The sequence below is a fragment of the Megascapheus bottae genome, chromosome 21, assembly GCF_031878675.1.
Source record: "Megascapheus bottae isolate mThoBot1 chromosome 21, mThoBot2.hap1, whole genome shotgun sequence".
In the NCBI taxonomy this organism is placed as follows: domain Eukaryota; kingdom Metazoa; phylum Chordata; class Mammalia; order Rodentia; family Geomyidae; genus Megascapheus; species Megascapheus bottae.
Window position 1 is genome coordinate 3254246 of NC_143529.1, and position 121896 is coordinate 3376141.

The 121896-nt window shown below is 36.1% G+C and overlaps 1 protein-coding gene across 4 annotated transcripts; it reads left to right on the forward strand.

Annotated features, from left to right (window-relative positions):
- The first annotated feature begins 48042 nt into the window (after positions 1 to 48042).
- On the forward strand, positions 48043 to 121111 carry Gls (glutaminase). 4 transcript variants are annotated; one of them, XM_090354494.1, is made up of 18 exons: positions 48043 to 48647; positions 59683 to 59779; positions 60129 to 60250; positions 65561 to 65690; positions 69433 to 69512; positions 72919 to 73082; positions 75867 to 75925; positions 83652 to 83684; positions 83769 to 83827; positions 84901 to 84967; positions 85806 to 85856; positions 86885 to 87061; positions 88452 to 88583; positions 91968 to 92060; positions 116670 to 116731; positions 117784 to 117860; positions 117994 to 118057; positions 120755 to 121111. In XM_090354494.1, the coding sequence occupies exons 1-18, from the start codon at positions 48262 to 48264 to the stop codon at positions 120909 to 120911; spliced, it is 2010 nt and encodes a 669-aa protein (XP_090210620.1). In that variant the 5' UTR covers positions 48043 to 48261; the 3' UTR covers positions 120912 to 121111. The 4 variants fall into 4 exon arrangements, with proteins under 4 accessions (XP_090210620.1, XP_090210623.1, XP_090210621.1 ...); XM_090354497.1 differs by lacking the exon at positions 117994 to 118057; XM_090354495.1 differs by lacking the exons at positions 116670 to 116731; positions 117784 to 117860; positions 117994 to 118057; positions 120755 to 121111 and adding an exon at positions 93055 to 93417.
- Positions 121112 to 121896: the final 785 nt, after the last annotated feature.

The window sequence follows — 121896 nt, forward strand, 5'->3', positions numbered from 1 at the left end:
ACTTTTTTTTTTTTTTTGCTGTTTAATAAACTCCTTCAAAACTTTGTGATCTAAAACAAACTGTAGTGCAGCAATTTAGACTGGGCTTGTCTTAGTGCTTCTGGCTTTCACTGGGCTCCACAGATGTTTTGATTGAGCTTGCTCATGCATCTCTAGTCAGTTGGCAGGTCAGCTGAGCCCGGTGGAGTAAGATGACTCAGAATAGCTTTCTGGTCCACAAAGATTCTCATAATGCTCAGGTTATCTTGTGTAGGGGTCTCTAGAGCAGCAGCAGAAGCTTCAAAGACTTTAGAAATATGTGTTCAAAACTCAAAATGTCACTTCCCTCAAATTCTTGGCCAGGTCAAGTTACAAGAACAGTCCACTATTGGGGTATTGAAAGACTCTGCTTCTTGATGGCAGTGCTACCATTTTATTTAATCAACCACAGAAAAGGAAAGATAACGATTATTGCTTCTCTTTTTCTTTTTCAAATTTTGGTTGAATTTCACAATGCATTATAATGGTTCTTACATTGCTCACTTGACCTCCTTCAATTTTGAAATTAAATATAAACTTTATGAAAGACTGACATCCAAAACCAGAGGCTGAAATCATAGTAAGAGCAACAAAACTAGCACCAGTGGCTCAAGCTTCTAATCATAGCTACTCAAAAGGCTGCAATATGAGGATTAAGGTTCAAAACCAACACAGACAGAAAAATACCAAGACTCTGCTGGAAGTGGAGGTGCAGCTCAAGTAGTAAAGCACTGGTCTTGAGTGAATAAAGTTAAGCAAGAAACCTTAAATTCAAGCCCTAGTACCAGTGTACATACACATACATGCGTATGCATGCATGGGGGGGTGCATATGCATGCATGCATGCACACGCACACACACACACACACACACACACACAGAGAAAGAAAGATAGGAAGAAAGAAGAAAGAAGGGAGGGAAGAAGGAAGGAAGGAATACAAGGAAGAAGGAAGGAAGAAAGAAAGGAAGGAAGGAAGTGAGGAAGGGAGGGAGGGAGAGAGGGAGGAGAGAAGAGGAGGGAAAGAGAGGAATAAAGGGAAAAATGAATGGAGGGAGGGAGGGAGAGAGGGAGAAAAGCAACTGAAACAGCTGCTGAAGTCAGGAAGTGCAGCACCCACTGCTATAGAATATAATCTTTATACCATATGGGATTACAACATGCAAATTTCATGCTAAACATTTGTATTGCTGGAACCCTGTTAAAAGTATGAATGTATTATTATCAAAAATGAGTTTATTTACCCATATAGCCTCCTATATAGTTCTTGCACATGAAATAAACAGATTCTAAAACCATCAATGATTTTAAATAATAAATATGTGAGTCCGTGTTGATCTGTGTGCTTCTGTCTCCTGTCACTTGGATGATACACTTTGCTTAGGGTATACTGCTTTATACGTTTGTTGTATTTGGTCTAGGATATGTGTCTGTGAGTGCGTCAATGTTCTCACAAATCTTTGGATGGGAGGAAAGAACAAATGGAGGTTGAGAAGTGTACAACTTACTTTATCATACTTAGACATTTATCCTTAAGGTCAGTATACTTCCTTAGGGAATGGATTCTACTCCCCTTGCACTTTTTTTTTTCCAGTCCTGTGGCTTGATCTCAGGGCCTGAGCGTTGTCCTTGGGCTTTCTCAAAGCTAGCACTCTACCACTTGAGCCACAGCACCACTTCTGGCTTTTTCTATGTATGTGTAGTGCTGAGGAATCGAACCCTGGTCTTCATGCATGCTAGACAAGCACTCTTACCACTAGGCCAAACTCCCAGCTCCTCCCCTTGCACTCTTAACGTGGTTTGGCGCTTTTACCATTAAGTTTTAGAAGAAAGACAATTAATGGAGAGTCTAGGGAATGCATATCAGTTATTAACAAGACTGTGTATACAGGCAGTTAGGCACAGACTTCTGGGCTGTAATTGACTTTTACCATGTGTCTCTTGAAAACCTTGTGTCATTCTTACTGTATGAGTCAGACTTTGTTATTCCTTAAGAGTTTATATACAAATGTCATCTGTACTGCTCCACCTTTCAAAGTTGCTTGCTATTCCTGTTCCTGACCTCTAGTTGTGAATGCTCAGTCAGATTGACACAAAGAACAGCTTTCAGACACCCTGAAACCTATGCAGTGTACATATTTGAAATTGAACCCAGGCAAATTGAGGGGATGAGTAGAGTTGAGAGAGATAGGGGAAATGATGAAAGAGGAGACAGTGTTCTCACAAGCTCACATGTTGAGCTGAAGCCCTTTTGTACAACTACAAATAGTAAATATACAATTAAAAATAAAGACAGTAGCTAAAAAGAAACACTTTCCTAAAAGATATGATTTGAAGTAATGCATTTCTGTCCTCCAAGTTTTCATCCCAGATCGAACTTTGATTAAAATTCCAAAAAATGTCTAATATAGCAATTACGTCGCAAAGTCAGTAGTGGCTTTTCTCCAAAATAAAACCACAAACTCCATGTTTTTTAGACACAGAAATACTCTTTCACTTAATATTGGCAGTTTTCCTTCATCACAGACATCACATTGTCCACAAAAATACCTTGGGGTCCAATTTCTACAGAGCACATACTGGCGAATTCACTGTCTAGACTATAAAACATAAACAGAACCTTGGTTGGAGTACAAACTGCCCTATGAACTGAAGCAGCAGAGATTCTTTCTCTCCCCTGGTCACTGCGTGACTTTTCACTCATCTATATTTACTGCTTCTAGCTGTGGTGGAATCTTGTTTCACCAGCTTTCAACCCATAGCTTCATGTTAATGAACCTCCAACACATCAGAGACAGAGTGTGTCCCACATGAAAGATCATTGTCTTTTTTTCCATATCCATTATCTTTTTCCTGTACAGAGAATTCTTACTCTTATTATCCTCCAACTGTTCTGCTCTGTGAGGCTATGAAAATGTGCCTTTCAGTGGGAAAAAGTGAGAAGAGGTGACATTATTCAAAAAGCAATGAACTCATGAACTGGCTTACGTCATGGTAACCCCTCTGTCCATCACTTTTATAATAACAAAAAATAAAGACAGTTTAAAGAAAAGAAAATGTGCCTTTCAGATCTCTGACTGTGAAATCCACATTGCCTTTGAGCCTAAAGGCATAATTCCTTTGGGCCGCGTCTAACCAGCAGCTGAGCAGGCATATTAATTATGCACCTGAGCAGCACAAAAATCATCTGACAGGCAACCTGACTCCACAAATTCACTGTGACCTGCCAGACTGTCTTATAAGTAACCCAAGTCTAAGAAAACTTCTCCAACTTTCCTTCTTTTCCTCCTATTCACCAAAGAATCAAACCTTGAGTTACAGTTTCATGGTTTTCCTGGCTTTCATTCCTATTTCCCCCACATCTGATTTTGTCATCTTTGTGTTTTGACACCTAATAAGCCTCTTGTTCCTTCCTCCTATTTTGGATCCTAACTCTTTTCAGACACAAATGAACACAAGTGGTACTAAGAATAGAATGAAAAAAGAAGGGGCTGGGAGTTTGGCCTAGTGGTAGAGTGCATGCCTAGCATGCATGAAGACCTGAGTTTGATTACTCGGTACAGCACACATAGAAAAAGGCCAGAAATGGTGCTGTAGCTCAAGTGATAGAGCTCTAGCCTTAAGAAAACCCAAGGTCAGTGATCAGGCCCTAAGCTCAAGCCCCGGAATGGAGAGGGGGCGGGAGGAGAGAGAGAGATATTTAAATGAGAGTTTGGGATTGACTCAGGGAAAGATTCATCCAAGTTGGCAGGTGGGATATGAATTACCAGTACTTGGCACAAGGTGATAGAGATTCAGTTGCTAGACTTCACTTTTGGAGACCTGGGGAAAACACAAATGCAAGATTTATAAGGTATGGAGGTCATAATGGCTGATGCCTAAATATAACCAAACTTTTGGTTATATTTTTATCAGGGGGGTTGTTCCCCCTTCCCCCGTCCCTGGTCTGTTGTTAGGCTTGATCTCGGTGCACTGAACAAGCACTAACATGTGGGATGTAACTAGAAAAACAACTTTGACTTTTCTCTTTCTTGCTAACTAAAATGCATCCAGTGTATCTTGCTAACTAAAATGTATATGCCTTTGCTTTTTCATAGAAACTTTTCTTTCTATCCCTACATAGAAATAATTCACTTCAGAGATCACTTTAAGATTCTTTCTTATTGAGATAAAAGGAAAGGTTATTCCATGATTTTCTCTTGTTCAAAAACAAAAACAAATCATTTTTATACATACCTAGTAAAACCTCTTTTATTTATTTATTTTTTTATTGTAGCGTATAGAGGAGTCACAGTTACATTCACCAGACAGAGGGTACATCACTTGTCACACATAGACACCCCCTCTCATGTTTTTGTCTGCATTTTCCTCCCCCACCCTCCAATCATCTTATTTCCCCCCTTCACTTTCCTATTTCAAATAAACATATATACAATATGTCAGGTAACAAAGTCAGATACTGTAACAATATGAGATTAACCAAAGGGCAACAAAAGACAACAGAAATAACATAGTACATTAAGAACAACAATCACATAATATAAAGCTCTTGTTTCCACATCCTGGAGGTCCTTTCATTTAGCCTCATCCTATATGGCCTTATGTATCTAGGTTTTGAGCTATTGTAGTCCTCTGCTAGGAGGGTCCTAGGTTTGTACTAATTATGACAAATGAGGGAAACCATTGAGCCTATATGTTTCTTTGTGTCTGGCTTACTTTACTTAACATGATTTTTTTTCTAAGTCTTTCCCATTTCCTTACAAACGGAATGGTGTCATTCTTTTTGACAGAAGCATAGAATTCCATTTTGTATAAATAATACATCTTCATGATCCAATCATCTACTGAGGGGCATCTGGGTTGGTTCCATATCTTTGCTATGGTAAATAGTGCTTCAGTGAACATCGTTGTGCTAGTGGATTTAGTATGCCCTTATTTCTGGATGAGTGGGTAAATGCCAAGTAGTGGAATTGCTGCATCATAGGGGAGCTCTATGTTGGTCTTTTAAGGAACCGCCATACTGCTTTCCATAGTCATGGAATGAGTTTACACTCCTACCAGCAGTGTAATAGTGATCCCTCCTGGCCACATCCCCTCCAGCATCTGTTGTTATTAGATTTCTTGATCCTGGCCATTCTAACTGGAGCGAGGTAGAATCTCAGAGTTGTTTTGATTTGCATTTCTTTTATGACCAGAGATGTCGAACATTTCTTCATGTGTCTATAGGCTATTTTTATTTCTTCTTCAGAGAAGACTCTCTTGAAGTCTTTGGCCCCTCTTTTAATGGGATGGTTGTTTCTTTGAAGATTTGTTTTGGAGAGATTCAATTGGTTAGCTGTAGATATATTTTACATTTGAGGCCTTTGATGTATGGTTAGTGAAGATCTCCTCCCACTCTGTGGGTTTTCTATTTAACTTGCTAGCTATGTCCATTGCCATACAGAAACTCTGCAGTTTAATGCAGTCCCATTTGTCTAAACTTTCTCCAGTTTGCTGTGTTTCTGGGTCTTTAATTTAAAAAGTTTCGACCTGTGCCAAGAAGACTAGTGTACTCCTATTCCTCCTTGTAAAGGTAAAACTTCTTTTATGCCTTTGCTATCAACAAGGTATTCAATGTATTATAATTTTCATTTATATCAGCCTTAAACTTCATCAGATTGATAACTCATTTAGATAGCTAATACCATTCACTTTGGTATCTTGGCCAAAACTTTAACATTCCACCACGCTTGAGTGAAGAGGCACACCAGGGATTGGCTCTTGGAATTCTTATGAAACACTTTGATAAATAAATGATTCATGGTGAGCATATGTGTGAAATCTCCAAAGTGGCATATGACATGAAACTTGTGAGTTAGTAAAATGTCAAGTCAATAGGATAAACTGCCAGAGTAGTGTGGGTGAGTGGGCAGAGAAGTAGCAGATGGATGTTCAAGGACAGGATAGCAGATGCTTTCAGGACAACTAATCCAAATACAAGTTTCAAGGAAATAATCTCCCTAGCATCAGCCATAATCCTACAGAAATTAAATGATAAAAAAAGTACAAACTTGCACCAAAAGAAGGTCCTACATTCATTTCTAAACTACTGGAGTCTTTTGCATGCTTGAGTTAAGGTTCTCTATTTATTGGAGTTACTCTTCCTTTCAACAACAGGGTGTTTAGATTTTTACCAAGTTCTAGGACTACATTTTTATAATGGGGATTTGCTTTCAGTCAATCTGTCCATGTATATTTGTAACTGAAGTAAAGTTCTTTAGCCTATGTTTATTATTTTTTATGCAGAACTACTTACAAAGTAGTACTCACAAATGTGGTATTTTCCTTTCCATTCCTATAAAGATATGTGTGTGTGTGATATAGAGATATTTCTCTCAACTAGGTATGTGTATCTATAATTGATAACACAAATATGTAATTACTTGGAGTGTAATTAAAAATCTGCAGTAGGCTACCTCAAGAAAATTTTTTTCCTATTGAGAAGGGGAGATAGCTGTTTTGGATAGCTGGTACAATTTCTACCAATAAAAATAAATGCCCTTCAGACAGGAATTAGATAAGCTGCCTGTTTCTGCAAAAGTTGAATGGCAGCCAGGCTTGTACAAACTCATTTTATAAATATTTCTCTCTTCAAAAAAAACAGGTTGAGAAGATGGATGGATTCAAAATTTTCCAGGAAGACACTGAGAATTATCTCAGGAGGGAAGCCTCCATATGTTCTCTTTAATAATCTTCTCTTTAACTGTTTTTACTTGGTTCCATATTTCTCAATCAGGAATCTGGAGTTTCTGCATAAGATCAGTTATTTTTCTCCATTTCTTGTTTTATTAAAATTCCACATTTTTTAAGGATAAGTGCCTTGCTGTATTGCATAAAATACGATTTTAGGGCAGAGAAACTATTTTAGCACAAAGACTTCATGACATTCCTATGGCTACATAAATATTTATATATCTTTTTAACTGTCATGATTGATTAATTTTGTTATCTCAAGCTCATCTACTTTCTCTGCTTCCTAGGAAAAATATTATTTAATGTCTATATTTCTTCCTGTTTAAATACTACTTCACTTATGAAAGTCACCTTTATGTAATGATCAAATGCACATCTTCAACCAGTATGAGTGATTTTCAAAGTGAATAGATCTAAAAGAAAAAAATTTATAAACTTTGAACAATAGTGGTACCTCAGAATAGCCAAATAATGTTTGCTGTAGAATCGAAAATATAATATTTGTCTAAAACTTATTGTACTGCTTATCTCAGGTTTTTTTCTTGGTATTAATATTAATATTAATCATTTGTGTTATGCAGTATCTTCTATTTTACATAAATGACTTCTTCCCTTTAATTTTTACTCAAGAGCATTCACAACAAAAATGGGTACATTTTAATTTTAGCAAAAGTCCATTTTTCTCTAGTACATTCTCATACCTAAATATGGAACACATAAAAGAGAATGTTTATATGTTTTTTTAGCTTGTATTATATTCTTATTGTATTTCTATCTTTTATTTGTTTGGAACTTTAGACACTTTGTTTCTGCTTCAGTGTCCCAGTGGGGAGAAAAATTCTAAGTTTACATGAAGTTATTCTCAACTCCTGTGTGAAAGATGACTCTTCGTAACATTTCTTTCCTGATAGTCTCCTGTAATTTTCCACCACAGACCAGCATTCAAGCTCCTTTCAAGTAAACACATCTTTCAGATGCTGTAAATACAGAGCTGACCTTGGGTGGAAAGGAGCCTAACACTGTACTCTCACATTTTTCATTCTCACATGGGAACATCACAAGAAAAGAAATCAACCTTGAAAGAGAATGAGGAAGTCCTCAAAGAACCACACCCCATCTGGGCTAAGGGTGTTGATAAAAGCCAGCCAGTCCTACCTGCCTGTCTTGGTGACCAAGGATACAGTAGTAGATTAGACTTCCCCATATAATTCTTCCCTACAGAGAGATACAAACCCCCTCCATGTCAAGGGCAGTGAGTCCTTGCAGCCCCACAATCCAGGTAGTATTATTAACCCATATTTTACAGATGAGAAAATTGCATTTCAGGTCTTTTTTTGTACCAGTTGGGGAATTGGATGACTGCCTGTGTGAGTCATAGTCCAGATGCTCAATCCTTCGGTCTCAAGGGCCCAAGACAATTATTCAATATTTTTGGCACTTTGCTCTAACTACAGTCAACACATACCCTGAATATCTGATTATATATGCTGGAAAATAACTCCTTGTGATTATGATATAAACATAGGTTACTACTTCTTTTGAGTGTTTGAAACATCAGCTTTCATTTCAGTGTTGATTTTCACTTTGAGTCTTCTATGCCAAACTGAGGAAACATTGGCAAGGATATTGGAAGTGGGCAATTCTCCCACTCAGCATGACAGAGTTCCCAACAGAAAATATCCAGCTCAGGAATGTGTTGTCACCTCTTCTCTGAAAATTCAAGCCAGAACTGAGGAAATCACCACAACAGGGTAACATATATAGCTTATCACATGATCAGAACCCCAAAATAACAAACATGCATCTAGAAGTCATATTTTATTTGACTAATGGTTTGTTGGCTGGTTCATTTTAAAATTTAAGCCAAGATTTCATAATCAGAAAATTTCTACATAAAAATATGGACTTTTAAGAATCAGAAGATCCAGCAATTCTAGCTTTAAACTTCCTTTAAGTAATGATTGGCTGTAGCTAAATCCAGTTGCTTCTTGAGTTTGGACAGCCTGGTACATTTCAGAACTCCATCAATTAGCTGTAATGATATATGTACATGTGCTTACACAGCCTGCGTTAGGTGATTTCCCTGGTCTCTGTAGCATTTGAGTCTGTGACCTCTTCATTCCAACAAACTATAACCTGAAATACAGCAATAAGAAAGATTACATGCATGGATTACATACAGTTTTAAGCAAAACAAATAAAAAGCTAACTTTATTTAAAACATGAGACCATGGGTTGGAAGCGTGGTTCAGTTGATAGTGAACTAGCCAGTAAGCAAAAGCACCCCCCCCCCACCAAAAAAAAATGGTATCACATGCTCAGGGAATACAATAATTAAACATTAATTTCAAAGTCAAAGTATTTAAATAATTTGATACATTGCTCACTAATACTTAAGACCCTTAACTTAACTTATTCTAATTTTGTCATTATCTTCCAACTTGAAAAGAGATCTGTATATTCATCTTGACTCAGTCTTGCAGGAGTCCAGCCCTTCTACCCTTCCCTGTTTTACACTTTTGTTACCTCTACAATTTGGAATCTGGTTATTGTTGCTGATAAGAGCAGGAATTTTACAGCTACCATCAGGACCTTGATTAGACAATGTTTCTCCCCTTCTTGTTTCCTTACCTTCTTAGTAGGTGAAAGAAACTGGAGAGGGTTTTTTGTTTTTGTTTTTGTTTTTTGTCGGTCATGGGCCTGGGCACTGTCCCTGAGCTCTTCAGCTCACAGCTCAAGGCTACCACCCTATCCCTTGAGCCACAGCACCACTTCCGGTTTTCTAATGGTTAATTGGAGATAAGAATCTCACAGTCTTTAGTGCCCAAGCTGGCTTTGAACCGTGATCCTAAGTCCTCAGCCTCACAAGTAGCTAGGATTACAGGCGTGAGTCACTGGATTTTTTTTTTTTTTTAGAAAAGAGCATATTCTTATCTTCTCCTGTTCTTCTATGAATTTTATTCAAAATCAGGAATAAACAGAAAGCACCAGCGATGATTTCCAAAGCCTTGGCAGTAAGTATATTTCCCCGAGTGACATCATTATTGAGATTAAAACAAAGAGAAGTTACTACAGGACTATATAGAGACAATTTGGAATATAAGACAGCCTACCTTTGGGTCAGGACTCTTCATGGAGTATCCAAGGATAAATGCCTACTAACACTTGCATGCTGATGTTCACATTTTTTATTCTAAACTGGAAAAAATATTTTGCTCTTATACACAGCCTTGCAAATAAAAGCATTAGTATAAAATAATCCATAGGAAAAATGCATAATATACAACAATTTGGAAATACATTGAAAGAAAACTGATCTGAGATAGCCTTTTCTCTTCCTCTCAGAATTCAGTAATTAGAAGGCCTTAGTAAAACAGTCTTAGCAAGAGTTTGTGAGTTTTTAAAAGTCTACCAAGAGGGAAAGGTTAATAATGTTAGACAAAAATTGTACTCCTGACCTTACTTATGTAACTGTAATACCTCTACCAATTAACTGGTTTTAAGGATTCCAAAGTACATCAGATAGCAAGATCTTATTGTTATATGAAATCTTCCTTTGATCAGATGTTAAATAGGCAAACCAGGGCTTGGAGATCTTTTTTTTTTTTTTTTTGCCAGTCCTGGGCTTGAGCTCAGGGCCTGAGCACTGTCCCTGGATTTTCTCAAGGCTAGGGCTCTATCACTTGAGCCACAGCATCACTTCTGGCTTTTTGCTGTCTACGTACCAAGGAATCGAACCCAGGTCGTCATGCATGCTAGGCAAGCACTCTACCACTAGGCCAAACTCCCAGCCTCGCTTGGAGATCTTTTTAAGCACAATTTATAACAGCCCAACCAGCCATAACCAGTCTTAAAGCTCAGGTATTACAAAATGAGAAAAAATTATCTGTAACCTCTCTGTATATCACCTTTATAATAACAATAAAAAGTGCATGACGGGCCGGGAGTTTGGCCTAGTGATAGAGTGCTTGCCTAGCATGCATGAAGACCCTGGTTAGACTCCTCGGTACCACATACATAGAAAAAAGCCAGAAGTGGTGCTGAGGCTCAAGTGGTAGAGCTCTAGCCTTGAGAAAGCCCAAGGACAGTGCTCAGGCCCTGAGTTCAAGGCCCAGGACTGGTAAAAAAAAAAGGGGGGGGCATGAGAGGAAAAAGAGTAAAATAAGAGAAAATAGTAGGAGATTCTAAAAAAAAATCAAGATAATATGTCTTCACATTTATTATCAGAATGCTATTTGGTTAAAACTTAGACCAAGGCCAGACATAATTGTTCACGCTTATAATGGCAACTGCTCAGGAGACAAGATTGAGAAGAAAGTGCAGCCTAGAAAAAAGTTAATGAGACCCCTATCTCAACTGATAAGCTGGATGGACAGCGTGGCATAATACCATCCCAGCTATAGAGAAGGCCTACGTAGGAATCTAGTCCAAGCTGGCTCCAAACAAAGAAAAAGAAACAAACCAATAAAGTGAGAATCTATCTGAAATCTATCTGAACTAAAAAACAATCAGAGGTAGAACAAATGAGTCTGCCTAGTGAGCACGAGACTGAATTTTCTTTAAAAAGTACCATCAAATAGGGGCCGGGGAATTTGGCCTAGTGGTGGAGTGCTTGCCTAGCATACACAAAGACCTGGGTTCAATTCCTTGGTACCAAATACATAAAAAAAAGCCGGAAGTGGTGCTGTGGCTCAAGTGGTAGAGCTCTAACCTTGAGAAAGTCCAAGGATGGTGCTCAGGCCCTGAGCTCAAGCCCAGAACTGGCAAAAAGAAAAAAGTACCATCAAATAATTAGAGTAAAAATACAGTTTTTATTACATTGTGTTGAGTTTATAATCATAAATTCAGGGTTTCCAAGCTGTTGGGTGGGGGGGATGTAGCAAGAAAGATAAATGAAGAGACAGGAAATTCTATTATTTATAGTAAATATAAAGAGTTCATTCCTCTGTACCTCTTTCTATCTGTGAATGCAATGATAATAATCAATATAACTATGTGAAAGTGGAACGAGGTAGACTGAGGAGCTGGGTGGAGATGGGAGTAATTGGGGAGAATGATGAAAGAGGTGGCAAGGTGGCATTCATCAAGATGCATTGAATTCACACACTGACAGATTGAATTAAAACTTTGTAAAAATATTGGTAAAAAATTAAAAAACAAAAATCTAGCAGAAATATTTGCTGGAAAATATGTTAACAATATTATACACAAAACAAAAATAAAAATGAACTAGGTCCAGACTCAGAGCTGAAACCTAGGAACAGCAAAATAGCATTCTATTTAAATGCTAACTTATAAGGTGTGGGATAAGAGCATAAAAAAAGGGCATACAAAACTGCCCTCTCCCTTGAAATGGTTAAAAAAAAAATGTGTGGACAAGTAGAGATTGAAACTTCAGAAAAGGAAGCTGTAAAGCTTGCCTATAGTCCCTACATTTTAGATTGGCATTACTTAGAATACTAAGTAACACCCATATGGGCTACATAGGATTGGGGGTTACTAGATCTCTCTCTCTCTCTCATGCGTTTGCTAACCTCTCTCTCTCTCTCTCTCTCTCTCTCTCTCTCTCTCTCTCTCTCTCTCTCTTTTTCTCTCTCTCTCTCTCCCTCTTCTCTCTCTCTCTTCTCTCTCTCACTCATTCTGTAACTTGGCTTTTGAGCCAGTTCCTTAGAGCCCCCTCATTTCCCTTAACTGTGTATGTTCTCTTCTTGCATGGCCATTGTATATATTACATACTACACCACACACACACACACACACACACACACACACACACACACACACACACACACACACACACACGGGTTTCAGAATTAAGCCATAACAAAACACTTTTTGTTCCATTGCTGGGAAGTATTCACTATCCTCCTGCCTTCAACCCATTCTAAGCACATAAGGAGGCTGAAACATGCCATCTCACAATGGGGTAAAATATGTCATAAACAAATCCTGCTAGCAGAAACTTAGACATAGAAGTTATTTCTAAGATATTTAATCTTCCTTTTTCAGAATCCAGGAAATCGGCCAACTTCTAGGAATATGAATTCATTTAATTGGAGAAAAATCCCATTCTATCTGGAATCCAAATATTTGGAAAATTCAAAGTACAAACATAAAATCTTTCATGTGAGTGAGGTATTAAAATGAGGTTCCAGGTGTGATGGGGTGTAATCCCAGCTACTCAGGAGCCTCAGCCATAAGAAACGAGTTCTAGGATAGTCTGAGCTGCATAATGAGACTAATTTAAAAAACAGACAAAAGGAGCACAGCAAAGTTACTTTGGAAGAGGACTTGACTTGTCTCCCTCTGTCCTCCGTCTCTCCTCTTGGTACCACCAAGGACTGGGCAAAGAAGAAACCTGCTTCACTTACACCTAGGCTGCTTTGTAAGATCTAGTGTAATTCTGCCTTGCCTAGAATTGCCTTCCAAGAACAGTGATAAAGGTAAAAATAAAATATCAGCAGTTCATATCTGATTCATTTTTATTCTGGTAGAACTGAAATTGCTGCTGAGCCTTTGGTTGATTGAATCTTAAAAATGCTTTGCTTTTCCATTTATACGATTTATGTAAGGTCTAACCTTGCCCTACCCCCGACTGTCCCTTATGTCTCTGAGTCTTTCTGACTCACACTTTCAGAAATATCCAAATTTATTCACCTTTCTTTTCTACCACTGCCTTTTTAGCCCAATCCAACCCAATATCTCTTACTTAGGACTTTAGGAATGATTTCTAAATGCTTCCTTTTTTTTTTTTTTTGCCATTCTCAACCATTATTCTCCCATCCCCTGGTTAAAAAAAAAATCTTCCAGGCCAGAAGTTTGACCTAGAGGTAGAGTGCTTGCCTAGGCCTAGCATGCACGAAGGCCCGGGTTCGTTTCCTCAGTATCACATACATAGAAAAAAGCCAGAAGTGGTGCTGAGGCTCAAGTGGTAGAGCTCTAGCCTTGAGAAAGTCCAAGGACAGTGCTCAGGCCCTGAGCTCAAGCCCAGGACTGGCTTCCAGAAGAGTTGGGTGCTGGTAGCTCACAACTGTAATCATAGCTATTGAAGAGGCTGAGATTTGAGGATTGTGGATCAAAGCCAGCCCAGGAAGGAAAATTTCTGAGACTCTGAATTCCAGGTAGGCACGAAAATGCCAGAAGTGGAGGCATGGCTCAAAAGATACAGTGCTAGTCTCAAACAGAAAAGCTCAGGGACAATACCTAGGCCTTGAGTTAAAGCACCAAGACTGGAACAAATAAAAGAAAATTAACAATCCTCCAGGGGCTTCTCATTCACAACTACTTACTAGGGCTTTTCTCTCTTGCTTGCTTACTCAGCTCTAACTATGCTTGCTTGCTTTGCGCGCTCTCTCTCTCTCTCTTCTCTCTCTCTCTCTCTCTCTCTCTCTCTCTCTCTCTCTCTCTCTCTCTCTCTCTCTCTCTCTCTCTCTCTCCCTCTCCCTCTCTCTTTTTCTTTCTTTCTTTGCCAGTCCTGGGCTTGAGATCAGGGCCTTAGCACTGTCCTTGGGTTTTTCTCAAGTCTAGAGCTCTACCACTTGAGCCACAGTGCCACTTCCAGCTTTTTCTAGGTATGTGGTACCAAGGAATCAAACCTGGGTTTTTGTGTATGCTAGGCAAGCACTCTACCACTAGATCACACTACTTTTAACACTTACCTTATTTCTACTACTGAAAAACACCAGTTGTATATATCTTTCACTTTCCGTTCCCATTTCTTGATTACTTCTCATGTGTCATTCTAGGGTAACTTATTATATCTTGGCTCACTTATTATCCTTTGAGTCATTCTAGGCTCACTTATTGTATCTCCCAAGTAAAGGGTTCGCAGGCCAAAGTGATGCTCTCTTGTCTGTTTAGAGTTAACTATCACATGCTTCATCTTCTACATGGAACCACTTGGTTCATGTCTTTGTCTGCATGTTTGTCAATGTTCCTGGTTCCATAGGGTATGAGCTTTATGAGAGCAGGCTCTTCTTGTCTTTTTCACAGCTGTTTCTACAGCACATGCAACATGCTGGCACATAATAGAGATTAAAAAAATCATTAGCTGAGTGACTTAATTAAGATTAAATTTGATTCTGTTTCAAGATAACTGTCAGTTTTCCTAAAACTCAATGACTTGTTACTGACTTGTTACTGTAGGTTGGAGTATATATTTTATGTGTTAAACTCCATATTTTGACTCTACTTTCTATAGCCATGCTCTGTTGAAAATTTCAAATCCACCACCTCTCATATAACTTCTTTTCAAACTTATGAGTTAAAGAAAAACTACAGAGAACACTCTTCAACTAGACTTGACAATTATTAACATTTTGTACAGTTTTTGTCTTTTTTCCTTTTCTTCCCTGCCATTATTACAATGATGACTTTAAAATACTAAATTTCTAGGGCCAGGAGGAGTTTGGCCTTGTGCTTCCCTAGCATTCACAAAGACCCTGGTTCGATTCCTCAGTACCACATATACAGAAAAAGCCTGAAATGGTGCTGTGACTCAAGTGGTAGAGTTCTAGCCTTGACAAAGCCCAAGGACAATGCTCAGGCCTGGAGCTCAAGCCCTGGGATTGGTAAAAAAAATAATATATATATATATACACTAATATATATATACATATATATATATATACTAAATTTCTGTTACTACCATCTCATCCATGTATATTACCTAACAATTATTTCTTAATACTGGAGGCAGTTTGAACTAAAAATTAAGTAGATTCAACCAAATTCCTTTGGTAGCCTTGATGTACACCTGAATCCACCTCACTAGTACAATTACCAATAAGGCAAAGTATATGGGAATAAAAGCCTTAAATAATAGAGTTCACTACTGTAAGAAAAGTAACATTCTGAAATATCAATTTCCTCTTTTAGTACAGATGTGTCAGCTGACTATCACCTGTAATGCTAGCTATTTAAGAGGCTAATATCTGAGGATCGTGGTTTGAAGTCAGTCCAAAAAACCTGAAGTGAAGTTATGGCTCAAGAGGTAGAGCATCAGCTTTGAGTGAAAAATTTAAGGAATTGCCCACACCATGAGTTTAACTCCAGTATTAGCAAGAAGAAAGGAAAGAAAGAAAGAAAAAAGAGAGAAAGACACTGAAAAGGAGAAAAAGAAATATCCCTGTAACATTGTTATTAAGTGTCCCTATTTTTTGCTTTTATCACCACTCCATCTGATCCACAGACATGTATTTTATGTATTTATTTTTGCCAGTCCTGGGCTTGATCTCCAGGCCTGAGCACTGTCCTTGGGTTTTCTCCAAAGCTTGCGCTCTACCACTTGAGCCACAGCAACCACTTCTGGCTTTTCTATGTATGTGGTACTAAGGAATCAAATCTGGCTCTTCATGCATGCTAGGTAAGCACTCTACCACTAGGCCAAACTCCCTGCCCCCAAAATAGTATGTGCTCAGGGTTTTATTAGTGGATTTTCAACTAATCAAACGATATAAACCTGGACTGCTGAGATAATCAACTACAGCCTTAAAAATGTATTCATTTGCAAGTGACACTGTGGCTCAAGTGGTAAAGCACCAGCCTTGAGCTCAAGAGCTCAGGGACAGTGTCCAGGCCCAGAGTTCAAGCCCACAACTGAAAAAAAAAGTATTCATTTGTTTCTCTGACTTCAGTGACATTCCTCTCCATGCCAGCTAGTGACTAGAAGCTGAGGATAGAGTACAACATCACTGTTCCTACCATTAAGTGTCATAGTCTCTTCTGCTCTAAGTTTCTCCACAAGAAAGCTTGGGATGGAGGCAGTTTATAGAAAGTGATAAAATAATTTTTTAAGATGGGATCACAAAGAGTCCCAGCAAATATAAAGAAAATAGATGGACTTTGGAGGTGAGAACATCTCCGTGCTATCTAGAAATATTCATAGCACTACTTGATGAGCCAGAACTGCTGAAATCCAGACCTATTTTCTGTGTCAATCTTTATGACCTGGGAGGTTCAGAGGAAGCTTTATTTGTCCCTACAAACATGTATCTTTTAAAAGTTGCACTAATAGGGTCGTGAGTTTAGCTTAGTGGTATTGTGCTTGCTTAGCATACACGAAGACCCGGGTTTGATTCCTCGGTACCACATATGTAGAAAAAAGCCAGAAACGGTGGCTCAAGTGTTAGAGCTTTAGTCTTGCGAAAGACCAAGGACAGTGCCCAGGCCCTGAGTTCAAGGCCCAGGACTGGCAAAAAAATTGCACAAATGTATCTGTGACTAGCACAGGTTATATATCACTCTGGATCCAAAGATGTATTTTTAAACCAAACAAACAAACCAGTAGGAGTCTCATGGTTGAGGGCCTAATATTCTTTACTGATCAAATTTCTCATCTGGTCAGAATTCAAGAGGATAGTATCAAGAATTACAGGTGTATATTTTGTGTTTCTGAGTGGGAAGGCAAATGCAGAGGATAAAGGAGAGTAAATGTGATTAAAATACTTTGTGTGTATGAGCATGAAACTGAAAGAATGAAGCTTGTTGAAACTGGCTTAGGAAATAAAGATGGGTCATGAGGGAGTGTTACAGAGTAAGTGAGTCTGATCAAGGCATTTTGACATGCCAAAGCCAAGCCTCGTTGTACAACTAATTGATGCTAATTAAATGTGGGAAACGTAAGGTATAGCAATAACAAATATAACAATTTAACATGTAGTTTAAATTCCTCATCTACTTTAAGAGCCAACCTTTAAGCTGAGATATGTTAAATAAAACACTCATGATGTATTAACTTTAGTGTTATTTTTCAAACATCATCTTATTGTGACTTATATTAAATGAGAAAACCACCATGTTGCTGTACAACATGTCATATATTATTTAAATAATATTATGTTAATTTGCTTTGTTTCAAATCTTAAAATAAGAGAACATGTCTTAAACTTTTCAATTATAGTGCTGATGTGGAGTTTAAAGTCCACTTTGTTTCTATCCAGGTTCAATTTCCTCTGAATCACCTGGAAGCATTCCATTCCTCATACTAAAAGAAAGCAACTTGTGTGCTCATGTTCATAAAAACTGTACTGTGAACCTAAATGACAAAACAAACCATTGTGTGGGCACCTATTTTATTGAACCTAGAATCTGATAGTTTTCTGGAAAGCCAATCTAAGATGCAGTATTAGATTCCTTAACTGTCAAACTTATTCTGTGTTCATGGTAAAAAAAAAATTGTGAAATTCAGTAGATAGAAAAAGGTTCTTTTTCTACTTGTATGAGGGCAAGGTGTTTTTCTGTTCTTCTGTTTGTTTGGTACGGGGGTATGAACTCAAAGCCTTCAGCCTGCTTGGCAGGCTCTCTATCATTTGAACCCCATCTGCAGCCCTTTTGTACTTTAGTTATTTTTCAGTGTCTTCTGTTATGCTTAGGCCAGCCTGGAATATGATCCTCCTATTTATCCTTCCCAAAGAGCTGGGATGAAAGACACATCATCATGCCTAACTTTACTGGCTGAGATGGGGTCTTGTGAACTTTTTTGCATGAGCTTGCCTGGAACCAAGATCCCCCACTCCATCTCCTCCTTCCAGGTAGCTATGATTGCAGTTATGAGTCCCTGTGACCAGAAGGATTAAGTTATTTTCACACTGAAATTTCCCTTTTCAGAAAGCTGATAGTAGTGACAATATGGGTAAAATATGCCCAAATTATGCAGCTTCATTCTTCTGCTTTGATATTTGTTTTGCATTGATATCTGTTTTTGGCATCCATTTTTTCATTTTATATCATCTCATACAAACTTTTTTTTTGCTTGTAAAGTGCCACAGTAGAGCTCATTGGACATTGGTGAAAGTAAACTATAAAACCCACGGGTGGAGTGGGAGTAAGGGACTAGGAGAGAATGAGGGAACATAAGACACTGTGTAAAAGGAAATGTACACATTACCTGACGCAGGGAATAGTAATCCCTCTATACATCACCTCTATAATAACAATAAAGTAAATTAATTTTTTAAAAATAAAAAATATATGGGCAGGGAGTTTGGCCTCGTGGTAGAGTACTTACCTAGCATGCACGAAGACCAGGGTTCCATTCCTCAGCACCACATACATTGAAAAAAAAAAGCTGGAAGTGGTGCTGAGGCTCAAGGATAGAGCTCTAGCCTTGAGAAAAGTCCAAGGACAGTGCTTAGGCCCTGAGCTCAAGCCCCACAACTGGCAATAAATAAATAAATAAAAATAAAAAATAAAAAATACTACTTGTTTATATTTTCTTGGAAACCAGTTGTAAAAATGACAGCTAATCTAGGAAACTACCCCATTACTGTATTCTGGTTTTAAATCTTCAAAAAATACTATATTTTAATTATCCTTATAGAGGCAATATGATAATACATAGGAATTACTCTAACAGTGGGAGTTTCTACATGCCCTGGTGGTCTTTTGTTATCATTCGAGTATTAATATTTAAGGGGCTGAAAACATTGTCTCCTTTCCTAAAGGCTGAGAAGAGTCCAGGCTTCATAATGCCTGAAGTATCCAGTAGTTTGCTTGGCAAGAAACAACAAAGAAAAGTCGTTCTAGAAGCTGGGAGCTAGTGGCTCACACCTGTATTTCTAGACACTTAAGAGGCTGAGATCTGAGGCTCATGCTTTGAAGCCAAGCCCAGGCGGGAAAGGCTATGAGATTCTTCTTTATATGGTAGAACACAGTTTTGACCACTATCTTAGCAACAGCACGCAGAACAGAGTTGAAGATGTAGTAGCAGCACACCCCTTCTATCCCTCCGCCCCCCCAAAATAATAAAGGTCTGGCACATCTGTATAATCCTCTATTTCAAGTAGCCAACTGTAGTTTTCCCTACCTCCTGCTGAGGGAAGTATATTTCTCAAAAATGAGATGTGAATGAGTTTAGAGGTGAATAGTATTTTTTCCCATAACGTTATATTATACATGGAAAAAAAATTCACCACCTTCTGTCTCAATCCATTGAACTGCAAAAGCATCTTCTCTCCCTCACATTCACCTGCCCACCACTGTGACAATTAATGTCTTGCCTATACATTTCCAAATATGTGGAACACTTATGGTAAGAATTCTTGGCTAACTTCCCCCCCCCCCCGGCCCTCGCCCTTTTAGTCATAGGGATTAAACCCAAGGCCCTGCAAATACAAGGTAAGCACTATACCACCAAGCTATATATCTCCATCTCTAGCTAATCTTTTTTTTCCAGGCCTGGGGCTTGAACTCAGGGCCTGGGTGCTGTTCTTTGGCTTTCTCAAGGCTAGAGCTCTACCACTTGAACCACAGCACCACCTCTGGCTTTTTCTGTGTAAGTGGTACTGAGGAATCAAACCCAGCTTTGTGCATGCTAGGCAGGTACTCTACCACTAGGTCACACTCCAGGCCCCTGTAGGCAATCTTTTTTTTTTTACACCAGTTGGAACCTTCTCTATGGGAAGCACAGTGGGCCCATTGGAATCCCCTTCAAAGGAGTTGAGTAACCTTGGACCACCACTGACCACATCTCCTTTCACAAATAGATGGTATGTGTGGAGAAAGGCAGACATGAGCTCTCCTTCCCTGATAGCCTGCTCAAACCAATTCCAGCCCACCAGTTCACCAGGAATCAGAAATTCAAAGTTATAGCATGGGAAACTTGTTTGAAAAGAAAAAGTCATTTGTGGGAATGGCATCTTAATGACGACTAATTTGGCAGCTTGACATTGATCTTTCCAATATTGTGACAGCAGCTCTTAGAGAAACTATGTCTCTGAAGGATAGCATAACTTCAGGCTTCCATCTCATTGAATGTGGAGTCACAGTCTGTCAAAAGAATTTTTTCCTTCTTTTTTGGTGGTACTAAAACTTGTACTCAAGGCCTTTGTTCTTGCTAGATGTTCTAACACTGAACAATAAATATTTCTGGCCCAAAAGATCATTTTTGAAGAATCATACATTTTAAAAACTGCGATGTAAGGACTATGTTCATGTGCATTGTAAAACACTAAGATATTCATTTAAATTTTTCACCCTCATAAAAATTTTAGTGAGTCCTTTTGTATTAATCTTAGTGACTGTTCACAATCTTGGAAGTGAATGTTTTTAGGATATTACATAACAGTGTAATAGAATGCCTGGCTAGTTTATGAGGAGTAAATCAGTTTCAGTGGCCATAAACAGTTTCATTTGTGGAGTAAAGTCCTTTTGTTTTCTTTTAGATAAGATATATGTGTAACAGACATGTGAATTCCAACAGTGGTATTTTATTAAACAGTGCTCAAAGAATATGATTACCAAGAAAATTACAAAGAGAATAATTTTCCAAACAATTCATTTAAAAAGTAATCTGTGGAAGATTTGAGTAGATAGAAGATAGGGCCACGGATTTTGAGATAATCAAGATGTTTTTAATAATATTAATGATTTATCCACAAAGTGTAGCTTCAAAATAGCCTTCATTTTAGGTACTAAAAATTTGGTACATGGGGCCAGGAGTTTGGCCTAGTGGTAGAAGTGCTTGCCCAGCATGCATGAAGACACGAAGTCCAAGGATAGTGCTCAGGCCCTGAGTTCAAGCCCAGGACTGGCCAAAAAAAAAATTAGTATATGATGTTACTTTCCTGGTATGCTATAGGTGGTTAATTTTTACTTACATGGCTAAGAAAGGTAGTATTTCTTCTCTAAAGATCCATGAATTGACCAGTTGCCAATTTATAAAAGTAAAGTCCACTGTAAGTTTTCAGAAGACAGAGAATGTATAGATATCCCTAAATTCTGTGCCTAACATGTAAAAGGCCCTTGAGGGGTAAATAAAGTCCTCCACTCCTTTCTTCTGGTGCCACAACCATCCTCTTTAGTGATTTCTCCCTTCTGACTCACACTCAACAGAACAACTGATGACTAACTACAGCTGTCATCATCATACATTTACAGCATAGCAAGCACATGATGGCCACTATTTCATTTAATTATTACATCAGTGTCAGGGAAGATATATATATATATATATATTATTAAGATTTCAGATGAAGAAACTAAGTCTTACAGACAGTAGAAAATGTGTTCAAGTTAACAGGATCTCAAAATGCAAATCCAGGTGTATAAGACCTGAGACTATGTATTGAAAACCTATTCTGAGTAAGGCAACTGTGCTAAATAGTAGGGTGAGAGACTTCTAAAAAATAAACCTCTGCCCTCTGATGAGGTACCTGGCCAAGCGAAACAAGTCATTCCATTCACTTTTAAATGGACTATAATCCAAATACTAAAGCAGTAACAAACAGAACTCAAAGAAGAAAAAGCAGATACCTATTACCTATCAATATAGGAAAATGACAGGATTTATACGTTAGTCTCTCTGGATTCCAAGAGATAAAGAAGTTATACAAAACACTAAATCATACCAGCTTGGGGTTAAACAATCTCATTCTGTGTAGGTACCTTTGTGCAACACTGCACTACTCAAGACCATTTAGTTGTTTAGTTGGCTCCAATTGTATATATTCATATATCCATATGTAAACACATGTATATATAGACATATATACACACACATTTATATATGTATTCATTCGTTTGCATGGAGTACATGGGAGAACAAGATGGGTACCAGGAAATATCAGGTGGCAAAAGGCAAAAGGAACAGAGGAATGAGAGACAGATATCCAATCCAATCTCTGACAAAGGCCCCTGGGACTAACTAGTTAGCTCTAGCTAACCTAGAGCACCACTCCGAAAACAATTGATTTGATCTACCTTGTAATAAATATTTCATAAAAAGAAATTTATGTTAATTTTTACAAGTCTCAGGACATATTTCTAAATCTATATCTCCCTGTTTGAGTAGCTAAGTACTGCCTACCCCATTTATGAACAAGATATTTTTCTCATTTCATATGAAACATAGCATCAAAATAATCCACTCACTCTAGCCATCTGTCCATGTATGTCAAGGTGTAGGTACATTGCTTTAGGTAGATGAATGAGATCCTCTGGCCCTGAATAAGCACTAATGGCTTTTTTTTCTATGTATGTTGTACTGAGAAGTCGAACCCAGAGCTTTGTGTATGCTACTCAGGAGGCTAACATCTAAGAATCACAGTTCAAAGCCAGCCCACGCAGCAAAGTCCTTGAAACTTTTATCTCCAATTAGCCACCAGAAAACCTGAAGTGGCACTGTGGCTCAAAATGGTACTGCATTAGCCTTGAGCAAATGAGCTCAGAGACAGTGCCTTGGCCTCAAATCCATGCCCTACAATAGACCAAAATAATAAAAATTTAAGAAACTGTAATTTTCTGTGTGTTTCATTTCCTGTTAATATATATCCAGCAGTAAGAAAGATTTTAGATAATTTAAATATAAGTAAACACCTTATACTTGGTTTTACAAGTTTGAACACATTATTATTGAATATATTATTTTCTGCAGGCAAGAAATCCAGTGGTAGATTTGTTGGTCAAAAATCATACAGGTAGTAGAAAAGCCAGGGTTAAAATCTAGGCTTTTGTGCTCCCCACTCTGAAGCTCTTTCTTGGGAAATGAAGAAGGGGGTCAAAAGAGGTAGTTTCATATTTTCCCCTTGTAGAAGAAAGAAGAATGGATTTCTCTGTCCTGCTTCAGTTTGTGTTGGGTCATTTTCTAGGTATGTGTCATTTCTGGCTCTTGCATTTTTAGCACAGCCGACTTATGCACTGAGCTCAGTGTCTCTGTGGTTTTCTGAAACATTCACCATGGACCTCTTTCAAAGGGATTGCTGTTCAGCCTGCCTAAACATTGCACAACTCTCCTTATTCTGAAAATATACTGCTTTGGGTGAAATGGTTAATTTATCAAGGCTCGTTTGAATGGTGTCTGTATTCCTTTCACTTTTTCCTTCCTTCCAGATTCCTATCCTCTGGACCATCTTTCTACTTTCATGTCTCTGTATCTTTGAATCAACTACTCTATGCTATCCATGGCCTAGGATTGCCTATTTTTACTTCCTAATAAGTCCATTTCTTTCTATTTTTACTAACACTGAACTTTTTCTCTTAGTGTGGTTACCTAGTTATACTGCCAGAGGGGTTGAGACATAATTTATCTAATATCAAATGCGATACTAATATTCAGCTCGTTATTTCCTTCTCTGTTTCAAGGAGAGGCTCCTCTTCTTCATGTTCAAGAGGAAGCAGAAACCTATGCTTCTGCCAGCTTCTGTAATGCTTTTGGCTGCTTTAAGTCTAATGTGGGAAAAACGTCAGTCTTAGGTTTGCAACAGCTGTTTCACCACATTCGTGTAAAAATGCCTGCAAGTGAAGATTGCTCCTCTTAAGACAAAAGAAACTTGCACATGTTCTGGGAAATATAGGAAGGAATTCTGTTGTTCACTCCCCTGTCAGGTTGCTATTGGAATGCAGGGTCTCATCTTCTAAGCATAGGTTAAGGTTTGTTTCAGTTTTCAAATAATTAGTATCACCAATATCCCACATTGGTGGGATTCTGTATTTGTAGATTCAAACAACAAAATCTAAGGTGATTATGATGTGGGCTATCTGCAGAACATTTAAAAAAATACAGATTGAGATCTAAGCGAACTTTTATTGCCTTTTAAAAATATAAAGATGTCAAAAATGTGGTACATATAAATAATGTAGTTCTACATTGCTACCAAAGAAGAAAAATGGGGTTTGCTGGGACATGAATGGAAAAAAAGAACAAAAATAACATAGTACATTAAGAACAATAATCTCACAAGATAAAGCTCTTATTTCCATGTCCTGGAGTTCATTTCATTTATTCTCATCCTATCTGACCTTATGTACCTAGGTTTTGAGCTATTGTAATCCTCTGCTAAGAGAGTCCTAGATGTGTACTAATTATTACAAATGATTATTTGTAATAATTTGATCCTATGTTCCTTTGGGTCTGGCTTATTTCATTTTATATGATGTTTCCCCAGTCTTTCCATTTCCTTACAAATGGGGCAATGTCATTCTTTCTGATGGCAGCATGGAATTCCATTGTGTATAAGTACCGCATCTTCTTGATCCATTCATCTATTAAAGGACATCTGGGTTGGTTCCTCAGCTATGGTAAATAATTGTGCCAGTGATTTCATATTCAGATTTTTCTCTTGAATACTTGTTTATAGAACATGACATTTGAAATTTGATGTAAAAACTCAGTGTTAATAAAAAGTTTTAGTAAAAAAAAATATATATATAAGTACCTATATTTAAATATATCTATTTTAGCTGTGGCTAGATGTCATGGTTAAAGAATGTTACAGAGATTAGTACACAGATGAGAAAGACTCTGAAGCTCATTCCTTTCCATTTTCTGATTTGGTGATTCTGTAATTTTTTAGACTATATAGTATCTTTCCTTCCCCAATAAGAGTTCATATGATGGAGGACCATGCTAAATTTCAAAATTTAAGAATCTTTGAAAAATCCAAGAAACACTAAAAGTAACCAGGAAAATTCTAAAGAAACTCTCAATCTAAATAGTTCACAAGGCAGAGAACGCAGGAGGGACACAGAACAATTTTGGGCATGTAGTGACATTCCATAAACATTCAAGAAAGCAACGGGAAAGAACAGGGCTTCCCAGTAAAAGCTTCTTAAACTCTTGGGAGAGATTTCTACCAAGTGAAGACTGTGATGAATAATAGACAAATGAGAACAAGCCAAGACTCCAAACAGAGAAGGATAGTACTTCCTTTCTAGATACAAGAGCTGAGCACAACAGGGATTAGAAACTAGTCCACTGGAGATGCACATAAAGGCATATAAGGCAGCTAGGAAAAATGGCAGAAGGATATGCCTTGATGGAATATGATGTTGAGAAGGTAGAATGGAAGTCATCAGGCTGTGCCTGCCTGTGTTTTATCTCTCTTGTTCAGTAAGTTCTCCTGCTTTCTCATTTCCTTTCTCAAACCTCACATTCCACATAAAGTTTAATTCTGCTCCAGAGCCATCTGTGTATACTGAAATGCAATGGATGAGATGGAAGAAAGTAAGATATAGAAAAAATAGAAAAAGGCCAAGATACCAAGGCATAATATTTGATGGGGACAATTTCTCTTTTCTTCCTGGATATTGGCTTAAGCACACTCTCAAAATTAGTTAACAGATTGGCTAGTGTAATATCTCCATCTTTTTCATTGTTTTTGTTATATATGGTGTGTGTGCATGCCTGTGTGTATTTTGTTATATATGGGTGGATTTTATTGGTCAGTAGATCTTTGGCTACAGCAACAGACATTTTCTGCCCGCTTTCTCTATGCAAGATTGCAGCAAAGAGACATACAAGTCACTTATGGCCCAGTGGGAGAGAGAAAAAAAAAAGAACCCAAACTACCAGATTATTCATTTGCTTGAAAGGAAAGGACAGGATTCAATGAGAGGAAGTGACATTTATGCTGAGACCTGAAGAGTGATCAAGATTTTTGCCAGAAGCAAAGAAAAAAAGATAAGAGGGGCAGACAGGCTAAATGGCTTATCAGGAAGCAAGGACAGCTCCCAAAATGAAAATATAGGAGGGCCTTAAAGGCAGTAATTAGGCCAAATGGTAGGCTAGAGCTGTGTGTGCCTAGCATTTTATATAAGATTTATAAAATATTAATTCTTCATATCTAACACAGGATGGGCTTGATGCATATTATAAAAGATAAGCCCCTAAAAAAATCTCTTTTTTGCTGCTACAAGGTATCTCTGGAGTATTTAAATGTGTGAACAAAAACAATTGTAAGTAGCACACAGAATTTTGGTAGGAAAATGGCTGAAAATGTGGCTAAAATCTAGGTACTACCAGAAAGGCTTTGTAGGGAATTTTGCAATTAAAAAATGTATCCTAGGAATAAAGGGAAGCCATTAAGGGTTTTAAGCTGGAGAATATCATGATCCGATTTATGTTTAAGAAGGATCACCCTGGCTCCCGGGTGGAAACAGATTACTAGACACAGAACTAACATCTGTTGTTTTCAGTGCGTGCCTATTTTTAAACAATATTCTGTATAGACATTATTCATTTACTTCTAGCAATAGTTCTGGAAAATGTATACTAATAGCTTGACTTCAAAAGCAAGGGTACTTTATCCCTTAGGATTATATCCATTACCTAGAGTAACTCAAGAAGATGCAAGGAAATTAGTATAGTTCCTTCCATTATTTTGCGCTTAATGCATGGGATTATACTATAAGCCAATAAAATCTTAATGATCATTTGGTTTTACATTTTGTAGCTAGGTGATGGGCATAGCTAGCATGAATGATCAGAGAAGAGTTACCATATGTTATTGTAGTAAGAAAGTTCATGATCCTAGCTTCTCTTCTGAGAGAGATTAGGTATATTGAAATATGATTGAAGCTATTATGCGAGTTTGTTCTTAAACCTCTCTTATCATTGTTAAATGTGTAAAAGATCTATTTTCACTGTTTTGATGCTTTTGTCAGGTTGTTTTCTAGGAAATGGTTGCTAGGAGTGAAACAATTTTATTATTTACAGATAAGTACACCCTATATAGAATAGTTCCTTAAAAAGCACACATACACACGTGAAAATTGACTTGAAAACTATTTTTTTCACACTGTTGATACTTATCCACATGCTTTCTATTTATCTGAGGTTATCTCTTTTCTCAAATGACTCTGAAAGCACATACTATGGTTTATACCAAAACATTGTCCTGGAGACTGATAGAGGAGTCTGACTTCCCTGTAAATGGCTGTCTTTAATGACTAATTCGCATGTGTGCTTTCAATGAGTGCACTTCCCTGACATGAGCATGAGGGCCAAACAGCCACACAGGGCATGAATTGTTCTCAGATATAATTGCCTTTATATTCTGAGAACGTTTAGCATTGGGGATAACCCCAATGACATTAAAGTTTTATCAACTAGGATACAGAGATACAGTTCCATACTACGGGGCAAGTGCTCATAAGGGCCTTGAGGTTCTTAAGGATATCAAGTGGTTTGGTTATATAGCTCTTTTGTCTATTTTTATGCCAACTCTTAATATTATCTTTGATTATTAACCTAATAATTTATACCTTTTATGGCTCTTGTAAAACTGCCTATTGCTAAGCTGTTTATAGCTTTTGACTAGTCACTGAGTAGAAGACATTCTTTAACCTTATTTAGTACAACCAATGTGCCACCTGCCATTCCTGATTATCTGTTGGAAAAAAATAGACATCGAGATTTCATCAGTAAGTGTCTAATAGGCTCCAGATAAATGATAAAACTCCATGTAACCATAATTGGGACCCAGGTGGAATCTTTGAGGTAACCTGTGCCAACCCTTCACTTTATGGACACAGTAACATGCATTGACATGTCAAGGGATTTGCCCAGGTCCACTAATGAGGTAATGGACAGGCTGCAGCTAATATTTCAGTCTCCTGACTGCCACTTCAGAAAAAATTTAGAAAATTTACATATGCCATATTAATTTTCATAATTAAACTTTTATTGAATTGATTATGGTACTATGGATTGAACCCAGAACACTGAGCCTGCTAGACAAGCACTCTACCACTCTCCAGCCTTTCATTATTAAACTTCCAAATAAAGAAAAAAAATTATTTTTTGGAATTGGACTTAAAGTTTATGTACTAGTTTTCTCTCTGAAACAAAATCATCATTTTTCTCTTGACATCTGGACAGGTCCTAGCATGTACACTCAATTAAGGCACTTCCTATGGTCTACTTCACAAACTATTGAGGAAGATCTACATTAATCAAGGCTTTTCTAAAGAATCTCTGTTCTCCCATCCTTTCTTTCCGCTTGTTTTCAGTGTTTCTGCTATCTTAGGATGGACAATTGGCTTCCAGACCCCTGGCCTCACACCTTTCATGTCTAGACCTTTCCTCATTTCCTCCTCTGCCTACACAGACATACATTCCCTACATATCCTATCCATTTAACGAAGTTTAGATTTTTTTTTTTGCCAGTCCTGGGCTTGAGCTCAGGGCCTGAGCACTGTCCTTGGACTTTCTCAAGGCTAGAGCTCTACCACTTGAGCCTCAGCACCACTTCTGGCTTTTTTCTATATGTGGTACCGAGGAATTGAACCCGGGTCTTCATGCATGCTAGGCAAGCACTTTAACCACTAGGCCAAACTCCTGGCCCACGAAGTTAAATTTTTTTTCATATATTTTTTATTGTAATTAATAGAAGGGTTACATGATATTTGCCAGATAGAAGGTGCATTAATTCACATACATTGATACCCTTTCACATGTCTTGGACCCCATTTCCCTCCACCCCACCCCCCTCATATTGTTTTCCCCCCTTCCCTATCCAATTTCAAATAACCAAATACAAATATATCCGATATATCAGGTAACAAAGTGAGATACTGTAACAATATGAGATAACCAAGGGACAGCAAAAGAGATGAGAGATAATATAGTACCTTAAGAACAACAATCATTCATTATATGGCTTATGTTTCTCTATCCTAGAGATCCTTTCATTTAGCATCATACTATATGGCCTTGTGTATCAAGGTTTTGCTCTATTGCAAATCTCTGCTAGGAGAGCCCAAGGTTTCTACTGATTATGACAAATGAGGGAAACCATTGAGCCTGAGTTCCTTTGAGTCTGGCTTACTTCATTTAATATGATCTTTTCTAAGTCTTTCCATTTCCAGCAAATGGGGCAATATCATTCTTTCTGACAGCAGCATAGAATTCCATTGTGTACAAATACCACATCTTGTTGATCCATTCATCAACTGAGGGACATCTAGGTTGGTTCCATATCTTTGCTATGGTAAGTAGTGCTGCAATGAACATTGCTGTGCTAGTGGATTTAGTATGTCCTTGTTTCTGGATGATTGGATAAATGCCAAGTAGTGGAATTGCTGGGTCATAGGGGAGCTCTATGTTTAGTCTTTTGAGAAACTGCCATACTGCTTTCCATAGTGGTTGAACAAGTTTGCACTCCCACCAGCAGCGTAGTAGTGATCCCTCCTGGCCACATCCCCTCCAACATCTGTTGTTATTAGTTTTCTTGATCCTGGCCATTCTAACTGGAGTGAGGTGGAATCTTAGAGTTGTTTTGCCTACAGAGTGGGAGAAGATCTTCACCAACCATACAACAGACAAAGGCCTCATATCTAAAATATATCAACAGCTAAAAAAATTGAATCACTCCAAAACTAATCTCCAAAGTAACAACCACCCCATTAAAAGATGGGCCAAAGACTTAAAGAAAGTCTTTTCTGAAGAAGAAACAACAATGGCCTATAGACACATGAAGAAATGCTCGACATCTCTGGTCATAAAAGATATGCAAAACAAAGTTTAGATTTTAAATGATACAATTGTCTCCTATCTTTTGACTATCATTGGATGTGAAGTTCCCCCTATTTCAGCCCTTCCAGCGTTATTTCTGGAAATCCTTGCTAAAATATAATCATCGTTACCTAGGAGGTAAAATTCATGAAGCTAGTATTTTAGGAAGGTAGTACTGCTGGTTGGAATTCATGTCCAAGCTTGTCCCACTCCAAGTTACATGCAACTGTTTTCTTTTGTAGCACAGACCTTGCAGTGGAAACGTAATGGCATTCAATGCTCAATACCTAGTCTAGTAAGTATCTGGTAAGTAAAATGTTACTTTTTTTTCTCCGTCTAGGACACAGAGCTCAGTGACTTGGCCCACTGCAGATTACATAAAGGATGGATTGTGAGGACATTTTTCTTGACTCAGATTATGTTTGTCAACTTTGGAGTTACTTGTGGAAATAACAGCTGGTCAGAAGAGGCATTCATTAGAAAAAACATAAAATGTTCTTATTTAGATTCACTTATTCACATATTTGGGGCACATACTTTGGGGTAAGTGGCCATTTTATGGATGGACATTTTTATATGCTGCCAGGAAAACTGCCTTTGCTGTAACCCAAAGCTCTTCTTTCAATATTTTTTGTCATAAAAGACAGATCACGCAGAATAGAATAAATTTTGCTGTGGTAACCCTGAAATTACAGATGCTTAAAATGACAAAATACCTTTCTCTGCACCCAGGCATTCAAGCAGTTTTTGGCACTGACAGTTATACTGGCTAAAAGAAAGAAAAAGTAGAAATCTATGCAGTGGCTTTTAAAGCTTATGACATTTTCCTGGCCAATACAAGTGTCAGGTACATAGAACTTCAAGGAAGAAGAAATGTACAGTTTACATGGGAGCAGACTAGACCAGACTAGTAAATAATGTATCAGCACACTCATAATTCCCTGAATGTATTTATCTTCAATTTGTTCTTAAAAACCTCCCTTAATATCCTTATACACCTGGATTTGTACCTTAAAAATGTTATTCCCTTTCTAGAATATCCCTCAATTTCCTCACAGACTTTATTTTTATCACATATTATTAATCAAATGTACATATAAATGAAATCTTTATAACTTCTAGAATGCTGCCTTTTAATTAGAAGTGTGTATGTTATTAACCTCCTCAAACCTAAACATCATATGACTTACACACTATATTTTTTATTTAAAAAATATATTGATTATCTTTAGGTAGTTGTACAAAGGAATTGCCATTCACCAAAACAGTTTATGAATACAACACATCAACATGCTTACCTAACCCTCCCAATCTAACCCTTCCTTTATTTAATTTTAGTTTATGTGTTGAATTTTGGGCATTTAAACAAAGCATGTGTACAATTCATCTTGTTCTTTGTCCTTATTTGGACATCTTCACCCTTCTTTAATGCATCACTTTACATTTCTTAATTCTGTGATATATACAATGAATTCTTTTTTTTATTAAAGAATTTATTAACATTGATTTTTACATCATATTTCAAATGTCATGTTTAACAAATAAGTATTCAAGAAGGGAATCTCTATATACAATCACTGGCACTTAGATTTTACAAGATAATTAAACTTAAGCTGAGGATTTGTATGTCATAGGTACATATTAATCTATGTAATAAGATATTATGTCTATAAAGTCATAAATTATGTCTATGTATATGTGCTTATATTCCCAATATCATGACCATAGAATTCAGTACACAAATACTGAGTCCTTGCTTGTGTACTGTTTGGATCTAATAGCCACATATTAAAGGTACCATGTGCCTTTTGTTCCTTTGGTCTTGACTTCTTTCACTCAACATGATTCGCTCTGGATTCATCCACTTCCCTGCGAATGCCATAAATTTATCTTGTCTGTTGCTATGTAGAATTCCATTGTACATACATACCACATTTTTGTATCCATTCATCTTCAGTAGGGAATCTGGCTTGTTTCCATCACCTGGCTATTATGAATAGTGCAGAGATGAACATAGCTGAGCAGGTGTCCTAATCATATCTTGGGTTATGATGTTCAGGAGAGATGCCCAGGAGTGGTATGGCGGGATGGTAGGGAAGGTCTATTTTCAGTTCTTTAAGAAACCTCCATACTGCTTTCCAGAGTGGCTGGACTAGCTTACAATCCCACCAGCAGTGCAGTAGGGTTCCTTTTTCTCCACAACCCTGCCAGCATCTGTAATTGTCTGAGTTCAAAATCTTAGCCATTCTTGTTGGGGTAAGGTGGTATCTTAGGGTTGTTTTTATTTGTATTTCCTTTATGATCATGGATGATGAGCATTTTCTCATATGCTTTTCTGCCATTTTAACCTGTTCTTTTGATAAGTCTCTCTTTAGTTCCTTTGCCCATTTAGTGAATGGTTTGTTGGGGTTGAGGGGGATTAGTTTATTGAGTTCCCTGCAGATACTGGATATTAAGCATTTGTCTGATGTATTATTGGTAAATATCTTTTCCCAGTTGATTGGCTGTCATTCTACTTTAGTAGCTATGCTTTTATCTGGGCAGAAACTTTTATTTTTATGTAGTCCCATTTATCAAATCTCTCCCCAATCTGTTGTGACCCTGGGATTCTGTTCAGGAAGTTTTTGACTATGCCTATGAGTTCCAGTGTCTGTCCAACTCTATCATGTAGCAGTTTGAAGGTTTCCGGTCAGATAATGAGGTCTTTGATCCATTTTGAGTTAATGCTCATGTATGGCGAAAGGTTAGGGTCAATTTTTAGTTTTCTGCATGTGACTGCCCAGTTTTCTCAGCACCAGTAATGGAATAGACTGTGTTTGTTCCACTGCATATCTTTGGCTCCTTTGTCAAACATAAGTTGACTATAGGTATGTGGTTTTATTTCTGGATCTTCTATTCTGTTTCATTGATCTTCTGATCTACTTTTCTGCCAATACCATGTTGTTTTTGTTATTATGGCTCTATAGTAGAGTTTGAAATCTGGTATTGTAATACCACCTGCATTGTTCTTTTCACCTAGAACTGTTTTGGCTATTCTAGGTCTTTTCTTATTCCATATGAACCTTTGGATTATATCTTCTATTTCCGTAAAAAAACGTCTTTGGGATTTTGATGGGGATTGCATTGAATTTGTATATCAGTTTTGACAGTATAGCCATTCTCACTATGTTGGTTCTCCTAACATGGGATGTCTTTCCATTTCCTAGTGTCCTCTTTAATTTCTTTTGTTAGGCTTTTATAGTTTTATTTTTTTCATATATTTTTATTATAATTAATAGAAGAGTTACATTGTATTCACCAGATAGAAGGTGCATTACTTTACAAATATTGATACCCTTTCTTATGTTATGGTCCCCAATTCCCTCCTCCCCCCCACCGCTCATATTGTTTTCCCCCGTTACCTATCCAATTTCAAACAACCAAACAAGCATATATACAATATATCAGATAACAAGGTGAAATACTGTAACAATATGAGATAACCAAGGGACAGCAAAAGAAATGAGAGCTAACATAGTACATTAAGGACAACAATCACTCATTATGTGGCTTTTGTTTCTATATCATGGAAGTCCTTTCATTTATCCTCAAACTATCTGGCCTTATGTAGCTAGGTTTTGTTCTATTGTAAATCTCTGCTAGGAGAGCCCAAGGTTTCTACTGATTATGACAAATGAGAGAAACCATTGAGCCTATGTTCCTTTGAGTCTGGCTTAATTCACTTAATATGATTTTTCTAAGTCTTTTCATTTCCTTACCATTGGGGCAGCCATTCTTTTTGACAGCAGCATAGGATTACATTGTATATAAATACCACATCTTGTTGATCCACTCATCAACTGAGGGGCATCTGGGTTGGTTCCATATCTTTGCTATGGTAAATAGTGCTGCATTGAACATTGCTGTGCTAGTGACTTTAGTATGTCCTTGTTTCTAGACGATTGGGTAAATGCCAAGTAGTGGAATTGCTGGGTCATAGGGGAGCTCTAACTTTAGTCATTTGAGGAACTGCCATACCGCTTTCCATAGTGGTTGAACGAGTTTGCACTCCCACCAACAGTGTAGTAGTGATCCCTCCTGACCACATCCCCTCTAGCATCAGCTGTTCTTAATTTCTTGATCCTGGGCATTCTAACTGGAGTGAGGTGGAATCTTAGAGTTGTTTTGATTTGCATTTCTTTTATGGCCATAGATGTCGAGCATTTCTTCATGTGTCTCTAGGCCATTCTTATTTCTTCTACCCACACTGAACCAAGGAGACCTAATCCAAATAAACAGACCTATTTCAAGCACTGCAATAGAAATGGCAATAAGAGACCTTCCATCTAAGAAAAGCCCAGGACCAGATGGATTCACAGCTGAATTCTATAAGGTCTTCAAAGCAGAGCTCACACCAATATTCCTCAAGCTCTTCAATGAAACTGAAAACAAAGGATCTTTGCCAAACTCATTCTACGAAGCCAGTAAAACCCTCATCCCAAAACCAGAGATTCACTAAAGAAAGAGAACTATAGATCCGTTTCATTGATAAATATTAATGCAAAACTTCTCAACAAAATACTGGCCAACCATCTTCAGCAACTCATCAAAAAAAAAATTATACACTGTGATCAAACAGGATTCATCACAGGGATGCAAAGCTGGCTCAATATATGCAAATCAAGTAATATAATTCAACACATCAACAGGAGCAAGGACGAAAATCACATGCTTGTCTCAATAGACAGGAAAGGCATTTGACAAGATTCAACACCCCTTTATGCTAAAAGCTCTGGAGAAACTAGGAATCCATAGAACAATCCTCAGTATAATAAAGTCTGTGTATGACAAATCCACAGCTAGCATTATACTTAATGAAGAAAATCTAAAGCCATTGCCTCTAAAATTAGAAATGAAACAAGGATGCCCACTCTCTCCACTCCTCTTTAACATAGTATTAGAATTCCTAGCCAGAGCAATAAGGCAAGAAGAAAGCATAAAGGGGATCCAAATAGGGAAAGAGGAAGTGAAACTTTCCCTGATTCTGTATTTAAAGAACTCTGTAGACTCCACTCCCAAGCTGCTTGAGCTGTTTCAAAACTTTGGCAAGGTAGCAGGGTATAAAATGAACCCTGAAAAAATTAACTGCCTTCCTACACGCCAACAACGAGAGGAACGAGGCAACAATCAAGAAAGCAACTCCTTTTGCAATAGCCTCAAAGAAAATAAAGTACCTAGGAATTAACTAAGAATGTAAAGGACCTTTTTGATGAAAACTTTAAAACCCTGAAAAAAGAAATTAAAATAGAACTGAGGAGATGGAACCCCCCACCCCAATGCTCCTGGATTGGAAGAATTAACATCATGAAAATGGCAATCTTGCCAAGGGCTATCTACGAATTCAATGCAATACCCATCAATATCACAATGTCATTTTTTAAGGAAATAGAAGAGGCAATCCAAAATTTCATATGAAATGATAAAAGACCCCGTATAGCAAAAATAATTATTAGCAGAAAGAACAGCGAGGGAGAAATTTCAATACCAAACTTTAGACTCTATTACAGAGCTTGATACTGGCACAAGAACAGGCCTGAAGACCAATGGAATAGAACTGAGGACCCAGATATTAAACCACAGGCCTATGGCCACCTAATCTTTGACAAGGGAGCCAAAAAATAGAATGGAAGAAAGACAGCCTCTTCAACAAGTGGTGCTGGCACAACTGGTTAAGCACATGCAGAAAAGTAAATTTGAAACCTTCTTTGTCACCCTGCACTATGATTAACTCCAAATGGATCAAAGACCTGGAGGTAAAGCAGATACAGTGAAAACTTTACAAGAAGGCATAGGAGATACATCAGGTCTCCTTGGCACTGGTCAAAACTATCTTAATAATGACCGAGAAACACAACAAATCAGAGAAAGTCTGGATAAGTGGGAATGCATTAAACTGCAGAGCTTCTGTATGGCAAAGGACATAGCTAGTAAATTAACTAGAAAGCCTACAGAGTGGGAGAAGATCTTCACTAACCATACAACAAACAAAGGCCTCATATCTAAAATATATCAACAGCTCAAAAAATTGAATCATTCCAAAACTAATCTCCAAAGAAACAACCATCCCATTAAAAGATGGGCCAAAGACTTCAAGAGAGTCTTCTCTGAAGAAGAAATAAAAATGACCTATAGACACATGAAGAAATACTCGACATCTCTTGCCATAGAAGAAATGCAAATCAAAACAACTCTAAGATTCCACCTCACTCTAGTTAGAATGCCCAGGATCTAGAAATCTAATAACAACAGATGCTGGTGGGGATGTGGCCATGAGGGATCACTACTACACCGTTGGTGGGAGTGCAAACTCACACAACCACTATGGAAAGCAGTATGGCAGTTCCTCAAAAGACTAAACATGGAACTCCCCTATAGCCCAGCAATTCAACTACTTGGCATTTACCCAATCGTCTAGAAACAAGGACATACTAAATCCACTAGCACAGCAATGTTCATTGCAGCACTATTTACCATAGCAAAGATATGAAACCAACCCAGATGCCCCTCAGTTGATGAGTGGATCAACAAGATGTGGTATTTATACACAATGGAATCCTATTTTGCTGTCAGAAAGAACCACATCGCCCCATTTGTAAGGAAATATACAATGAATTCTTGCTTGCCTTCTTTCCTGCTGACCCCTTCCCTCTTTCATTTATCCACACCTCTCCTCCTCGCCTCACTCTCCCCTATTGCAAGTACCCATTTTGTGGTACTTGAGTTATTGGGTTTTGACTTATTCTTTCTAAAGAATTATACTAATTGAGCTCATGGAGCCTATTATACTGCAGTAAATTCGTTTGTAAATGCTTGCATATACCCAGTGTGTTTGTTTGTAGATGTATAGGCATATTCTAAGTACCACAAATAAAGGAAACCATGTAACCTTTGTTTCTTTGAGTATGGCTTACTTTACCCAATTTACTTTTTTCCATATCTTTCCATTTCCTTATGAACAGTACAATATATTCTTTCTAATGAATGAGTACAATTCCATGGTGTATGTATATATAATGTTTTCTTGAAATATGCCAGAAAGACAGTCTCTTCAACAAATATTGCTAGCAAAACTACATGCAGAAAATTGAAATTAGATCCTTGTATATTATATTACCTTGCATCAGGCTTAATTCAAAAGTGATCAAAGACCTCAATGTGAGTCCAGAAACCATTACGGTATTACAGGAAGTGGTAGGGGAAATGCTAGGGGACCAACACATAGGTGGAAATTTTCTAAATAAAGATCCAGAAATGCAACAAATCAAAGTAAGACTTGATAAATAGGATTGCATCAACTGAAAAATTTCTGTATGCCAAAGGACGTAGCTAACTAGCTAAAAAGAAAGCCCACAGAATATATTTTTATCAACTATACCTCAGACAAAGATCCAATTACCAAGAAAACTAACAATAACAGGTGCTGGTGGGGATATGGCTAAAGGGGACTACTAATACACTGTTGGTGGGAATGCAAACTTATTCAATTATTCTGGAAAGCAATATGGTGGTTCCTCATGAAACGGGTTAAAAATGAAAATTCATGGGAATTGTCAGCAGTTTCAAAGCCAATTTCCAAGACAACAGTTACAAAAAACTTACCAAACTTATCAGAGAATCCTCAAACAATAAATGTATCAGAAAACTCCCAAATAGGCAGTACTGGGAATGAAGGTCAGGCCAAGGTTATGTGATCAACTTGCAAAAAAAACAAACAAACAAGGTCTTAGATCCGCTTCCATGTCCTGCTTGCTTGCTTGTTTGCTTGTCTGCGTGTGCACACTAATTTTGACTTTTACAATGATAGGTTCATTTGTTTGGTTGCCATACCACCACTGGCCATCTGGAACTGTGGTGATTAAGTGGTGTGAAATGATTTGCCTCCTGTGTGAGGCTAAAGTGTGGTTTTTGCCTTTATAAACCCCTGTTTTTGAATTTGGGGCTGCTCACTCCTGAGTTGAGTCAGCACAATAAACAGCAGACTTTTTAACCATCAGTCAGAGTTTGTGAGTTTATTGGGGTCATTTCACTTGAAAGGCTAAACATAGAGCTACCTGATGACACAGCAATTCTACTCGTGGGCATTTATCCACTCCTGAGCATAACCAAGGCCACACAAATGCTACCAGCAAAACCATGCTCACTGCAGCATTATTTACCATAGCCAAATTATGTTATCTATAATTTTAGATCTTACCATGGAAGCTAGTATAAGCAGACAAAGTATCAATAAAAACCCTGATGTAAACAAGAGATTTTTCTTTGCTGTTGTTTTTGTTTTCATTTCCTTTTGTTCATTTATCTGTCTTTAGGAGGGCAAAAGGGGGTACAGAAATGGTTCACCAAAGAGTGAAAAAATGCAGTGATATTCACTAGACAATATATTGAAAAGAACTATATAACTTGTGGGTGGGGATAAAAGGGAAAAATTGGGCAAGGGTGACATTGTTCAAAAAGAAATGTACTCTGACTTCTATAACAGAAACCCCTCTGTACATAACCTTTACCATAACAATAAAATTTTAAACACCCTTATTTCATTTGAAAATTTGATGAATTTCCTTTGTTTTGTGAGATGCTGTTGAGGAGTTTACTCAAGATTCAAATAAAGTCATGAAATGTTCTGATATGTTTATTCCGATTCAGTTAATAATCTATGTAGCTTCAATTATATTGCTTTCCATATTTAAGGTGATGATCGATATGTTCAAAGCTAACCTAACCCATAATTAAACTGACGTTTATTTAATTTTTTTGCTAGTCTTGGGCTTGAGCTCAGGGCCTGAGCCCTGTCCTTGGACTTTCTCAAAGGTAGAGCTCTACCACTTGAGCCACAGCACCACTTCTGGCTTTTTTCTATGTATGTGGTACTGAGGAATCGAACCTGGGTCTTCGTGCATGCTAGGCAAGCACTCTATCACTATGCCAAACTCCTACCCGCTAAACTGACATTTAAAACACCTGAATCTTCAGATTCTTCGAATGCTGTGTTTTCGTTGCTTAATCAATTGCATGGTCAAAATGTAGATCTAAGTTTCTCTTCCGATTAAAAATATAGACCCATAATGGCTTCTCATAGCACTCAAAATAAAATCTAGACTCCTTACTGGGCTTCAAGCCTCTACATAAGCTATGCCTTTCCAGCCTCTCTATCTTCATTTAACCACTAGAAAACCAGAAGTGTTGTGGCTTAATGTGGTAGAGAGCTAGCCTTGAGCTGAAGAGATCAGGCACAGCACCCAGGCCTAGAGTTCAAGCCCCACAACCAACAAAAAGAAAGAAAAAGAAAAAAGAAAGGTGTAGTACTTTTAAGGCACACAATTGAAATGCTGACTGCATTATTTAACATTTCTGTGCCAATTTTTTAATTTTTTATTTTTTATTTTTTTGCCAGTCCTGGGCTTGGACTCAGGGCTTGAGCACTGTCCTTGGACTTTCTCAAGGCTAGCACTCTACCACTTGAGCCTCAGCACCACTTCCGGATTTTTTGCTATGTATGTGCTACCGGGGAATCGAACCCGGGTCTTCGTGCATGCTAGGCAAGCACTCTACCACTAGGCCAAACTCCTGGCCCCTCTGTGCCAATTTTCTCACCTGAAAAATGGCAGCATACCTACCTGGCCATCTCAAATGACAGAAATGCGATTAATTGATTTGAACTTGGAGCGTACTCATGGAGATGTAAAATGGAAAATTTGAGACAGAAAAATTTTTGTAGGTGGAGAAAGGGCATTAAAACACATTAAAACACATAAGCTGAAAAATAAGGGGGAAATTAGGAGAATGATTTATTATTCTGTTAGAACAAAGCATAGCTAGTTAAGATTGAAACACCATTTCTGTACTAGTAGAGAAGTAGAAAAAAGTAAAGTAAAGCTAATTGTCTCACTATAGTTCCATATTTTTGTTGTGGGTGGAAAGGAGCAAAAGTAGTTACAGAAATCACTCTGGTTCCAAACTGAAACTTCAGACTCTTTAATGTTTAGTGTATTTCTAATTGCATCACTGTGTTTAAGACATGGTACCACAAATAATTGGGGAATTGTATAAAGCATAAAATGGGCTAAACAATAGATATAGATAGGATTTCTTGATGGAAGTTCATATTTAAATAGATTTGTCTACTAAAACAAGAGAATTCTTAGGAGGTCATGTAGCAGAATTAGTTGAGTTAGTACCTCGGAAATGTCTTGAACTTTCCAGGTTTTCTTTCTTTCTGTTCAGGTGGCTTTGGTATGAATTTACTAAAAGGTTAGTTCCTTTCCTGGTAGTAAGATGGTGGCAGGAGATTTAAGAGGTATTAGGTTATCATGGCTGGCAGGACCATCATCTAAAGTCGAATCAGTGTTGGAAAGAATGTTATATTGCTGTCATCCTGTGTTCAGGGAAGAGCTGAAATATAGATGCCTCTGGAACAAATTATTATTGTAGACTTTTGACTACTTTGTGTTAAAAATGAACTATTAACATTTAAATATCAGAAAAATTAACCATTTCAAGATTATTTTAAGGAATCCAGAGGGCTATTCTGCCTACAGTCTTAGTTAACTATTATTAGATTCAGCGGATTCATTACTCCTAGTTAAAAATAGTCCAACTCCAATTTGCTAATGTTTCTTAATTCCCTAACTATAACACCTGGTCTATTATACTTGGGATACATTACTACTTCGGGAAATTACTCCTAAAGAATAGTTTTAAAGGGCTGGGAATTTGGCGTAGTGGTAGAATGTTTGCCTTGCATGCATGAAGACCTGGGTTTGATTCCATACATACATAGAAAAAGCCAGAAGGGGTGCTGTGGCTCAAGTGGAAGAGATCTAGCCTTGAGAAAATCCAAGGTCAGTGCTCAGGCCCTGAGGCCAAGCCCAGGACTGGCCAAAAAAACAGTTTTTAAAGCGCCCTTAAGGAGTTTTTCCACCAACAAACATGACTTGTATAAGCATTTCTATTGGTTCTGAAGAAATGAGAACAAGGGCCAGATGTAGCTGGAGGGTGTGTCTTCATTACTCTATTATTAATTATCTCTATGACCTTATTAACTTATAATTTCTTTAGTCATAAAAGTTAGCAACTGACATTTGTGCCCTGCAGGAATATTACAAAAAAATGAATAGCTTTTTTAATTTCAAAGGAAGGCTGGAAGGATTTAATTCATATTTTATTAGTAAAGGAATAGTTTTTACATTTGTTTGTGATAGCCGAGAACCAAATGTTTTTCCCTATAAAATTTTCACTTATATATAAACCATTTGTATTCTTTTATAAAATCTTTAGTTCAGGGATGGCTTCTTTCAGATTAGCTTCTTGGAAAATACTTTTGCAAGGTATCTCAGTTGCTTACTACTTGTATCAGCAGCATTAGTAGGAAAAGTGAAAGTTTAATAGGAGTCAAGAAAATTGTAATATTATATTTGCAATATTTTTACATTTTTAAGAATTGTTAGATGTAATAGTTGTCTATACTGAAATAAGGTTTATTATAAAACTTCAAATAATAACTAGACTACATCAAACCATATTTTCCATATTTGCTTTGGGTTTGTTGTTGTTGCTGGTGGTTGTGGGGCTTGAACTCTGGGCCTGGGCACTGTCCCTGAACTCTTCAGCTCAAGGCTCCTACCCTACCCCTTGATCCACAGCATCACTTCTGGGTTTCTGGTGGTGAATTAGAGATAAAAGTCTCTCGGACTTTAGTGCCTGGGGTGGCTTTGAACCATTATCCTCAAATCTCAGCCTCCTGAATAGGTAGGATTACAGGTGTGAGCCCTCATGCCTGGTCTGCTAAGGTTTTTTTAAATTGCTGATTTGAGAAATTAATCATTACAGTGAGGACATCGTGGCTCATGTCTGTAATCCCAGCTACTCTGGAGTCAGAGATCAGGAAGATCAAGATTTGAAGATAGCCTGGGATAAAAGTTTGTGATATCTCATTTCAACCAAATTGGGAAAAAAAAAAAGCGTAAGTGTGGTGGTGCATGCCTGTCATTACAGCTATTCAAGAAGTATAACTAGGATCTGAGTCCAGGCTCGCCTAGGAATACACATGGAATCTAGTTGGAAAAATAACTAAAGTAAAAGGGGATGGGTGCATGGCTACTACCTAAGCATCTACTTAACAAGCACAAGACTGCTCATCTTCAGTACCACTAATCTATATCTATATCTATATCTAGTAGATGCACTCTGGGTATAACTCTCCAATCTCATGACCAGGGGTAACAGTTACTATAGTAAATTTGGCACTCAATTCCATGTATGGACATATGCAGAAACCTATGAGCAATATAATTCTTCATGTTTAAAATTTTCATAATCATGATTATACATACTCTATATATCTACTCGTTTTGCTTTCCCTCTCAACATATTTTTTGTGACTTTATTATTCAACATATAGAATTTGGAATCATTAAATAATGTGTGCTACTCCATTATGTGGAAATGTGTTTTTAATCTACTTTCTTACTAATAAACATTTGGTTGTTTCTACAGAGATTTTTTTTAAAAAAATGTATCCCACTATGCTTTTTTATAGTAATAAAGTAGATGGCCCATAGGCATTAAGTGCTAGCTCAGAATATACCACATGGTGTTGTCTCTATGACAATAGGTGGTTCCGTTACAAAGCAAGCCTTTTATTTTATAGAATTCTTACAATTGGACAGATGGTAATTCTTACTATCAATGTCATATACTTGAAAAGTACAGGTATAATTTGAAGGACTCAAGGTTTTTCAGAGGACCAAAACTGATTGCTCCATACCCCAGCATATCAAACTGCATTATGGCATATGAATGTTGGATTTAGCTGCATATATATTTTTATGCAATTCAGTCATTGTTTCCTGGATTGGTAATACCTTTTCATTGGATGGATATCAATATCCTTTTTCTTTTCCAGGCATAGAAAATGGGATAAATTTCAGAAGTTGAGTCAACATTCAATTTTAGTCTAAAACCGTGTGTAACATATGTGGCTTATATTTCAAACCACTACTTATTTTCTCCATTTAAAATACCCAAATATATAATGACATATTGAAATATGTCATTGAAAAATACTGAAAATGTCTGCTACTTAACTTATTTTAATTGTCTGTGAAAGATAGCTTTTGACATCTGCACTGTAAACTGAATGATTCTCCATCTTGCCTGCTCTGTAGGATTCAACTACTTTTAAAGTTTTCAAATACTCTTCATAATTCATATTGTTTGCCTGGGAGTCATGTATTTTAAATTTAAATTGTATAATTTATCAGCCAGCTAAAGCTAAATCATTCTAGCCTAATAACCTTCCATTCCAAATGACTTACAATTGGTTTATTTCTCTTTGTTATATCATCAGCTTGTTCTATTACTGTGGATACTGGTAGAGAAGCACATCCTCTCTGAGATAGACCATTCTTGCCCCCCCACACAAAAAAAGAGATGACAAAATCAAGTGATGACTCAGCAATGGCTTTCACCTTTCATCAAGGCCAAACTTACCAAATCCAGTCTCTCCAGTAGGAACTACAAAAATATTCAGAAACAATAATACAGCCTATCATAAGGGTCATTTTCGTCTTCTAGTAGATATTTTTTAAACTAACTTTTGGACTATTCACAAAATTACTTTCTAGGTTTTGCTAATATAAGAGTAATCTTATCTCTGGGATGGAGCTTTGTTGATTTTTTTTTCTACAGATCAACAAAAAAGTAACAATCAAAATCATGATTATAATTGTGTGCTAGGTATAACACAAACTTACAAATCTGAAATCTTACAAATATGAAACTTGCAACTGAAATCTTTACCATATCACTTGGAGTAAAGGAGAAGTACTGTTTCATACTCTGCTCCTATTCTAGCCACCAAAGGACTGTCACAAAAAGCTTCCTATTGTATTTTTTTTTGCCAGCTCTGGCACTTGAACTCAGGGCCTGAGCACTGCTCTTGGGCTTTCTCAAGGCTGGAGCTCTACCACTTGAACCACAGCACCACTTCCAGCCTTTTCTGTGTATGTAGTACTGAGGAATCAAATCCATGGCTTCATACATGCTAGGCAAACACTCTACCACTAGGCCACACCCCATCCCATTTATAATAGTCCAAGCCAGAGCATTCTAATTAGCTCAAATTTGGCTCAGATCTTATCATTTCTGTGTGCTGTCACAAATAAGAGAGGTTTTATTGCACTTACATAGCTGGCAGATTTGAGAATGCTAATAAAAATGCTAAAAATAGATTTAAAATGTTAATTGTTTTAAGTTAGGATACTTGTATATGAACTGTACATCAAAGGCCCTTTCTCTCATAATGTCTTCCTTCTTTACTTTCCCTTATTTTTTAGCTATTACTAAATAGCTGATATCTTGGGTACTCACCCCAGTTTATTGCTCATCTCTGTACTATTCAATTTCTATTTCAAGATATCTTGAAAATGATTATTTTCTGAAGATAAAATAAGTGATATCATTTGGGGCTGCTAATTACTCTTTAAATGATATTTTATGATTAGATTGTTTAAAACAATACTCAGTTTGGCCTTTCAATAACAGGTATAACAAATGATCACATTACGAAGTGCTTTTGGTATTGTTCCAAATGTTTGCATGTAGTGCTTAGTCCTTACAATAATGATGTGGGGGCTGGCAATTTGGCCTAGTGGTAGAGTGCTTGCCTACCATGCAGGAAGACCTGGGTTCAATTTCTCAGTACTACATACATAGAAAAAAGCTGGAAATGGTGCTATGGCTCAAGTGGTAGAGCTCTAGCCTTGAGAAGGCCCAAGGACAGCACTCAGGCCCTGAGTTCAAGCCCCAGGACTGGCAAAAAAATAATAATAATGATGTGGTAAACTATCAATAATACATTCTTTTATAGATGAAGCATTTATAATAGCGCAATATAAATTTAAGTTCAGCATTTGAAAATTATCTCATGTTTGTCCAAGTTTATCAGTAAAGTCCAAGTTGGCTAGTTAAGCAGGAAACCAACAGAAGAAAAGGAACTGGCAGCCAAAACTCATTTAAGAGGCTTCCTGAGCCTTCTATTCTCCAAACAGAAGAACTTCAAGTAAATAAAAACTTTTTTGTGGTTCTTTCAAGCAGTTAGAATGGTGAAATTACTATCTCTTTACCTAAAGGCCAACAAATAACAATCCTTTAGTTTTCATGATGGGCACGATCTTAAAAGCATATAGAGGTTATATAATAATCTTCTAACATCTGTCTTTACTAATCTCCAAATAACTTATTTAAAAAAGGAAGCTCAGTAACCATTCTTGAAATTAGAATAGAAACAAAGAGCACAATTTCCATTTTAAAATTTTAATGGTTGATTACTTGACAAAGGGCTATGGAAGGACAACACATATAAGATAGCTGCATCTAGCTGCAGGAAAGAGAAAGTCTAAGAGAAATTATTTATTTTTATATTTTTTGCCAGTCCTGGCCCTTGAACTCAGGGTCTGGGTACTGTCCTTGGGCTTTCTTAAGGCTAGCGCTCTACCACCTGAGCCACATACCACTTCCAGCTTTTTTCTGTGTATGTGGTACTGAGGAATCAAACCCAGGGCTTTGTGCATGCTAGGGCAAGCACTCTACCACTAGGCCACACTCCTGGCCTAATAGAAGTTCTTATATTCTTGTTAACCTGGAGAGCCTTTGCTTACTGGAGATATTTTCATGGATCAATATATATATATATTCATATTTATACATCTACTTGAATTTATATGACAATTTGATTAAATTTAACATAATCAAAACTCTACTTCATGGTTTCAAAGTTGTGAGATAAATCATTATCAAAGATAAGAAGCCAAGCACTGGTAGCTTATACCTATAATCAATCACAGGTACTTAAAGAGACTGAGATCTGAGGATTGAGGTTTAAAGCAAGCTGGGACAGGAAAATCCAATTAACCAAGAAAATAAATAAAAGTTGTAAGTGGAGAGGTGGTTCAAGTAGTGGAGAGCTAGCCTTAAGCAGAAAAGCTCAGGGATATCACGTGGGCGCTGAGTTCAAGTCCCAATACTGGCATAAAAGAAAATGGAGGATCTATTGAATAGCATATAAAGTATATTCAATTAATGTAGTCTTAAAACTGATTATTAGGATGGACTAGCATAAAATACTATGCAAAACTCTTTTTGAGAGACTCTAGGTAGCTTTAAACTTTTAAATATTAGAAAGAATTTCACATGAATACTTGACAAATTGAAAGAAAAAATTGATTTGTCAGTAGTTTGAATATGTGAGAAAAAGGTGCTGTTCGATATTAATAATTACATCTAAGAAACTTAGACATTAACTTGGCAAAGTCACTTTTAAAAGGCTATACTGGTCCCAGTGGCTCATGCCTGTAATCCTAACTACTCAAGAGACTCATATCTGAGGATTGTGGTTCAAAGCTACCCTGGGCAAAAAAAGTCCATGACATTTTTTTTTTTTTACTATGTCCATGACATTTTTATCTCCAAGTAACCACCAAAAAAGCTGGAAGTGGAGTTGTAGCTCAAGAGGTAGGGTGATAGCCTTGAGCACAAAACCTCAGGAGCAGTTTCCAGGATGAGTTTTGACCCCAGGACCAGTAAACACACATTAAACAACAAAAACAAGGTTATGCTGGGGAAGTATTTGTTGTCTTTCCTCCAAACTTTCCATCCCTGAACATAGCATTGCTTCCATTCAACATTTTGAAAAGAAGTAACATTAGTATTAAGAAAAGTCACCCAAATAATGTGCAGTTATCTTTGTTTTCTTTTTAAGAAAGACAAATGTTTTACACATGATCACTATTTCCATGTTCTTTCAGCTATGGATAGAAGAAAACCTGAAATATGGCAAGGCGACCACATTTCAATGGTCACATAACTTGCAGGTACAACCAGATTCTCTAATTACTAATCTAGTATAATATTTTAAGATTCAAGAGATTACTAAATCTAATGATCAATTAATGCATGTGACACACCCTTCCGGTTTTCATGAAAATCAATATTCCAATCTTTGTGGATGTCAGCTCTTAAAGCTCACTCTTTCGGCAAAATTATTTAAATCAATGTTTATACTAGAGTGGAATGCATGTGGATTCAGGGACTCACTTACAGTGAGTCCCACAGATCCAGTGGCTAAAACGTTAGGCTGGAAGGATTTAGAGAACCAGTATTGGATCGGGATGCTTTTATTTTAAAACAGCTTTTAAAACAGAAAAAAAAATAATAATCAACAACCACCTACAACACCCTAAAATTTTGCTTTCAAGCAAGCCCACCGTTAATAATGGAATCATTGCTGTTCAAAGATTCTGAAGTGTCAAAAAAAAATTTTTTTTTTAAATCGACTTTAGAAAAGGAAAGCCATTCTATTCTGTCTTCCTTCTCTTTTCGCCCTCAAAACACACCAGGCCCTCCGACTGGCTTTAAGTCGCATAGCTGAAAGGATTTTGCTCATTTTTTCCAAAACATTTCCCATCTGGGTAAGTAGCCAACCATGGAAAGTTTCAAGTAAATTTGGGAGTGGAATGAAGCCTGTCCTGGTCTGCCTTCGCAGGACAGTGGTCCCCCGAGGAGGAGTCACACCCCCGGGCTAGGTTAGAAAGCCTGGGGGTCCGCAGTGAGGCCGGTGCGGCCCCCTCTCCTACTTCGGGGTCGGCCGCCCCTCCCTTCTCTGGAGGAGCTCGTGCCCGCCAGTTCTCCACACAGGCCCCAGAGACCACCAGGACTAACCCGCCCCAGGAACCACGAGACACCTGAACGCAGGAGTCTCCAACCAGGAGGGACTGAGGCAGCCTGAACCGAGGGGCTACTCCAGAGACAGCCCAGTCCCTTACCTCACACGTCAGTTCGATCCCTCGCCCCGCCCAACTCTGCGCAGCCGGCGCGGAGAGAAATTGGACTGCTGCTGTCGCCAATCCGAAGAGAGGTCGAGCGCGTAAGCCAATCGGAGCGGGCGTAGGGGGCGGGCCTCCGGCGTCGGCCCGCCCCCGGGTGGGTACGCGCGGAATGTCTCCAGCCCTCCCCTGCGCGTCCGCCTCAGTGCGGAGCCCTCGGCGGTGTGAGGAGCAGCTACCTGCGGCGGCACCCCTTAGGGACGGCGGCTGCAGTGGCCCGGACCGTAGCCACACCGCACTCAGCGCCGCGGACCTCTCCTCCCGTCCTTTCGCCGTCCCTCCGGTAGCCGCGTTCGGGGACCAGAGCGGCCACCCACGCCCGGAGCATCCTCCCTAGTCGTGCGGGCGCCGACCGACGCGGAGGCATGATGCGGCTGCGAGGCTCGGCGTCGCTGCGGGACCTGCTCCTGCGGCCGCCCGCCCCGGTCAGCGCGGCTCTGAGGCGGGCGCAGCCCCTGGCGACGCTGTGCCGGCGCCCGCGGGGCGGGGGCCGGCCGGCTGCGGGCCCGGCGGCCGCCGCGCGGCTCCACCCGTGGTGGGGCGCGGGCGGCCGGCCGGCGGGGCCCCTCGCGGGGGGCCTGTCCAGCTCGCCCTCGGAGATCCTGCAGGAGCTGGGGAAGGGGGGCCCGCAGCCGCAGGCCGGGGCGTCGCCATCCGCAGCTCCGCCGGCGCCCGCTCCCAAGGACAGCGCCGGGGAGACGGACGCGTTCGTCAACAGCGAGGGCAAAGAGCTGGCGGCCGCGGGTGAAAAGTGAGTGTCTGGAGCGGGTGGAGGAGGCCTGGTTCTGCTCTGACTTGGGGCCCGGTGAGGGATGGGCCGCCGCGGCGGGGCGGGGTGGAAGCCCGGGCTCGCCGGAGAGAAAGAAAGCGATGCCAGGCCGCCTGCATCGTCTGCGCCATGTGATTAGGCCCGGCCCCGCCCGCGCCTTCCCCGCTCGCGCGCGCCCCTCTGCCAGACTCCCACTTCCCCTTCCCGCCCCGGCGCGACTCGCCCGGAGCGGAGCGGAGCCGCCGGGAGTCCGGCGGGGCTGGCCCGGCGCGGTCCTCCGCCCGGGAGAGGCCTGCTGCTCCGCCCGCGCCCCGTGCTCGGCCCCCTTGGCTTGAGGCTGCAGCGCCTGGCTGCCCGCCCAGCTCTTCGTGGGTGATGCCGCACGAAACATCTCCACCAAGTGACATTTAGGAGTCGGGCTGTTACGCAGAGCTCGTGCCTCCTGACTCGTTGCTTTTTCCAGGCGTTGCCTGCCCTCTCGGTCCCTTTTCCATCATCCCACTGGCAGCCAGATGTGGCCCAGTGTGCTTCATACCAAAGAGGTGGCTCCTTCACGGATGCGTGCATAGAGAGCCATCCGGGCCACCGGAAATAATGTTTCAGAAATGAGATTAGGTGGAATCGGGTCACGTGGCCTAAAGGATGAGGCACCCTTCCCTGACCACCTGTTCACTTTTACCCTGGGGAATAGCTTTGGCCAGTTTGATGGCTTTGAGAAATAAAAGGTCAGAAAGCTAAAATGAGATGTGACATAAAATACAGTAAAGATTCTGAGTAAATATGCTCTCTGACATGTGATAGGATGTTGACTCATCATATACGTGTATAACACAGTAATTTAGTCTCCAAACAAAATTGATCATTAAAAAAGAAATGCGACATAGTCTTGTGAATAATTTTACCCAATGTAACTAGACAAACCTAGATTGTTTTTCTCATCTATCTAGGCTAGCACTTCCTTGGCTGCTTTTTTTAATATCTTTATATTCTGACAGGATATAACCTGTTCTTGCCTTGTATTCTCTTTCCAGCCATAGAGTATCTTAAGTCAAAAGGAAAGTGTGATCCTTATCATTTCAGTCTCAGGCCTACTTGATGTTTCATGTTTTTGAAGTTGTGACCTTCCTTAAAACATTCTGAAAAGTTGTTTTCCCAGACTAAAACAATGTTATTTTCAAGCAAGTCACCTGGTAATGGGCAAAATTTGTGGTATTTGCTGATAATGGTTTTGCACCACAGAGTATCTGTATATAAACCTGGCACCTTATTTAATATTTGGTTAGTGCAAATCCCTTCAAGTGTTTCTCAAAACTTCTGCTAAAATTCATCTTCCTCTAATGTTTTAGGGAGCAGAATGTGTGTGCTTAATCTCATTCGGGACTCACTTTAACATCATCTGCTTTACCAAGCATGTAATAAGAGTTTAAATGGATATGCTCAGAGTTAACAGAATTGCAAAGTGCATTTACTACCATTTAAGTTATTCTTAAAGTCGGCAGAATTGGAACTGCTTTCTATTAAAAAAAAAAATAAGCCTGATTCTGTTGTCTTTTCAGTTGTCCCAAGGGTCTTCTCACTTATTGTCAGATAGAAAACTTAACTTTTGCCAGATTTACTTGTTTCTTTAGAACTTACTGGTTTTATTGCTTTCTTAATAAGAGATCATCTCAGAACAAAGTTTAGAACACTATTTTGGAATACTCATCCTGTTCCAAGAAAACCAATTTAAGATGGGCATTTCTCAAGACTGGCTCAGATAGCCAATGAATTCAGTGCCAATAAGATAACCTTGTCGGCCTTACTTCAAAGGCGAATATGGTTTGGGGTGTGTATTGTGTGCCTGTATCAAAATTTGGATTATAGCTAGACAAGTTTAGGAGCAATTCAGATAAATAACAATACTAAGGAGGTCCAATTAATGGTTTGATAGTAGAGTGAATTCCCGTTATCTTTAATTTACAAATAAAATATGAGCATTAACCTTCAAGTTATGAATGAAGAAAGTCTTTCAATTTAGTTTAAATTTCTATTTCTCCAGTGATCTACTTTCTATAAGCTACACTTTGTTCCTTCCATCTTGCTTATGTGTGACCAAAATTTCATTCTAAGAGGTTAGCTTCCATTTGATTCTGTTATCTGTTCTAATGGTCAGACTTCAAAGTGTAGGTCATCCTTAATCAGCAGTCAGGATTCTGCCACAGTTTAGGGACTGTTAATAAAAGGGTCATATGAAAATTAAATTAGTTGCCATTTTGTAAAAGGCTTAGAACAATGGTTGGCACATGTTTAAAGCTATTGAGCTGCTTGTTCACTTAAAGGAGAATAAAAATTATAAAAACCTGTTAAGGGCAGTGCCCTTTAAAGTTTTATTTTCCAGGAAAGTTTTCTTTTGACAAAGTGTTGCCCATCTGTTTCATTGAAACTGATTTATATTAAATTTCTCTTTTGCTTTACTGAATTTAATACTTAACCACAACAATATCATTAGTTCATATGATTGGGATATTTGCTTTTCTTCTTTGGTTCTTTTTTTTTCTTTAGCTTACCTTAAATTATCAGAGGCATGGGATCATAACCAAGTTATCTGCTTATTTTTCCTCCTACAAACCAGCTATATAGTATCTTTATTTGTCTTCAGTTCATTTTAGGTTAAAGTTAGGTTACTAATATATCAGGGAACAGTATAGTAATCTTTGCTCCTTTTTTCTGTATTAGTGTATGAGTGTTAATAACCACTCATTTCCATTATTTAACAAATCCAAGTTTTTTTGGCTTTTTTCATTTTTTAATAGTTGCTTTACCTGCTTTTCTGGCTCTTTTGGGTTTCTTCACTGGTTAAGCTGTGAGGCCGATATCCTTATTCCACTCACCTGCCTTTGCAAGAGCACATCCTTTCTTTCAGCTTTGATACTTAACCTTTAATTAATACCTCAGCTCTTAATCTGAATTTGTTTTCACTTTAATGATTTTGTTTAAATTTTGTCTATTCTTTTCTCTAATTCAATCTATTTTGCATGCTCTTGTTGAGATACTTTAATCACTTTTAACTGGGTATGGTGATGCATATTCAAGAGTTTTGATTAATCTGAATACTAAAGTTTACGCACAAGTACATTTTAACTGCATTTATATTCCTTTTGTCGAGTTTGAGTGCTTAATTTCTGTAAAGTCTGGAAGTGCATGTCTTATTTTTGTGGAGGATACTTGGGAAGGAAGGGAGACAAAGGGTGGTTAAAAAAAAACTTGTTAAGTTACCTTTTTCTTGGACATTTTGATTTTTAATTAGAAAATAGATGTTAGGCTGCAAAAGTATCAGTATATGTACTCCTTACAAAAACCAGTACATAAAACACAAAGTTGAAAATATTCCATTAAAGTGATAGTTTTGTGAAATTGGCCCATCGCATCTCTTCCCACTGGAGAAGGATAGGAAGTATAAATTAAAATTAATTCAGCTATATTGGAAAACATTTTAGCATTATCTGCTAAAAATTACATATCCATTATACAGTAATTGTATGGTTATATACTTATAGTCATAGTATTTAAAATATATTAAAGTTTTAAAAAATAATTTTATTAAGGTATTGTACAGAGGGCTTACCATTTCATAAGTCAGGTAGTGAGTACATTCCTTTTTCTGAACAATGCCATCCCAGTTTCCCCTCCCATCTCTCCTTACAAGTTACGTATTTCATTTTCCACGGAGTGTAAACCAAGAAGTGTGATTACATTTATTCATCCTTCCTCATTGTCTGTGCCCCCACATTGCCCCCGCCCAAAGGAAAAGAAACCAATGCAAAAACAAATTCCATCACCACCAACAGTAACAATCCTGCCTCCACCTCCCCTACACACACTATATTTCCATTTCCTAGAGTTTGTTTTGATAAACTGGCTCATATTCTTAATGGAAAGTATAGATCAGGAAGTTATTACATATGCACTATGAATGAATTCTATAATTGAATAATACTTAGATATTTTAAGCAAACACTGGATTGAGTCCATACAATAGTTCTGATAATGAAGTTGAGATAGTATTTGACAGATGTATTTTAGAACTGGAAGAGAACCTCTTTTGAAATAAGATAGCAATTGTTTTTTTTTTTCATTTTGTTTTTTATTGTCAAGGTAATATATAGAGGGGTTACAGTTATATTCACCATATAGTAGGTGCATTACTTCACACATAACCCCTTCTTATGTTTTTGTCCCCATTCCCCACCTCACCCCCTCCCAATCAAGATAGCAATTGTATATTGCATATAATTTTAATTTCTTTAAAATTTACTTAAAGAGTGAAACTTTTTAAAATCTCTGTTTTATTTATGATTTCTTTAATACTAAAGTTTTTTCTCTAGGTAGTTATCAGCATTTTTCCCTCAATGCATGTGCTTTATGCATGTTGAGCACATTGGTCATTCACTGAGCTACTTTTCCAGCCATTTGTTTCAAGGCCAAGTAAAAATTACATACCTTATATTATCAGTCTAATATTTGCATTAAATCATCTCCATCTATTAGCCATTGATAAACCTGGGCATAATTTATAATAAACTTCATGTTGCTATTTTCATTAATATATAGATGAAGTTCACTGAACAGAATTTAAATCCTGACTTTGTGTTTGAGTTTTAGCTTCTTATTTTTAGAAAACAGTGTCTTCCTCAAAATCAGCTAACTCAGGAACTGACTACCAAATAGACTGTAGCCTTATCTATGAGACAATAGAGGCCAAAAAGGGGAAGGGAGAATACCCTGTTTTTGTCTGGGAAAAAAAAAATCACATTGAGAAATTTTCTTCAAGTACTTCTGAACTCATAATTCGAACAATTGAGGGAAACCAGTAAGACTGTCCTATAACTGTGGTATTTTAAGTAAAGAGAAATTATGAGTAGAAACTGAAAGTCAAATTGTAGGTTTTTACATTTCTTTAGGGAGCTCTCGGCAATTAAATCCTGTATTTTGTAGTGCCTGTCTCCTTTTATCTTTTAAATCATTTGCTGGTACAGCAGTTCTCAACACAGCTTAGGGAACAAATATATATGTAAAAATAGTCACTAATTGGTATTTTTCAGTGTTGTATGCAGCTTTCAGATAAAGACACTACTACTCTAATTTTATCCTGAAATCCACTCATGTATAATAATGCTTTGGTTATGAAGCAGTGGCTATGTCTGTTACTGTACTTGGCATTCCTGGGGAAGTATGTGACATTCACTATTGCTTACTGAATTCTAGGGGAATTGTTTATACAGAACGCACTACTTTTTGTAAAACACAGGCAAGACTGGTTAATTTTGCATAATGAATATAAAGTTGATAACTTTAAGGATTTACAAGTATGTTTTTGTCTACTCATAACTGGAACAGATTTCAAACTTGATTTTAAACTTGATATTGTAGTGTTTTTAAACTTGTCAGTGTAATATTTTGAATGCTTGGCATTTCTTTTGATTTTGGGTAGATGTTATTAAAAGAGTAGCATCAGTGGCTCACTCCTGTAATCCTAGCTATTTGGGAGTCTTAAGATTTGAGGATCATAGTTCAAAGCCAGCACTGGTAAGAATATTCATGAACATGTTATCTCCAGTTAACCACCCAAAGAACATGTAGAGCTGTGACTCAAGTAGAGTGCTAGCCTTGAGCAAAAAAACTTAGCAACAGTGCCCAGCCTCAGAGTTCCAAGCCCCAAGATTGGCAACAACAGCAAAAATTATATGAATTGTATGAAGCGTTCCTAAATTACTCATACCTCTTCAAGAATCTAGGCTAGGTAAAATGAGCTTCAAGTAAAATAAACATACATGAGCACTAATTAAAGTTTATGCTATTTAAGATAGAAATTTAGGATGCCTGTTTTTTGTTTTTGTTTTGCCAGCCTTGTGGCTTTAACTCAGCACCTGGGCACTGTCTCTGAGCTTTCTCAAGGCTAGTGCTCCACCACTTGAGCCATAGCACCACTTCTAGCTTTTTCTGTGTATGTGGTACTGAGGAATCAAACCCAGGGCTTTGTGCATGCTAGGCCCCCACTAAGCCAAACTCCTGGCCCCAGGTGTCTGTTTATAGCAATGCAAAAACAATTGGTTTAGGAAGTGATTTTAAAGGCCATTAATACTAATTTTCCCTCTTGTATAAAGTACTAACAGTAAATTATCTAAACAAATTCTACAGTTATATGTAGAACTTGTTTTTTTAAATGTATTATTTTAGTAGTTAAAGTATTTTTTTTTTTTTTTTTTTTTGCCAGTCCTGGGCTTGAGCTCAGGGCCTGAGCACTGTCCTTGGACTTTCTCAAGGCTAGAGCTCTACCACTTGAGCCTCAGCACCACTTCCGACTTTTTTCTATGTATGTGGTACCGAGGAATCGAACCCGGGTCTTCATGCATGCTAGGCAAGCACTTTAACCACTAGGCCAAACTCCCAGCCCCTAGTTAAAGTATTTTATTATTGAATTGATTGCTTTTTTATGTTCATGTTTAGAAAAGACTTTAAGAATCCTCCTCTCCAGCTGCTGTTTTGTTTTTATTTTTGTTTTTGTTTTCCCCTCTTAATGTTATTCATCTCTACTTGAATATTTCCCTGACCAAGAGGAAAGGCAGCCCATATTTCATTTTTAGAGCTGCTTAGTTTTTCTTTTTGTGTACCTGAAAGCTGTTTTTTTATTAACCTCTGCCAGTATATTTAAGTAACTCATTTGAACAAGTCACTTTAGTAGTATCAAAATGAATTCAGCAATAGAACATAATATTTGTAGTTTTCCAAGTAGAATACGTCATTACATGGACAATATCCATGGAATAATTGTTGTTAGACACAGTTGGGCATTCTGGACTTTTAAAATACATTTCTTTAGTAAAGTCCTATTAAATCTCATCCTTGCTCCATACAGGATACACTTTTAACAAGGCAAAATAAAAACTTAGTTATCTAACATTAGTACTTCCCTTGTTTGAATTTAGTTTGGTGCTCCTTCAATGGGTATGGAACCTCATCATTAATTCTGAATGAATACCAAATATTCCTCCTAAAGTAGGTTGCTACAGAGCATGAAAAAACTAGGACTAGGAATGAAAGACTAGGTTTCTGAGAATACTTCTATTCCATCTACTTAAGAGAGTTAGTTGTATGAAGTTGGACAAGGCTGGTTGGTAGAGTAAAAATAATGCTTCATATTTTGAGAGGTGGGGGTAGTCTCTTCATTTATTGGTTCATTTATTTGAAGTCTTTCTCAACTCTGAAAATTAGGCATTATAGTACCAATAGAAGAAAACACATAAATATATCCTGTGCTGTGTTTTCTAGTCTTTGTAAAGCCTAGGAACACCTGCCTTTATCAGATTTCTTTGCCAGAAATCCTGTTCGATTGCAGTGTTTACATGCTTCTAGTATCTACCCATCTTTCACGTTCAGTATAAAATCACCCCTTCTAAAAATCTTGATTTTATTACCACAGTAAAGTCAGAGTCCAATGATTAGATTTCCTAACTCCTTTCTTTATAGATTTCCTAGCTCCTTTCTTTATAATTTCTCATTACATTCATGCCTTCCTTTCCCCTTTCTAGACTTTAAAAATTCCCAACATTGGGCCAGGAGGGTGGCCTAGTGGTAGAGTGCTTGCCTAGCATGCACGAAGATCAGGGTTCAATTCCTCGGTACCACATACATAGAAAAAAGCTGGAAGTGGTGCTGTGGCTCAAGTGATAGAGCTCTAACCTTGAGAAAAGTCCAAGGACAATGCTCAGGCCCTGAGTTCAAGCCCCACAACTGGCAAAAAAAACCCCAAAACTTCCAATACCTTTAGCTGTCTTTTTCATTTCTGTATAGAAATCTTTCCTTCCTCTTTTCCTCCCTTTCTTGTGGTATTTGGGTTTAAACCCAGGGCCTCACACATGGAAGGCAACCCTCTTCACACTTAAAGTCTGTTTTGTAAAGCTTAATTTAGGGAGATGAATGAGTGAAAGAACAAGTAAAAAAGTGATAGTAAAAGGATTGGTAAAAGCAAAAGTTAAAGAGAGAATAGGAGAAAGTTAAAGAATATAAAGGTATTGAACAATGTTAGGATTTGTATTGTAGGTATGTTACTTTATTTCCTAAGTTAGAACAATTTCATGATGAAATATAAATGGATTCTGGAAGGCTAACTTGGACTTACCAATGATACTATTTGAAAGCCTACTATAATGTATTTTGCCTTTAAAACTTGAAATTTGCCAGTTACTATATAGTTTCTGAAAACTAGATTTAGCTTTTGAATTTTAATAGCAAGTACATTATGATTTAAAAAAAAAAAAAAACAACAGGCCGAGAGTTTAGCCTAGTGGTAGAGTGCTTGCCTAGCATGCACGAAGACCTGGGTTAAATTCCTCAGTACCACATACATAGAAAAAAAAAAAAGCCAGAAATGGTGCTGTGGCCCAAGTGGTAGAGCTCTAGCCTTCAGCAAGCCCAAGGATAGTGCCCAGACCCTGAGTTCAAGACCCAGGACTGGCAAAAACAAACAAACAAAAAGCACACAATTAAATGAAAAAAAAGAGTAAAGGTAAGATTGATCTTTGGTGTAATTTCTGCAATTTTGTAAGTTTGGAGAGAATATTTGTGTTCTGTTTTTTAGAGTATTGATTCTAAGTTATTCACTCATGGTAGTCTTTAGTGCAAGGTAGGCACTCTACCACTTGAACTGTACCTCCACTTTTAGCTTTTTGCTGTTTAATTGGCAATACACGTATCAGTTTTGTTTGTTTGGGCTGGTTTTGAACCATGATCCTCAGATCTCAGCCTCATAGTAGCTAGGATTACAGGAATGACTATCTTTATCTGGCTTAGTCTTAGTTTTTAAAAGCAGTTAGGTACTTACTTCTTTTTATCAATTTTGACAATTGTTAAGCATGCTTAAATTCTTTCTCCTTTGGGTAAAAATTCATTTCTTGTCCACAGTAAGTAAATATTTACCCTTTTGTTAGCTTTGGCAATAACATGGTCATTTTATTTTTTTTGCACTAGGTACCATAAGCTAAAGATGTGTATATCTTATGTAATTTGCATAGCTTTTAGACAAAGCAAATATCATTTACTTGGGGTGGCAAATATGTTGAAAGCTTATTTTGCACTTTTTAAAGAGATAAATTCACACTTTCTGAAGTTTATTTGACAAACCATTTTCTGTAAATAATTGGAATGTTATCCATGAATTTTTTGACAGCTGGTTCAGATTTTCTTTAAATACTAGGTCATCAATATTTTTAAACTTAGTTTAATGGCATTAGATCAAGATAAGACATAGAAAAATTGTTTCTTACAAATGTAATATGTAGTAAGTTAGAACCAGCATAATATAGTAGTGAATACTTGGACTCTAGATTCAGAGAAACATGAATTCTAAATTCTTTGCTACTACTGTGTAACCTTGGGAAGTTTCTTAAGTTCTTTCAACTTTTGTTTTTTGAAATAGAGATATTCTTTATTTTTAACAAATGATAGATTTTTTTAAGTCTGACATACAGGAAATAGTCTGCATTTTATATAAATAATTGTATCTATCAAAACTAAAATTTGTTTTAACAATTTTGAAAATATGATATTAACGGCAGCATAAATATTTCCTTTCAGAGAATTTTTATATGCATATGAATACATGTACATGCTTTATGTATCAACTGTAAATTCTACTGTCTTTTAAGATAAAATTGTAGAGACCACTAGTAATTTGGAAAGTAACTAAATATACATAATCATATTAATATCTAAAACGGTTGCATAATTCATTTAAGCAGCATTTAGACATCTAAATAATATAGAATACAGTATTAAACAGACAGGATGTATGCCAGGTTTTTTGTTGTTGTTTGTTTGTTTATTTGTTTGTTTTGCCAGTCTTGGGAACTGAACTCGGGACCTAGCTACTGTCCTTGGACATTTTTTAGCTTAAGACTAGCACTCTGCCACTTGAGCCATAGCTCCACTTGTGGCTTTTTCTGTGTATGTGGTACCGAGGAATTGAACCCAGGGCTTTGTGTGCTAGGTGAGCACTCTACTACTGGGCTACACTCCTGGCCTTGTGTGCCAGTTTTTAAACAAAAGTAATAACATTTTTTAATGAAAGTTTTTACTGGACTTAATGACTGGATATGTATATCTTAAGGATATAGAGTTCTAAAATTTGAGAGAATGATTATTTCTTTCTCTTCTTTTTTCTTTCTTGAAGCCCAGATGAAAGCCTTTTCTAAATATTTTATATTTGTATATTTTATTTTATACATATATATACATATATTTTTTTCTCAGATATTTATGATCATAATTGATGGGGGAGTATGTTGATCTGTCTTAAACATATAATTCTTACATTATTGTAGTGTTTCTGATGTGAATAATGAAATGCTTTCAGTTTTTACACAAGAAATAACCAAAAAAAAATCCACATGAAAATTTCATTAATCTTAGCATTATATTATTCTGCTACTTTAGTTAAATAAAATGCTAATCTTAGCATTGCATTATATTATTCTGCTACTTTAGTTAATTAAAATATTAATGTATTTTTATGGTGAGGTTTACAATAAATAGTCTATGGTTTGTTTAATTCAGTCTGGTGAACTTTTATTGCTTTAGAAGTAAAATACTATCTCTTAAATTGGGTTTACTATTTTAATAATAGTTATTGTATCAGCAGTTACATTTAAAAAATCATGATGTTGACCCTTACCTGGATGATTACTGAACACTGTTTTAGAGGACAGTATTACTATATGTAACAAGGCCACTATAGAGTTGGTAAATAGGATTTCAAACCGTAGGATATTTAAATACTTATGTAATGACTTTTTTGTTGTTTTTCAGTATGGATTTTAGTGATACTGGTGTCATTTTGGTAAATCAGTGTTTTTTATGACTATAGTCTTGGTTAATTGATCAGTTTAGTTATAGTCCAGCTCAGTGATTAAGAATAGACTTAGTTAAAATAGTCACAAAAGTATTAATAGTGTTTGTTTGTTTTTTCCTTCTTCCCCTTTAGCAAAATAAAACAGGGTCTATTACCCAGCTTGGAAGATTTACTGTTCTATACAATTGCTGAAGGACAAGAAAAAATACCTGTTCATAAATTTATTACAGTAAGTTTTTATATTTTTCTACCTTAATTTTTTAAAGCTTAGTCCAAAATCAGTAATGGAGTATTATTGAAATACAGTCTTAATACTTTTGACATGTAGATTCTGACTGACATTGTTTCTCTTACTATGTTTTCAAATTTATCATGCTCATTTCAAGGTAATCAGTGAAAGAAAATGAAAGAAACAATGAAAAACTTGTCCAGAAATTGGGTAATAGTGACACAAATGCCACATACATGGTCAAGTCTTGGGTAGATGTTTTTGTATACAGGAATAAAACTTGTATTTGGAATAAGCATATACATTATTTGCACTATATATTTACAGACTCTTATTTTTTTAAAAACAGGCACTCAAATCTACAGGATTGCGAACGTCTGATCCCAGGTTGAAAGAGTGTATGGATATGTTAAGATTAACGCTTCAAACAACATCAGATGGTGTCATGCTAGACAAAGATCTTTTTAAAAAGTAAAAATTTCTGCCAAACCTTTAATGGTGATTTGCTATATTATGTGGTGATTTTTCTTTTAAAACAAAATTGCATCTTTGAAGGCCAGTGCTTTCTGCATATTGAATTTATTTGAAGAACAACAACAATGCTATTATACATAAGTTTATTATACACTGGGTTAACTATATTTTCTTTGAATCTGTGATAAGGAAATTTAGTGTGGATGTTTGCAGTTTGGATACTGCATACACTTTGGGTATACTCTGTTGAACACATTCTGCATATCTTACAATCTTTCTCATCTTAGTCTCTCTCTAGTTCTTTTTTTATAAGGTGATTTAAATGACATCACAGAGCTTATGTAGCTCCTGTGTTTATTAGATTTACATATTGCATTGTGTGCTTCTTTTTCTAAAGCCATATTAAGACATGAGCTTATGACTATTTTCATTTCTCCCACAGTTAATGCCAGTTTGGGAGATTAAACCCGTAATTTGGTTGAATGGGGATATTGTGACATTTCTGTACTTGCATGTTTATTTTCTTCATAACTAATTTTAGTTTGAATAAAGATTTAATGGACAGCATGTTTGTAATATATTATAAAATGTCAAATATTTTAAAATTACTATTGGAGGGAACTACAAAGAGGAAAATTAAGACACTGGCTTTTTCTAAATCATCTTGGCTGGATATTACTCAAGAGTTTGGATGTATGCAATATAGTCCTGGAAGTGAGGTGGAACCAAATAATTTCTGCATCTATTCTGAAGGTTTATTTGTACATGTCTATGTAATTACCTTTAGGTTCTTTTGGGTTGGGGGGAGTTGAATGGCATGCTGTAGCTATCTCCTGGGAATGCCCTAGATCAGAAGTGATAATTATTTAATTAAGGTTCTTTAGTTTCCTAGCATGCTGTGAAGCTGACAGTTTGTATTTTTATCTTTTCACAGAACATTCTTGGTTTTGTTACCTAACCTGATATTTTTTTAATTAAAGAATTTATTAACATTGATTTTTTACATCATATTTCAAATGACATGTTTAAAGTGTACATATTAGTCTTGCTTTGCAACTGGAGTTCTGTGTCTGTGGAACCTTTTTTTCATTGTGGAGGGAGGGAGTTCTAGACTTATTTGTTCCTTTGTAAAAGGGATTTTTTTTTCCTGGTTTGTCATAGAGCTTGAACTCTGGGCCTGGGCGCTGTCCCTAAGCTCTTCAGATCAGGGCTACCACCCTACCCCTGCAGCCCCAGCACCACTTCCAGCTTTCTAGTGGTTGTTAGATAAGAGTCTCATGGACTTCAGTGCCCGAGCTGGCTTTGATTATGATCCTCAGATCTCAGCCCCCTGAGTAGCTAGGATTGCAGGCTTGCGTCACCGTGCCTGGTGGATTATTTTATTTTTAATGTTCATGAATGGTGTGTGTAAAGTACAGTTTCATTTGAAGAGTTATTTTGCCTTGTCTGTGAGTGTAGCTTTCAGGTGGCAGATACAATTGTAGGTTACAGAAACTAACTTTGGAGTTTTAAGTGGTTTCACATTTTATATATAAGAAGTTATCTAGTTTGTATTTCCAAAAACAAAGTATGTCACCTCCATCCAGATAGGGAAGAGGTGTTAAAATGTGACCTCATATAGAGGTGGGTAGTCTAAAGTGTTGATGTTTCATCTAAAATACATTGGAGTTTGTCAGATGCTCATACCTAACACTCCAGCAACTTGGAAGGGTGGAGGAATTACAGTTAGAAGCCGGTCCAGGCACAAAGAAGTGAGGTTCCATCTTAACAAGATGGATATGGTGGGCTGGGAATGTGGCTTAATGGTAGACTGCTTGCTTAGAAGCATGAAGCCCAGGGTTTGATTCCTTGGTACCACATACACACAGAAAAAGCCAGAAGTGGTGCTATGATTCTAGTGGTAGAACACTACCTTGAGCACAGAGAGGCTCAGGGACAGTGACAGTGCCCAGGCACTGAGTTCAAGCCCCAGGAATGGCAAAAAAAAAAAAAAAATGGATATGGTGGCATAAGCCTCCCTCTCAGTTGTGCAGGAGGCAGTTGCAGTAGGTTGAAATATCATGGTCTGGGTTGGCCCTGGGCAGAAAGGGAGACTTTTTCTGAAAGTTATCTAAAGCAAAAATGGGCGAGAGGTGCAGCTTAAGTGGTAGGTCGCCAATCTAGCAAGTATGAGGTCAAAATAAAACCATTGTAGTAATTGGAGAGATTCTATGATACTTGATTTTTTTTTATTAAAAAGGAAAAATATGTTCTAACGCTCTATATTGCAATCTATTTGAAGATTGGAGGCTGCTTGTACCCAGCTACATAGCCAGTTGCTTTTAGTGCTAATAATCCTTTCAAGAAAAAAAATAGGTTGAAAACTGCTTCTTTATTCATACATATTTTAACTTTTTAGGTAATAAGGCTATTTTTATACGTTGATCATAATTTTCTGGTTTACTTTGTTAATTGGAAAAAATAAATGCATTTATAATTACTTGATTTTCAAAAAAAAATCCTTTCTGTATCTGTTATGTTACTTTACTGATGAATCATGTGCAAGAAGTATTTTGTAATATAAAACATATAGCTGTTAGACCTAAACATTTAAAAAAGAAATGATTGTTTCTAATTAACAGTTTAAAAAATCCAAATGGAGTACATAGAAAGATACTACTTAGAAATATTTCCTCCTAAGAATTCATTTTATATGACTTATTCCAAGTTAGTCTGTGACATACTAAAAATAACTTTGAAGAAAACTATTACTTGAAGCAGTTATCAATATGGAGTTGAACACTCTTCTGAGTATTATAATTTCTCCATTAGTGGTAATTCAAATACCCAAACATTGTAAACAATAAATAGTCTTAAGCCTTAAGTCCTCCTTTTAAAGGTTCTGATTAATTAAATTCCAGTAGTGAATTTGATACTTTCCATTTGTAACTTTTTATAAAATGAAGGTATTTGATTTGATAGAAGGAGTGTATAAGGATAGTAGTGTAGGCTTGGGAATTTGGCTTTCTGAAAAAGATCTCCTTTGATATAATTCTCTTGCAAAATTGATATTTAAAGTTGACATTTGAAAGCTATTATAATTAAGATGTGAGATCTTAAAACTAAAAATGTTCATGTAATATTAACATTTCATTTAGAAAATTATTTTAAAATTTATCAGAGTTTAAAAGCTTAATGAAGTATTTCTTAGCTCTAGAATGTTAGTTAATACTATGCTTAGAGGTTGAGTAGAAATTGTTACTATTTTTCTATTTTTAGGTTATATTGGATTCTTGTCACTGAAACTGTAGTTATTTATACATTAGAATTTCATTTTAAATATGTTTGTTGATTTTATGTTGGCCAAGTGAGTACTTACTAATTGTTACTAATTTTAAAAGCATGAAACCTAGTTTATAATTTTAATTTGATGTTTCATCTAGAACTGTAATTAAGATACTCAACTTTGAAAATTTCACATTTGGAACTTTTCATTTGTGAAGAAGTGGAGAGATTCTTCACAAAGCATTAATATTTTGAGGGTTAAATAAAATAACCTGTAACCTGGTAGTTACTTTTAAAAGACAGCCAGTTTTTTTTTGTCTCTTTGTTCACAGATGGCAATATAGTATCAAATTGCTTATCTTTGAGGAGTCTAATTACATAAATAACTTCTCATATAATAATAGTTTGGCTTTAGTATTTCAACACTTGATTATTTTATCTTTTAAGCCCTCAGATCTGTTAAGACTTATTATGGGGTGTATTGTGGTTTTGTGTACATGTCTGGCAACTCTTCCTTTATTAATTAAATATTATATTATTGTGTTACTAAGACTCAGAAATCTGAAGCTATCTTAATGTCAGAGTGATAAGGATGAATGTAAGCATTTATTAAACTCTTCTTTAAGGTTACATTAGTGTACTGATTTTCTGGCTTAAACCCTTTTTAGTACACAGAAGAATATTGAAATCACTATATATCATGCTCTCGTATCACATGGCTCAATTTTTTTTTTTTTTTTGCCAGACCTGGGGCTTGAACTCAGGGCCTGGGCACTGTCGTTGAGTTTTGTTTTTTTTGCTCAAGGCTAGTACTCTACCATTTGGGCCACAGTGTCACTTCTGGCCTTTTCTGTTTATGTGGTATTGAGAAATGGAACCGAGAGCTTCATGCATCCTAGGCAAACACTACCACTAAGCCACAGTCCTGCCCTTGAAATAGTTTTGAACAGTGAAACATTTTTACTTTGCCATGTATTAGTTTATCTTACATCAAATAGAACAATGTAATTTAGCATTCTGGTTTATCAGGTGATATAAAATTTGTGATACTATGTTATTTTTATAAGTATTTAAGTATTTTACTTGGGAGACTTTATTAGTCCTGCTAAATAAGGTTATGTTCATCTCTAGCTTCCTTAATGCAAAAGAAAAATGTTAAATGTGAAAGTTTTAATTTTCTTGATGAAATTTTTGTACGAAGAGGGACATCTGAACAATAAAGTCTCATGTATGATTTTTTTTTTCCTGGTCCTAGAGCTTAAACTTGGGGCCTGAGCTTTGCCACTCAAAGCAGTGCTCTGCCTCTTTGAGCCTACTTCTGGCTTTTTGGCTGATAATTAGAGATGAGTCTTTCACTCTTTTCTTTTTGCCCAGGTTGGCTTAGAACTGTCATCCTTAGATCTCTGCCTCCTAAGTAGCTAGGATTATGGGTGTGAGCCACAGCACCAGCTCATCTGTGATATTTTAACACTTCAAAATATTTTTGTTAGCTTAATGTCATATTAAGTGGCTGCTAAAATTCAAAAAATTGGGAAGATAAAAAACTTGTTTTAGGACCGGGAGCATAGGCTAGTGGTAGAGTGCTTGCCTAGGACGCACAAAGCCCTGGGTTTAATTCCTTAATACCACATACACAGGCAAAGCTGGAAGTGGCACTGTGGCTCAAGTAGTGGAGCACTAGCCTTGAGAAAGCTCAAAGACAGTACCCAGGCCCTGAGATAAATCCCCAGAACTGGCCAAAATGAACCAGAACCAAACTTGTTTTAGATGGTCTTAATACTTAAAGCTCATGGAATACTGTGACTTTAATCTATGACACAGTGTTTAGGAACATCTAATTTAATATGTTCAGATTATAAACAGTGACATGAAGGACTGATGGATGGAAGGAATAATACATGAAGGGAGTAATTTATGAAATATATTTGTATAAAGTGAATTACTTTTGTTTAAATATATTAATATTCTCTTAATTAGTGCTGTTATTACCAAGTACTAATTGAGAGGCACTCAGTCTATTAATATTTTTCTTACATTCCACAGATGTGTTCAGAGCAACATTGTCTTGTTGACACAAGCTTTTAGAAGAAAGTTTGTTATTCCTGACTTTATGTCTTTTACCTCACACATTGACGAGCTGTATGAAAGTGCTAAAAAGCAGTCTGGAGGAAAGGTAACATTTTGAATATGTATGTTTTCCTAAGCCAATCACTTAATAATTCAGCTCAGTATATAAATATTGAAGTAGTGTGTATATATATATGTGTGTGTATACATATATGTATGTGTGTATAGGTATATGTATATACAAATATGCATATATTTTTGTATATGTATATATAAATATATGTAAGTATATTTAATATGTATAATTATACGTGTGTGTGTGTGTGTGTATGTGTGTATGTGTATGTGTATGCCAGCACTAAGGCTTGAACCCAGTGCTGTGCTCTTGCTTGATTTATTTATTTATTTTTTGGCTCAAAGCTGGTACTTCACCACTTGAGCAACGCATCTACTTCTGGCTTTCTGCTTGTTAATTGGAGGTAAGTGTCTTTCAAATTTATTGGTCTAGGATTGTTTTGAGCTGTAATCATAGATCTCAGCCTTTCCTGTGTAACTAAAATTACAGGCTTTAGATATTGGTGCCTGGATAGTTTTTTGTTCGTTTTGTGATGTTGATGACTGAACTCAGGGCCTTGGACTTTCTGAGCAAGTGTTCTGAGCAAAATCTTGCTACTTTGATGATTTTGAGGTGGGACCTCACTTTATGCCGAGCCAGCCAAGACTGCTAAACTCCTATTTTGTCTTTTCATCTTGTTGAGGATGCCCATTGGTTGTGAAGGAGTCTTGCGGTTTTTAATTTTATGCTTGGGCTGACCGAGAACCAAAGTCCTCAGATCCAGCAATCTAGGATTGCAAGCTTGAATCATTGCACCCAATTTTTAATTAATTAAAATTATATCATTGGGAGTTTCCACATTTCTGATATCTTTGGACACTGAGTGAAATGCTTCTCATTTTAGAAAGTAATTTTAGGATTAGGAAAGTGGACCCTGGATTCACACTTCATTCAAAAAAACTTTTTTTTCCCCAAATAATAATAGAACCGATTTTATATAATCTCTGTTGAAAGCTTTTATTTTATTTTAGCTTTCAATAGCTTTATAATAATGACATTTTGATGATTTCAGTATAATACCTACCACTTATTTCTATATTCTTAATTTGTTGAGGGTAGTGAAACAGTACAGGCACCCCCGATTTAAAATGGCCAAGTTCATGTTCTTCTTTTTACTTTATAGTTTTTTTCTTGCTTTTCTTTTTTTTTCCCCATTAAATAGATGCTGTTTATTTAGAACTTGCTGAGATTTTGATAATTTACAGAACTTTCTCTGTTTTTCAAGATCCAAAGCTCATTAAAAAATTGTCTTCAAAGGTACAGTTTCTCTGGTTGAACTGTCTTTTTCTTTTTTCATATAATTTTTATTGTAATTAATAAAAGGGTTACATTACATTCGCCAGATGGAAGGTGCATTACTTCACATACATTGATACCCTTTCTCATGTCTTGGTCCCCATTTTCCTCCCTCCCACCCCCACCCTCATTTTGTTTTCCCCCTTTCCTATCCAATTTCAAATAACCAAATACAAATATATCCAATATATCAGATAATGAAGTGAAATACTGTAACAATATGAGATAACCAAGGGAAAGCAAAAGAGATGAGAGATAACATAGTACATTAAGGACAACAATCACTCCTTATATGGCTTTTGTTTCTATATCCTGGAGATCCTTTCATTTAGCGTCATACTGTATGGCCTTATGTATCTAGGTTTTGCTCTATTGCAAGTCTCTGCTGTGAGAGCCCAAGGTTTCTACTGATTATGACAAATGAGGGAAACCATTGAGCCTAAGTTCCTTTGAGTCTGGCTTACTTCACTTAATATGATTTTTTTCTAAGTCTTTCCATTTCCTAACAAATGGGGAGATGTCATTCTTTCTGACAGCAGCATAGAATTCCATTGTGTATAAATATCACATCTTGTTGATCCACTCATCAACTGAGGGACAGCTGGGTTGGTTCCATATCTTTGTTAGGGTAAATAGTGCTGCAATAAACATTGCTATGCTAGTGGATTTAGTATGCCCTTGTTTCTGAACGATTGGTTAAATGCCAAGTAGTGGAATTGCTGGGTCATAGGGGGGCTCTATGTTTAGTCTTTTGAGGAACTGCCATACTGCTTTCCATAGTGGTTGAGTGAGTTTGCACTCCCACCAGCAGTGTAGTAGTGATCCCTCCTGGCCACATCCCCTCCAGCATCTGTTGTTATTAGTTTTCTTGATCCTGGTCATTCTAACTGGAGTGAGGTGGAATCTTAGAGTTGTTTTGATTTGTATTCTTTTATGACCAGAGATGTCGAGCATTTCTTCATGTGTCTATAGCCATTCTTATTTCTTTTTCAGAGAAGACTCTCTTTAAGTCTTTGGCCCATCTTTTGATAAGATGGTTGTTACTTTGGGGGTTAGTTTTGGAGTGATTCAATTTTTTGAGCTGTTGATATATTTTAGATATGAGGCCTTTGTCCGTTGTATGATTAGTGAAGATCTTCTCCCACTTTGTAGGCTTTCTGGTTAATTTGCTAGCTATGTCCTTTGCCATACAGAAGCTCTGCAGTTTAATGCAGTCCCACTTATCCAGACTTTCTCTGATTTGTTGTGATTCTTGGTCTTAATAAAGTTTCGACCTGTGCCAAGGAGGCCTAGTGTATCTCTTATTCCTTCTTGGAAAGTTTTCAGTGTATCAGCTTTTACCTCCAGGTCTTTGATCCATTTGGAATTAATTCTAGTGCAGGGTGACAAAGAAGGATCCAACTTTAGTTTTCTGCAGGTGCTTAAGCAGTTCTGCCAGCACCACTTGTTGAAGAGGCTGTCTTTCTTCCATTCAATTTTTTTGGCTCCCTTGTCAAAGATTAGGTGGCCATAGGTCTGTGATTTAATATCTGAGTCCTCAGTTCTATTCCATTGGTCTTCTGGCCTGTTCTTGTGCCAGTACCAAGCTGTTTTGATTATTATAGCTCTGTAATAGAGTCTAAAGTTTGGTATTGAAATTCCTTCCTCACTGTTCTTTCTGCTAAGAAGTGTTTTTGCTCTATGGGGTCTTTTATTATTCCATATGAAATTTTGGATTGCCTCTTCTATTTCTTTAAAGAATGACATTGCGATATTGATGGTTATTGCGTTGAATTTGTAGATAGCCCTTGGCAAGGTTGTCATTTTCACAATGTTGATTCTTCCAATCCAGGAGCATGGGAGGTTTTTCCATTTCCTCAGTTCTGCTTTAATTTCCTTTTTCAGAGTTTTAAAGTTTTCATCAAAAAGGTCCTTTACATTCTTAGTTAAGTTAATTCCTAGGTACTTTATTTTCTTTGAGGCTGTTGCAAAAGGAGTTGCTTTCCTGATTGTTGCCTCGTTCCTCTCACTGTTGGCATAAAGGAAGGCAGTTGATTTTTGAGGGTTAGTTTTATAGCCTGCTACCTTTCCAAAATTTTGAATCAGCTCAAGGAGCTTGGGAGTGGAGTCTATAGGGTTCTTTAAATACAGAATCATGTCATCTGCAAAGAAGGAGAGTTTCACTTCCTCTTTCCCTATTTGGATCCTCTTTAGTTCTCACTACATAACCTACTACTCACTACAAAGTTTAGAATAGACTCAATTTTGTGTACACTACACAGCTGGTCCTTTGTTTTTGAGCAAGTAGTAATGACTGAGAGAAGTCCTTTAATCTTACTCTAATCTTCAACTACAAACCTGGACATTTTTGTGGAAGGTGAGACAAGAGTTTTGGTAAAAGAAAAATATATTATTTGCCTATATTAAACTTGTTGATTTTTTTCCAATATTTTGATAGGTTGCAGATTATATTCCTCAATTGGCCAAATTCAGTCCTGATTTGTGGGGTGTGTCCGTTTGTACAGTAGATGGACAGAGGTATGTTTATTTCAGATCTCTGACAATCAACTTTAATGTTTAAGCTTGTCATAACAGTAAAAGAACCACCTCATTTAATTGAAATTAATCTCAACATGAGTTTCAGGAGGGTAAATATGTTTTGATTTCAGGGTAATTTTTCAGGGTAGATATCAACAGACAATAATTTTAAGTGTTTTCTTTTTTTGAGGCACTTTATCTTTTCTGTTCATTGTTATAGTCTTGTTATTTTAGTTTTTATTCAAGGGCCTGCAGTTTTGTATTAAGAAAAGTATGCTTGTCAAAACATGAAATGCTATAATGAGCTGACTACTAATAAAATTAGTTACTATTTCCCACTCATTTTGTCATTATCTTTGTTCCTCATGTTCCTAGTATTATCATAAAGAATTGAAACCATAAATTTTATATGTGCTTAATTGGTTATTTGAAATTGGATAGGGAAGGAGGGAAATCAAGATAAGCGTGGGGAGGGTGGGAGGGAAATGGGGACCATGTCATAGGAAAGGGTATCAATGTTTGTGAAGTTATGCACCTTCTATCTGGTGAATATAATGTAACCCTTCTATTAATCACAATTAAAAAAACAAAAGGGGATTTAGTAAAAACTATTTTGTATCTTGAATACTTATTTGTTAAACATGTCATTTGAAATGATGTAAAAGTCAATGTTAATAAATTCTAAAAAAAAAAAAAAGAATTGAAACCATAAAATGCAAATGTCATTATCCACCATTTAGTCATTTGCAAGTGAAAAAAGTGAGTTGCAAAACACATAGAATTTCATGAAGTCCTTGAAAGCTGTATTTGGGATATACTCATGTTTCAGGCACAGTTGCTGACCAGTGAGAAACTTTGCAGAAATACAAGGATAATGATGTGATGAGGGCACTTTAAAGAATGATTTGATATAAGTTAAAGAATTAAAAAAGGCTTTTGGAAAAATGGTAAAGAATACTTTTTCAAGAATAATCTTTTTCATTATATTTAAAGTCAGATTTGTTTTTCAATGATAGTAAAATAGTAGTTTTAAAAAGACTTGCATGTATATATTTATGTTTTTTTGCCAGTCCTGAGACCTTAACTCAAGGACTGAGCATTGTCCTTGAACTTTCCTCAAGGCTAGTGCTCTACCACTTGAGCCAAAGTACCACTTCTGGCTTTTCTATGTATGTTGTACCAAGGAATCAAACCCGAGTCTTTATGCATGCTACCACTCTACCAGTAGGCCAAATCCCAGCCCTTGTTTTTATTTTTAATGTTGCAGTTTGATTTTGTCAGAAAAATTATATTGCTAGACTTATAAAGATTTAGTTCAGAAATGTATTGTTTATTTGATTCTTTAGTTTTCCTTTTTTAATTAAAATAATTTACATTAAAAATATATATTTGTACATGACGCATTATTTGGTTATAATGGTTCTAAGGAGAATGATATTACTGAAAATCTTCAATAACTTAAAGATGTTTCATATTTAAATGACTGATGATAATGCAGGACTGAGAGCTTTTCTGCATCTATTAAGCTATATAATGTGTACATGGGAACTTTATTGTTTGACTACCTGGGCATAAACATATATATATATATATATATATACACACCTTAAATTTATTTTAGAGATGTAATTTAACCCTAAATTTTGTTAACAGTACCAGTTAAGGTCATGTAACCTTATAATTTTAAGTTTTACTTTTCAAGATAATATTTCAATTAAAGCCTTGCCCTTCATTTCAAAATTTTACTCTCATTGTCTTTATTCTAATGTTTGTACTTTTTACTAAGTACCCTCTCAAGTTTATAATAAAAAAGGTGGTTTTTAGCTCATTTATTCTGAAGATAAAGAATCTGTGACCCGAGGTTCACATGATGCTGTTGGAGGTAAAACAAGCATCTGAATCTCTAAATTTCTAGTGTGCTTTATCCTTCCATTCTTATAGGCTGTTGTCCTCATTTGAGCCTATAAAATGTTTGAAAAACTGTGAGTTTAATTAAATGTTGAATGCTATAAAGAAACACAAAAAAAGATGACATGGCAGCAAAATCCACTAGAGAGTGATATTAGTATTGAGGAAATAGTTTGCCATGTAATAACAATTTTGAATTTAGAAGTAATTATCATGTAATGGCATTGGTTATTGTTTTTGCTTTTGCTGGTATTGGGGCTTGAATTCAGTGCCTGGGCACTGTCCCTTGAACATCTTTGTGCTCCAGGCTAATGCTCTTCTACCAGTTGAGTCACAGTGCCACTTCTGGCTTTTTCTGAGTAGCTTTATTGAAGATAAGAGTCTTAACAGTTCAATTCCTTAGTACCACATACATAGAAAAAAGCTGAAAGTGGTGCTGAGGCTCAAGTGATAGAGCTCTAGCCTTGATAAAGTCCAAGAACAGTGCTCAGGCCCTGAGCTCAAGCTCAGGAATGGCAAAAAAAATTAAAGTCATGGCTCACACAAGACAAAGGTCTTGGGATGGTTATTCAGAGCCAGCCTGAGCAAAAAATCCATGAGACTTTAATCTCCCATTAACAGCAAAAGCCAGAAAGTAGCTCAAGTAATACAGCACCATTTTTTTTTTTTTTTTTTTGGTTGTGGGGAAGCTCAGGGAAGGTGCCCAGGTCTTGAGTTCAAAACCTGTAGTACCCAATTAAAAAAACAGACACAACACTGGAAACTACTTTTGGGGCTGTATCTGAGAGTAGACATGGTCTAGAAAATGAGTTATGAGTTGTTTACAAACAAGATAATAGTACTCAATCTAAACTGAACTTTGTCTATGTCTTAAAATAATTATGATTCACTCATGGCTTAAGACTAAATTTAAAAAAATATATAGTCAGGTGCAGATGGTAGCTCACGCCTATAATCCCAGCTACTCAGAGGCTGAGATCTGAGGATAGCAATTCAGAACCAGCGGGGACAGAAAAGTTCCTGTGAGACTCTTGTCTCCAGTTCACCCCTCAAAAAAAAAGTGGAGGTTTGGCTCAAAATGGTAGAGTTCTAGCCTTGAGCAAAATAGCTCAATGTCTGAGTTCAAGCCCCAGGCTCCTCCCACGCCCCTCCCCCAAAAAGGACATAGTTTCTAAAAGGGCTAATTCATTTTATATAGTTGAATGTAGATAGAGAAAATGGGTCAGCATCCTTTTTACCTAAAAAGTAAATTTTTATATTACTTGTTCATCTAATTTAGGACTATTATTCTTATTATTTGATTACTTTAAGCTTTTGTCTTTTTCAGTGTTTGTCTCAAATATGCTTATATTTAGTCTTTAATTTATTAAGCTAACTTTTGTGATTCAATTGTGGAAAAACTTCTTTGATTAGCACTGAAATTTAAAGATTCCATTTACAATTTTAACATTTTTTTCCTTCAAGTGGATGCTAATTTTTTTAATCTGCTTTTAAATAGGCATTCTATTGGGGATACTAAAGTTCCATTTTGTCTTCAATCCTGTGTAAAACCTTTGAAATATGCTATTGCTGTTAATGATCTTGGAACTGAGTATGTACACCGATATGTTGGGAAAGAGCCAAGTGGATTAAGATTCAACAAACTGTTTTTAAATGAAGATGGTAAGAAAGAAATATTTTATTTTTCTATGTAATTTAAGTAGTAAGAAAAATATTTTGAGGATTAAAAGAATTGCTACTTTGTAAAATTTGTCATGGATTTTTGTGAAATCCATAGAGATAATTAACCAACCTACATTTGAAAATCCTTAGGACTAAATTCTTACTTATTTATTTATTTTTCTGGTGCTGAGGCTTGAACTCTGGGCCTGGGCTTTCCCTTAGCTCTTCAGCTCAAGTGATTTGCTTGTAATTTTTCTTTCAGTAGATTGTATTTGGAAAGATGTATTATTTTGGGTTTCCTTTTGACATCTAAAAGTATTCTAGGATAGCAAGTGTCAATTTTATGTGGGCTCAAGAGATAAAACTTGTTGATCAGCATATTTGGAGCAGGTGAAATTTTGATTATAATACTTAGCCACAGCATGAAGATTTTAACATTTGAAACTAGTATTATGAGTGATTAAAAATACTCTATTGCTCTGGAATTTATTGGTTATGAAATGTGAGTTCTGACATTTGTGTGCATTAAATAATTTTTAAATCAACCCATATAACATCTCTATTACCTCATGAAGTATGAAAAGAATTATTATTAAAGTATAAAGTACATAATAGGTCATTATTAATTATAGTCATAATACTACCTGATAGGTCTCTTAAATTTATTATTTTCTTTTTTGTCTAACTGTAATTTTATATGCTTTGTTCAATATCTTCCCTAGCCCACATTCACTTTTTTGTCCTTATCCCTAGTAACCACCATTATATTCTCTCCTTCTATGAGTTCAGTATTTTTAGATTTCACACAAAAAAGTAAAATCATATAGTATTTGTCTTTTTTTCTCAATAATTGATTGTGTATGATATTTTTATCTCATGTGTTGGGAATAATGCTCCAGTGAACATAGAAATATACATCTCTTCAGTATAATTATTTCATTTCGTTTGGGGGCCAATACAGAATAGTAAAATTGCAGAATCTAGAATTCACAATTTAAAATTCATGTTGCTTCTGAATAATGAAAGCCAATCCTGGTGCTTGAACTCAGAACCTGAGCACTGTCTATAAGCTTGTTTTGCTCAAGGCTAACACCACTGGAGCCATAGCACCACTTCTGGCCTTTTCTGTTTAAGTGTCACTGAGGAAATGAACCCAAGGCTTCATGCATGCTGGGCAAGAACTCAGCCACATTCCCAGCCCTAAGTCTGTGAGACTCTTACCTCCATCCGGTTAACCATAAAAGTCCAGCGGTAAAGCTGTGACTCATGTGGTAGAATGCTAGCTAGCCGTGAGCAAAACAGCTCAGGGACGATGCCCACACCCTGTTCATGCTCCAGGATCAGCACCCCAAAAACCATCAACAAAACACAATTCCTCCAAAAAAATAAACTTGTGTTTTACGGATTAAAATTTAGAACAGGGGCCGGGAGTTTGGCCTAGTGGTTAAAGTGCTTGCCTAGCATGCATGAAGACCCGGGTTCGATTCCTCGGTACCACATACATAGATAAAAGCCAGAAATGGTGCTGAGGCTCAAGCGGTAGAGCTCTAGCCTTGAGAAAGTCCAAGGACAGTGCTCAGGCCCTGAGCTCAAGCCCAGGACTGGCAAAAAATAAATAAAAATAAAATTTAGAACAAAACTTTTTCTGAGGTTGTTTCTAATATATGCGTTTGAGCATATCATTATTCAGACTCTTTCATGTTCTTGTTTGGCTGTATGACTTTCTTTTAAAACATTGTTATGGTTGAGTTGATATACAGAGAGGTGATAGTTACATGCATCAGGTAATGAATATTATTTATTTATTTATTTATTTAGCCAGTTGTGGGGCTTGAACTCAGGGCCTGAGCATTGTCCTTGGACGTTTCTCAGAGCTGAAGCTCTACCACTTAAGTCACAGCACTACTTTCAGCTCTTTTCCATGTATGTGGTACTGAGGAATCGAACCCCGATCTTCGTGCATGCTAGGCAAACACTCTACCATTAGGCCAAACTCCCAGCCCCATGAGTACAATTCATTTTGAACCATGTCTCCCTTACTGGTTTTTCCCTCCTGTCCCCATCCACAAGGTATCTAGTTTGTTTTCTACATAGTGTTCAGTGAGTATCACTGTTCATCCCTGTTCCACCTTTTATGTACCCTCCCTTACCTCTCATATATAAAAACTACCAAACAAGACAGAAGGAAGAGAACAACAGTGGCAATATAAACATCTGACATAGCTATTGAGCCTTCCTATGCATATCCTCAGTATGTGCATGCCTAGAGTCGTATATAATTAATCATGTCCCAGTGTGTGTGTGTGTGTGTGTGTGTGTGTGTGTGTGTGTATGTGTGTATGTTCATATCATTTGGTGTGTTTGCTTGTAGATTTATAGTCACATTCTATCTATAGTGACCTCAAATGAGAGAAACCATGAGGCCTAGTTTTCTTTAGCTTTGGCTTCACTTAATATAGTTTTATCTGTCTTTCCATTTCCTTAGGAATGGTATATTATCATTCTTACTGATGGATGAGTAGAATTTCATTGTGTATATATACCATATTTTATTGATTCATTTGTTCACTGAGGGTTGATTTCATATCTTGGTTATCCATGGGAACACAAGAAGTTTGAAACTGACTTTTAACATTTAATTCTAGAAGCAAGCTAATGGTTTGACAGACAACTAATATAGTTCTGCCTTTCATTTCAAAAAACTGTTATGCTTATGTGAAAAGAACTTATGCAAATAAGAAGGTGGTATTTAAAATATAATGCTGTTGCTCTTATATTTTACAGATAAACCACACAATCCTATGGTAAATGCTGGAGCAATAGTTGTGACTTCATTAATAAAGGTAAAATGTTGACATTTCCTTTTAATCTAGTAACAGTTTTTGATAATTAAGACATAAGGCTGCATCTTGGAATATTTATGTAGGACTATGGGAAGTTTTCTGTGCATTAAAGAAGTAATCTTGTAGTGTAGGTTTAGAATTTTAATTTTACAAATAATGCTCTGCTGTTGTAATTTTGAGGCCAAAGTGAAAAACAGATGACTCATTGTAAATGCAACTTTTTATTTACCTTTTGACTTGAAGATCTGGCAAAGGTTTAAGAAGATTGTTGAATAAAAGATACAGAGTTTTTAAGTTTTAAAATGTTTTCTTTTCGTTTTGGCTCTTTTATAATGAACAGATGCTAATTAAAAGGTTTACTATCTACTTTGTTATTAGCATGTATTAGAGCAAATTTCTAATTAGGTTTAAGATAAAATACTTTTACTGACTGAAATATCTTCAAGTCTTCTACTCTCATAGTTTTCATTTTGAACTTGTTTCATTTGTTAAATTTAAATCATGTCATTACTAAAGGGAATAAAGCCTATTCCAATTATTAAGTATATTGTTTTTGTTAATGCTTTGATATGTGCAGTGTATGTTGATTTTTTTTAATTTGGTTTGCCTTAATAATTGGAAGCTCTACTGTTGTTTTGAAATAAATGTTTCAAAATGGTTCTATTAACCATTGTTAGTAAATGTAAAAATTTATCACAGTATAGGACCATTTTATAGATTTTTCTATTTTAAATGCCTTTTTTTTTTTGGTCGTGGCACTTGAACTCTGGGCCTGGACGCTGTCCCTGAGCTCTTCAACTCAAGGCTAGCGCCCTACCACTTGAACCATAGCACCGCTTTAGGTGGTTAATTGGAGATAATGGACTTTTTGTGTTTGGGCAAACTTTGAACTGCGATCTCAGCCTCCTGACTAGCTAGGATTATAGGCATGAGCCACTGGCACCCGGCTTCAATTTTAAATTTCTAATTATAAATTTTGTACCACTCTACTGTGTTTGGAACATTTATATATTTTCTTCAGTAAACTTGAGCCTGTTTATTCCAAGCCAGAATAAAATATAACTGTTAGCATTGCAAATTCATTACTGTTAATGGGGTACCCTAGCTAGATAATGCTTGAAGAGAAATTACAGCTTTGGCCCAATTTATGTAATTCATACACTAGAAATTCATATTTAAAAATAGATCTTATGGCCAATTATTTGAAAGTATGACTGAATTTAATAGGCTGAAGACATTTTTTTGTTTTTCACTTTAAGTTATTGGCAGCCAGTTTACATAGAAACAATTGTCATTCTCAGGTAAAAGAAACTATTGTAGAAAATTACAGTACAATTGTAGAAGGCACAGTTCTGCCATTAGATAACTTATATTGAGTATGGAATATGTATATGTAAATGAGCTCTTATCATTAAATTCAATACATATGAGATAGTTTCATTAATAACTCAGATTTGAACATGCAACAAATTAGAAGAATAGTAATTACACAATGTATGTTACTACTGGATTTTCAAAATACTAGAATGGTTTGGAACCATTTTGGGGTTTTTCCAGAATAATGTTCAAGTACCATGATTTTGCATATCATTTTAGGGGCTTGACTGACCCTGTTAAGATGATCTATAGGTCCCAGATGAAGAACTCTAATGTTGTAGAAATATTAACATGGCATACCTATGGTGTTTTCACAAAAGGGGTTGTGTAAATGAGTAATAGAAAAATTCCTTAGCTGCATGCAGTTAAGAATCTTTTTGTTTAATGATTTATGGATTTAACCCACTATACTGGAATGCTGCATGTGGAAATTGCATGTCAGGTCATATCACACCATTTCATTAGTTTGACTTACCATGTTTAGTCATGCCATAAGCCATACTCAACTGTATTAGTATGAGAAACTAGTTTATAAAGCATACCAGACACATAAGTGTGGTTCAGTGTCCATAAGTGCAGAAATTTAACTGAGTCATCTGGTATTTGTAAATTCAGTCAATACTTTTGAATTTATATTAAAAAAAAAAGGCAATTTACTGACACAGTGGTAATGAGCCTTTGGGATCTGGTTCATATTTAAGGTCATTTTTTTGAATATTTATTATTTATAGACTGTTTCATAAGTGTTATTCTCAATTAAAATTGGTACAAATTGTAGGAGAAAGCTCAATACAATCCCACTGTAAATTGCCCTCAAATATAACACTTTTGGAGGGTCTTTTAAAGGAGTCAAAACTTCTATAAATATCTGCATTCATTCTCTGCTAGTGGTATGATTATGTAATATTTATCAATTGATAGTGATGTGAAATTGAAGTAAAAATAATAAGACTATGCTGAAAGAACCCAGTCCTTTTAGTTTATATAACTTAGAAAGCAGATTGGATAAGTTAATAACAGCTAGAATTGACTTTGTGCTGAATACTTTGTTGATTGTAATTCAGTGTGCCATATTTAAAATATTTACCATTTTACTTGGTAAAATATTTACCATTTCACTTGATGACATCTTTTGACTTTAGCATAGTTATGTTGTCCAGAAAAGGAAGAAATACTACTTTAATTTGTCACTTGTACAAAAGATACTGATTTATTGGCCTAAAGGTTGCATCTGTTCTTTAGTGGGTATATTTTGTCACTCTTTGAACATTAGTTCAGTGCCTGCTATCTGTTGAAAATGTGAATTTTGTTTTGTTCATCTTTTAGTTGATCTTAGGTTGTTGTATTTTTATTAAAAATTCAGGGCTTTTTATTATGGTGCCATTAAGACAAGTTTCCTCATGTTACTCTCCCCACCCCAAAAGAAAAGAAAGAAAATTAAGTGGAGTCTTTAGTAAGACTCTTTATTTCATAATTTTGTAGTATTGATATTTTTTCCTTGTAGGATTGGTGGTGATCCTCAGGAAATGGGGGAAGAGGCAGAGCAAATGTTCAAAAGGATTAGCAGATTGTGGAAAAAAGGAGGATTTGGACAGAAGGAACCTGTTGCATAAATTCTTAACTACTAAGCTTATAGAAAAACTCCAATATTTAAAATTTTAAACAAAGCTATATAGGTAAATACCTTTTTAAAAACAAATGTCATTTTATACTTAAAATGCACAGAATTAAAAATACAAGGGTTACTATATACTTCCTCGCTTTTTTTGTATGGGAGCTACTAACTTTAAAGGAATACCTTTATTTTGCTCTGTTTTATTTATTTAACATGTTACTGCTTGATTTTAAAGACTAAAATAAATTTGAAAGGAACACAGTTTTGTGTAGATGACTAACATTATACACACACTTTAAATCATAAAAGTGTTATCAACTTGAGTTAACTCTGTCAACTTGATGGTTAGGGTGGGAAAAAGAAAGCAACATACTAAAAATATCTACTCTGCTTTTTTAGTTTTTGTTTTATACAGAGTAAGATACATGGTCTGTGTTTGTGTCTAGCTTTCAGTTTTTATCTTATAAGTATGATTTGAGGTTTTGAACTCATGGCCTCATGCTTAGTAGCCTAGCATTCAATTACTTGAGCCATACTTGCAAGCAGAATAGCTTGCTTTTAGCTAGTTATTTTGTAGATCCAGTCTCTCACACTTTTTCTGTCCAATTTGGCCTCCAACTTCAAGATAACAGCTTCCTCAACAGCTAGGATTACTAATATGAGTAACTGGGCCTGATTCAAGTATGATCGTTCTAAGTATCAGAAGTGTTTTCAAATTTGAAAAGTTGAGGTTTTGTTTTTCTCATTTTATCTAAACAATTGGGTCACACCCCATGAAAGATTAAGACAAGTTTAGTTAATGTGAATATATAGTTAATTTGGTTATTTACAGTAACCTATTAAATTTTTAAGGTGATTTGACTGGGGAGTAATAGTGTTCTGCCCTTGATATTGGGCTTATGTTACTTAACAAATTTGAGGTGTTTTTTTGTTGTTGTTTTGTAATGAAAGGTAGATTTTTGTAAACTGAATTTACTGGTATTGTTTTTTAGGGTTAATTTACAAAAATACTACATATGGAACATTTTTTAGCTATATGTGCTTTTAATTCTTTTAGTACTATTTATCACTAAAGCATTTTCTGTGGCAAAATAAACAAAGACTATTTTATAAAAATCATTTTCAGTTACCTCTTTTTGATTCCTAGAGGATCACAGAGGAAACTATGATCACTAATTTTTAATTGGTTTGTATCTTCATGGATGGAATCAAGTGAGTTATGAAATAACTATTATAAGTGTGCTAACTTTAAATGATCCATATAAGCATCTTTATTAACAATGTGAATTAGTTCATGAACATGTTGGGAAAATGTAACATAGGTACATTAATTCTCTTCGTAGACAACATTAAAAATTTTTTTATTAAATTGTAATTCATAGTTTCAAGTATATAAATTCTTATAATTTGATAGGTGTATTTGTTTAAAATGTGTAATTTCTAGTGTAAGAAAGTTCTTAAACCATAGATTTGCTTTTAAAATTTACTTGGTGTGGAAGGATTAGTGATTTTAGTAGTATATTATGCTTACTTTCGTTTTTTCAAAAAAATTCCATTTTAACTACAAATCAGTGTCCCAATTTTTTTATAGAGCATTACGTCAGACTGTAAAAAACATCTTGGGCACCAATGAAAGACAACTTTTTAAAATACTGACGTCTGGTCTTGAGGATGTGAATCGTAGTAATGACTGGTGAAAAGTTGTGTTCTAGTCCAGGTTATTCATAGTTCTTTGGTTTCAAAATACTGAAATAGGATTTAATTCAAGAAGTTAGTTGTCAGTCAAAGTATGATTGTAATCTTTTTGAAGATTACTTTGTGACTTTTAGCATACATTTCAACTCATACATTTATAAAAATTAAAAATAGGAAGAGAATTCTTATTTCAATTGTCAATAGAAAAATCCACAAATTAACTAAAAGCCAATTACTGTTTCAAAAAGGAAAGACTATTTTTTAAAAATTACATATTTTTTTATCCCTGTAAGCAACACTGCTTTATAATAATGGTGATTGATAGTTATATTTTGGATTTGTTTCTGGTTTATTTATTTTGTGCCTGTTCCAGGGGTTTGAACTGGTCTCTTATGTTTCCGTGAGTTGTCTTGCTCTAATTTAACGTATTACTTTACCCCTTAAGCCATGGCTCCACTTATGGCTTTTTGGTGTATCTCATGTACTTTTCCTGTCTGGTCTGGCTTTGAACAGCAATCAGTCACTAGATTACAGCCTCTGGAGTAGCTAGGATTATAGGTGTGAGCCCCTGCTCCTATTCCTTGTTTTTGTTTTTTACTTGGAAAGCACATTTACTAGTCATTTTTTTGAGTGTGTGTATGTACATATACGTTTCTAAGAACTTTGTCAAGAAGCTTTTTGCTCCAGGGTTTTATAATTGTTAAGTCCCATATGTTTCTGTGGTACATGAAATCTTTTCAAGAGATACAGGAACATATATGTCTTAACTGATTTAGTTTAAATGCCATTTTTAGGATATATAATAAGAGCAAACATTAGTCAAATGCCTTTAGATTTAAATGGGGAAGTTTGGGAAAGAGGCACTCTTTAGTCGACAAAAATCATTTTGCCCTTTTTATACTCCACTTTTAATCTGCTTAAGGCATTGCAGTAGTTTACTAAAAATATGATAGTAGACATTGGTAAATATCAGTTTCTTAAAAATAACGTAAAACTGGCTTTAAATTACTAAGCCACAAAATAGACCAAGAATGTAACCGCAGTCTAGAGTTTGAAATAGATTTTATTTTTTACATAAAACAAGGACAATACATCAGTTTCACAGGTCATCGATCAGAGGATGATAGTTCAGTATAGTTTATTTTATATTGATTGATTAAATAACCAGTGATTAACCAGTCATCCTAATAAAATTCTGATTAGACATCATTTCCCAAAAGAAGGATTTGTGTGTGTGTGTGTGTGTGTGTGTGTGTGTGTGTGTGTGTGTGTGTGTGTGTGCTTTTTTGAAGGTTGAAAAGGCTTGTGTGGCTTAAATGTTGTTACATATTTTACAGCATTAGGATCTATGGAATATTTTGACTACTGCAACAGTTCAATGAAGTTGGTAATTTCTTCTTTTAATTATTTTTCATTGAACAGCTTTGGAGTTAAATTTCTACATTTTGATTTCTGAAATATTATAAGGGAAAAAAACCTTAAAATTGATTTTTGTCATAGGATGCTCATAAGAAAATATATAGATGTGATGTCAGTTAGCTGTTACTACATTATCTTAATTATATTAAAATTTAGTCAATGGCTAATTTTGATGAAATAGTGTTGTGTTATTTCCAGTTACTAATTGTATATATTGATGACTCTTCTTAAATAAGCTGATTTGTAGTGTTTCACCGTACCACCTATTCCCAGAATGAAGCTGGCTTTATTCCGTTAAATAGTACTCTGGAATAGATGTTTCCCCATTATAACAATTTGAAGAATAATGGTTTAGATTTTTTTTTTGAGGGTAAAGTTTTGACTAGTTGTCAAATTATTTAATTTTGCTTTGAATTAGAGATGTATTGTTTCTGTTGGGTGCATATCATCAATTAATACGTTTGATTTCAGATCTACAACTTACTGCTTTGTAAACTTCGCCGAGGTAAAATAAAACCATTTGGCTACTTGAACTGATTGATCTACGTTACATAGGTTATGGGTTTTTTTTCCCCTCTAATGACATTTGTAGCAGATAACATGTCAGAAATAGAAATGATGAAACAATACATCCATACTCTAACTAAATTGATATAATGCTTAATCCACTTGTAGCTTTCTTCTTTTACTTTTTTCTTTTTGGCCAGTCCTGGGCTTAAACTCGGGGCCTGAGGGCAGTCCTTGGGCTTTCTCAAGGCTAGAGATCTACTATTTGAGACTACTGCACCATTTCTGGCTTTTATCTATGTGTGTGATTCCAAGGAATCAAGCACTCCACCACTAGGCCAAATTCCCGGCCCTAATTTTTCTTTTTAAATACCATCTGTCCCTTAGCAATTTGCTTAAAGATAGCACTTTATCACTTGAGCCACAACTCCATTGTAGAGTCTCATGGACTTTACTGTGAGGACTGGCTTTAACTGTGATCCTCAGATCTCAGTCTCCTGAGTAGCTAGGATTCCAGGCATGATCCACTTGAGCCCAGTTGTAGCTAATAACTTAGAAGCTATGAAATAACCGTTACTTTTTTGTTCAAGTATTATTACAAGTGAGGAATAGTAAGGATAGAAGTTTTGCTGTACTTCGAAAATGTGTCTAGAATATTAGAATCATAAAAGATGAGTAAGTTTATAACTCATTTTTTCTAACTCAATATTGGCTTAAAAGCTTTTTTTTAATGTTCTTAGTTGAAAATCATGATTCATATGAACTTACTTCTTTTTAAGGATGAAACTGATTATATGGTTCTTTTTAACTATAAGCAAATTCTATGCTGTCATGAAAGATGAGGGAATTTCAGGGTAACTTGTATTCTGTAATGTAGGATTGAATAAAGTTATGCTGAAAGCTTTGCTTTTAATTCTTTTTCCCTCAACACATGGGTATTAACATATGAAGTTCAAATATTAAATTACTTTAGAATTGTTTCTTAGATTTAAAAGTACTAATGCAATGTATTAATTATAGTAGTAGCTGTTTGAATGTTTTTATTATAATGGCTTATTACTTAACTGTGGTAATGTCTATGGTAACATACTTATATCTCTTATTACTTTTCAGCAAGGAGTAAATAATGCTGAAAAATTTGACTATGTAAGTACATTATAGAATCTTGTTCTATGCTACTTTAAAGATATACTTGTTGTTTACTAATAATCTTTTAATCTTGGTTTATAGGTGATGCAGTTTTTGAATAAGATGGCTGGTAATGAATATGTTGGATTCAGTAATGCAACGTGAGTCTAATTTGTGACTGGGGCTTTTATAGTTTTTGTGCAGATTCTTGTGCTTGAACTCAGGACCTGGACATTTCTCTGAGCTTTTTTGCTCAAGGTTAGCTCTACCACTAAGACACAGCTCTATTTTTCTGGTTTTTGGTGGTGAATTGGAGATAAGAGTCTCATCGACTTTACTGCCTGGGCAGACTTTGAACTGTGCTCAGTTGTGAAATTTTGTTTTCAATGCTGTTATTTCTCATGTGAATACTTGTTTTTATTTTTATGCATGCATAAATATATACCTAAATATATTTGTTTGCAGCATTCTACTTTGAGCCTACCTCTTTTTGATAAACTAATGTCACTTTTCCAGAATATGGATATAACAAGGATATTTGTTTGAAAACTTTTAGGCTTGTGCTTTGTATGCAGTCAGGAGTCCTTACATTTTTTGATACTCATTCTCCTTAATAAGTTGGTTTTAGTTTTCCTTTGCTAGTTTAATACCCCTCTTTCCTTTCCCATGTACCGTATTCCAGGACCATCAGAATATTTGATGTTCTTCAGTGAAGTTTTGTATTCTCTGCTTTCATGTGCTTTTATGGTACTTTCATGTATTTTGTATGCTTTCTGTGCTTTTATGAATGATGCATGGAATGTTTACCTTTGTTCAGGCTTTCCCTTAAATCTGTTAATATAGTGGGATCCATTTAATGTGTCCCTCTTTTCATTGACATTTTCATAGATTCTCCCAGCTGGAACTAAATTTTGGGGAACCAGAGCATTCTAAAAGTGTTTTGTATATTTTAATGATGGAATATTTGAAATTTTCAAAATTAGTTCTTAATCCACAAAATATACCAAAAAGGATCTGAATTCATTTCCATCCTTTCACAACTGAGAAAATTAAAATTGAAAGAATTATCAATTAAATTACTTGCTGAAGGCCTTATAACTAGCCTGTTGACAGAATTAACACTAGAACTGAGCAGTTCTCTTAGTTCAGTAGTCTTGTACTGTTCTTATATATACAAATGAAATTAAAAAATCATACTCTGACATAAAGTAAACAGCAATTTTTTTTCTTTCAGGTTTCAATCTGAAAGAGAAAGTGGAGATCGAAATTTTGCCATAGGATATTACTTAAAAGAAAAGAAGGTTAATTGTTTCTATTTCTAATTATTTTGTTTAATAAAATAAATGTGCTAAGAACTCAACAATAGTCTTTTAAGTTTCTGTTAAGTCACTACTAACAAATTGTAATGGTCGTATTAAGTTGATTTGTGTCTGATAGTACTCACTAGTCATAAAAGCTTGAATTCAAGGCCTACACACTGTTTTTGAGCTTTTGTGCTCAAGGCTGGCACTCTGCTGTTGACTCTTATGTGTGGTTAATTAGAGATAGGAGTCTCACAGACTGGCATTTTACCATGATCCTCAAACCTTAGCCTCTTGAGTAACTAGAATTATAGGCATGAGCAACCAGCATCTGGTTTTTTGTTGTTGTTGGTGGTGGTGGTGGTGTTTTTTTGTTTTTTTGGTTTTTTTTTTTTGGCAGTCCTGGGGCTTAAACTCGGGGCCTGAACACTGTCCTTGGGCTTTCTCGAGGCTAGAGCTCTAAGACTAGAGCCACAGCACCACTTCCAGCTTTTTTTTCTATGTATGTGGTACTGAGGAATCAAACCTAGGTCTTCATGCATGCTAGGCAAGTACTCTACCACTAGGCCAAACTCCTGGCCTGATTTTTATATTTTTAAATGACTGATCCAGTAACATTTTGTGAATTATTAATCAGTTTAGCATTGGCATTTAAGTTGGTGTCTAGAAATTTATATATGGTACAGTTTGGCTTTATTATTTCATTCTTGATTAAAATCATAGGCTATTTTTACTATTTTTTTCAACTGAAATGTTTCATACAATTTAAACTTGACATATTTTATTTGACTATATAGATTTTTTAATTTAATTTTTAATTTTTTCCCTTTTTTTTCAGTGTTTTCCAGAAGGAACAGACATGGTTGGTATACTAGATTTCTATTTCCAGGTAATTTCCTTTAAGTGTATGAATTGTGTGTATAAATAGCCTTGTCATTTTTTCTAGAATACAGGTCTTTCTACAATTTATTATCAGTTTATTATGAACACTATTGCTGTCTCTAATCAGATATAATTTGAAGATTTATAATGACTATATAGTTTTAATTTTCTGATTACCTGTATAGTTGTCTGACTTTAAAGAGGCTTTAATTTAATTAATTTATTTATTTAGCTAGTTCTGGGCTTGAATTCAGGATCTGGGCACTGTCCTTGAGCCTCTCTGTGCTCAAGGCTAGCACTTTACCACTTGAGCCACAGGACCACTTCTGCCTTTTTCTGGGTAGTTTTTATTAGAGGTAGGAGTCTCACCTACTTTTCTTCCTGGGCTGGCTTTGAACTATGATCCTCAGATCTCAACCTCTTGAATAGCTAGGATTACAGGCATGAGACACCAGTACTCAGCAGATGCTTTAATTTTAACTTTTTGGTAATGATAGAGTAGAGATTTATAGCAAAGTATAATCAGCTTGCCTTATTTACCATTTATTGATAACATGCAGTTTTGCACAAGTGCTGCCAACAAAAATTGTGTGTTGGGTTTTAGCAATATTTTTCCAAAAGTAGTCATTTTTCATGCAGATTCTGTGAATCAGATGTATGCTACTTTATCATAAATAAAAGGTTTGGTTTTCCCTATTGTACTAAGAATAATTGCACTTATATAACACAGAAAGCATTATCATTAAAACGAATTTGAATATTACAGAAGATAATATCAAACCCTTGTTTTACAGCATAGTTTTTCCTAGCATCATTCTGCTTTTAAAATGCAACTTTGTGCAAGTTAGGATAAATGTTAGAGTCTCTAACTTTGGTCAATTAAAATAGTAAGGTCATAATTTTACAGTAAAATCATTCCTTTGAGAAATATTGCAGATGTATATAACATACCATATGAATAGGTAATCTTAGAAGCCTGGTGTAATACAAAAAAATAATAAAACAGACTGTTCAGAATTCATCTCTCCATTTTAGCTATGCTCCATTGAAGTGACTTGTGAATCAGCTAGTGTGATGGCTGCAACATTGGCTAATGGTGGCTTCTGTCCAATTACTGGTGAAAGAGTACTGAGTCCTGAAGCAGTTCGAAATACACTGAGTTTGATGCATTCCTGCGGCATGTATGACTTTTCAGGGCAGTTTGCTTTCCATGTGAGTAATTGCTTATTAACCTAAATTTCCTCTAGGAGAAAATTACTCTGCACTTGTTCATTAAAATCCAGGTAGAACTTTATTTTTAAAGTTGTGTATTATTTTTTCAGAGAGGCTTGTTTTCAAAGTTAGTTTGTTACAAATTAGGAAGCAGTGAGATTAAATAGTACACCTAATGTTATTAAAAATTTGGAAACCTAAGTTATAAAGCCTCATTATTTTAGATTTTAAGATACTTCACAATACAAGGTTAGTAAGTACATATACTTTTTCTTGCAAATATCTAGCAATACGATTATTACATATAGCAAAAATTCCTTACATCATAAAGTATGTAGATATGCATAATATCTTTGGTTATAGTCATAAATGGTTTAAAGAAATTAAAGTATTAAAATTCAAACTTAAAATTATACTTTAAGCTTTGTTGTGTATTTGCCACTTACAGAACGTATAGTATTATTTAATCCCATCTTTTTTTTGTATTGTAATGTATAGAGGGGTTAGTTATATTCCCCATAGTAGGTGCATTACTTCTCACACATTGATACCCCTTCTCATGTTTTTATCCTCATTTTCTTTCCCTCACCCCCTCCCAATCATCTGTTTTCCTCCTTTTCCTTTCCTATTTCAAATAAATAAACGTATATACATCATCCTATCTTCTTTTGAAAAATATTTTTTTAAATTTTCAAATGTATGAAAATAAATGTTATTTATTTATTTATTGTGGGTCATGGAGCTTGAATTGACCTGGGCACTGTCCCTGAACTCTTCAGCTCAAAGCTAACACCCTACCCCTGGGCCTGTGCATTGTCCCTGAGCTCTTCAACTCCAGGCTATTGCCTTACCCTTGAGCCAAGCCCCCCATTTTCTAGAGGTTAATTGGAGGTAAGAATCTCAGGTCCTTTTGTGCCCAGGCTGGCTTTGATTTTTGATCCTCAGCTGTCAACCTCCATATATTTCTTAGACCTTTCTTTGTTCGTTTATCCTAGAAACAATTTTCCAAGATATAGTTTCTCAGTTTTCTGGTTGTAAAATATTTTTGAAATAACTATACTTAAAGGTGAAGCCTATTTTAGAACAAATAGAAAAATGTAGCTAAGAAAAATAAATACCTATAATTTCATAGTTTACCTTAGCTACTTTAAGTCCTTAGAATGCACCTTTCAAAATATTTACTGTAGTCTAACATATGCAAAGTAATCTTATAACGTAATTGTTATTCATAATATTATGAATGTATTGGTAAGTATTGATTTACATTTTCACTGTTGAAATTCTCATTTATGTATGACATAATTTTTTAGCCAATCCCTCTCTGAAATATAGCATTGTTATTTTTAAATGTTTGCATGAAAAAAGACTCACTTTACTGAATTATTTTCAGGTTGGTCTTCCTGCAAAGTCTGGAGTTGCTGGGGGCATTCTTTTGGTTGTCCCCAATGTCATGGGCATGATGTGCTGGTCTCCTCCTTTGGACAAGATGGGCAATAGCGTTAAAGGAATTCACTTTTGTCATGTAAGCACATTTTCTTATAAAAATAATGATCATATAAGTTGAGCCATCCAGTGATTTAATTTTTTATTTTTCATAGTTCATTTACTCTATTTTTTTGCCTTAGAGCTTCAATTTGCCTCTATGAGATAGCCCCCATTAGATTATTCTCATAGAAGAGTACATTTGTTTGATTCCTTTGTGTCAATTTTATGATTATAATTAATTTTCAGGGTTTTTTTTTAATGCAATGCAAACCCTTTTAATAATATTTACTTTAAAAAAAATCTACTCACATTTTAAAACATACAAATCATTAAAGCTTTCCAAATGGATGACATTATCATTGATATTTAGTAATGTGTAGAGGATAGAATCATTTTTCTTTTTGTTATCTCCTTCTTCTAGTTGTCTCCTAATCGTTACTATGCAGAACACGTTCTTTTTTTTTAATATTTTTTATTGTAATTAATAAAAGGGTTACATGATATTTGCCAGATAGAAGATGCATTAATTTACATACATTGATACCCTTTCACCTGTCTTGGACCCCATTACCCTCCCCCTACCCCCATCTTGGTTTTCCCCCCTTCCCTATCCAATTTCAAATAACCAAATACAAATATATCCAATATATCAGATAACAAAGTGAGATACTGTAATAATATGATATAACCAAGGGACAGCAAAAGAGATGAGAGATAACATAGTACATTAAGAACAACAATCATTCATTATATGGCTTTTGTTTCAATATCCTGGAGGTCCTTTCAATTAGCATCATACTATATGGCCTTATGTATCAAGGTTTTGCTCTATTGCAAATCTCTGCTAGTAGAGCCCAAGGTTTCTACTGATTATGACAAATGAGGGAAACCATTGAGCCTAAGTTCCTTTGAGTCTGGCTTACTTCACTTAATAAGATTTTTTCCAAGTCTTTCCATTTCCTAACAAATGGGGCGATGTCGTTTTTTCTGACAGCAGCACAGAATTCCATTGTGTACAAATACCACATCTTGTTGATCCACTCATCAAGTGAGGGACATCTAGGTTGGTTCCATATCTTTGCTATGGTAAATAAATAGTGCTGCAATGAACATTGTTGTGGTGGTGGATTTAATTTGTCTTTCTTTCTGGATGATTGGTTAAATGCCAAGTAGTGGAATTGCTGGGTTATAGGGGAGCTCTATGTTTAGCCTTTTGAGGAACTGCCATACTGCTTTCCATAGTGGTTGAGTGAGTTTGCACTCCCACCAACAGTGTAGTAGTGATCCCTCCTGGCCACATCCCCTCCAGCATCTGTTGTTATTAGTTTTCTTGATCCTAGTCATTCTAACTGGAGTGAGGTGGAATCTTAGCGTTGTTTTGATTTGCATTTCTTTTATGACCAGAGATGTTGAGCATTTCTTCATGTGTCTATAGGCCATTTTGGTTTCTTCTTCAGAGAAGACTCTCTTTAAGTCTTTGGCCCATTTTTAATGGGATGGTTTTTACTTTGGAGATTAGTTTTGGATTGATTCAATTTTTTTTTTTTTTTTTTTTGGCCAGTCCTGGGCTTGAGCTCAGGGCCTGAGCAATGTCCTTGGACTTTCTCAAGGCTAGAGCTCTACCACTTGAGCCTCAGCACCACTTCCAGCTTTTTTCTATGTATGTGGTACCAAGGAATCGAACCCGGGTCTTCATGCATGCTAGGCAAACACTTTAACCACTAGGCCAAACTCCCGGCCACTGGATTGATTCAATTTTTTGAGCTGTTGATATATTTTAGATATGAGGCCTTTGTCTGTTGTATGGTCGCTGAAGATCTTCTCCCACTCTGTAGGCTTTCTAGTTAATTTACTAGCTATGTCCTTTGCCATACAAAAGCTCTGCAGTTTAATGCAGTCCCACTATCCAGCCTTTCTCTGATTGTTGTGATTCTTGGTCCTTATTAAGAAAGTTTCGTCCTGTGCCACGGAGGCCTAGTGTATCTCCTATTCCTTCTTGTAAAGTTTTCAGTGTGTCAGCTTTTACCTCCAGGTCTTTGATCCATTTGGAGTTAATTCTAGTGCAGGGTGACAAAGAAGGATCCAACTTTAGTTTTCTGTAGGTGCTTAACTAGTTTTGCCAGCACAACTTGTTGAAGAGGTTGTCTTTCTTCCATTCTATTTTTTTGGCTCCCTTGTCAAAGATTAGGTGGCCATAGATGTCTGTGGTTTAATATCTGGGTCCTCAGTTCTATTCCATTGGTCTTCTGGCCTGTTCTTGTGCCAATACTAAGCTGTTTTGATAATTATAGCTCTGTAATAGAGTTTAAAGTTTGGTATTAAAATTCCTCCTGCGCTGTTTTTTCTGCTAAGAAGTGTTTTTTGCTATATGGGGTCTTTTATTATTTTGCCTTAGAGTTTCAATTTGCCTCTATGAGATAGCCCACATTAGATTATTCTCATCGAAGAGTACATTTGATTGATTCTTCTGTGTCAATTTTATGATTATAATTAATTTTCAGGGTTTTTTTAAATAATTTTTTTATTTCAGTGTATAGAGGGGTTACAGTTATATTCTCCAGATAGAGGGTGCATTACTTCTCACACATTCATATCCCTTCTTATGTTTTTGTCCCCATTTCCCTCACTCCACACCCTCCCCTCATTTTTCTCCTTCTATTTCAAATAAACAAGTAAACATCTATATAATATACCTGGTAACAAAGTGGGATACTGTAACAATATGAGATTAACCAAAGGTTAATTTTCCGTTTTTAAAAACTCCACAAAACATAAATAATTTTTAAAATGCTTTATACTTTATTACCTCATTTTTGTATGCTTAGTTGAATATATTTATAAACATTTAAATATCGTTTTTGAGAAAGTGAGCACTACAATTAAAAGTACCTTCTATTTTTAATTAGTATGCTGTTGATTAGTTCAGTCTTTTGTTGGCATCCAATTCTTGCTTAATATTTTAATTTCTGGTTATTCAAGCATTACTTCTTAGAGTCCATGTTAAATAAGCATTTATTTTCTAGTTCTTCATAGTAAAGAAAATTTAGAGAATTATACTAGATTTCATAACTGTAAACAAATTATATACATTTCAACCAGAATACATACATAACTTTTTTGACATTTGGTAATTTTTTCATAGTTATTTTATGTGGCTTATTATTGTAAATCTTGTTTCATAGATACTGATAATTAAGCTGAGCCCTAAGGACACATCAATGAGTTTTCTCACAACTGTATCTTATTCTGATTCTGATTTTATTCCTGTTTTGATGCATTGTGCAGTATAATTTGCATGCACTGTTGGTTTCTCTGAGATAGTAGTTAATGTGGATAGTGTAGGCATAGTTTGTTAAAATATGAATGTAGTCAGTAAATAGCCAATTTCTTTATAACTCTGATTCTGTATAACTCTTTACAGGATCTTGTTTCTCTGTGTAATTTCCACAACTATGATAATTTGAGACACTTTGCAAAAAAACTTGATCCTCGAAGGGAAGGTGGTGATCAAAGGGTAAGCTACATTATTTCTTAAATTATTCTGTAATATTCTTTTAAGGCAGAGAAAATGAGATGCCTACTTCATAAAATTATAGTATGCTAGTAGTCTTTGCTAATCACAAACATAAAAACTTGTTGACATATTTATACTGGATTACTAGTACATAAATAGTAACTATTGTTTTGCTATTGGAAGTAGTGAGCTTAAGAGCAAGAGTCAGTTTTCTGCTGTTTTGTGTACTATTACTAGAATTGATGCTATTTTAAGATATGTTACATTCAATAAGTCTAAGTAAAAAGAAAACCTTGTTTTACTTTTAATATCTGTTAGATACAATTCTGAGTTAAATCTTCATTTTAACTCCCTGCCTAATTTGTAAATGAATATACAATGAAAAAGGATCACAGAACTAGTGAGATACCTTATGAAGCCTCTTAATAGGTTTTTTTTTTAGGTCATTGCAAACAGTTTGTAGAATGAACATTTAGTGCAATGTTTCTTATACTTGTGAAGTCCTGTTTAGTATACTGTTTGGCTTCATACTATTACATACATTTATTTCTTTTTTAGAGTTGCTGTGAGGAATCAGGACTTAGATTTTTAGATCTATTTAGTTTTGTTTTCTAACCAGATCAAGAAATTTGTGGTAAATTTTAATTAATTTCCTTTGAATCCACATCTAAAATAGCTATAGTAAAATTGCCTATAGTGTGGTATAAAGCATTTATATGTAGAAAATAATTTTAGTACACACTGAATAAATTTGTGTTGATAATAAATTTGTAGTTTCAAAAAAAAAGTAACTTCTGATAAGAGCATTATTCAAAAATCAACAGTTTGGAAACTCGAAGAGTTGTCATGACTAGCATGGAGCAAGATGTCAGGTGGTGGTGGGTGACAATGTTAATGAACTTTAATAACATTCATTGAAAAATACCATTTTATAGCTTGGACCTTTCTTCACTCAAGTGCACTAATAAATTATGTATGTTGCTTGAACAACTAGCATTCCTTTGGACCACTGGACTATGAAAGTCTCCAGCAAGAACTTGCTTTAAAAGAGACAGTATGGAAAAAAGTGTCACCTGAGTCAAATGAGGACATCTCTACAACTGTAGTATATAGAATGGAAAGTCTGGGAGAGAAAAGCTAAAGAAATGGGTTCTAGTTACAGAACGTTTCTTCATTTAACCTTTCAAACATCTTTAGCCTTTTTTGCAAGCTAAATATTTATTTGAGGTTTTGTGTGTGTGTGTTTTTTAACCTTGGGTTCTGGAGCCGTAAAGCTTTTTTTATTTTTATGTTTATTTTACTTTTTGTTTGTAATCTTTGTATAAAGATAGATTTAAAAGTAGATTTGTTAGCCTTCAAATCACTTAAGTAAAGCAAATTAGCTTTATTAACAAAGAAAGCAAGGAAAATTTTAAAAGTTCCTGATATAATTAAAATTTTACCTGTGTAGTTGGATATCCTATTGTCATTTTTTTAGTTTCAACCCACCACTTGAGTTAATAGGCTTTGTCTCATTCTGTTTCTGTTTTAAAACTGGTTAGATGTTGAAAGCATTTCTATGCTAAAAACAGTAACCTTTTGAATCCAAATTTTCTTTTAAAATAACAATAACTTGTAAACTGAATGTATTCATAATTTATATGTATCATTTGTAGTGATAAATTGGCTTTAAATTCTTAAAAATCCAGTGAAAATTTTACCAAACACATAAATAAATGTTTACTTTGCAACTTTTATGGTCTGCCAGAATTGCCATATACAGGAATGTTTTCAGTTACTGAAATATTCCAACCAAAGAATTTCAAATATGAGATAATGACATTATTTCACTTTTACAAAGCTATAATGGTTAGTTACTCAAAAGGAGAGACAGTGAGTGTCTTAAATAGGAATTTTATTTTCATATTATCCACATAACCTTTTCTGTTGTTTATGAATGCAAAAAATTTGTTCTTTAGCCCCTGATAATCTTATTCTTAATTTCATAAATGCTAAATATTTCTTTTGTGATAGATAATATCAAAGTTGTTCTACTTGAACTCTTTTTAAGACTTGACATTTTTTAATTTGGATGAAAATAGTATGCTATTAAAAACACCTATTAAATCTGAATTTTTTGTTCAGTTATAAAAATGGAATATTGAGAATCAAAATTTGTTTTCAGGAGAGCTATAGATTTCACATAACCTGGTTTAAAATTATTATTCGCAGGAATTTTGGTCTCTTGGCAAAGTGATTATAAATTTTCCTAAGACCTATTCACATTTTTTCCTTCTTCCATTTCTTTACATTCTGTGTTTTCCCCATACACTTTGAAGTTTTAGTTAAAATTCATTTTTCAATTTGTAAATTTGGGGACGATTGAAAGGGCAAACTTGATGACCTATATGTGGAAGGGAAATTTTTTTTAATTAAAAAGGTTTTACTGAATAGTTTAGAGACTAATGAAAAGATAAGATAGAGAAAGTCTTAAAATTGAGCATGGAACCTATGGCTCACACTTTAAATCCTAGCTACTCAAGAGGCTCAAATCTGAGGATTGTGATTTAAAGCTAGCCCAGTCTGGAACTTCCATGAGACTCTTACCTCCAGTTAACCACCAGGAAATCAAAAGTAGCACTGTGGCTTAAAGTGGTAGAGCCCGGGGCTGGGAGCACGTCTAGTGGTAGAGTGCCTGCCTAGCATGCATGAAGCCCTGAATTCGATTCCTCAGTACTACATACACAGAAAAAGCTGGAAGTGGCTAACATCACTGAGCACTATTTTTGAGCAAAAAGTGTCCAAGGGCAGTGCCCAGGCCCTGAGTTCAAGCCCCAGGACTGGCAAAGAAAAACAACAAAAAAAGGAAAGTAGTAGAGTGCTACCCTTGAGTGAAAAAGCTCAGGGATAACACCTATACCCTGAGTTCGAGCCCCACAACTGACCAGTTGAAAATAAGTCTTAAGATTGGGAATTACAGTATTGGGAAGATAATTTATTTTGCAAAAGTGCTGGTCAAAAGCCTTTTGGGCTAACTTTAATATTAAAGTTAAATTTTTAAATAATTTTATATTGAGTTTTAAGGAACAAAAATTAGATTTTTAATAAGGATTTTGTGGTTATGTGGGTGCCTTTCAAAGACTTGCCCTGCTATTCTATAAAGTGTCACTGAATTTCACTAAGCTATTTATGATTCATGTAATTGAATTTCTTAGTTGAGAGGGGAAAAAACTATTTTTTAAAAAATACTTTGTGCCCTAAATTGTTGTGGCTTTTAATCTGAGGTTGGTTTTACTTTATACAGTGAAGATTAATTTTTGTATTGTTTGCATATTTTATAAATTTCAAAATTAGGTTAATTTATGGCACTCTTTTTTTTTTGTGCTGGCACTATATAAATACACACTTAGAAATGAAGAGGGTTACCTAGAAGATTATTATTAAGAAGAAGCATCTAGAAATACAGAAAGTAAAAGTGGAAGAAGAAGAATATTGTGAATAGGCCTGCAAACTTAAAGAGAAAGGAAAGGAAGAAAAGCTTTACCAGTTGTAAAGACATTTTATTTCCTTCAGTATTCTTTATACTTTTCAAAAAGTTCTTTGAAAAGTACCTAGTATTATTGGATTTAATATTTCATGCCACTGCTGATTCTTGATATTCAAGTATCTATTTACAAGATAGCGGTTGTTTTTTCTTTGTCTATTTCTTTTCTTTTTGGCACCGTTAACATTTTATTTGGAGTACATATATTCTTATTGTTGTGCATTTTCTCTTAGTGTTTGAATCAAAGCATTTGTGTTGTTTAGCTTTCTTTCATTTGCTTTGTATATTTAATAATGTACCTTTATTTTCCAGTTATGCCTACTTTTGTATTGTACAATAAATTTATTTTAAGCTGATTTTATTGTTTTTTTTTTATAAAAGCAACTCAACATTTTAAGTATAACTAACAATTTGGAATTTGAACTTAGGAAAAAAATTATCCTTCATGAAGGTATTAGTAAAATGTTTACTGAGTCTACTGCAAAGTGAAACTAGAAATAGTTACAAAGGCTTCATTTGATTTTTCTTTAATGCATTGTAGTGGTTGGGTTTTTCTTCTCTTTTTCTTTTTGTTTTTGGAAGGGAGGAACATTCTTACTGGTTGTACTGGAGTTTTTGTAGTAAAGATTTTTATCTTCATTTTTTTCCCATTTGATAAATGCATTTATCTCTTCATACAGGTTTTTCTTCTGAGGAAGAGTATGATTGTTGTTCACTTTGTAACTCATCTGTTTATAGAATAGAGAAAAACCATTTCAAAATCAAATGAAGAATAGTACTGTAGTATTACATAAGAATAAAGTTGTTCTCAGTAGAAATTTTATTGAGTGAAATGAATGTAATAGAGAAATTCACCTTAAACAATTTTATTAAAGGGTTTAATTTGCAGAAGGAGACTTTTATTTCTGCACTGTTTCCAATTACAGTGCAGATTACCAAGACTACATGTGTTGTAGGTCAAACATAGTTATTTACATTTCTCTGATTTGTTACTCATTTCAGAGAAGAGTTTCTAAAATATTTTATAGAAGTTTTACAACTTGGAAAAGGGAAATATTTTTGTTGACATTAAACTTGCATTAATATGGTTTTTTATACATTTCTTTTATGACTGAATTTATCTGTTCATATTTTAGAAATGATTAAAAGCTCTGTATACATACTTTTAATATACCCTATTGATACCATATTTCTAAAAGTACTTAGAAAACTTAAATTTATGAAATATATTGTCCACATTCAAATTGACTTTAAAAGATTCATGCTTCCGATGGTGGTTGTCTCTGGCACCAGCACTATCTCAGAGCAAGAGAATAACAAGATGAGGGGGACTTCAGAAAATGCAAAACACAGAAACATCTGGTTTCGGGTGGACTTTGAATATAAACCACTCTCCAGTGTATATTATAAAGGATTATATTAAAGTTAAAATAATGTACTTCTTGGATTGAACAACTTATGTTGTGGCTTTATGGGATGGCTCACTGTACATTTATGAGAACTTAATTTTTCTTCTGATAGGTGGTCTTGAAAAATGCTAGAAATCATTTTTAAATGATTTTATGACTAGTTCATTTAACATTTTTTCTGTTTGTTCTCTATCATTTTATATTAAAGTGCTATGTGTCCATTATGTAATAAAACCAAAACCAGATGCTGGACATGTAGTATAAGTGGAAATTTAATATGGATTATAGCCCTACTCAGATTTTCATTTAGAGTGGACTTTATTCTCTGGATTTCAGGGGTAGAATTACTTATGAACTTATATTGAAGCTTATCCAAGCTTAATCATTTTTCTTTATTTCAAATTGTAATACATTTTGTCACATTGACTTCTTTCCTTGCCTAGAAATGGAAGAAATTTAGCTGAGTTGTAAGAGGTTCTTTTATTCCTCTCCCAATCCAGTAGTTTATTAATGTGAATAATAGAACATGTTTAGGCATTTGAATAAATTTAGAAAATTACTGTGAGGCCATTAGAGGAAAAACCTATGTAATATAAAAACGCCCTGACAAAACATGATTTTTCTTAGAATTTTAAGTGGAGTGGAAAAATATTTTTTCAAAAGACTGATTATAAATCAGTTGTGGCTAGCAGTAGGGTCATGTAGTATAGTTTATGATGAGTAAATGTTATATAGTGGTTTCCTAATCCAATAACCTTCAATTAAAACATATAGGATATTAATATAGGATAGGAAGGTCCTTTTTTTTTTAGGGGTATAAATTACATCCAGTAATAAAAACACGTATTGAAAACTGGTGAGTAGCTTAAATTTTTCAAAGAACTAATAATCTTGTTCTTTAAAAGCTCCTATTAGAGTGCTTAAGGCATGGTTTGGTAGTAGTACTGGTATCTAGCATATGTGAACACTACATTGGGGAAAAGAGGGACGCTCATATTGAACCTGGTGCCAAATACTTCTGATAATTGATCTAATAATAATTCCAAGTTTAGCTTGAAATCTCATTTACTCATTCTGCAATAATTGATTAAAATTTTATACATAAGAACCCAGTGTCAAAGGGCAATTTTGTATACTTTTAAGGCAAAGTTGTAATATATAAAGCCATGGTATTTCTAGACACAGTATTAAAATAATAAGATAAACATTTCTCTAAATGTTTATCTTGCTTAAATACTTCTCCGTTTTCTCTGATTAAAATGAACTGTTTGGAGAGTTTAACCTTTGGAAGAAAATTATTACTCTGAAATAGCATTTCAGATTACTTCTGGTAATTTTTGGTATGCTTGGTATACTTCTGATAATTTTTGTTTCTGTAAAGAAAATGTTCCATTTCCTGTAGTTTGAAGTTACATGCAAACCCTGCTTTATAATTAGATATGTATACTGTAAAGAGCCTAAAACACAATTGAAACTTTCTTGATTTTTAATGTACTTTTCTTTTACCAGAATGTTGTATTCCTTTTTTTTTTGTGAATCATAAAATTGAGCCTGAAAATAATTTTTAAGGGTTGCCGGGTGTAAACTCTATCCCCCTTTTCCAGGATTCTAAATTACCTTGTTTTCAAAAGTATTTATAAAATGAGCTAATTATATTTTTCTGCTAAGAGTCATAATGCTGCATTTAATAAAGGTTGGTAATGCTAGAAGTGAAAGTTGAAATTATACAGTGGTTCTAAAAATAAAACATTACTCTAGTACCTTTTAACTAAAGCAAGTGGAGCAGAAATGTGACTCTAAAAATAAACATTGCACCCTGACTTAATCTAACTCCAAAGGAATTTTTTAAGCATGTAAATAAAATTTTAAATAAAAAATCTAAGTTTTAGCTAGTTGTTCACTAAAAACATTTCTTCATGAAGGTTTTCCCAAGCACATATACAAGCTAACTAGTTCCCTCATCTTTGTTTTAGACTTTTTGGACTTATACTGTGAGTAGTAGCCTCACAGTAAAGTTCCTAATTTATCGTATATGATGTATATCGTCTTGGGTATTAATGCATATTTCATAGTTGAGATTTTATTGTTTATTTATATTGTTTTGAAATACATTTTTTTCAAGCCTTTGTTGATTTGTAAAATCTTCAGACTTAATCTCAGTGTTTATTGTAGGAGTTTGTAGCTTAATGGGTAGATTGTGTGCTATGCTCATCTCCTGCACTAGGAAGAAAAGAAAGTAGAAGTTTCTTAACTCTTAGTTTAAATTTGCCTCATTTGCTCTAAAAGCAAGAATCTGAACTTTTAAGACGATGATTAGTTAATATAAATTCTGTGTGCATATTGTACATATTAAAAGAATGACACAAATAGTAGCATCGGTTACTGACTACTCACATTTGAACCATTTCATTGCAAAATCCAAATTATTGATATGCAGAATCTTGTTAAACTACTCTTTAGTCCTAGATTAGAATAAAAATTTTATTATTCAAATGTTCATACACAATTAATTTATCACCAGTGGGGTAATAGACAAAGAATCTTGTAGGAATAACACAAAATATAATCTTTAGCTCTTGTTGTTCCTTGATTAAGTATAGTGATGTTACATACATTGTACACATTATTGAACTTCACCAAAGAGCTATTGTTTTGCAAATTTTTCCTCCTAGATATTTAAAATTTAACATCCTAATTGAAAATTTTAAAATATTGTTTTTTCTTTTCCTTCTATCATAATTCATTTTGGCTGCAAATAAGATGATTTTTTAAATTACAAATTTCTCAGGAATGTTCATTTCTGTATCTTAATGTTTCTCACATACTTGCTTTCATATCTTTTTTAGTAGCTTTTCCATTTGTCATTTCAATTTTATTTTCTTCAAAAGTTGGGGTTTGTTTTGTTTGATTTTTTTTGTGGGTCATGGAGCTTGAACTCTGGGCCTGGGCACTGTCTCTGGGCTCTTCAGCTCAAGGCTACCCCGTTACCCCTTGCCTCAGCATCACTTAGTTTTCTAGTTAGAGATAAAAATCTCTTGGTTCTTAGTTCCCAGGCTGGCTTTGAAACTTGATCCTCAGATCTCAGCCTCCTGAGTAGCTAGGATTACAGATGTGAGCCACCACACCCGTCTTGGTTCTTTTTCTTTTTGTTTTGTTTTTGCTGGTCCCAGGGCCTGGGTACTGTCCTTGACCTTTTCCTCAAGGTTATTGATCTACCACTTGAGCCACAACTCTACTTCCAGCTTCTTGGTAGTTAATTGAACTTTCTTGCCTGAACTGGCTGGCTGAGATCCTCAGATCTAACTCCTGAGTAGTTAGGATCACATGTGTGAGCCATTGGCACCTGGCTAAAAACATTTTCTGAAAAGGACACCTGAGTGTCAGGTACCTGTAGCTCACAACTGACACACTAGCTACTCATGAGGCTAAGACCTGAGGATGACAGTTTGAAGCAAGCCCACGCAGGAATTCCATCAGACTCATCTCCAGTTAACAATCAGAATCCAGAGGTGGAGGCTGTGGCTTAAGTGCTAGAGTGCTATCCTTGAGCGCAAAAGCTAAGGGACAAGACCCAAGCCCAGAGTTACAAAACACCAAACAAACCTGGACAAGTGCATGCATCTATACACGTACACGCACACGCACGCACACAAAATGTAAAAGTGCAAACTTTCTTCTTCAGTATAATATAGACTTGTTCCCTATTAAAGTCTTTGGTGCATGTCTATGCACATGATTTATTATTTAAATTAATGAAATAATTGTTTCAATTGAGATAAATAAACGTTTTCTGCCTAGTGAAATTTCATTGATATCTTGATGAATTACAGGATAGATAATTTTGTTAAAATTTTGTGGTTATGGGGCTGGGAGTTTGGCCTAGTGGGAGAGTGCTTGCCTAGCATGCACGAAGACCCAGGTTCAATTCCTTGGTACCACATACATAGAAAAAAGCTGGAAGTGGTGCAGTGGCTCAAGTGGTAGAGCTCTATCCTTGAGAAAAAATCCAAAGGCAGTGCTCAGGCCCTGAGTTCAAGCCCCATGACTGGCAAAGGAAAAAAAAAATCGTGGTTACTATTACTGTGTTAACCCTCATTAATCATGCCAATCAAAGATTTCTGCCTTGGGCCGGGAGTTTAGCCTAGTGGTTAAAGTGCTTGCCTAGCATGCACGAAGACCCAGGTTCAATTCCTTGGTACCACATACATAGAAAAAAAAAGCCGGAAGTGGGGCTGAGGCTCAAGTGGTACAGCTCCAGCTCTAGCCTTGAGAAAGTCCAAGGACAATGCTCAGGCCCTAAGCTCAAGCCCAGGACTGGCAAAAATAAATAAATAAATAAATAAATAAATAAATAAATAAATAAATAAATAAATAGATTTCTGCCTTTTATTTTCCTAGCTTTAAAGAATGGTTTAAGGAAGACATGCACCCTAAACTTGTTTGTCAAATTTTTCAGCTAAAACTTGATATTGGAGAATGTAGGGTTTTTTTTTTCTTATTCTTCTAGAAGAGAACAACAGAAAAAGTTTCCTGTGTTTTGACCTAAGTAAAAAAATCTAGGGAAGTTTTAATTTCATTTAATTTTATTGAAATAGGGTCTTACTATCTGTCTAGTTCAGTCTATTCTAGAACTTTTCATTGTAGTCTGAGCTGGTCTCAAACTCTTGATACTCTGACTCAGCCTCTGGATTGCTGTGATTAATAGGGTTACACCTCCACGCCAACTGGAAAGTTTTAATTTTTCCTCACTTTTTGTTGTGCAGTTTTATTTTACATCTACCATATGTGTCTACCACAGAATCAACACTGGTGTTTATTTGATATCCCTTACATGTTGGACTTTGTTCCTGTAATTATCCATTTAAGTGTTAGTAGAGTTGTATTGTGTGTGAAGGCTGGGAATAGAGAGGTGCTGTTCTGTGCAGATTGTTTTCTGGTGTTTGCAGAAGTCTTACTGGGGGCTGTGGAAGACATGATGTATTAAAAAATTTAAGTTCTTTACACAAGAAAAGAAACTAAAATTGGCTTCATATATATCATGACATTTATTTTCCATTCACAGTCTAAATCATAGGTTTGAAAAAACTATGTATACCTAAAATTGGCAGCACTTTAAACAAACAATGCTTGTGTCAAAGACCTTGGAAGTTTCGAGTTCCTCTGCTGGACATCTATTACAAGAAGCTTAGCAATATGGAGATATAAGCTAATTGTACAAGGTTCAGTCTTCAAAGGTGTGGTTCTAAAGCCAGGTAGTCTAGCTAGGGTTGCTCTAACAATATACCTGAGTAACTTGGAAGAAACAGTTTTTTCCTTTGCTTTTATTAGCAATTTCGGTCAACCGTAGCAACAAGATGATTTTTTAAAATTGGTTATTGTTAGGGTGATGTACAGAGTGGTTTCTGTTACATTCATCAAATAGTGGGTACATTACTTCTTGAACATAGTTACCCCTTCCCATGTTTTACTCCCACTTTCCCTGCCCCCACCCCCTCCCAATCATCTTGTGTAAAATGGATTTTATGTCTATGTAGTTGTGTTTACATATCTAATACCATGTCCATAGCATTGGGTACGCAAATACTGAGTCATCGCTCATACTCTTTGGATCTAATAGCCACATATTAAGGATACCATGTGCCTTTTGTTCCTTTGGTCTTATCTCAACATGATTAGCACTAGAGAATCTACATTTCTTGACAACTATGCTTTTTTGTATTGTAACATGCAATGAACAATTTAATATCCTTATTCATAAGATCAGGAAGTCCTTTTTTGAGCAAGAATTGAGGGAAATTTCATGTCAGTAAATGTCGCTCTATGATAAACTTATTTTTCATTATAACAATACAAGTGGGTATCATATGATACTGATATGCATGTCTGTATTCCTCACAGAAAAGAAATTTCTTTGTTTACTGAAAATTTTGTGTGAGGGAACCCACTGGGGAGTGTTAAGCAGACAGCATCACACATGTGAAATACTCAGACTTATGTTCTAAATTATTTAGGTAGAAAATTTAGTGTTGATTATAAATCCTGCTGTTAAAATTATTCTTTAACCATATTATAGATATAAGTGCCTTTTAAATTAAAGGGTATGTATAAAAGCACTAAATATCAATCTTTAACCCTTAAAAATATTGTAGAAAGTATTTTTTAATGGCCAGGAGTTTGGCCTAGTGATAGAGTGTTTGCCTACCATGCACAAAGACCTGCATTCAATTTCTTGTTACCATATGTGGTAACATAGAAAAAAGGTGAAGTGGTGTTGAGGGTCAAGTGGTAGAGCTCTAGTCTTAAGAAAAAAAGACAGTGCTCAGGCCCTGAGTTCAAGGCCCAGGACTGGCAAAAAAAGAAAAGAAAAGAAAATATATATTTTAAGATTTTGTTTGCTTCCTCTAAATTTCTTATCAGTTTGATTTATTAAAAAAAATCTTCATTGGCCCTGAGCTTTTCATAGAGCTGATGGATTATAGCCCGGAAATTTATTATCCAAGAATGAATTTGCTTGCTCACATCCACATCATTTTAGAATAAGTCACAAAACTGCAATAGTTTCATGAAAATAAATTTTTAACTCTTCTCAAACCATTGTCAGTTGTCATTGTGTGTGTATTGTTTTGAACTTCAATGATAATGTTAAATATTAAGAACATAAGAGGTCTATACTGTGTATACTGAGCTGTAAAGTACAACCCCACAGTTGTGCTGTTAAAAGCATATTTTAAATATTACTTGTATCTATCCCATCCCTTGTTTTGTTTTGTTTTTGTGGGTTATGGGGTTTGAACTCTGGTCCTAGGTGCTGTCCCTGAGCTCTTTAGCTCAAGGCTACCACCCTACCCCTGGGCCTGGGTGTTGTCCTTGGGCTCTTCAGCTCAAGGCTACCACCCTACCCCTAGAGCCATAGCCCCACTTCCCCTTTTCTAGTGATTGAGTCTCAGGGTCTTTAGGGCCCAGGCTGGCTTTGAACCTCGATCGATCCTCAGATCTCAGCCTCCTGAGTAGCTAGGATTACAAGCATGAGCCACCACGCCCAGCTTTCCCAGCCCTTTTATTTTGCTAAACTGGCAATTTCATTGCTAAACTTTCCACTTTAAATTACATTTTTATAATGTCGCCTTTTTAATGTGTCATGATACAAACATGTCCAAATAGTTCATTCCTCTTGTGAAGTGTCTGTCCCACTATGACTAAAGTGACTGAAGGCCAGTATCTTCAGGTTTTTAGATTTCCACTTAACTTTTCTCTCTTTTGAGTGCAAACTAAATTCTATGGAGTAAAATTTTTTAAAATGTTTCTTCATGCTTATTTATAGTATACAGATGTCTCTCACCCTAATTCCATTATTACATACTTCTACAAGAGTCTTTGTAAAACTCAAAGATTGTAGCTACAAGTATAAGAACGTGAAAGCTAGTCTTTGGGAATATTCTGAGAGAAAAATAGATATAAGCAAAATAGCTAGTGATGAAGACTTTGTTTTGATTGTGTATGTGTGTGTTGGTTTGTCCCTGGGGCTTGAACTCAATCAAGATCTGGGCACTGTCCCTGAACTCTTGTTCCAGGGTAGTATTCTACCACTTACGCCACAGCTCCACTTCCAGCCTTTTTAAGTGGTTAATTGGAAATAAGAATCTCACAGACTTTACTGCCTGGGCTGGCTTTGACTATAATGCTCAGATCTCAGCCTTCTGAGTAGCTAGGATTATAGGCATAAGCCACCAGTGCCTGGGCGAGTATATGATAAATGATTTAAAAAAAAATTGAGTGCCTGAAGAGGATACAATAGGATCTCTTATTGTCAAGCTGGTTAGGTATTAGGTTTTCTTCCCTTGCAAGTTATTTAGTTTTGACAAAGGAAAGGTAGAGTAGGGTAAATGAGATAATCTGGCTTGAATGAAGGTCCCAGAATAGAAAGGAGTTTAGCATATATGGTAAAGTAAAGCAGGTATTTTGAGTGAGGTGAAATGATTTTAAGATTAGCAGTAGAACCATACTGTGTAGAAAACATGGGCTTTCTATGTGTCTGACTTGGTAGAGTGTCTTATTTTTAAATCAGCTTTTTGGGGCCCAGTCCCATTCTTTGATGAAGAATGTACATTTTCAGTGTGCACTGACTTTTTTTTTTTTTTTTTGGTAGGAAGTGGACTGGGTAGAGACAAATTGAAGTAACAGCCTTGAGATTTCAGGTGAGGAAGATTGAGAGGTTAGATGTAGATACAGAATAGGATTGTAGGTAGAATTGGAGTAAAAAGGGTATTCAACTATAGATAGCAGTAGACTGAGTAATAATTTTAAGCAAGTAAGGACTATCTAATGGCCATAGCGAATAATCTAGGGGTAGACAGTGAAATACTAGTGTCATCACTCAGAAACTTCTGCCAGCCTTAGTGGTGGAAAATACGTTAGCTCTAACCTCAGGCCTGTGTCCTTACAGTTGTAAGCTGGCAGTTCAACCTTTTACCTCACTCAAATGGCAAAATGTGGAATAAAAAAGGAATACACCTGAATTAGGAATAAGGTTTTGCAGTGACACTTGCCAGACCTGCTGCAAAGTGAAGGATTTTTTGAGGGATGAGGACATAATACTCCATTTTTATAGAGGAGATGAGGTAATTAATAGGGAATTAGTAGTAATGTATAAGCGCCAACTTCTTGTGAGATTGTTATATTGGTGCACTGTCCAAGCAGTAATGTTGAGTAAGCAACTTAATACAGCACCAAACTTTGGCAAATGGTGTAAGCTGGAGATTCCATTTTGTGGTCATAACAGGCAATATTTGAAGCTGTATGGTAGCAGGAGAAAGAAAAGTGGGCCCAAAATGGAGCCCTAAGGAAGTCCCATTTTAGAAGTAGGATGAGAGAGAATGGAAGAAGCTTCCAATACAGAAATGAACTTAGAAAGCCGTGGCTCAAGGGGTAGGGTGGTATTCTTGAGCTGAAGAGCTCAATAACAACACCCAGGCCAGAGTTCAAGTCCCACGATGGACCAAAAAAAAACAAAAAACCAACTTAGCAGAAAACCCCTGATAGCATAGTATCAGAAGTCAAGGAAGGATTATTTCCTGGCACGAGAACTTTCTGTTTGCATGTTATTTTTTTATGTTAAAATACTTCCTTATTTGAAAATGGTAGTAACAGATATATGGTCGTTTTTATTATTTGGTAATGTCTTACCTTCAATTCCAAAAATATGTTATAGTATTTGAGTATTTGGGGAGTACTGGCTACTAATAGAAAAGACAGTAAAGCAAGTACACATGAGAGGGACAATGTGACCTCAAAAAAGTGAGGTCTGTGGAAAGTGATGCAGCACTGAGCACAAGTGGAGGATTAGCTTGTTGAGGGAAGTACACCTCCAATAAACAGGACAAGAAGCAGAAAGGTAGATTTGCAGCAGACATGATTGGACAGAGAGTACCAGTTTCTGAGCTTTTATTCTGAAGAGTAGGAAGAAGGCTGTATGTTCTTTCTCCTAACTTAAGGGATTGGAACTACACCATGAGGTTTCAGAGCATAGAAAAGGAAGGAAATGGGTTTTCATGTGAAGTTGGAAATAGCTGAAGGACCTGCCAATAGCTCTGCATACTGCTGAGGCTGGCAGATAGGGTTTTCTAGCAGCCATGGCACTCTGTCCTGTTGTTGCTCCCTCATCATTTTAGGACTGCATCCTGAATTTGGCTTAAGGCAGATGGATTACTGCTACAAAAGATCCAGAGGCACTTACTTACCAGACTGTGGTTGGAGTAACTATAGAAAACTCGGGTCCATATACCTTGCTTTGCAGTATTAGCAGTGCCCAGGGCATTCATTCATATTCTCTCCCTCCCTCCCTCCCTCCCCCCTCCCTCCCCCCTCCCTCCCTCCCTCCTTCTCTCTCTCTCTCTCTCTCTCTCTCTCTCTCTCTCTCTCTCTCTCTCTCTCTCTCTCTCTCTCTCTCTCTTTATATATGTGTGTGTGTGTGTGATAGGTAGATAGATCCTTCAACTGAATTATTTTCCATTTAATTGCATACGTTTCCAACACAAATCAGTAGATCTAGTCTCCACAGCATCCTGAATAATTTCATCCTTAATATAATAGTATTACTGGCTTTACATAGGGAAACTGGAAGAGTAGAAGTCATGATACCAAGTGAAAAAAAGATTTTTAGGGCTAAGAGTGTGGCCTAGTGGTAGAGTGCTTTCCTAGCATGCATGAAGACTCAGGTTAGAATTCCTTGGTACCACATACATTAAACAAAAAGCCAGAAGTGGTGCTGTGGCTCAAGTAGTAGAGCTCTAATCTCGAGAAAGCCCAAGGACAGTGCTCAGACCCTGAGTACAAGCCAAGGACTGGCAAAAAAAAAATCTTTAAATATGTATTAAGGTATTAAGCTAGACAGCAGTGGTTTATGCCTATAATTCTAGGTACTCAGGAAATGAACATTTTGATTGTTAAAGTTACATAAGACAGGTAAAGACTACATTTCTTTTTGGAAAATGTCAGTTACCTCTTTGCTTGCCCTTTCCAGCTTAAACTGAATTATTATAGACACAATTCTGCCCACATCATTGCTAATACTGTTTTGAAGTGGAGACCCATTTATTAAAGGTGTATGGTTCATTTTCAGCGTAGTGTCTAGTGAGTATCACTGCTGAATTAGTTCACCTTTTGTACCACTTATTTCTGTGCTTCCTCTTCCCCTACCCCAAACAGATAAGCTTATATACAAGACAAAAGTACAGAAATCAAAAACAGCAACAGAGAGGTAAAAAAACAAAATGAATCACAAAAAATAAAAACCTCATTTCGAGCCAGCTGTGGTAGCTCATGCCTGTAATCCTAGCTACTTGGGAGTCTGAGATTTGAGGATCATGATTCAAAGCCAGCCCAGGCACTAAAATCCATGAGACTCTTATCTCCAATTAACCACTAAAATATTGGAAATGGCACTGTGGCTCCAGGGGTAGGGCAATAGCCTTGAGTTGAAGTGCTCAGGGACAATGCCCAGGCCTAGGGGTAGGGCAGTAACCTGGAGCTGAAGAGGTCAGGGCCAGCCCCCAGGCCTAGAGTTCAAGTCCCATGACTGCCCCCCCAAAAAATCCCTCCATTTTTTTGAAGTTCATTTTGGTAAACATCATTCCGTATGTTCATTTTCAAATAACTACTGAGCCTTTGTGATCCTCTCCTAAGAATATCCTCCTGTTCTCACTGTGTGAATGTTTAGAGTCTTGTTTATCATGTCTGAGTGTAATTTTTTGTCCTTTACTATCCATTGTGTTTACTTGTAGATATATAGGCACATTCTATTTTCTACAAATAAGGGAAACCAGGCAACCTATGTTTCTTTGGGTCTAGCTACTTAATAGAATTTGTCTTAAGTCTTCCCTTACGAATGGGGCAATATAATTCTGATGGAATCATAGAATTCCATTGTGTACATATACCACATTGTGATCCATTCATCCACTGAGGGGCATCTGGGTCGATTCTATATATTGGATATGGTAAATAAACAATGTTGCAATAAATAGGGTTACACTTATAGCTTTAGTGTGGCCTGGTTTGTGGTCAATTGGATAAATGCCCAGGAGTGGAATTGCTGAGTCTTAGGGAAACTATAGTTTTTTGAGGCACCTCCATACTGCTCTCCAGAGGGTTTGAACAAGTTTATATTCCCACCAAGAGTGTAGTAAAGGGAACATTGATTATTGTCAGAAAAATGCAAATACTCCAAGGGTTGTCGCATGAAAAATAGTTTTATCCTTCAGTGGAATGTTGCCTTTGCCCTTGCTTATTTCTGTTTTACTTCTGTGTTCTACTTCCCAACCACGAGTGCTGTTTTTTAGGCAAAAAAAAATTGTTACCTTCTTTCATAACCTTGTACAAAAAGGAGGGTTTCCAGTCCATTGGTATCTTTTTAGATTATGAATTGGCATTTACTTGAATAACATGAGCCACTGAGATAACAAGTTGCTTATTTGCAACCAATATTGTACAAATCATGTTTGTTTTTATTTACATTAACCTAAAACTAACATTTTATAATTAGAATAAAGATTTAATCTTTAACAGTTTTCCACTTGTATCAAAATGAATTTCATTCTCATTTTCTTTTCATAAAATGCTTTGCTATCACCTCAGTAGAAAACTAGCGCCTCCGATTTCCCTGTAAGTTGTTTCTTAGGTAATATTTTCTGATTTTTCTATCACAACCAATTTTTGTGTTGGTATAGTATTATTAAGGAAGTTCCAGTGTCTATGAACTCTGCGAGCCCTGTAGATAAGCAGAGGTTGTGAGCACTGACCCTGGTGTCAGGCAGCCTTCTGTGCCTGCCACTTGCCAGCCCTGCCCAAGTTATTTTAACCAGTCTTCTGTTTTCTATCTGAATAAAAACAAGAATAACAATACTTAAAGCACTTAGCACAACCAAAGGAGAGGACATTCTTCACATTAGCTGTTTTGTTGCAAATAACATGTAGTTGATGTTTTGTCTTCATGAATAGTTTCTACAATCACACTTCTAGCCTACAAATAAGTGAAAAATATTTTCAATGAGCTACTCATTGAGAAAACTTGAAAATGGCTGTTTGAGATTTTGTTTATTAGCTAAATCCAAAGGAAGCAGCATTATTTGGAGGTGCCATTTTGAGTTTTACTTTGCTTAAGTGACATTTGTATAAAATAGAAATAGAATAACATTTGTTGTTTGATTTCCCTATCATAATTACTATATGACAAATCCCCATATTTGTGTAAAACTTTGGAAGTATGTTCATGCAACTCTTTCCATAAAATGTTGTCTTTAATCCTCTGATCTAGTAATGTCAGTCTGGATTAGTTTTATCTACATAATATATTAATAGCTTTGAATAAATTGCTGGAAAGCTTGATGTATGTAGCCTCATTCTTACAGTCTACTGAAAAAGGATGCATTCTACACATCCTTACTAATATTAAACTCTAGTAATGGAAAGGCTATATACACATTGCACAGGCTTATTTTTCTATTAGTGTTGGCTCTGCATTTAATTTGCATGCATTGTTAGCAACTTAAAATTTTCCATTAGCTACACCATAAGAGGTTCATACATTTTAATCTAATCATAAGAAAAATATTTTATGAAGTCTAAAATCTTGTTTTCACGTAAAGACTAAGTAGAGAAATCGGAGGGAGGCTTTTAAAAAGAAAATTGGATCTGCAATGCTGATGGTTTATTTAGAAGATGAAGAAGGTATCCATTCCATGACAACAGATACTGTAGGGAGCTGGAAATGAGAGAGCACTTTATGTCAAACTGGTAGTAGTAGAAACTGAAGGATGGTGTTTCAGCTGCTGCTTTTATTTATTTTTATTACAGCCCCTCCAAAAGAGCTGATTAGTCTTGGTATAAAAACAGAGTATAAAAAAACAAGGAAAACCTCATTCTTGTAATTGGTAGCATTAGGAAATAAAGTAGTTGAAGTATAGTGTAAAACCAGTTTATCGATCTTTCCTCCCTATATCTCCATTTTCTCCCTTTGTTTTCCTTCTTCCTTTTTCTTCCATTATTTATGATTTTATGAGTTTTATAACTTTTTGAGTTAGATCTTAATTGCTGTGTAACCTTTCATTTCCTTGTCTTCTTTGAATTAGAACATGGAATATTAAGAACTCAGTTCATCATAGTGAAATTGTACAGAATTGATAATGTAGATATGGGTCCAATCTCAGTTGTATCACTAATTCATATGTCATTTGATCTTTAACTGTGACTTTTAATCTCAGCAGTGCTAAATAAAACATCCACCAATATATTGTACATGGATTTTTAAAAATAGCTGCTTTTTAGGTATTTAAAATGTGAAATAGAGGGCTGCAATGTAGTTCAGTGGCAAAGCACTTCAATGTCCTGGATTCAATCCCCAATAGCCCCCTCCCCAGAAAAAAGTATAAAAAGTGTAAAATGACATGATATAATTCTATAGTAGCTGTTCATAGTATAGGGATATCAGTATATGAAGCCAAAGTCATAATTAAGCTTCTAAACAAAGTCAAAATAAATAGAAAAATGATAGAATTAAAGAATCAAGGATGTCATTTAAATTTAATAGAATCCTCACCCTCATCCAGCTGTTGGATAAAAAAAAATGAGATTTTGATACAGACATGTTTGCATTAAATGAACCTGTGTGAACTTTAACATTTTTGGCCCACTGTTGTCATAACTTTGTACAAATAAACTAACCTAAGGATCTAGATCTGACGAGCTCTGGCAAAGATCTGATAAAGAAAATTAACAGTACTGGAAAATCTGCAGAGTGAAGGGAAAACTATTAACGTTTCATAGAATTTGTAATGTAGAGAGGTGAAGTGAACACTTAGTGAACATCAGAGCCCTTAATTTATGAAGGCTGCTATTGCTAATATGTATTTTTGTTATTAAGGAATAATTTCTTGTGAGTGATTTCATCAAAAGCATAAAACTTGTTATTCTTTTCTGGATTTTGATTTCTTGGCAGGTGTCTTAAAGTGAAGGGAACTTTCTCTTGTGGGGAATTAGGGAATGAGATTCCATCAAGGATGAACACATGTTCATTCCTTCCGGGGCTTTTTCTTGGAGGTGGATAATGCTTCAGAGCACACTGTCCTTGAGACTGACTGCATGGGAAGCATCCCACAAGGCTCCTGTTCGGATGGGAGTATGTGTAGAACCTTTTTACAAGACCAGGAAATTAACTCTAAATAAATATTCCCATCTGTTGTCTCAACACACTTTCAGCAGTTTTATATTCTTGACATTCCACCCATACCTCCTTTCATTACTTATGTAAAGGTTAAAATTCCAGAGGCTATACTCTACAGAGGTATTTATGATTTTACTCTTAAATGGTGCGTAGGCATGTGATGCCTCCAAATGGTTTCCTATTCTGGAGTGAGAAACACTCCATTTTGTGATCAGATTCCTATCTTCTGCTCTGGGCCACATACAGCACTAAACTAGCTTGTTTTCATAAGAAGAATAACAAACTTCCATGTTGCTCCTTATATTCTATTCCTTCCTTCCTTCCTTCCTTTTCTTTCTTTTCTTTCTCTCTCTCTCTCTCTCTCTCTCTCTCTCTCTCTCTCTCTCTCTCTCTCTCTCTCTCTCTCTCTCTCCCTCCCTCCCTCCCTCCCTCCCTCCCTCCCTCCCTCCCTCCCTCCCTCTCTCTCTTTCTTTCTTTCTTTCTTTCTTTCTTTCTTTCTTGACAGTCCTGGGGCTTAAACTCCCATGTACCATGTACTTCAACCTCCCATGTACTGGAACTACAGGAATGTGCCACAATTCCCGGCAGAAATTTAGTGACTAAACTAAATCAATATAATATTCAAAGAAGCTTGATTCAGAGGTTTGAAAAGAATGGAGTTCACATGTACAGTCACTGAAACATAAAAAATACTTCTAAGAAGAGCTGATGTGTTTAATAAGACTAAATTTATTACTAATTGATTAGAATCTGAATTCAATAGTTGGAAGATGAGATACACAAATACAATTTGTGCTTATGTGGGATAGAACCATAGTGAGGTAAATATAAGAGATTACTTCCAGTTTAAGAGATTGGACAGTGTTCATAAAGGACAAGTCAGTGACATTGTAGTGAGATTTGGGTAAAGGAAAGGTGCTTTCAGGAAATAGTATGTATTAGAACTCAGAAGAGCAAAAGCTGTAGTTAGGGTTGTTGGAGAGGTGGTATCTGGTTGGTCATCGCGTCCTAGGCTCGTGACAAAAAGCTAAGTAGGTCATGAATTCACGGTTGATTTAGCCTAGGAAAGTGGCAAGAAAGGGAATTTCAAACTAGTCTTGAAAGGCAGAGAAGAGTTTTGATTAGGAGTCTGGATACCTCCAAAGGAGAGAAGAATCAAGGCTAAACAAGAGCACTGAGACTGAGTTTTGCTCTTGAGTTGAGAAAGAACAAATAATTCAAACTGGAGAAACTTGAATGCAAAGCTATAGGATTTCAGTTTTATCTGAGATAATTTTTAGAGTTTCTTCACCCTCTCCTGCTAAGAAATTTTCAGTGATCAAAGTTTCAAAGTGATTTGAAGTTTTTGGTAAGGTTTATAAGGGTGAAAGGATTAGGTATTTCTGGTAAAATACTAGTAGGTGTAAAAAAGGGGATATTAATGATTACAATTTAATATTCAACTTAAATATTGATGGTTTAGGAATGAATTTTCATTTCATCAAGAAATAATGTAGGCACTCGTTTAGAGAAAGAACAGACAGGTGATCTTTCCCCACAAGGAGCTTAAGAACAGGTTTTGGGGAGGGAGACCATTGGGTAACCACAGTTGTCCTGAAGATGAATACTAAGTGTAGGGTGAGGGATAAAGAGTGATAAAAGGGGGGAGGGAGTTGTTTTAGAAGCTGTTGAGTAGAGACCTGAACAAAGAGAGGGAGCCTCCTCACTGCCTGGCCAAAAGGCATCCCTGGTGGTAGTGGGGGTTCTGAATGCCTCACACTGGTGGTATCTACTAGTTGCAATAGTGCCCAAAGGGGAATGAGATGAGCTGTGTAACCAGGGAGGAGTTAGGATCCCATAAGTCATGAGAGGTAGCTTAAGTTTTACTACAGATATGCTGACCCGTCATGGGGAGGGGTCTTAGTGCTCTGGGTGCGGGGGTGTTACGTTGCCCCAGTCACCCCATGTGTGATAAGGTTGTGATTCAGGCCTGGAGCAGAAGTGAGAGATGCTGAGCATTGGTGGGACTGCAAATGTCTTGGAGAGAGAGCAAAGGACATTCTGAGGAATTCAGAATGCGATATTATATGGTAGATTTGTGGAAAATATTTGGAGGCAGAGGCAGATCCCCAGAACCTTTCAGTGAGAAAAGCTCTTTTTCTCCTGGCAGACAGACCTGGCATAGAACTAGTGGCAGACACCCTTGACTTGGCCATGTCTGGGTAGCTCTGGAGGCAACTCAGCTTATGTAAGTAACTAAAGCAGCCTTAGATGACTCCAGTGTTTCAAAGTGAACAAGTGGGTGAACTGTAGTCATCCACAAATAGGAGAGACTAGAAGCACTGGACGGTGAGGGTGAGCAAAGCAAATGTAGGTCTGTTTTAGACACAAAGTCTAAGGTGCCTATTCAAGTTCTCAGAGGCAGTATCTAGTAGGCGGGTGAAGGACTTCTGGAACCGGGTTAGAGAGCTGCTTCTGCGTGTGAAATGTCATAGTGGCAAGTGGAGGTGGAGGGCTAGAGTTTAGGAATGATGCCTCAGATGAAAGGTTTAGATAGGAAAGTCATTCTGCTCGGAGGAGCTTATGGAACCTTTGAAGGACATTATGAGGACCAGAAAAGATGGAGACTGCCTGGGGAGAATGACCAGGTGGCTGGACAATGGACAGGGAGTCTAAACACAGCAAGCACTGTGAAAAGATGGGCAGTGCTGGGAGAGCAGAGTTGGTTCTAGAAAGCTGCTGGAGCTCTTGAGAGTGCTGCTGAAAGGAGGCATTGAGCAGAAAGGTAATTTTCAGGAAGTTAAAAATGTAAGCTACTATCAGAAATATGCACGGAATGGGAGAAACAATAGGGTCATGTATGGAGAGAGAGATGAGGAGGAAGAGAAGAGGAGAGAATGAGAATTATGTAACTATAATAGAGAAGTTAAAAGCACTGGGATAGCGCTTTTAAGGAAAAGAGCATATCAAAGTCACTTGGAGACTTAAAATCTCTGTGCTTTCTTTCTTTCCCAAAATGTATCCACTTGAACGATTTGAAGTAAACAACTAGAAAAGGAAAGGTGTTCTCAGAAGTGCTTTCTCCTTCCCCACCTGAGAACACTGTTCTGGTCAAGGATGGATTGCTTCCAGGGCAGAGACTAGCAGTAGTACTAAGAGACCGCAGAAAAGGAAGCTAAATAACTGAAGGACTAAAAGTGATGCTCTGTTTAAAGTGATAACCAAAGCAGTACCAGTGCTTTTTACTCTAACTACCTAGTTAGGCAAGTTTGGATAGAATTCTACAGAACTTTATATGCTCTTGAGTTTTCAGGAGTAAATTTAATATTTTAAGAGCATATCAAATACGACTTTTACATCATGGAGAATCTTGTAGCTAAGTGTCTTTGGAACATACTTCAAAAATGCTCGATCAAGGAAATCCAACAATAGCTCCAGATAGAAACAGATGTGTCACAGTGCAAAAGGAGAATGTCCATTTTAAGGTACTGAAGCATAGCTTCAGGGTTCTGAAGCCTGTGTTCCTGGAGAGCTTGCCTACTTCCTTTCACCCAGTTGAACTCTGCTTTTTACCACTGAGTCCCAATATGAATGTTGAAATTATAAAATGTAAGACAAAATTTGGAATGTGTGGGCCGGGAGTTTGGCCTAGTGGTAGAGTGCTTGTCTAGCATGCACGAAGACTACATCCATTGAAAAAAGACAGAAGTGGTGCTATGCTCAAATGGTAGATCTCTAGCCTTGAGAAAAAACCCAAAGACAGTGCTCATGCTCTGAGCCCAAGCCCAAGACTGGCCCCCAAAAAGGTTTGGAATGTATGCTAGATGTCCGTGGCTTTATGCTACACTCAGGATGCTGAGATCGAGATAATTAGTGTAGTTCAAATCAACCTGGGCAGAAAAAAATTGTTATCTCCAAAGTAACTATCAAAAAGAAAGGCTTGTGGCGTGAAAGTCTGTGAGACTCTTATCTCCAGTTAACTGCCAGAAAATGGGAAGTAGCACTGTGGCTCAAGTGGTAGAATGTTAGCCTTGAGCTTAGGGACAGTGCTCAGGCCCAGAGTTCAACAAAGCAAGGCTTCCAGCGTAAATCAACTGACAGAGCTCTATCTAGTCTAGCAAGCATGAAACCCTGAGTTCAAACTTCAGTATCACCAAAATACATAAATACAATCTGGGATGTATGAATTATTGATAGACATTGAATGATTAATAGTTCAGTTTTTCTTAGACCATACTGAGGAAAGTCTTCATGAAAGCATATAAAAAATGGATGGCATTTAGGATAACTAGCCTTTTCCTTTTAACTACCAGTACAAGATAAGTGGATAGTTGTCAAAAGCAAATACACTTAAAGAGTCTGGGAGTACTTAGTATTTAGTGAATTTTCACACCATTTAAGACTTTACAACAGGATCTGAAAATGTCCTAATGTCTTTTGCTTTGTTTTGTTTTTGTGGGTCATTGGGCTTGAACTTGGCCCAGGCACTGTCCCTGAGTTCTTCAGCTCAAGGCTACTGGTCTATCCTTGAGCCAAGCCCCCCTTCCCATTTTCTAGAGGTTAATTGGAGATAAGAATTTTAGGTCCTTTGGTGCCCGGGCTATTTTTGAAACTTGATCCTCAGATCTCAGCCTCCTGAGTAGCTAGGATTAAATGTGTGAGCCACCGCACCGGCCTACACTGTACTTTCTAATGAGAAGTATTCTAAAGAATTTTCAGTTGTTCCAACTGTAAATTTCACAGGTTGTACACATCCATGCTTTTGTGCTAGATGATACCATCTTTCCATTCTTTTCTTCATATATTTGTCATTATTATTAAATTTTCCTTCACATTCTTGTTTTTAAGACTACCACACATGTGTTTTGGTTGTAGGTGTGAATTTGAGGTCATTTTTGCCAGTGATCCAGCTGAAGTGTTCAGAACACATGGAAATCACTAAGTGACAGTTGGACTATATGTTTCTTTTCTTTTCTTTGCAGGTCAAGTCAGTGATAAACCTTTTGTTTGCTGCATATACTGGAGATGTGTCTGCCCTTCGAAGGTATGTTAACGGGGGTGGATTGACTTTGTGTGTAGCTTTCTTTATGAACTTGCTTCTGGGTGATCAGCCATTTTCTGGCTAATGATTCATGTCTATTTTCCTCTAATAAGAACAATCCAAACATTTAAAAAAATGAAATCTGTATTTCCAAATGCCTTAGACCAGCTGCTGTCCAGAGCTATCCTTTTCTGCTTCCTATACAAGCCAAGATTGCTTTTTTGTCCAAGTGATAACTACCCATCTAAGCTGGCTAGTTAGTGGTTTACTATAAAATCACACAATGCCTTCCCATTCTTCATCTCCCCTCTACTCCTTATTTCTGGTGGGCTGGGGAATTAAGAGTTTAGGTGTCCTACAAATCATACCATATGCCTAATATAAAGGACTCATAGAATTACAGCCAACCTTTAAAGTGAAAAGATGTCTAGGCTTAGTTTCCCCAACTGTTAGTTGTTGTTAGTGGTGGTGGTCATAGTGGGGCTTGAACCTGGGACCTAGGCACTGTGCCTGAGCTCAAGGCAGGCGTTCTACCACTTTGAACCACAGCGTGGTTTTTGAGTAGTTAATCGGGGACTTTTTCTGCTGAGACAGCCTTGAACTATGATCCTCAGATCTCAGCCTCCTGAGTTGCTAGGATTATAGGCATGAACCATTTGGTGCCCCACACTCTACCTGATTTTAAAGCCTGATGAGTACCTGTTAACTGCAGGCTAAAATGTCAGCTTGCAGTATGTTAAGTATGGATTTCTTACTTTCTTGAGACATAAACTTTGGTAGAATTTTACCTTTTTTGAGTTCAAATAATAATCCTGTGAGAAAATGTTTTATCTTTCCTCAAGGTACCAAAGCTAAAGCTAAGGCAGAACTTGTAAAGTGGCATTTACCAAGGTCACCTGTGTAAGGGAGATGAACCAGAGTTCTAATTACCATTAGTGAGACCGGTGAGAGATGACACCTGACAGGCCCTTAGACTGAACTGATGAGAGTAAATGTTGCAGATGTGAATTCAGTGTATTAATATATAATGAATAGCTATGTTTGTGAATTTTCAGATTTGCTTTGTCTGCCATGGACATGGAACAGAGGGACTATGATTCTCGAACAGCACTCCATGTAGCCGCTGCAGAGGGTAATAGATGATGCCAAGTTCACCCCTCCCCTACAAGATTTGATTTGTGTAAAATTCAATACTAAAGTCTGTTTCTTTCTTTGGGTTGTGTGGGTATGCATGTGTGTGTGTGTGTGTGTGTATGTGGCTACAGGTCATGTCGAAGTGGTTAAATTTTTGCTGGAAGCTTGCAAAGTAAATCCTTTCCCCAAGGACAGGTGAGTGCTTAGGTTACCTTCTGCAATAACTGGCTAGTAGGTATTTTATTACACAGGATCAGTTTGTTTAAATGATGGAAGACATTCTTGAGTCTGCTATGTTGTCTCATAAAACAAAATCTTGTCTCTGCTAGATGTATCATTTGGCCTCTCACATCCTCTTGTCTTATCTATGAGTAGTTTCCTGTTTAGAAATTTTCAGATCTGACTATCTGTGAACACACTGTATGAAGAGAGATTTTGTATTTGAAAAGAAATTCTGTGTCTCCTGAGGTTTTTCAATGTGCAGGGTGAACAAACATTTACAGAGGCATGCAAAAATATGTAAGAAAGCTGCAGTTAAAGAACTCTAAAATAGGGGCCAGGAGCATGGCCTAATGGTAGAGTGCTTGCCTAAGATCTCTGAAGCCCTGGGTTTGATTCCTCAGTATTACATACTGAGGAAAAAGTAGGAAGTAGTGCTGTGGCTCAAGTTGCAGCTTTCAGCAAAGTGCTCAAGCACAGTGCTCAGGCCCTGCGTTCAAACTCCAGGCCTGGCCAAAAAAAAAAAAAAGTTTTAAAAACTCTAAAAGTGAATATATTGGAGCTTGTTGATATTTCTGGATTTCAGTGGAATCAATTTTAGAAGACTGTGGAGGCTGAATTTTAAACAGTACTTCAGGAAAGAGATTTGAGGTCATAGAACACTTATCTGTAGTGGGAGAAATCTATCAGTTTGGTGTGTTTTCTGTTTCTCTTTCTTGAGGTCGAAACGGTAAACTGCTACTTATCTTGTGCCAAGGCTCTTCACCTGGTGGACAGGGCCAGGATAAGAATGCAACCAAAGTTCAGAGGTGTCTGCCCAGCAAACTCTTTGCTCATACACTTCGGGTGTTATATAATGGAGTAGAATGAGTGAGCCAGCCAGCAATGCGTAATGAGAATAAAAGTTTAGGACAAGGCAAGGGAAATAAACACTTCACGGAGAGGCTTAATATGTATGCTAGAGTTTGGATTTCTCCTTTGAAGCTGCATTAAGTTTGGAGCAAGCTGATTACTCTTTAGTAATTAGATCTGTTCAACTGAGCTCTATTTAAAAAAAAATATGGTTTGGGTCTTGTTAGTCTAGTTTGCAAGGCAAGAGAAGTCACAATTATCAGTGTCTTAAAACTGTTGGCACTTCTTTGTAAGTGTAGTAACACTTTGGCTACCCAATCTTATTTCCATTGTTGTTACAGAGAATCATGATTTAAATTATCTTCATAGGAAGTATTCCCAAACCTCAAGTTGTGGTGATAGAACTCCCATTTATCCCAATATGGTGTCATCCTACCAACTCTAGGGGAAGAAACCGGTGTTTCCTTTTGTGTTTCTAATCTCAAAACGCTTAAGTCTTGATGGAATTATTGGTTTGCATTTCTTGAATTTACTTAAGTTGGCTTGTAGGAATCTAATAGCTAAGGAAACTTGGTAACTAGATATGCACCTACTACTACAGAATGAAAGCTAGAGAGCAAAGATAACTTTCTCTATTCAACAGACTCGGTTGTAAAATATTATTAAATGAAATTACTCTTTAAAGTTGGTATCTTTTTCATTATTTCATGAAAAATACTGTTTAAAAAAGGAGTATGAAGCTGGTGTTTAATTTTCCCAAAATGTTGACACAAACATATTGCTGAAGATGATTTTAAAGTCTATGTGTGGCACCGGTGTCTCTTAAACTGAAGAAGGCCTATGTCAAAGTAAAAAGACACTTACCTGCTTTAGAAAATAAGGCACAGCTACCAAAAATGTTTAAGAACAAAGCATCTTTTCATTCATATTGTGACCCCCATTAAAGTGTAAAAGATTCAGAAGGAAAGAAACTAAGAAAGGTGGTGACTGTGGCCCATAACTAGTGGAATTAAGACAGCAGCAAGAAGGGGAGAAAGCTAATGATAAGTAGTTGAGAGAGAGTGTGGTGCCAGGCATGGATTACCGAACTCAGGATCTCACCTGTTTTACTTGGGCTGTGAGTTTTATAGTGCTGGTTTTATAATGATATCTCCTTTTGCAAAGGCTTAACTCATGAATCCCTGCTGGCAACTTTACACACCTCACCTTGGAATCTTCATCTCCAAACTCCAAAAACAGTGCAGCCCTCCAAAGCATTATTAGTTCTGAAGGGGAGTCAATCTTCTAGTTAGTTATCTTCTTCAGGTCGTGGTTGAATTGGGCCAGACGCAGTTTCCCATCCTTGCTGGCCATGCAGAAAATGTGACTTCCAGTGTGTGACTTCCAATTTCTAGACTTTGGGGACTTATTGTGTTTGGTATTTTTGTTGTTGTTGTTGTTTAATTCCCAGGAACTCAAATTTTCTGTCAAAGACTAATGTGGTGCACATTATGTACCTGAACTTCCTTCAAAATCTTACTTAAAAGGAGATAGTTTTTCATGAAGTTAAAATTGAGGACCTATTCTATCAACTCAATAGCACTTGGATGTGTAAACAAGGTTCTTTACAAGAGCTGCTTCTCTTCCACCTCAATGGCCTACCTTGTCTCTGACATCACTTTTTTAACTATAAATCCATTTCTGCTGTTAATTTTTACTTGCAATATTGCTCCAATTGCTAAATTTGACCGTTTAATGTACATTTAAAACCTAGGATGCGAGTTGATTGTCTTTGTACAGAAATTACCTAACGATCCTGTCCGTGCTGTGCTACTTGTCTAGGTGGAACAACACGCCCATGGATGAAGCGCTGCACTTTGGACACCATGATGTATTTAAAATCCTCCAGGAATATCAAGTCCAGTACACACCTCAAGGAGACTCTGACAATGGAAAGGAAAACCAAACTGTCCATAAGAATCTTGATGGATTATTATAATGGTCTTAAATTCCAAGATGTAAATCACTTACCTATTTAATTGTGGAAAATGATTATGAAGAACGTGTGTATTTCTATCTGGTAGTGATGTATATTTTACACTTGTCATTGCAGTGTTACTGGACTTTTCTTCATTGTGCACACAGGACAAATCTGATTTCTTTGGGAAAAAATAGAAATAAAACAATCTCCCTCCATAATGTGAGAAATCTTTACCTCGTGCATTATATAATTTGATGTAAAAGTAGTTATCAATCCTAGCATATAACTGTGTGATCTTCATGATGTGTGTCGTATGAATTTTCAATTTATAGTGATCTGCTAGTATGCATTTGTAAATTAAGCTGTTGTACAGTCTGTCCATAGGGGTTGAGACTGTCTTTAGAAGCAAACAGTGTGATTTTCAAGATTTCAAATATAGATTTAGTCTGAATGTTTGAACAGTTATATGCACTTATAGTTGAGTGTTTAAAATGTCTCTTACCATCCTTAACAGTGTGACTCTTTAAAATTATAATAGTTAACAACTGTTAGTAGAATAAGCCAATTCTGATTAGATTTTATCAGGGAATCTGTTTAAGATATGTTTGGTGACCAAAACTTATGTGTGATATAGTTATACTTTTGAAATTTTTTCCTTTTTCTATATCCCTTTAGTCCAGCCTCTTTTCTCAGATGTTCCATTATCTGCCTCTTCCCTTTAACTGGGAAATGAGTGCTGGCATACTATGCAGTTTTCATGTTTCCACTCTAAGTCAGAAAATGACTCACATTTCTGGCATGGAAGCTAGAACTTTGCCATTTGTCTACAGAAGATGAACCAGACATGAAGTTATTAAGTATAAATTAGTCAAATTTGTCAGTCTAAAGAATGAAGGTATGCACTACTGTAGTTCTGATAGAAGTTATTTTTCTGCTTCTAGGATAAAGACCAAACTTAAAGCGCTTTAAGCTAACAGTTACTGAAATGTTATGGAAAACTACT

What these genes read in the sequence shown, in the direction of transcription:
- Gls (XM_090354494.1), top strand. Translation starts at nt 48,262, where the DNA reads ATGATGCGGCTGCGAGGCTCGGCGTCGCTGCGGGACCTGCTCCTGCGG. An exon ending in GACAAAGATCTTTTTAAAAA is followed by an intron (nt 60,251 to 65,560) that starts GTAAAAATTTCT and finishes TACATTCCACAG; the next exon opens with ATGTGTTCAGAGCAACATTG. An exon ending in AAAAGCAGTCTGGAGGAAAG is followed by an intron (nt 65,691 to 69,432) that starts GTAACATTTTGA and finishes ATATTTTGATAG; the next exon opens with GTTGCAGATTATATTCCTCA.